This window comes from Salmo trutta, chromosome 30, assembly GCF_901001165.1.
Source record: "Salmo trutta chromosome 30, fSalTru1.1, whole genome shotgun sequence".
NCBI classification, from domain to species: Eukaryota; Metazoa; Chordata; class Actinopteri; order Salmoniformes; family Salmonidae; genus Salmo; species Salmo trutta.
Genome location: NC_042986.1, coordinates 12,963,740 through 13,107,918, shown reverse-complemented (window position 1 = coordinate 13,107,918; position 144,179 = coordinate 12,963,740). Strand labels below are relative to the sequence as shown.

At 44.7% G+C, this 144,179-nt stretch overlaps 1 protein-coding gene across 1 annotated transcript; it reads left to right on the top strand.

The window, feature by feature from the left end:
- The first annotated feature begins 39,058 nt into the window (after positions 1-39,058).
- On the top strand, positions 39,059-106,806 carry LOC115167986 (plexin-A2-like). The gene is made up of 4 exons (XM_029722801.1): positions 39,059-39,759; positions 79,895-81,259; positions 104,059-104,241; positions 106,396-106,806. Exons 2-4 carry the CDS (start codon positions 80,036-80,038, stop codon positions 106,396-106,398), a joined length of 1,410 nt encoding a protein of 469 aa, XP_029578661.1. The 5' UTR covers positions 39,059-39,759; positions 79,895-80,035; the 3' UTR covers positions 106,399-106,806.
- Positions 106,807-144,179: the final 37,373 nt, after the last annotated feature.

Sequence of the window (144,179 nt, the reverse complement as noted above, 5' to 3'; positions counted from 1 at the left end):
CTAGCAAACATAGCATCCCTGTGTTTGAGCTGGGTGTTTGAGTATGCTAAACTAGCAAGCTGCATTTGCTCCCTCCCCCCCACCCCTCTCTCTCTCTCTTGCTCCTCCTTCATTTTTTAAGAAATTAATTTGTTCAAATCTGTTTAACTGTTGTCTTTCTCTATCTTTGAGTCAACTACTCACCACATTTTTTGCACTGCAGTGCTAGCTAGCTTTCAGTACAATATTCATTCTCTGATTCTTTGATTGGGTGGACAACATGTTAGTTCATGCTGCAAGAGCTCTGATAGGTTGGAGGATGTCCTCCAGAAGTTGTCATAATTACTGTGTAAGTCTATGGAAGGGGGGAGAACCATGAACCTCTTAGGTTTTGCATTGAAGCCAATGTACCCAGAGAGGACGGAAGCTATCTGTCCTCCGGCTACACCATGGTACTATCCTACAGAGTGCTGTTGAGGCTACTGTATATCTCCATTGCAAAACAGTGTGTTATAAACAATTATTTGTTGACATGTGAATATATTTTGTAAAGTTTTATCTAAAAAGGATAACATTTTAAATGCTTCAATATTGAACATTTTATGAAATTCAATGATGAGGATGGTCCTCCCCTTTCTCCTCTTAGGAGCCTCCACTGCTTACAAGGTAAGCATCTTATTCTTCGCCACACTATGATCACAGATGAAAGGGGAATAGTGTTAGTTTAGTTTTAAGTATCTTTGGTATGATTTGTTAATCAGGGGGAAAAGACCACCATGCCGGCCCCAGTGAACCCCAACTGTGAACGTATCTGTATGGACCAGCAAGATATCAGGGCAATCGTGGACCACAGTTGCTTGGCAACCCTAAAACCCTGCTGCTTGGAGGTATGTGAGGTAAGGTTAGGGTTAAATGAGGGAGGTGGTGAGTTGGCAGGGAATGATCTGAAGTCATGGCCTACTAAGATTCCCCTCTCATTCACTTTACCTCGGCAGGTACAGCAGCCTTTCGTATGAATAGGATCAGTCTCTTTCCTCCATGGGTCATCTCTATTGTCAGTTCTTTCTACTCCTGCTACGTTGAGTTGTGAGTTTAGGCCTACATATTCAGGAAGGATTCTTATTTTGCTATTTTAGGTATAAAGTTCCATTGTCAATGTTAATCTGGGCTAAGAGAAGCTATCTATCATTAATGCATGTCACTGCCTGCATCCCGCTTCTTTAAAGGTTAGACTAGGAAATTAACCCTGCAGACGGTTGTGTGTGTGGACCTGAGGGAGACCAGTGTGTGATACTACAGCCAAGGGCATGTCATCATCATTCCTCTGAGTGATCCAATTATGATCCAATTCTATCTGCTCCACAGACGGCGGATGGGGGAAAAGGAGGGACACTGAGGGTACCGGAGGAAGGATAATTGACTCCACTGTCAGGAGCAGAGCGGTTTGCACTAGCTGCTCTTTCTTTTACCTCAGCCACAGGGACAGGACACAACTGGCACAAAATGGAAACTGTGGAACACTTAGGTAATTGGCTTGGCTTTCTTAGTGTTGTCCCGCAGAAAGATGTCGGTGCAGTATTACCTTTTTGAACAACGTAATTTTTCATCACACTTAGTGACTACTGACACCAGCCTGAACTTGTTCGTTTCAGAAGAACAGCAAGAGTTCTTGGCCAGTCTTGCCTAAAGTAACGCCTACTCACTGCTCCAAATCTCCATAGCAAACATCCCACATAATGATACATAGTATGTAGCTATTCTTGCAGTTCACTGCAGTCTTTTCTCATTGAAAAGGGGAAAGTGTGTTTCTCCATTTTCATTTGTGGTGGCTCATTGGGTCATGGATCCATTAGCTACAGTGTCTCTCTCAGTCTCAGAGGGAGGGAGTCAGTCTTTCTTTCTGCTACATTAGGAACATGGCCCTATGGATTCTCCATTAACATTGGGTTTTAGGGTGTGTGCTATTGTCAATTTTGCAGTTCCACTACATTCTGAACATATATAGGCCTACACACTTGAAGTGTACATATATAGGCCTACACACTTATATACAATAGTGGAAAAAGAACCCAATTGTCATACTTGAGTAAAAGTAAAGATAACTTAATAGAAAATTACTCAAGTAAAAGTGAAAGTCACCCAGTAAAATACTACTTGAGTAAAAGTCTAAAAGTATTTGGTTTTAAATATACTTAAGTATCAAAAGTAAACGTAATTTGCTGAAATATACTTAACTATCAAAAGTGAAAAAATATGAATAATTTCAAATTCTTTATATTAAGCAAACCAAACGGCACAATGTTCTTGTTCTATTTATTTATGGATAGCCAGGGGCACATTCCAACATTCAGACATAACTGACAAACAAAGCATTTGTATTTAGTGAGACCACCAGATCAAAGTCAGTAGGGATCAAAATCAAATCAAATCAAGTCACATTTTATTTGTCATATGCACCGAATACAACAGGTGTAGACCTTACAGTGAAATGCTTACTTACAAGCCCTTATCCAACAATGCTTTAAGAAGTTAAGAAGATAAACATGTTAAGTAAAAAATAAATAAGTAAAACATTATTTTTTTATATGAAAATAAGAGTAACAAATAATTCAACAGCAGCAGTAAAATAACAATAGCAAGGCTATATACAGGGGGTATTGGTACAGAGTCAATGTGTGGGGGCACCGGTTAGCTGAGGTAATTGAGGTAATATGTACATGTAGGTAGAGTTAAAGTGACCATGCATAGATAATAGACAGAGAGTATCAGCAGCGTAAAAGAGGGGTCTGGGTAGCCCTTTGATTAGCTGTTCAGGAGTCTTATGGTTTGGGGGTAGAGGGCCTTAGGGCCTTCCTCTGACACCGCCTGGTATAGAGGTCCTGGATGGTGGGAAGCTTGGCCCCAGTGATGTACTGGGCCGTACGCACCACCCTCTGTAGTGCCTTGCGGACGGAGGCCGAGCAGTTGCCATACCAGGCAGTGATGCAACCAGTCAGGATCCTCTCGATGGTGCAGCTGTAGAACCTTTTGAGGATCTGAGGACCCATGACAAATCTTTTCAGTCTCCTGTCCTGCTAAGCATTCAAAATGTGACGAGTACTTTTATAATGACACAGGGCGAAACCCAGATGCAGACACAGGAGGCAGATGGTTCATGTCTCTGATATTTATTAAAACACAAGGGGCAGGCAATAGGCCTGTCGAGGACAGGCATCAGTTCATTAACCAGGTCAGAGTCCGAAAGGGACAGGGCGGCAGGCAGGCTCGAGGTCAGGGCAGGCTGAATGGTCAGGCAAGTGGGCTCAGTGTCAGGGCAGGCAGAAAAGGTTGGAACCGGGAGGGCTAGAAAACAAAGACTAGGAAAACCAGGAGCACGGAAAAAACACGCTGGTAGGCTTGACGAGACAAGACGAACTGGCAACAGACAAACAGAGAACACAGGTATAAATGCATAGGGGATAATGGGGAAGACGGGCGACACAGGTAGCCTGGTGGTTAGAGCATTGGGCCAATAACCAAAAGGTTGCTGGATTGAATCCCAGAGCTGACAAGGTAAAAATCTGTTGTTCTGCCCCTGAGCATGGCCGTGTGGATGTTAATTAAGGCAGCCCCCTGCACCTCTCTGATTCAGAGGGGTTAGGTTAAATGCGGAAGACACATTTCAGTTGAAGGCATTCAGTTGTACAACTGACTAGATATCCCCCTTTACCTGGAGGGGGGTGGAGACAAGCACAAGCACAAAGACAGGTGAAACAGGGTGTGACACTTTTGGGTGTCAGGGAAAATGCATGGAGTAAAAAGTATATTATGTCCTTTAGGAATGTAGTGAAGTAAACAAATATAATAGTCAAGTTCAGATACCCCAGAAAACTACTTAAGTAGTACTTTTTACTTAAGTACTTTACACCACCGCCTACATACTGTTTCTGCTTTCATAATCATGACTTGTCTTGTTAATAATGATCTTATACAGGTGTGTTTGCATTCCGCTACACCCGCAATAACATCTGCTAAACACGTGTATGTGACCAATAACATTTGATTTGATTTCAGTTTGGGGATGATCCACACAACATACTATCCAACAAAACTGCATCCGTCTGCTGGCTTCTGAAGATCATTGTCCTGTAAGAATGTGTTCTCAATGCAACTGGCTGGTAGAATACAAGGTACGAAATGAAACATTCAATGCATCCAAACTGTTAACCAACTGTTTATCATAATGGGTAAATAATCAATTTAAGCGGTCTATCAGTGAATACAGACAGACAGCCCATCCCTGACTGTTAGTGTAGTCACTTGATGATGGACCGTGGAGAGTTCGTCTGTCAGCACGAGGCAGTCATGTGTGAACAATAAACATGTGGTATCAATCATATGCTTAAGTCTTCAGCCGAGAATCAATCAGCATTCGGAAGCTTACAGACAAATCAGCACAACTGCAGGTGCACTGTTTGACTGGCAGATTATTCTGTCAATGATGAGCAGGAGGAATCTGTGTCCATCCCAAGTGGCAGACTATTTCCTTTATAGTGCACTACTTTTGACCAGGACCCATAGGGGGAATAGGGTGCAATTTGGGACACAGTCTATGTACCTTCTGGAGCAATAGATTCTTCAGTGCCACTGGATTGTCAGGCTACTGAGATGTTTTTCATACTAGAGCTGTCTCTCAGGACACTGGGTTAGTGAAATGTATTTCAACGTGAAGAGGGAATGTGATCATCAGTTCTGCATCATTGATTCATTGAGTTCAGATTAAGTGCCTGGTTAGAAGACAGTGGACATAGTGGTGATCAGTGATTACTCTTAGATGTTGCCTCAGTTGGCACAGAAACACCTATAGGCTAGTTGTTAGTCTAGTAACTACACCTGATGGCTCTATTTTGACTCTTTGTCTTTAAGAATGATATCAACAGCTACAATGAGTCACTTCCTATTGGTAATATTGGGTTTGTATTTTTGGGAAGGAGGTGTTTGTGTTTTCGGATGTATTCCAGAATTCAGGGTGCATGTCCATCTGTTTCAATTGAAGCTAGCTGTACCTCCAACATTCTGAGCCAGTGTCCCAGACAGATTGGCCGCATTTCATGGTGAAATTATGCTTTGATTGTGGGCTCTGCAATGGCCTGGATTTACACAGCAATTAAAGGGGCAATTAGAGCCCATTTTGCCTGTTTCCTGGTAATGACCGCAAAATAATAGCTGGCGTAGACTAGAGGAGGAGGAGGAGGAGGTGGGACTAGAGTAGGAGGAGGTGATGGAGGAGAAGGAGGGGGTAGTGGAGGAGGAGGTAGAAGAGGAGCGTGATCACTGCCATCCAGCTGAGCTTGGCCATTGTCTGGTCTGCTCCTCCCATGGAGCTGGCCTCCTTATTGTTCCACTTCATAATGGTTTAAGTGCCATTTTACGGGGCTGTAACAAGTCAAGCATAGACACACCGGGTGTCCCCTAGCTTAGCCAGACCCCTTTTTACAAATCATTGTTATTTACTGTGGAGCTTTACTGCACTCTCTAATTAGGCTTAAACAACAACACAGTCTACAGTGTAAAATAACTATAGAAAAATATATTATGCTGTGTGATACATACTATTCTTGTCTATGGTTGTTAAAGTACCTACTTTGTAAGGCACAGTTAGACTATCTCACTGAAAACAGCAGGGCCTCTGTATAGAGAGGCAAAAAAGCATGATATTTGCTATTTCATACATTACCTCTTAAAGCTGTGAGCTCTGTAATGGTGGTGATCTGATGAAGTCTGTGTCCAAAATGGCACCTTATTCCCTATAGAGTGCTTTACTTTTGACCAGAGACCTTTGGACCCTGATCAAAAGTAGTGCACTAAATCAGGGAACGGGGTGCCATTTGAGATGCAAACCAACTGTGATTAAGCACGGCTTGGTCGGGCCATCGGTCACATGGGCACCCCATTCCCATGGGGACTGCGGTCAGAGACTGATGGTGCTCCCACCCTGCTCCCACATAGCACAGAGGATTCATCACTACTAGGCTACAGAAAGACCTTTAAATACATCAGGCCAGAGTTGCGTCTGAAATGGCATTACTTTTCCCTATATAGTGCATTACTTTTGACTAGGGCCTTCACAGGGCCTTCACAGGTGCCATTTCAGATGAAAACCAGAACGCAGACCTGTTCTCAGTGTTCAGTCACTGTTTCACAGAGGGATAAATAGCAAGCAAATGGACTTACAGTGTTTCCTGGTGTATGATGTGTGAGAGAGAGAGCACCTGCCTGCCAAACTGACTCACTATTCATTGGGATTATGTGTTGGTTGAACTTCAGCGAATAGAAATATAAATGTCAGTTCACAGTATTTTATCTACTGTCAAGGATTTGCATTGATTCTGTCACAAAAAGAAGTAAGCTAATAGACGTGTTATGTAGCCAATGTGTAATGTAGAAAGACGAAACAGGTGAACAGATGAACTCTGCATGTTTGAAGTCTTTATTGTTTTTCCTCTGTAATTATAATGTATTATATATATATATATATATATATATAATTATAAGGCTATCACAAAGAAAACAGAAAACGTAGGTTTCTACAACAGAAATTAAATCTGTGGTTAGGCTGCTGTACGTCAATGTGCTGTATATCTGGGATTTAACCTCTATTGGATCAGTGTCCTGAAATCGGCACAGTTGCTGCTCAGAATGTGATATTTGACTAGAATGGCATTGTAAACAAAAGCCAACTTTACAGGACATAGACATGTTATCAAGGCACAAGGCGAGACCCAGATGCAGACACAGGAGGCAGATGGTTGGAATCTTACAATGTTTATTAATCCAAAGGAGTAGGCAAGAGAATGGTTGTGGACAGGCAAAAAGATCAAAACCAAAACCGAGTCCAGGAGGTACAGAGTGGCAGACAGGCTCATGGTCAAGGCAGGCAGAATGGTCAGGCAGGCGGGTACAAAGTCCAGAAACAGGCAAGGGTCAAAACCGGGAGCACTAGAAAAAGGAGAATGCAAAAAGCAGGAGAACGGGAAAAATGCAGTTTGACTTGGAAACAAGACAAACTGGCACAGAGAGACAGGAAACACAGGGATAAATACAATGGGGGAAACAAGCGACACCTGGAGGGGGTGGAGACAATAACAAGGACAGGTGAAACAGATCAGGGTGTGCATTGTCTTATGGTCAGAAAGCTTAAATGATTGTTAATATAACCGGAACATTTCAAAAACTTCAAACGTTTCTTCAAGTGCTATCGCAAAAACCATCAAGCGCTATGATGAAACTGGCTCTTATAAGGACCGCTACAGGAATGAAAGACCCCAAGTTACCTCTGCTGCAGAGGTTAAGTTCATTAGAGTTACCAGCCTCAGAAATTGCAGCCCAAATAAATGCTTCACAGAGTTCAAGTAACAGACACATCTCAAATTCAACTGTTCAGAGGAGACTGTGTGAATCAGGCCTACATGGTCGAATAGCTGCAAAGAAACCAATACTAAAGGACACCAATAAAAATAAGAGACTTGCTTGGGACAAGAAACACAAGCAATGGACGTTAGACCAGTGGAAATTTGCCCTTTGGTCTGGAGTCCAAATTGGAGATGTTAAGTTCCAAACGCTATGTCTTTGTGAGATGCGGTGTGGGTGAACAGATTATCTCCGCATGTGCATTTCCCACCGTGAAGCACGGAGGAGAAGGAGTTATGGTGACACTGTCTGTGATTTATTTAGAATTCAAGGCACACTTAACCAGCATGGCTACCACAGCATTCTGCAGCGATATGCCATCCCATCTAGTTTGGGATTCGTTGGACTATCATTTGTTTTTCAACAGGACAATGACCCAACACACCTCCAGGCTGTGTAAGGGCTATTTTACCAAGAAGGAGAGTGATGGAGTGCTGTATCAGATGACCTGGCCTCAACAATCCCCTGACCTCAACCAAATTGAGATGGTCTTAGATGAGTCGGACTGCAGAGAGAAGGAGAAGCAGCCAATAAGTGCTCAGCATATGTGGGAACTCCTTCAAGACTGTTGGAAAATCATTCCAGGTGAAGCTGGTTGAGAGAATGCCAAGAGGGTGCAAAGCTGTCATCAAGGCAAAAGGTGGCTATTTGAAGAATCTCAAATATAAAATATATTTTGATTTGTTTAACACTTTTTTGGTTACTACAATTTCGGTCAATTTCTGCAATAATCTCATCCAAATGTGTATACTTGAAGTTCGATTTAGCGTTTGTACTCTGATTAGCGATGTTGTACTTTTTCAGTTTTGAGAAAACTGTGTAGAAGAAAGCGAGTGCTGTGTCCTGTAATTTTCCATTGAGAATGAATTGTGTTGCGCACAGCCATAGGACAATGGCCATTACTACTACAAAGGGCCATCACATACTCATGTAAAGCCCAGCTCATTGGCTATCTAGCTAGCTATGTTTCAAAACGATAGGACAGTCTCTTGGACCAAGAGACTGTCAATCAAGTGAACCCGTCTCATTGGTGGGTAATGATGGCTATCCTTTGTGGGCTAATGGACGTGTTGTGTAGCCAATAAGTAATGTAGAATGATGAAACTACATTTGGTTGCCTTCTGGAGTGTCTGACGATTACACAGAAACTGAACTTGACCGGTTGAAACAAAGTTAAGCCATTTAGATTTCATAGATCGTTTTGTTGCAAGTTGAAAGAGTTGGAATTCCCCTGTATAAAACATGGATCGTGTTTCGGATATAAAATTTGATTTTATCAAACAAAACTATGCTACATGTAATCTCTGGGACCCTCAGGATGACAAACCAGAGCAAAATTACTGAATGTAAGTACATTATATACCGTCAGAGGTGAATGCATCAAACCAGTTGCCTTGATAAAAGTGATTTGTTGCTGTGCACTATCCTCAAACAATAGCATGGTATTTTTTTTCCGCTGTAATAGCTACACTGACCTGCATGTCTTAAAGTAATGATGGACTATCATTTCTCTTTGCTTATTTGAGCTGTTCTTTTACCAAATTGAGCTATCTTCTGTATACCCCCCTACCTTGTCACTACACAACTGATTGGCTCAAATGTATTATGAAGGAATGAAACTCCACAAATGAACTTTTAAGAAGGAACACCTGTTAATTGAAATGCATTCCAGGTGACTACCTCATGAAGCTGGTTGAGAGAATGCCAAGAGTGTGCAAAGCTGTCATCAAGGCAAAAGGTGGCTATTTGAAGAATCTCAAATATAAAATATACTTTGATTTGTTTAACACTTTTTTGGTTACTACATGATCCCATATGTGTTATTTAATAGTTTTGATGTCTTCACTATTATTCTACAATGTAGAAAATAGAAAAAATAAAGAAAAACCCTTGAATGAGTAGGTGTTTCCAAACTTTTGACCGGTAGTGTATAGAAAACGCATGTTTTTTTGTTTTATCTTTACCAGATCTAATGTGTTATATTCTCCTACATTCATTTCACATTTCCACAAACTTGAAAGTGTTTCCTTTCAAATAGTATCAAGAATAATAATATCCTTGCTTCAGGTCCTGAGCTACAAGTAGTTGTCACGACTCCTACCATAGGTTGCTCCCCCTCCTGTTCGGGTGGCGCTCGGCAGTCGTCGTCGCCGGCCTACTAGCTGCCACTGATTCCCTTTTCCCCCTTTTCGTTTATTGTGTGCACCTGTTTTTGGTTTGGGCTGATTAGCCGGGCTATTTTAGCCAGGAGGCCCGCCTGCTCTGTGTGCGGGATTATTTGTTTGTTGTATAGCTTGTGAATGCACGCTCATTGTATTTTGAGGTGCAAGTGTGAGTATTTTGCGCCGACCTGTTCTGTCCCATGTGTTTGGGCACTTTGGTTTTTGTGTGCACTCTAGTTCGCTGTTGGGGCGGCTTGTGTTTTGCCGTTGTGTGTTTAATAAATGACACTACCCTGCATTCTCTGCTTCCTGCTCCTGACTCTGCACCCACTACGCCCAAGCGTTACAGTAGTTAGATTTGGGTATGTCATTTTAGGCAGAAATTGAGATGAAGGGTCCGAACCTCTGAAATTAGAAATTAAGAATGAAAGGAAAATATCAACTTCAAAAGCAGAACAATAATATTCCCTAAAAATACATCTGAATTCAAAGTCATATGGCCCAGACGTTTTTATATTATGCAACATTTAGAAGCAATTTCAGCAGAACCCACTTAAAAGACTGAATGTGTTCCGTGGTTAACAAAAACAAAGCTTAGACAGCAAAAAAATATTTGTTTTACCTGACAGTTGTCATGACCCCAATATCCTGTGACAAGATGTTTACTATACACAGACAGAAGGAGTGCTGACACACTAAGAACACATAACAGTAAGAAATAAAAAGCCATACTGGGCAACTAGCTCTCACAGTCTCATGTCAAAATTAGACGTTCATGCATGTTTCTCAATGTAACATTTCGAAGTTATTGCAAATGTCAAATTTAAAAGTGTTTAAGGTTAATTTTAGGCATTAATTCAGAATTTTTAAGGTTAGGGTTAAGTTTAGGCATTAACCCCGAAATCTTAAGGTTAGTCATTAACTCCGATCGCTTAAGGTAAGGGTTAAGTTTTGGGATAGGCTTAAAACAACAACAACAAAAAACGACTTTCTATCGCTGGGATTCGAACTTGCAAACTTTGGAATTTCAAAAACAACCTTCTATCGCTGGATTTGAACTTGCAACCTTTTGGAATCAGAGGCAGATGCTTGCGCCCATCCGCCATCTCTATGCACAATGCCCTAGCGTAACCTATTGTTGACCCTAGTGACCGGTTTCCATGTCATCTCCCGACGTCCTCAGACATGGACGGATGTCAAATACTGACTTGTATCATGCGTGACCTGGCTGAACTGGGAGCTATGGTCTCTAGGTTGTCTTTCGACATCATGTCGGAGTCTTTCTCACATGACCACATCAGCAGGTGTGTGTGTGTGTGTGTTTGTGTGTGCATGCGTGTGTGTGCTTTTGTACTTGGTGGTGCGCAGGGCTGAGGGCTGAGGGCTAGGACTGAGGGCTAGAGCTGGGGCGGGAGGGAAGGAGGGAGGGAAAAATTGCTGGGTTATTACGGGTCTCGGGGATTCAGCTGGTTGGAATGCTGCTCCCTGAGAGATGGCTCTGATACACGCACGCACGCACACCCAACACACATCAGATCAGACCTGGAGAGAGAGCTGAATGGTAGCTTTCGAAGTGTGTGGTGTAAAGGAGGTTGTTTTCTTGTGCAATGAAGAGACAAAGGTCTCGGAGATGCCGGCACAGGACATGAGCTGTCCATGCAGAGAGATGGAACATACACAGCAGTCTACAGGCTGGGTCATGGTTGTTGTTAGGCAGACTGCAGGCTTGTCTTTGTGATTTCTCAGGTGCTGAGGAATCTGCGGGCACATTCTGTATGGCTGAAAGGCTGATGGAAGATGTGTTAATGGTCATTATTATGGATGATGGTACATTTGTATGATTGGTAAATTATCTTATGCTTTACGTAATACAGTAGTAGTATCACATTCCTCTGTTCATGAGCAAGTGTCAAAGTGTACTTTTTGAATTACTTGGAAAAGCCAGTGAAAAAAAGGGCAATTTACTAGTTATTTGTAGTCGTTTCCATGCATTGTTTATTACGTCATCCATATTTAACAACAACTTTGGTTCTTGTCGAACTATACCACTGGGTGATGATCGTCAGTCCAATTCATACATGAGTAATCAGTGTATATACTGAGTGTATAAAACATTAGGAACACCTTGCTAATATTGAGTTGCACCCCTTTTGCCCTCAGAACAGCCTCAATTCATCAGGGCATGGACTCTACAAGGTGTGCTTGCCTATTTTGACTCCAATGCTTCCCACAGTTGTCTCAATTTGGCTGGATGTCCTTTGGGTGTTGGATCTTGGAAAACCCAGCAGCGTTGCAGTTCTTGAAACACACAAACCAGTGCGCCTGGCACCCAGTACCATCCTTTGTTAAAAGGCATTTAAATATGTTGTCTTGCCCGTTCACCCTCTGAACGGAATACATACACAATCCATGTCTCAGTTGTCTCAAGGCTTAAAAATCCTTCTTTAACCTGTCTCCTCTCCTTCATCCTGAAGAACACACTGAAGAACAAAGGAGAGGGATTGAAGTGGATTTCACAGGTGAAATCAATAAGGGATCATAACTTTCACCTGGTCAGTCTATGTCATGGGAAGAGCAGGTGTTTTCAAAATTCATAGTTAATAGATGAATAATATAATAATATTTTTATCAAAATGTTTATCTTTCATTGACAATCTGTAGACATTATGAGAATAGAAAGTTTCAGAACTTCTGTAAAACATCACAGCACAGTTGAAAAATATATGGCAAATAGAAATCAAAAGAGCAGGTGTTCTTAAAGTTTTGTATACTCAGTTTGTAGTTGATGCATCTCCAAGATGTGCACACATTTCATTACATGCATATACAATGCTACCTCTGTTTTTCATGCATCTAATAGAAGTTATTGCACGTCCGATATCTAGAGAAATGTCTTTGGGAAAATGTATTTTTGTAGGCAATCCTAAGGCTAGTCGTACATTTTTTATATTATTTTCGTAGATAATGATGGCAGTCCTACATGATACATTTGGTGGTGCTTCAGAGCGATTTCATTTTAAATAATACATGATGAAAAAATGAAACTTTGAATTAAGCTAATTTACATTTTTATCAGTAGCAGAGAGCGAGAGAGAGAGAGAGAGAGAGCTGTGAGCAGACAGCTGCTGGGCTGTGGAGCCAGGGGCCCTACTTCTCTCCTGTGGAGACTAGCAATCACTCTTAACCTCCACTAAACTAGCTAGCCTTGTTTACATGACTCGCAAAGAAGTACAGTATGACTATTGGCTAATTTACAGTCCATTTAGAGACATGAAACACAGTATTGTAGCCTATGGTTATCATGAAGAATGCCATCAATGTGTATATGTGCGTGTGTGTAGCATATGTGCGTTTGAGTATGTGATTCAATTACTACTGACTTGGTAAGGTCCTCCTGAAGGTCTCTGTGGATTTCCTTTGGTCTCATATCCCCTGCCCCATCTTCCTAGTCCCCCGTTCTCTGACACACTGAAGAACAAAGGAGAGTTAATGACCATGTCAAATTCTGATCCTGGCATTTCCCCATTGACACCCTCAATTCCCCATCTACATTTCATATCTGCATGGGCCGACTGGGCCACGCGGTAAAGGCCAGCCTGGATTAAGGTATCAGGGTATTACCATGAATGTGATGCGAGCCGAGCAGAGCTTCCTCCTTGACGGACATGCAGGGAGGCCAGGCAGAAAGAAGAGAGACCCTAAATCCCTGTCTGGATCAAACCATGACACACATGGCCGCTAAGCTCTCATCAGGCTTACCCTCTGTCTTGCTCACCTCTCATACCCAGGAGATCAGACAGACATGTTGGCATGTAATGTAATGTCGGATGTGCAGTAATTGTTTTGTCCTTTAGTTGTTCCCTCTCTTCTTAGTCAGAGTGATATTAGTAACCGTAGTGATATTCGTAACCCCCTATGTCCAGGAGCATAGGGGGTAAATAAAGTTCTTAAAAATCAATGTTTGATCATAGAGACACCAATCTCAACAACAGAATGCCAACATTCTGCGTTTACAATAAAGGAGAATGAATTACATTGTCAATTCATTTGTTTGTGTTTATTGTTCAATGATGGAGAAATATGAATAACATGAATGCTGCTGTTGGTGGGCTTTATCTGCTAACAATATAAAAACAACAACATACAGTTGAAGTCGGAAGTTTACATACACTTATGTTGGAGTCCTTAAAACCCGTTTTTCAACCACTCCACAAATGTATTGTTAACAAACTATGGTATTGGCAAGTCGGTTAGGACATCTACTTTGTGCATGACGCAAGTAATTTTTCCAACAATTGTTTACAGACAGATTATTTCACTTATAATTCACTGTATCACAATCCCAGTGGGTCAGAAGTTTACATACACTAAGTTGACTGTGCCTTTAAACAGCTTGGAAAATTCCAGAAAATGATGTCATAGCTTTAGAAGCTTCTGATAGGCTAATTGACATCATTTGAGTCATTTGGAGGTGTACCTGTGGATGTATTTCAAGGCCTACCTTCAAACTCAATGCCTCTTTGCTTGAAATCATGGCAAAATCAAAAGAAATCAGCCAAGACCTCAGAATTTTTTTTTTGACCTCCACAAGTCTGGTTCATCCTTGGGAGCAATTTCCAAATGCCTGAAGGTACCACGTTCATCTGTACAAACAATAGTACACAAGTATAAACACCATGGGACCACGCAGCCGTCATACCGCTCAGGAAGGAGACGCGTTCTGTCTCCTAGAGATGAACGTACTTTGGTGTGAAAAGTGCAAATCAATCCCAGAACAACAGCAAAGGACCTTGTGAAGATGCCGGAAGAAACAGGTACAAAAGTATCTATATCCACAGTAAAACAAGTCCTATATTGACATAACCTGAAAGGCCGCTCAGCAAGGAAGAAGCCACTGCTCCAAAACCGCTATAAAAAAGCCAGACTACGGTTTGCAAAGGCACATGGGGTCAAAGATCATACTTTGTGGAGAAATGTCCTCTGGTCTGATGAAACAAAAATAGAACCGTTTGGCCATAATGACCATCGTTATGTTTGGAAGAAAAAGGGGGAAACTTGGAAGCCGAAGAACAGCATCCCAACCGGGAAGCACGGGGGTGGCAGCATCATGTTGTGGGGGTGCTTTGCTGCAGGAGGGACTGGTGCACTTCACAAAGTAGATGGCATCATGAGGATGGAAAATTATGTGGATATATTGAAGCAACATCTCAAGACATCAGTCAAGAAGTTAAAGCTTGGTCGCAAATGGGTCTTCCAAATGGACAATGATCACAAGCATACTTCCAAAGTTGTGTCAAAATGGCTTGAGGACAACAAAGTCAAGGTATTGGAGTGGTCATCACAGAGGCCTGACCTCAATTCTATCGAAAATGTATGGCCAGAACTGAAAGAGCGTGTTCGAGTAAGGAGGCCTACAAACCTGATTCAGTTACACCAGCTCTGTCAGGAGGAATGGGCCAAAATTCACCCAACTTATTGTGGGAAGCTTGTGGAAGACTACCCAAAGCGTTTGGCCTAAGTTAAACAATTTAAAGGCAATGCTACCAAATACTAATTGAGTGTATGTAAACTTCTGACCCACTGGGAATGTGATGAAAGAAATAAAAGCTGAAATAAATCATTCTCTCTACTATTATTCTGACATTTCACAATCTTAAAATAAAGAGGTGATCCTACCTGACCTAAGACAGGGAATTTTTACTAGGATTAAATGGCAGGAATTGTGAAAAACTGAGTTTAAATGTATTTGGCTAAGTGTATGTAAACTTCAGTCTTCAACTGTATATGCATACACCCACACTCTTAGAACACTACTGCTGTCTGTTTGATACCGATAACACACAGGGAAAAGCAAATAACCTACTGTATAATGACTATTTTGGGTAGCCTATACTGACTATTTTGATCCCATTGTGTTTAATGGTGCCTCTAAGCTTTTATAGTGCATCGAAGTTTCCAATTCAGATTGCAAACCGTTACTGTGCACTGGGGCTTATCAGACAGAGCTGAAATCGACAGTGTTAGCCAGAGTAAAACAAGCAATCCAACTGAGTGTTGTCAGTTGCTCTGTTATCTTTCACAGATGCCTTTAGACACATTAATTGGCTTGCTTTCACAGAAGTCTGATGAACTTGTAAGGAAATGTGTTTCTTCAACATTGTGGAGTGGAAAGTATCCTCTTGTAGTTGGAAAGGATAAGGATATCCAATGTTTCCTTGTTAGTATGCAAAACAATGCATTCTACTTCTCACCACACCTCATTTCCGATGGCGAAGGAGGAGGAGATTACTCCATTAAGCAATTTGGTTTTGCTTAATAGTGGCTCATTTGAGCGAGGAGCGTGTGAAATGATTGGGATGCGTTGTCGTGTCTTGTTCCTGCTTGCTTGCCATTTGTGTGTGTTTGTGTGTGTGTGTGTGTGTGTGTGTGTGTGTGTGTGTGTGTGTGTGTGTGTGTGTGTGTGTGTGTGTGTGTGCGTGCGTGCGTGTGGAGCCTCACAAGAACAGTACCAACAAGGGACATTTAATTTGTCTCACAAGGTCAAATGCTATTTCTAAGGGGTTTACGGTTAATGTTTTTGTTGTGGTGCAGTGGTCTAAGGTACTGCATCTCAGTGCTTGATGTGTCACTACAGACACCCTGGTTCAAATCCAGGCAGTATCACAACTGGCTATGATTGGGAGTCCCATAGGTTGGCGCACAATTGGCCCAGTGTCGTCTGGGTTTGGCCGGTGTAGGCCGTCGTAGTAAATAAACATTTGTTCTTAACTGACTTGCCTAGTTAAATTAAGGTTAAATTAAGAATGTAGGGTTAGGGAAAATATTAGCTGTACAAGACTGTGTGTGTGTGTGTCACCTGCTCCATGTGCCGAGCAGGTATACTCAACTGTAATAAAAGGTCATCCCTGGTGGAGTGTGGAAATGTGTGGGGGGATACAGTGTGTGTGAATGAGTAATATGAAACCTTTCCAAGGTTGGGCCTATTTTGGATTTTTGCTCTCCTCGCAGTTAAGTGGGAGTGTAAATTACTTACTGCTGTGGGTGCAAAGTACTTAATTGGTTTTTTTCTCGTTGTTATTCATCCGCCCCTGACAGCTTGATTGTGTCACTGAAGTGTTGAATGCTGGGCCATCTGCACATCTGTCTGTTCCTCGTTCTCTCTCTCTCTCTCTCTCTCTCTCTCTCTCTCTCTCTCTCTCAATTCAAGGGCTTTATTGGCATGGGAAACATATGTTAACCTTGCCAAAGCAAGTGAAGTAGATAATAAACAAAAGTGAATTAAACAATAAAAATGTACAGTAAACACTACACTCACAGAAGTTCCAAAATAATAAATAGATTTCAAATGTCATTATGTATATATACAGTGTTGTAATAATGTGTAAATAGTTGAAGTACAAAATGGAAAATAAATAAGCATAAATATAGGTTGTATTTACAATGGTTTGTTCTTCACTGGTTGCCCTTTTCTTGTGGCAACAGATCACAAATCTTGCTGCTGTGATGGCACACTGTGGTATTTCACCCAGTAGATATGGGAGTTAATCAAAATTGGATTTGTTTTCATATTCTTTGTGGGTCTGTGTAATCTGAGGGAAATATGTGTCTCTAATATGGTCATACATTTGGCAGGAGGTTAGGAAGTGCAGCTCAGTTTCCACCTAATTTTGTGGGCAGTGTGTACATAGCCTGTCTTCTCTTGAGAGCCAGGTCTGCCTTCGGCGGCCTTTCTCAATAGCAAGGCTATACTCACTGAGTCTGTACATACAGTAATCAAAGATTTCCTTAATTGTGGGTCAGTCACAGTGGTCAGGTATTCTGCAGCTCTGTGTATTCTCTGTTAAAGGCCAAATAGCACTCTAGTTTGCTACGTTTTTTGGTAAATTCTTTCCAATGTGTCAAGTAATTATCTTTTTATTTTATCATGATTTGGTTGGGTCTAATTGTGTTGCTGTCCTGTGGCTCTGTGGGCTCTGTTTATGTTTGTGAACAGAGCCCCAGGACCAGCTTGGTTAGGGGGCTCTTTTCATGGTTTATTTCTCTATAGGTGATTTCTTTGTTATGGAAGGTTTGGGAATTCCTTCCTTTTACGGGGTTGTAGAATTTAAAGGCTCTTTTATGGATTTTGATAATTAGCAGGTATTGGCCTAATTCTGCTCTGCATTATCATTTGGGGTTTTACGTTGTACACAGAGGATTTATTTGCAGAATTCTGCATGCAGAGTCTCAATTTAGTGTTTGTTCCATTTTGTGAATTCTTGGTTGGTGAGCGAACCCCAGACCTCACAACCATAAAGGGAAATGGGTTCTAAAACTGATTCAAGTATTTTTGCCAGATCCTAATTGGTGTGTTGAATTTTATGTTCCTTTTGATGGCATAGAAGGCCCTTCTTGCCTTGTCTGTCAGATCGTTTACAGCTTTGTGGAAGTTACCTGTGGCACTGATGTTTAGGCCGAGGTATGTATCGTTTTTTGTGTCTAGATGGAATGTGTATTTGTGGTCCTGGGAACTGTACCTTTTTTCGAACACCATTATTTTGTCTTACTGTGATTTACTGTCAGGGCCCAGGTCTGTCAGGGCCCAGATCTGTCAGGGCCCAGGTCTGACAGAATCTGTGCATAAGATCTAGGTGCTGCTGTAGGCCCTCCTTGGTTGGTGACAGACGCACCAAATTATCAGCAAACAGTAGACATTTGACTTCCGATTCTAGTAGGTTGAGGCCGGGTGCTGCAGACTACTCTAGTGCCCTTGCCAATTTGTTTATATATATATATATGTTGAAGAGGGAGGGGCTTAAGCTGCATCCCTATCTCCCTCCCCGGCCCTGTGGAAAGAAATGTGTGTGTTTTTTGCCAATTTTAACCCAACCCTTGTTGTTTGTGTACATGGATTTTCTAATGTTGTACGTTTTTCCCCCAACACCACTTTCCATCAATTTGAATAGCAGGCCCTCGTGCCAATTTGAGTCGAAAGCTTTTTTAAATCAACAAAGCATGAGAAGACTTTGCATTTGTTTTGGTTTGTTTGTTTGTCAATTAAGATGTGCAGGGTGAATACATGGTCTGTTGTACGATAATTTGGTAAAAAGCCAATTTGATATTTGCTCAGTACATTGTTTTCGCTGAGGAAAACAACGAGTCTGCTGTTGTTGACGTGCTGTTCCTTCTTTCTCCGTAATGTATTTCTGTATTATTTTAGTGATTCACCATAGTGAAGCCGTAGGCTCAGGTTTTCTGGGTCTCTATGTTTTTGGTTGGATAGGTTTCTCAATTTCTTTGTTAGGTTTTTGCATTCTTCATCAAACCGTTTGTCATTGTGGTTTTCTTAGGTTGTCTGCTTGAAATGTTTAGATTTTTTAGGGAAGCTGAGAGGTCAAATGTACTGTTTAGGTTTTCTACTGCCAGGTTTACACCTTCACTATTACAGAGAAACGTTTTGTCCAGGAAATTGTCTAGAAGGGATTCAATTTGTTGTTGCCTAACTGTTTTTTAGTAGATTTCCACACTACTCTCCTTCCATCTATAGCGTTTCTTAATATTATTCAGCTCCTTTGGATTTGATTCCTCATGATTTAGCAAAGCTCTGTTTAAGTAGAGTGTGATTTTGCTGTGATCTGATAAGGGTGTCAGTGGACTGACTGTGAACGCTCTAAGAGACTCTGGGTTGAGGTCAGTGATAAAGTAGTCTACAGTACTACTGCCAAGAGATGAACTATATGTGTACCTACCATAGGAGTCCCCTAGAAGCCTACCACTGACTATGTACATACCCAGCGTCCGACAGAGCTGCAGGAGTTATGATCCGTTTTTGTTGGTTATGTTGTCGTAGTTGTGTCTAGGGGGGAATATGGGGGAGGGAATGCTGTCACCTCCAGGTAGGTGTTTGAATGGGGATTCTATTGGCGGGATATTGGTAGCACACATGAGGAGATTTTTTTCTGTTGATATAATCTCCTTATTTATTTCTAGCCAGTTGAAAATTTTTCCTGTTTTCACTAATTTAATAGAGTGGGTTAGGTCTGTTCTATACCAAATTAGCCTAGCGCCTGAGTACTGTATCTTCCCTGTTTCACACCTGTTAGTTTGGTGGATGGGTCTGCCAGCTCTCTGTAACCTAGAGTGCAACCATGTTTTCCACCATGTTTCTTGTAGGATGACAATGGCTGTATTTCCAATTTATTTGATGAAGTCTGGGTTCCTGCTCTTTAGACCAAAGGCAGACCTCAGACCTTGTATATTCCAGGATGAGAAAGTAAAAGCTTTGTGTTCTATGGAACAGTGTCTAGTGTTGTTTTTGTGTGGTTTGGCCTGGACCATCACAGTAGGTGTGAGCAGAGCATGTTGAGCGTCTGATACATACCTCTTAGGTCGCAGGATGGGGCTTGGGCAGGTGTAATAGTTGGGGTTGGGCCTGTTGCTCTGATCATGGCCTGGACATATGTCCTGCTGTCATGTTGAGGTCCTTGCCGCAGGGGTGGGGGGCATGGGGTGGGCAGAAAGGTCGTAGGTCTGAATTGGGGGGGTCTATATAGGGTGTGACTAGGGTTTGCTTGGTTTCTCTCATCTCTCTCTCTTTCTCTTGCTTTCTCTCTCTCTCTCTTTCTCACTCTCTCTCTCTTGTCTCTTTCATCTCTCTCCCCTCTCTGGCTATCCCTCTCTTTCTCCCTCATTTTTTTATCTTTCTCTCTCACTATCTCTCTATCTCTCTCCGTTTCTCTCTCTCTCTCTACTCCCTCTCTCTCACTTCTATTTCTGATCCTCTACTGCCGCATTTCCCCGCGATGACAGCGTGGTCCAGCTGTCTCCAACGTCTTGTTATGGCGTTATTCTGATGTGTGAGAACGTGGCACGAACACACGCATTCTGTTCCCTCTTCCTTGTGCCCTGCCTGTGAAATGCCTTGGAGCAAGGACAAAATAATAATAAACACTTCAACACAATGGCTCACTCAGCAGACACATCACATCAGAGGGAGCAGCTCAGACGCAATTACCCTGTCCTCTAATTGGCTCTCAGAGGAAATTAATGGGCTTTTTCTATTTTAGTTGTTGAACCCTCACATTTACACAGATCCCTCCATCAAAATCTCTCCATCAATATGTGTGTTTTTGCCCTCAGATCAGACATACAGATTATATTCAACCCAATGCAGGGGGTGGTTTGTTCATCCTGAAGAGAGGAATAGGGTAGTCAACTGGAGGTATGGAGCACAGCTGTGAAATAAGAGTACACTACTGCACATAACCCTGTAAAATTGAGGTTGACCGTTATTTCTTGAAACACTTGTTACAGGCTAGGTTCCCATCATGGGTGTTTTAACTAAGTGTCTTGTCGTTTCTGTGAACAACCGGTGAAACCTTCCAACTCACTCTTTCTTTCTCTCACTTTCTCACTCTTTTTCTCCCTCACTTCCTCCTCCGTCTTGCCAGTGTTGAGTGAGTGGTAGGGTTGGCCATGACTGTCCTGGTGTGAGTGTTTTGGCGTGCTGCTGGGTCTCTCTGTGGGTGGGCCATTAGTGATGATGGGCCACCTGTATGACTGCACTGCGGCACGTTTGTGTGTGTGCTTGTGAGTGACTGCAGCGTGGGTGGGTGGTCGCGGAGAGCAAGCCTGGCAGTCGTCCCCTGTGCCTCTTGAGTCTCTCTGTGTGTGTCTGTCCGGTAGGTACCCACTCGGATCTGACAGGTGTGTGTGTGTGTGCGTGCGTGTGCGTGCGTGCGTGTGTTTGTGTGTGGGATGACAGATGCTGGAACACGGCTGTCACTTAGTAATGAGCGCGCATTACCCTGCCACTTGCACACCATGACTCATAGGACACACAACGTGCTCGATCGCCATATTGTACTGTCTGTGATCTCATCCTATGTTCCTGTCACTGTTGTCTATGTATCATTGTGGAAAATGTAAATGTTGGTAACAGGGAAACGTTGAAGCAATAAGTCATGAAAACCCAGGAATTATCTTGTGAATAACATGCGAAGCCAAGTGCCAGGGAAACAACCCATAGGAGGGTACTATTTTTGATAATTCCCGGGTTCGAGGGCGTTATGGCTTTTAAAAATGGTTGCCAACATATTTAAAAAATGACATGTTTTCATAAGAAATATTATTTTGAGGACAGTACATTTGTTTTGTCTAATCCTTCCACCATACAAAATAGTCCAGGCAAAACCCAGTCGTTAGTTCTGAGATTCTGATGTTACTAGCCAAATGGGCTTGTCGTTCATTCTGTCCATTCTGTTTGCAGTGGTTGCTACTGTATGCTAAACAAAACATTGGCATATAGCTATGCAGGCTAGCTACTTCTCCTTTGCTAGCTTGCCAACTAAAGCTAACACACAATACATCAAGCAGCTCAAATGACAGCAAAGTACGTGCATTTTCATTTGTTTTACCTTTATTTCTATTGCCATTTCATTCAATATATCCATTATAATGATGCTGATAAATGAATTCACTTGGCTCAGGGAAACTGTCAGTCTCATCACATATGTATGTCACGGTGGAGATTGCAAAACAGAACTGCAACAGTAGCTATGTTTCCATTAACTTGTCCAGTGATTTTTTTGTCGACATTTAGAATATTTGCATAGAACAGGGGTTCCCAAACTTTTTCACTCAAGCCTTACCTCCAGGATTGCGTGCCCGCACGCCACGTCTATTTCTATGGGCACAAGCACTGTTAGGGCCTACATAAAGCTGTCCCAACAGCAGATTCCCAACAGCAGTCCCAACACCTTACCACTGCTACAGCTGGCTATCAGCGGAGCCTTGTCTGGCAGCAAAACAATATATTCAGCCTCATTTACTGGCTTTTAAACAAGTGTGGTTTCTACTGACGATTGAGATGTACAAACTGTGGCATGACGGGACAACGAGCGCATGAGAGGCCATCCATAATTCAAGTAATGATTAAGACATTAATTAGGGAGCTAGGACGGACGTAGTCAATATAACTATTTCTTCAGCACTTTTGAAATGTACAGCGACAGAATTCAGAACATGGCCCGTTCTTACAGTATTCTCCCTGTACACCAAGTCAGAACCGTAGGATAAATAAAGGTGGCATATAAGCAGACAATAAAAGCTCTTACAACATTCAATGATTACATTTCTCTAAAACAGGCTACAGGCTACATGTGGACCACCAAGTCAGAACAGTAGGCTAAATTATGAGGGAAAAATTGACCAAATTATTAGGGTGAGGCACATGGGCTACTAACAGCTTACTACACAACATACACTTAGTATTACTTTCTTAGCTACAGTATACATATCTCCCTGTCATATTACAAAATTTATGCAGAGGCATACAAGACATTTTTGGACTCACCTTGTTGTGCTCACTTGAACAGGAAGGTGGCACGGCGGTCCTTCTTGTGGACACATTTTGTCATCAAACTTTGTAATCAAAGTCTGGCATTCTCTGGATTTATGGTGCTTGCAACACAACTGGGAACTCAGGAAAAAAAAAAAAGTAGAATCATGATGACGTCAGTGATCTTCAGGTCAGAGCTCGAGCTTCCGACTTGCAATTCCGAGTTGGATGACTGTTCAAAATGTATTTTCCCAGTCGGAGCAAGTTTTTTTCAGAGTTCCCAGTTGTCTTGAACTTACTGAAGTCTGAGATTTCCCAGATCCGAGGTTCCAGTTGTTTTGAGTGCAACAGAAGTCATGCACGGTCCAGTGTGGCTCAGTTGGTAGAGCACGGTGTTTGCAACGCCAGGGTTGTGGGTTCGATTCCCACAGGGGACCAGTACGGAGAAAAATGTATGATTTGTATGAAATGTATGCATTCACTACTGTAAGTCGCTCTGGATAAGAGCGTCTGCAAAATGTAAATGTAATGTTTGATTGATAGCATGTTGAATGTTTATCCTGTTCAGCTTGGAAAAGAGACCCTTAAACCCAGAATTGGACCACACACCAACTCCACTGAATATCAGACTAGTGATTGCTTTGCAATGCTTGCAGTTAGCCACTGATTCCTTCCAAACCACTCATTGTTGAATTTGCGATTTCCAACTTGTTGTGTAATGTTTATGGCTGATGAGCACCGATACGTCTATAATTTCTCTTAATTATTTCTCCAAATAAGGATTGAAAAGGATTTGCCAGTAGATTGTCAACTTGATTCATGATGATGACTGCTAGCTAATATTTTGAAAGTATGATGTTGACATGATCAGTCCAATCAAAGCTACTGTAGATATAACGTGATATGACGTCATGTTATATGTGGCCAATGACCTTGAGGCTTCTTGGATGGGCACTTCTAATGTAACTCTATTGCAGCACCCAAGGGGCTTGAAAGAATGAGCCAATCACTAAGCCAATCCCTATGCTCCATATTTTTCGCTGGCTCCCCCACTACCATAGAAAGCACAAAGCTAGGCTATCTGTTTCATGTACTGTATCAGGTAGCCCGCGAAAGCCAGCATGGATGGAATGCAAGAATGTAATAATATTTGCCATATTCTAATATTTCTCATATGCCAACGTTTCACCACGGTCCGTGCCTTGGTGAGACTTACACTCCTGAGTCCCCCCCCTCTCTATCTAGGCTTGTTTATGAATGTTGACATGGGTCAGAGGAGAGAGGGAATGGGATTCTGGGATTCCAACAGAGTCGACAGACAGACAGGCTGCCACGATCCCTCGTGATACCTTCAAGGAAAAATCAATTAAGCACCGCTTTGAAACCTTTTCAAGTTAGTATGAAATCGCAGCGTGTGGCACTTTGATCAGCAAACGGTGGAGTGGCAGCCTTCCAGCCAGCCATCTCTCCACGTTACTGTTTGTGAGCCTTAATCTCCACCCATGTTTGATTTGTTCAATGAACTGATCACCCTAATCAGCTCCCTCCGTGCTCCGCCAAGAATTCGCTCTCTATTTCTCTTCACAGTTACACTCCCCTTTCAGGCACCAAACCTTATCGCTCCACCAGGCCCCATGCTTCACATATTTATAATCCTCACATTATAAACTATGTTTCTTTGATTATGTGAACCCTCTCTCCTCACTTCAAAACACATTGGAGGGGGAGTTCCAAGGGGTCAAAACTTTTCACCTCTAATACATTTTGAGAAGGAGGTGAGGAAAGACAATGCAAGGAATCAAGGAAATGCTGTCTTCAGTCTTCTCACCATAAACCTTCTCACCATAAGGTCCTAGATGAGGTCAAACACAAACAGCTGAGTGGCTGAATATCACAGTCTACAAGGGTCTGTCTGTAAGCGTCCTCCTGACTGATGACTTGCCCTGCTTTGTTTTCCAATCCCTTGTGGATTGTGTCATGGAGGCAGAGCAGGCATCTTGGCTGAGTTGATGACAGCATGAACTTGGCCTGTCTTTACACAGCCTCTCCCTCTGGTGGCAGCAGCGAGGCAGGCACCCAGAGGTTTAATGGTACCTGTGACAGGGTGTGTAGCGTCCAGTTATGGGGCCCATCGATTAGCATTCACTGCATCTTTGCATAGTGTGTATGTGTGACACCATGTGTTTGTGACCGTGTGTGTGTCCGTGACAGTGTGTTTGTGTCTGTGTATGTGTGTGCTTGTAACTTTGCATAGCATCAAAGAGTGTGAGCGAGGGGAGGGGAGGGACGGTGAGGTGGACACAGTAGTGGCTGAGGATGTCTAACAGACACCAAGGGCAGAGAAGCCATCCATCAATCCCTGGCATCTTTAACAACAGTGAGGGCATTTGTCTGTACAGAGAGGGCATTGTGATAATCAACTGCCATCCTTCTCACTCTGTCAAATCACACATTATCATAGAGAGTTAATGCGGACAATTAATGCTACCAGACCAGCTATGAATAAGTTAAAGAATGACTTATTTTTTCATGTGATTCGTCAAAACCTCCTTTCTATCAATAATTGTAGCATTTGAATGGTGTGTGTAGCTTGGGGTGATGTGCATCAATAACATTTGTGTACAATCAAGGTTTAAAAGTTTACAATCATTGTTCAATTTCCGTTACAGTACATATCCTTTAAATGCCCTGACAAGACTGACTTCTAGACATCGTGATCTTGACTCCAGGCCTTTACAACTTTCCAATTAGCTGAATGGTTGTCAGTGATTACGTTACTATGTACGTATCTGTCCAAGGTCAACCCCAGACACTTCCTCATATTGCACCAATTACTGCTTTAGTTCCAGTAAAGTCCACCTTGGGGAGAGGAAAGCTTCAATTCTGTAAACTCAAGCACATGTTCAACACATCTCCTCTGCACAGCAAAGGTCCTTACTTTACAATTCTCATTTGTCCATCTAAAATCCTCTACTAAGAGAAACTGAGTAGTGATGCATTTCCTAGTTGTAGATTTCTCTCTCCATTGTTACCAATAGAACATAGAACCAGGCGTTAGACACATAGCTGCAGCAAGATGTTTGGCGGTGGGGGTTCTGCCATTTTTTAAACAAATATTCTCCCCTTGTTGGAGTGTGGCTGTATCGGTCCGCTAATACAGTATATGCATATGCTAATACAGTATGTACATACATATGAGATGAGTAAAGCAGTATGTAAACATTATTAAAGTGACTAGTGTTCCATTATTAAAGCGGTCAGTGATTCCATGTCTATGTATATAGGGCAGTAGCCGGCTAGTGATGGATATTTAACAGTCAGATGGCCTTGAGATAGAAGCTGTTTTTCAGTCTCTCGGCCCGAGCTGTGATGCACCTGTACTGACCTCGCCTTCTGGATGATAGTGAACAGGCCGTGGCTCGAGTGGTTGATGTCCTTGATGATCTTTTTGGCCTCCCAGTGACATTGGGTGCTGTAGGTGTCCTGGAGGGCAGGCAGTGTGCCCCTGGTGATGCATTGGGCAGACTACACCACCCTCTGGAGAGCCTTGCGGTTGCGGGTGGTGCAGTTGTCGTACCAGGCGGTGATACAGCCCGACAGGATGCTCTCAATTGTGCATCTGTAAAAGTTTGTGAGGGTCCTATGGGCCAAGCCGGATTTCTTCAGTTTCCTGAGGTTGCACTGTCTGTGTGGGTGGACCATTTCAAATTGTCAGTGATGTGTACGCTGAGGAACTTGAAGCTTTCCACCTTCTCCTCAGTAAGAACATTGAAGTGGGTTGAGGGTGTCAGGTAAGGGAGAGGTGATATGATCCTTAACTAGTCTCTCAAAGCACTTCATGATGACAGAAGTCAGTGCTATGGGGCAATAGTCATTAGGTTAACCTCCTTGGGCCAGGTGTGCCGTTAGCGTCCCACCACGACAACATCCGGTGAAATTATGAGCGTGAAATTCAAAATACAAAAATTGTAATATTAAACATTCATGAAAATACAAGTGTCTTACATCGTTTAAAAGCTTAACTTCTTATTAATCCAACCGCGTTGTCAAATTTCAAAAAGGCTTTACGGTGAAAGCATACCATGCGATTATCTGAGGACAGCGCCCCACACCAAAATACTTTTCCAAACCAGCTATTTGTGATATTTCTATCCAATGCTACCAATTATATGCATATCCTAGCTTCTGGGCCTGAGTAACAAGCAGTTTCAGTTTCAGTTTTCAGTCTATCCATAGACTTTCAGTCTATCCACAGTTTCTGGTTTGGGTAGGTTTTAATATTCACCTTGGGTTATTCATCCCCTATATAGTTCCTCTTGAACTCAGTCACCGTGTCTGTGTATACGTCAATGTTATTCTCAGAGGCTACCCGGAACCTATCCCAGTTCGCATTATCAAAATAATCTTGAAACATGGACTCCGATTGGTAAGACCAGCGTTGAATAGACCTTAGCACGGACACTTCCTGAAGGGAGGAGCAAAATGGAGTCAAAGGGAGGGTGGGGGAGGGCCTTGTTGGCATCTCAAAAGGGGGAGTAGCAGTGGTCTAGTGTTTTTCCAGAGCGAGTACTACAGCCAATGTGTTGATAGAACTTCGGTAGTGTTTTCCTCAAATTTGCTTTGTTAAAATCCCTAACTACAATATATGCGGCCTCAGGATATGTGGCTTCCAGTTTGCATGAAGTCCAGTGTAGTTCCTTGAGAGCCATCCTGGTATCAGCTTGAGGGAGAATATACATGGCTGTGACTATAACCGAAGAGAATTCTCTTGGGAAGAATTCCATGTCGGGTGAGGACTTGTACGTTATCACAATTACACCATGAGTAGCTAATCATGAAACATACACCACCGCCTTTCTGCTTCCCAAGAGTTCTTTATTCCTGTCTGTATGATGATCTGAGAACCCAGCTGGCTGTATGGACAGGGAAGTCCACTCAGAATACCTCTTCTCCGCCAGCGGCATCTTGGAGCAGCCTCTGGGATAAGTTCAATTGCCCTGGGGGGTACAAACAAAGGATCCAATTCGGGAAAGTCGTATTCCTGGTTGTAATGCTGGTGAGTTACCGCCGCTCTAATATCCAAAAGTTATTTCCCTGTTGTATGTAATAACACATAAAACGTTCTGGGCTAATAATGTAAGAAATAACACACAAAAATAACACACAAAAATACTACTGTCCAGGAGTTTTACCCCATGGGCTAAATTGTCATGATCAGTGTTTTCAAATTTGTAGCTGATCATAGCAAAACATTTCATTTGTATGTATTTTCCGCTGTGTGAACACATGATAAAGTTGGGTAGCTGATATTCAGAGCTTAATAAATAGCCAAATTAGTCACAGGAATCGGGTCTAATAAAGCCAGTGCAACAGCCTGTTTTACAAACAGTGGGCCTAAGACATGGATGGGCATTCATAAAATGACATTTACATTTACATTTACGTCATTTAGCAGACGCTCTTATCCAGAGCGACTTACAAATTGGTGCATTCACCTTATGATATCCAGTGGAACAACCACTTTACAATAGTACATCTATATATTTTGGGGGGGGAGGGTGGGGGGGTGGGGGGTTAGAAGGATTACTTAATCCTATCCCAGGTATTCCTTAAAGAGGTGGGGTTTCAGGTGTCTCCGGAAGGGGGTGATTGACTCCGCTGTCCTGGCGCCGTGAGGGAGCTTGTTCCACCATTGGGGTGCCAGAGCAGCGAACAGTTTTGACTGGGCTGAGCGGGAACTGTGCTTCCGCAGAGGTAGGGAGGCGAGCAGGCCAGAGGTGGATGAGCGCAGTGCCCTTCTTTGGGTGTAGGGACTGATCAGAGCCTGAAGGTACGGAGGTGCCGTTCCCCTCACAGCTCCGTAGGCAAGCACCATGGTCTTGTAGCAGATGCGAGCTTCAACTGGAAGCCAGTGGAGAGAGCGGAGGAGTGGGGAGACGTGAGAGAACTTGGGAAGGTTGAACACCAGACGGGCTGCGGCGTTGTAGGGGTTTGATGGCACAGGCAGGGAGCCCCGCCAACAGCGAGTTGCCGTAATCCAGACGGGAGATGACAAGTGCCTGGATTAGGACCTGCGCCGCTTCCTGTGTGAGGCAGGGTCGTACTCTGCGAATCTTGTAGAGCATGAACCTACAGGATCGGGTCACCGCCTTGATGTTAGCGGAGAACGACAGGGTGTTGTCCAGGGTCACGCCAAGGCTCTTAGCACTCTGGGAGGAGGACACAATGGAGTTGTCAACCGTGATGGCGAGATCATGGAACAGGCAGTCCTTCCCTGGGAGGAAGAGCAGCTCCGTCTTGCCGAGGTTCAGCTTGAGGTGGTGATCTGTCATCCACACTGATATGTCTGCCAGACATGCAGAGATGCGATTCGCCACCTGGTTATCAGAAGGGGGAAAGGAGAAGATTAATTGTGTGTCGTCTGCGTAGCAATGATAGGAGAGACCATGTGAGGATATGACAGAGCCAAGTGACTTGGTGTATAGCGAGAATAGGAGAGGGCCTAGAACTGAGCCCTGGGGGACACCAGTGGTGAGAGCACGTGGTGCGGAGACGGATTCTCGCCATGCCACCTGGTAGGAGCGACCTGTCAGGTAGGACGCAATCCAAGAGTGAGCCGCGCCGGAGATGCCCAACTCGGAGAGGGTGGAGAGGAGGATCTGATGGTTCACAGTATCAAAGGCAGCAGATAGGTCTAGAAGGATGAGAGCAGAGGAGAGAGAGTTAGCTTTAGCAGTGCGGAGAGCCTCCGTGACACAGAGAAGATTACATTGCAGGCTGACACCAGTAAGCTTCACCCCAGTAAACACGGACCGACTTTAACGTCTTTTGGAAGTCTTTTTTTGGTCCTGTCTTTTTGGAGCAGTCCAGACCGGCCTTGATTTCTACATCCACGGATGTTGGTTTTTGGTCCGGTCTGGACGTCTATGTTTGATTCAGATTTGGTGCGTTCTGGATCAGCCTTGATTTGGTCCAAACATAGACATTTATAAATTACGTTTCAACTTTTTTTCAGAACCCAAAATGAACCTGATTTCAACGTCTGGAAAATACATATTTTCACCTTTCAATCAGAACCTGAGCTGACAAGGTAAAATTCTGTCGTTCTGCCCCTGAACAGTGCAGTTAACCCACTGTTCCTAGGCCGTCATTGACAATAAAAATTTGTTCTTGACTGAATTGCCAGGTTAAATAAAGGTAAAATTAAAAAAATATATAATAATAAATTGAACCTAACTTCAACGTCTGTGAATTTCAAAAGTATTTTCAACATAATTTTTCTTACTGGGACTATTCTAGTTTTGCAGGGGTGCCAATTGTTTTGTCTTGCCTAGGGTGGCAGAATGGCCAGGACCAGCTCAGAATACAGGCCCAATACACCACGTTTTTGAGAGAAAAAAAATCCCCCACTACAGACTGCTATATTGGTCCGCTAATACAGGAGTTGTAAAGGCTCAGTGCACTACTTTTGTGAAGAAAAATATACAGTACCAGTCAAAAGTTTGGACACACCTACTCATTCAAGGGTTTTTCTTTATTTGTACTATTTTCTACATTGTAGAATAATAGTGAAGACATCAAAACTATGAAATAACATATTTGGAATCATGTAGTAGCCAAAAAAGTGTTAAACAAAGTAGCCACCCTTTGCCTTTGTCACGGATTCCCTCGGTACTGCTGCTCATTCCGTGCACCAGTTTCGGAGGTCTACGTCACCGGCCTCTAGGTGTCACTGAACTGTTTCATTACGCACACCTGGTTCCCATTCCCCCTGATTAGCAATTGTATATATGTGCCCTCTGTTCACCGTTATGATGTCGGTTATTGTCTGTGTGTCTGTGAGTACTTGTGCTTTCAGCTTTCGTGCTGCATGTATTGCGCACTTGTTATTATGGGTCTCATCCAGTGTATTGTTGTGCATTTGTTATTACGGGTCTCGTCCTGTGTATTGTTGTGCATTTGTTATTATGGGTCTCATCCAGTGCATTGTTGTGCATTTGTTATTATGGGTCTCGTCCTGTGTATTGTTGTGCATTTGTTATTACGGGTCTCATCCAGTGTATTGTTGTGCATTTGTTATTACGGGTCTCGTCCTGTGTATTGTTGTGCATTTGTTATTACGGGTCTCGTCCAGTGTATTGTTGTGCATTTGTTATTACGGGTCTCGTCCAGTGTATTGTTGTGCATTTGTTATTACGGATCTCGTCCAGTGTATTGTTGTGCATTTGTTATTACGGGTCTCGTCCTGTGTATTGTTGTGCATTTGTTATTACGGGTCTCGTCCAGTGTATTGTTGTGCATTTGTTATTACGGGTCTCGTCCAGTGTATTGTTGTGCATTTGTTATTACGGGTCTCGTCCAGTGTATTGTTGTGCATTTGTTATTACGGGTCTCGTCCTGTGTATTGTTGTGCATTTGTTATTACGGGTCTCGTCCTGTGTATTGTTGTGCATTTGTTATTACGGGTCTCGTCCAGTGTATTGTTGTGCATTTGTTATTACGGGTCTCGTCCAGTGTATTGTTGTGCATTTGTTATTACGGGTCTCGTCCTGTGTATTGTTGTGCATTTGTTATTACGGGTCTCGTCCTGTGTATTGTTGTGCATTTGTTATTACGGGTCTCGTCCAGTGTATTGTTGTGCATTTGTTATTACGGGTCTCGTCCAGTGTATTGTTGTGCATTTGTTATTACGGGTCTCGTCCTGTGTATTGTTGTGCATTTGTTATTACGGATCTTGCCCCATGTAGTGTTTTGTGGGTCTCGCCTCATGTATTTATTAGAGGTTTAACCTTGCTCTTTTCTTGGGATTACGTCCCTGTGTTTTTGTATACGTGTTGTTTTGGGCTTCATCTCCGTGCCTTTTCATGGCATGTTGTATATTTTGGGTGGAGTATTAAACCCCCCTATTACGTATTCCTGCGCTTGTCTCCCATCCTTATGCAACGTGACAGAATAACCAACCTCACATGGAGACTGGCCAGTCCGACACCACCGCAACTTCGGCAGCTGCAACTGGCCCGACCGACGCCGCCGCAACTTCGGCAGCTGAAACGGGCCCGTCCGACACCACCACACTTAGGGAGCTGCAACTGGCCCATCTGAATACGCTACCTCATCAACTGGGAGTGGTACGGCCCAGAGGAGTGGTGCTGGGTTCCTGGGATGGACATCCTGGACGCTTCGTTGACCAGGGATTGTCAGCGTCGGCGCCCTGACTGACCCGCACTGCGTCCCTGTGGTCGTCCCTGTGGTCGTCCCTGTGGTCGTCCCTTTGGTCGTCCCTGTGCCTTTTCATGGCATGTTGTATATTTTGGGTGGAGTATTAAACCCCCTATTACGAATTCCTGCGCCTGTCTCCAATCATTTATACAATGTGACAGCCTTGATGACAGCTTTGCACACTCTTGGCATTCTCTCAACCAGCTTCATGAGGAATGCTTTTCCAACAGTCATGAAAGAGTTCCCAGATATGCTGAGCACTTGTTGGCTGCTTTTCCTTCACTCTGTGGTCCAACTCATCCCAAACCATCTCATTTGGGTTGAGGTTGAGTGATTGTGGAGGCCAGGTCATCTGAGGCAGCACTCCATCACTCTCTTCTCCTTGGTCAAATAGCCCTTACACAGCCTAGAGGTGTGTTGGGTCATTGTCCTGTTGAAAAACAAATAGTCCCACTAAGCGCAAACCAGATGGGATGGCGTATCGCTGCAGAATGCAGTGTCACCAGCAAAGCACCATCCCACCTCCTCCTCCATACTTCAAGGTGGGAATCACACATGCAGAGATCATCTGTTCACCTGCTCTGCGTCTCACAAAGACACGGCGGTTGGAACCAAAAATCTAAATTTTGGACTCATCATTTCCACCTGTCCGTGGCTCGTGTTTCTTGGCCCGAACAAGTCTCTTCTTATTATTGGTGTCCTTTGGTAGTAGTTTCCTTGCAGCAATTCACACGGTCTCCTCTGAACAATTGATGTTGAGATGTGTCTGTTACTTGAACTCTGTAAAGCATTTATTTGGGCTGCAATCTGAGGTGCAGTTAACTCTAATGAACTTATACTCTGCAGCAAAGGTAACTCTGGGTCTTCCTTTCCTTAGGCGGTCCTCATGAGAGCCATTTTCATCATAGCTCTTGATGGTTTTTGTGACTGTACTTGAAGAAACTTTCAAAAATGTTGACATTATCCAGATTGACTGACCTTCATGTCTTAAAGTGATGATGGACTGTCGTTTCACTTTGCTTATTTTAGCTGTTCTTAGCATAATATGGACTTTACCAAATAGGGCTTTCTTCTGTAAACCACCCCTACCTTGCCACAACACAACTGATTGGCTCAAATGCCCTAAGAAGGAATGAAATTTCACAAATTAACTTTTAACAAGGCACACCTGTTAATTGAAATGCATTCCAGGTGACTAGCTCATGAAGCTAGTTGAGAGAATGCCAAGAGTGTGCAAAGCTGTCATCAAGGCAAATGTATTCATAATTTTTTATTTAACTCGGCAAGTCAGTGAAAAGCAAATTCTTATTTACAATGACGGCCTTGCCCGGCCAAAACCTGATCCAGATGATGCTGGGCCAATAGTGCGTCGCCCTATGGGACTCCCAATCATGGCTGATTGTGATACAGACTGTAATCGAACCAGGGTCTGTAGTGACACCTCTAGCACTGAGATGCAGTGCCTTAGACCGCTGTGCCACTCAGGAGCCCAAAAAGGTGGCTACTTTGAAGAATCTCAAATATAAAATATATTTTGATTTGCTTAAGAAAAGTTATGGTTACTACATGATTCCATATGTGTTATTTCATAGTTTTGATGTCTTCACTATTATTCTACAATGTAGAAAATATAAAAAATTAAGAAAAACCCTTGAATGAGTAGGTGTGTCCAAACTTTTGACTGGTACTATATTATTATTTTATTATTTATATATATATATATGTGTGTGTATATATATATATATATATATATATATATATATATATATATATATATATATATATATATATATATATATATATATATATATAATTTTCAGGGGGTGCTGCGACTATGATGGCGTATACACTTCAAGTTTGTCTTGATTTTAAGGAAGATTGATACAGTTGTGAATGAAAACCAACCCTCTGATTAATACAACATTTATATGTAATTTTATTACACTGACGTCTAGCAAAACCACACTACTGTAGACACACTACACAAACAGACAGTGTACTCAGCACCCTCTCTCTCAGATCCAATATGAATTGAGTTATGTTCCAATCAAACAAATCCATGCTTGTTCCAAACAGGCCTGTGAGTAATGGATTCAAGAGTGGTTCTGTATTTGATTACCCCTCGCTCTGCTCTGTGGTGGCTTGACTAAGATCCATTTAAGTCTGAGAGGTAGGCTAGCTAGGTAGTGCTGCTGTGGAACTTCAATATGGACACCCTCCATTTATTGGCCCAGGTCGTCTGTAAGTGGGCTGTGCTGTGCTTTTTGTGTACTTACACACTGGTTGGGTCTGCATCCTCTACCTCCTGGCAGTTACAGATACTTTTGATGGCAGACAGAAACCGGTCCTCCTTTTCCCCCACTATGAATTATTGATGCTTCAGAGAATGGGGCTAGCCTACTTTTCAAGTATTAAAATGGAGGGCATGAACCATTTTTCCATCATGGCTATGGCAATAATGGAATGGCCATTTAAAGTGCTTGATCATCACAAGTATTTAGACACATTTCCAATTATGTAGCCTTATAATTTATTAACAAACACTAAGTTATTCAGTGAAGGTATTTTTCCTTTGGCAACCTAGATCAGAGATGGATGGATCTAGACATCCATATTTGCTGAATATGAGAGACAAATGGGAAAAGCATTAGTGAAGTACCAGTATTGTAAATGAATGGAGAGGTAGTTGGAACAGTCCTTGGGTAGCTTTTCATGGAAAACTAAATGCGTAGAAACTGCAATGACTAGGTAATAGGATAGAAATGTTTTCCATTACAGAATTAAAAAGCAATTTTGGACTGACCAATTTAACTTCAAAATTGCATATCATGAAATGTCGATTTGTAATATTTTGGACATCAGAGCAATCTTGATGGAATCCGATTTGAGACAGAAAAGGATATTCTTATAAATGGTAAGCTATACAAAACCTTGCAAAGAGCCTATCTACCTGACAATCTCTTAGAAAAAAATCTAAACTACTCTAACCAAGATTTAAAAATAACTGATAGAGAGAATGTTGAAACATAAACACAATTACAGTTAACAAAAATTTAGCTTAATCCAGTATAAACTAATGTATAGAATGTATTATATAAGAGAAAAAAATCACAAATTCTACAGCACAAAGGCGGAGTCATGTCTTACGTGTAAAACTAACAATGAATCAATAATCCATGTCTTCTGGGAATTCTATAATGTCCAAATGTTATGGGCGGGGTTAGAAAGTTGTCTGTCAGAAGTATTACAATGTCAATTTACTTTTAATTCATATGTCTGAATATTTCAAGCAACCTGGTATTATTTTGTATGTCAATCTGGAACACTCCATTTAGTATATGCTACATTTCTTATGGTATGTATTCATTTGTTGATATCCATTTCATATGATATGTTATGAATTACAATTTGTATTATATGTTACTAATTTGCAAAGAGTGCAATATGTTATGAATTTTCAAAATGTATGATATGTCACAAATTCTAGCTAGATGGCTAAGTGGCTAACATTAGCTAGGCTAGTGGTTTAGTGTTAGGTGTTAATGTTAGGGTTAAGTTTAAGTTTAGGAGTTAGGTTAAAGGATTAAGGTTAGGGTTAGGGTTAAGGGAAGGGTTACGTTTAGGGTTAGGGGAAAGGTTAGCTAAAAGGGTTAAGGTTAGGGTTAGGGGAAGGATTTGCTAACATGCAGTAGTTGCGAAATAGTTAAAAAGTAGTAAGTAGTTGTAAAGCCTCTAAAATGCTTAAGTTGTCCATGATGAGATTCAATCTCACAACCTCTGGGTTGCTAGACGTTTGCATTATATGCCTATCCATCCACCCCGACCAACCACCCTACTTTCGTTTTCCTTAAGTAATCATCTGTCTTATGCAGGGGCACAACTTTGGTTTTAGAAGTGGGGGGGACATAATATATAAATATTATTTTTCATCCTGTCGGATAAACACTCCAAACAGTCTACCTGACCGCTCGGAGGTCAGTGTCATAAAACACTTTGTTGCCTCATTTTGTATCACATCCCAATGATAAAACTGGGGGGAGACAAAAATAAAATGTCATAATTTGGGGGGGGGGGGGCACATGTCCCCCCATCCTCAGTGGAAGTTGCGCCCCTGGTCTTATGTAACCATACCAAATGTAACATATCATATTAATTTGAGTGTCCCGTATTTCTCTTTACTATTTTACATCGAGTCTATGAGACCAGGCTGATTTAAAGACATGGGGGTGCAGTGAGGGTGCAGTGAGATATCCAATGGGTTGAACAATACTTTTCTCGTCAATCTTGAAAAAACGTATACTTTAAATTAAGGTAATCGACCAATCCTCCATCCATTGTTAACACAATGGAAAGGTCAAGTGCTTTATTATCTGAATGTTGAAAGTGTGTGGGCAACTGAGAGAAACAAAATGGTACAGTTTGATGTGGCAGAGAGTTATGCAGGTGCTGGAGGGGTGTGAGCAGGTGGGTCTGGGCGGTCTGGGCGGTGTGACGTGGTTGATGTTTGTGTGCATGTGTATGCTGTCGTTTGTATATGTGTTAAGTATTGTTTGAAAAACAAATGTACGAAAAATGGTAACATTTGATCTGATTATACGTAATGTAATCAGATCAAATTATTACATGAATAATGAATAATGTAAATGTGAACGACAAGGATGTGTTGGACCTTCCTGGTCGCTAAAACGACAGAGGGATTGAGAGAGTGGGAATTCATTGGCATTAATGCAGCGCAACAAAATGGCTGCTTAATAATGGGGTCTGGATTCCTGAACACTTTCAGTTCCAGGGAAAAAACTGGAATGGGATTTGTAAGAAAATGGAGAGAAAGAGCACCATACAATTTCTTGCAGAGGCAGGTTCTAAGCGTACTTCTCATTACTTAAACAACATTGTTCTGTCGCCTCCTGGGAGCATGGGGAATAGGAGGGATGTGAAAATTATACCGGATCATTATCTCAGACGCAGAGAGAGCATGCATCTCAGAGCCAATCAATGGCACTGTTGAGTGCTCTAATGGCTGGCACTCAAAGGAGGGTTACTCGGCCTTGTCTCAGGATAGTAAGTTGGTGGTTGAAGATATCCCTCTAGTGGTGTGGGGGCTGTGTTTGGGCAAAGTGGGTGGGGTTATGTCCTGCCTGTTTGGCCCTGTCCGGGGGTATTGCCGGATGGGGCCACAGTGTCTCCCGACCCCTCCTGTCTCAGCCTCCAGTATTTATGCTGCAATAGTTTATGTGTCGGGGAGGCTAGGGTCAGTCTGTTATATCTGGAGTATTTCTCCTGTCTTATCCTGTGTCCTGTGTGAATTTAAGTATACTGGCTCTAATTCTCTCTCTCTCTCTCTCTCTCTCTAATTCTCTCTTTTTTTCTTTATCTTGGAGGACCTGAGCCCTAGGACCATGCCTCAGGACTACCTGGCCTGATGACTACTTGCTATCCCCAGTCCACCTGGTCATGCTGCTGCTACAGTTTCAACTGTTCTGCCTGCGGCTATGGGACCCTGACCTGTTCACCGGATGTGCTACCTTGTCCCAGACCTGCTGTTTTCAACTCTCTAGAGACAGCAGCAGCGGTAGAGATACTCTGAATGACCAGCTATGAAAAGCCAACTGACATTTACTCCTGAGGTGCTGACCTGTTGCACCCTCTACAACCACTGTGATTATTATTATTTGACCCTGCTGGTCATCTATGAACATCTGTACATCTTGGCCATGTTCTGTTATAATCTCCACCCTGCACAGCCAGAAGAGGGCTGGCCACCCCTCATAGCCTGGTTCCTCTCTAGGTTTCTTCCTAGGTTCCAGCCTTTCTAGGGAGTTATTCCTAGCCACCGTGCTTCTACACCTGCATTGGTTGTTGTTTGGGGTTTTAGGCTGGGTTTCTGTACAGCACTTTGTGACATCAGCTGATGTAAGAAGGGCTTTATAAGTAAATCTGATTGATTGGTTACTGTGAATATAATTTGACTGCACACAGTTGTGTCTACCCACCTGGAAATAACATTACAAGGACCAATAGTGGTCTAAAGAGTGCTTGTCTCGTCTGTCTGTCTGTCTGTCTGTCTGTCTGTCTGTCTGTCTGTCTGTCTGTCTGTCTGTCTGTCTGTCTGTCTGTCTGTCTGTCTGTCTGAGATACTTTACAAGAATGAAGAAAAATAATTGTGTAAAATGATAGGTAGCCAATTCATAATTGGGCCTACAATCACACCATTTCAAAATAGGCCTATTCTCTTTCATAAAACGGTTGATTCATTCTCCAAACTGCGTAGCTTATATCTGAGACAATAATGTTTTTCTGCTTTTGAAGATCTGTAAGAATGTAGTAAAAATACAGTATTGTAGAAAGTCGTTTATTACTAGGTAGTAGCCCCGTAGTTATGCCCATAGGTGGCAGTACTCTAACAGAATTGGCACCAGCATCTCCCCTGAAAGTAGCCTTCATTGATGACACTTCTCAGGTCACAATGCGCACTAGAACTGGCCAGATGTATTATGTGTTTGGATTATTTTCGTTGATATTAATAATATATATATATTTTTAGATTATATTAATAATATAAATTCTGTTTTATACAACTCACTATGTTTCAATACATCAAATGTAGCTTCAAAACGTGTTCAATGAAGGTAGGCTAGACCAATGTAACTGAAAAATCTGAAATAAATTATTATAAAATAGTTCTGAAGATTAAAAACATTTTATTGTGCATTCTTATTACTTGGCAATCAATCCAATTTTCCATAGCCTATACAGGAGATCAAATCAGAGGAAAGGGAAATAATTTATCCTAAAAGATAATGGCGTTATTGTGTTATCTATCTTATCTTTTTACATTCACTGGAGGCTGATTTGATTGTCGCACATTACACTGAGCAGAACATATGGCCAAGCCATTCGGAGGCACCACGCTGAAACAGTTAACACATGCAACATGCAAATGAGCCCGTGTTGCCGAAGTGTACAGGGGGGGCTGGGTTTAAACGCTGTGGTGTGCATATGGGACTGTACTGTATGCTTCCCGGGTTCGGTAAGCGCCACAGTTTTTCATGCCAGTCTAGCACAGCCCTATGAGAAAGCGAGAGTGCCTGTGTAAATTTGTGCGGCAAGGTTGCTACCCACACCGAAGAAAGCCTACCGGACGATGACAAGCCAGGCTACAGCGGCTGTCATAGTAGAGGACATTATCCTGTGAACTAAAGGAATTCGCCGTATCATATAGGCATTCTGTTGTAATCGACCATTTGGAGAGAAGAAAAAAAAACAGACGGTCAAACGAAGTTGCGCGCACTGAATGTTCATCATAAATTAATTATTGTGTTCGTAGCTAATATCAGCCCGGTGAAACCTTGCATCGGCTTTTGGGGATCTTTAGGCTATGAATGAGGCGACATTGGCAATCCGAAATTTTCAAGGGATTGGGAGTGAATGGAACTAGGCTAAAATCTCTAAATTGATTGAGCATCATTGAGGAACGCCGTTGTAGACTTTATCGTAGTAGCCTACTCGGAGCATTTCCCGTGGATGTAAGTAGCGACAATACTCCATCACCTAAAGGAAGAGAAGACCATTCATTACTGGTTGTGTGATCAGAATGAAAACAGCACCAGGAGCTTCCATTGAAACCGAAAGGTGAGTGAAAACGATTAGCCTATGTTTATCATTTAAAAAATGTGTCGGTTTGGTTTGAAATGTCTATGTGTTAGCTGGTGATGGCTACACCACAATTTTGTGCATTTGCCATAATTAACACTGTTCTGCCTAATAACTAACAGTAGCTACTCTAGTCCGCCACAAGAATATCTGAGAATTCTCAGCTCAATTCTCAGCTACCACAAAAAGGGGGTTGGGGCTGCTTATTAGGGTACTTGTGGGATATTAAGCTATATACAAGTAGCCTAATAACCAGCCTTATATCCCTTCTTGTGGTAGTTGAGAATTTAGTTGAACATTAGGTTAATAAGGCTATTTACATTTTATGGCTATAGGTAAGGTAACATTTGGTGTGAGAAAAAATGCCTACCCCAAACATACAAGGAATTTCAGTGTAGTTATTATTCCAATGGTAGCCTACCAGTGACTTTTCAATGAATTTTTAGACAAATTTACGCATAGGCTATAGACTCATTGCCTCGTGCGTAAACCCGTAATTACGCAGCACCATTCAGTCAGGTGTTGAGTTTTAATTACCACCTATTCTATGACCTCACGATCAACTTTTAATCAGAATGCAGCTGTCATCAGCTCATAAAACTAATTTGATTGAGTTTGATATATCGATATTATCATCGGCTATTCCTATTGCATTGTTCTGGTTGGATATTATAAGACCTTTATTTAAACTGCGGTATTTAATCATTTAGTCATCGGGATGAGTTATTTTTATCGGCCTATCATCCCGAAGTAGTTTTCAATTACTTCCAATATTTGTAATCAACAGACAGATAGGCTAGCATCAGCTCTCCATGCTGACCTTGACTGTGAACCCGATATTAGGGGTAAGAGTAGGGCGAAGAGAACCATTCCCATTACAGTGGATTTAGATTAGGCGTGATGTAGTGCGCGCTTGAAGTCTTCTACCTCGTAATAATCTACAATCCAACATGTGAGAACAAATGTGATTATTTTGCAGCATGTAACTCATTTCTGTTTTTCACTGCGTTACCCAGGTCTTACCCAGGTGAGGGGATTGAAATAACAGTTAAATGTACTCTCCAACAGTGATTACTCTCTCATCCATCCCTCATACTTCTTCTAATTTTATATAACGCTTTTGATTTACGCTAGGTTCCTATTCCTATTATCGTTCCTATTACAATGTGGTATATGCCGCAAGACAGAATAACAGCCGCCGTTAACCCCCAAGCTTTGAAAGCAGCTAAATTCAGATGCATTGTTGCCAACTGGCTATAATTTAGAATTCCTGCTCAACTCTAGACTTTTCATCTGTCGAAGCTCTGGAACAGCAGATGCACTCACAAATCTTACATTTCCATCACACACACACACACACACACACACACACACACACACACACACACACACACACACACACACACACACACACACACACACACACACACACACACACAGCATCCAGGAAGCGCTCCTAAGGGTGACTCTAAAGGAAAATAAATGTTGTCTTAAGTAGAAAATGGCCTTACATTTGCATGAGAATAACTTGCATCTGCCCATAATTGACGGAGAGCATATTAATTGTTGTGACCATGCAATCAAACCTAGTTTCTTCTTGGTAAAATCAGGTTTTGTATATCTAAAGCGTGACATTATTGTAATATTCTTCTCAAAGTATAACATCCGTTTGACCCCAGAGACGGCGACCAGGATGGAAATTGCAGCCTTGGACAAACAAACCACTACACACAGCCTTGCTCTGATTATCACACACTGATTATACTCACCTAATTAACTCCAATCTGAAGAGAAAACACAGGCACTGATAGTTTGGAGTGGTTATAACATTACCGGTATGTTTGGGCAGTTGGACACTCACCGTATAACTAGATTATTTTCTCAAGACACACGTTTAGTCAGACTTGATCCCCTTTTCGCTACACAACTGTACACGAACTCTAAAAATCCACCTACACAAGAAGCACAGTAAATTACATTTCCATTCTGCTCAATGTAGCACTTTCAAGCAATCTCTTTGAAGAGAGGAAGGAGTGGACAAGCAGAGCTGTTGAGAACCTCAACATCACACACTTTAATCAATAAGGTTAACTACACAAAGAAAGGTCAGAGAATATGCCTTCACATCAAACTGGCTGGATCCGAAATGAGCACTCTCCATCGCCCCGTTCCCCTTTCTCCTTTCTCTCAGCGTGTGTTCCAGCATTTTGATTGGATTGTATTAAGCTGGTCAGAACAGGAAGGATTTATGTGACAGTGCTGATCTCAGTCCTATTGATTTGCTTATGCCAGTCAGTTTAGTACATGACCGTTTCCTGCGGGGTAATCGGGAGGTCTGATGTGCTTCAGGATGAGTTGTTCGCCTCTTTCAACTCTCAACAGCTTTATTTTAGGAAGGGTAAATGATGCATCTCATTAGACCCCCTGAAAGCATTCTGCGGCTGCTGGGTATTTTAGCGAATGGACGGACTGATTTGGTATTATGTTGGGCTGGCTGGTGTACTAGTACAGACATTGAGTGCGAACGCTGTGTTGATTAAGTACAGTGCTCCGTTTACATGACTGGTAGTCATTTTCTTCTTTCTATTCAAAAGCTCCCGACCACTGAGGCAGCGTCCCGTACTGTATGAAGGGTAGGGCTGGATGATAATGTAAACCCTGGACCCCCTTCCACAAGTCTCCTTCCTCGTGATGATGGGACTCTTCGTCAGGATGACACTACGGCTCAAGAGCGTCCCCTGTCGACCCCGACGATGACGCTTTAGTAGAGCTGGGCGAAATTGATAAAAATACATATTGCGTTAAATTGACTGAATTAACACGATAACGATAAATTGAATGATAAATGTACAACATTCATCTGAACTACAGTTTTATTTATTACCCTTTAAACTACTTCTACTAGATAGAATGCTAAAATTGTCCCATTAACAATCACCCATATTAGCCAATTTATTTTATTTCAAACTTTAAATTTCTCTAGTATAGGCTACCTATCGTAATGAACCATGTCAACGAAATTCCCATGATAAGTGGTCGGTATAGTCGGCGGCGGTAATTTTCGGTTTATTGTCCCAGCTCTGCTCTTTAGACGTCTGCGCCCATCAAGCAGACAGGTTTCTTTCCAGGGCAAGATCTGGTCAAAGCCTTTCCCCGATGCCATCAGCAGTCAGGACTTCATAACCTAATACACATTCTAGTGCGTTGTACTTTATTATTAAATGAGTATGATAGGGGTGGTGACCGAGATACAAAGACAGTCTTCTCCGTGTTTTGTGTACGTGCTGTGTCACCAGCAACCAGCGTGCAGCGCACATCGCCCCCAGGCAGCCAGACTCGCCCTCCCCTGTTTAGCTTGAGAGTTTTTGACAAGTTGCTAGGCATGCAGGCGGAATCCTTGACCTATTTCTTAATGAGTGAACAGTGCAAACGCGTTCAGCGGCTGGGTATTCTAGAGCAGGCTTCCCCCCCCCGCCCCCACACACACACACAAACACATACACACACTTGCCTACACACACATCTCAATGCCTTGCGGGCTGGCTGCTGAGTGTTCACTGACTCGTTCCTTGCAGATATAGGTCTCCACATCGTCTCTGCTGGAGTGTAGGCTACTCACCCTGTTTGTTTGTTTTAAAGCAATTGGTCTCCCCCTCACCGGGATATTTATCTGAACCTCTCAACTGTCCAGCTGTCACAACAGAGATCTCTATCTCTCTGACCCACACACACTCCACTCAGTCGGCCATGTTATGTGCCTGTGTGTACGTGGGTGTGTGTGTGCGTGGGTGTGAGAGAGAGAGAAAGTGAGAGTGTATCCATGTGAAGATTGACATAAGAGAGATTTGAATCGTCCGTGACATTGATCAAGTGGGGTGTAGCCAGGGAGAACGTTTAGTTGGAAAGTGGTTGCGGTATGGTGGTAAGCAGAAGTACCTCTCTCCTCATGCTGTTCCAAGACTGGCTCCTCAGCCATAGCACTCAGCTCCCTGAGCTTTCAGACCTGCAGTTCCTCCCAACCCTAACTCTAACTCTGCTTGGAAACAACAGGGTTTTATTATCTGCCAGCTATGCACTTCCTTCAAGCATTACCTTCAGCAACAGCTTATTTAGAGGTACATTATTTCAGCCTCACCCGTTGCTGACAGGTGTATAAAATCGAGCACACCGCCATGCAATCTCCATAGACAAACATTGTCAGTAGACTGGCCTTACTGAAGAACTCAGTGACTTTCAACGTGGCACCGACATAGGATGCCACCTTTCCAACAAGTCAGTTCGTCAAATGTATGCCTTGCTAGAGCTGCCCCATTCAACTGTAAGTGCTGTTATTGTGAAGTGGAAACGTCTTGGAGAAACAATGGCTCAGCCGAGAAGTGGTAGGCCACACAAGTTCACAGAATGGGACCGCCAAGTGCTAAAGCGCAGTGGGTAAAAATCGTCTGTCCTCGGTTGCAACATTTACCAACTAGTTCCAAGCTGCCTCAGGAAGCAACGTCAGCACAATAAAAATTTGTCGGGAGATTCATTAAATGGGTTTCCATGGCAAAGCAGCCGCACACAAGCCTAAGCTCACCATGCGCAATGCCAAGCGTCAGATGGAGTGGAGTAAAGCTCACAGGCATTGGAATCTGGAGCAGTGGAAACTCATTTTCTGGAGTGATGAATCACGTGTCACCATCTGGCAGTCCGACAGACAAATCTGGGTTTGGCGGATGCCAGGTGAACGCTACCTGCCCCAATGCATAGTGCCAACTGTCAAGTTTGGTGGAGGAGGAATAATGGTCTGGGGCCTCCTTTTCATGATTTGGGCAAGGCCCCTTAGTTCCATTGAAGGGAAATCTTAACACTACAACATACAATGACTTTCTAGACGATTCTGTGCTTCCAACTCTGTGGCAATAGTTTGGGGAAGGCACTTTCCTGTTTCCGCATGACAATGCCCCCGTGCGCAAAGCGAGTTCCGTACAGAAATGGTTTGTCGAGATCTGTGTGGAAGAACTTGACTGGCCTGCACAGAGCCCCGACCTCAACCAATCAAACACCTTTGGGATGAGTTGGAACGCCAACTGCGAGCCAGTTCTAATCGCCCATCATCAGTGCCCGACGTCACTTATGCTCTTGTGGCTGAATGGAAGCAAATCCCCGCGACAGTGTTCCAACGTCTAGTGGAAAGCCTTCCCAGAGGAGTGGAGGCTGTTATAGCTGCAAAGCAACTCCATATTAATGCCCATGATTTTAGAATGAGATGTTCGACGAGTGGTTGTCCACATACTTTTGGTCATGTAGTGTAGCTAAGCTTCTGCTGGCCATCTTGATCCCAGAGGACTTAGGAGTGGAGGGTAGACAGCAGTCAGCTCCAGATGGGTTGAGTCAACGTGGGGGAGTTCAGATGCTTTTCACGGCCTTGCTTTGGGACAGGAGGTTTCCACTGTTTCTTCTCATCCATCAGCCTAGTCACAGATATGAACAGAATGAACTAAGCTATTATACACAACTCAGTATGAAGATCATTTTTGCTATTCTTTTGTCGGTGTATGTACTGAAAGCATACAACCCAAGTTACAGCTTAATGTAAGGTAGAGCGCAACATTTGTAATGCGCACTGGTGGTTTGAATGTTTGATCAAGGAAGGCCATTTACTGTGCAATCTCAACAAATGTAACTTTACCTTGTAAGACCTTACCTTGTAATGCATTTGAAAAGTGCCTTTTTATGTCGCTATAGCCTGGGCTACCCTGAAAGTCATGCTGTGGTCGTTTCCATCATGTTAAGTGGTTGTGTCCGCGTAGCCTTGTAGTGACTTACTGAAGCGTTGGACGGACGCCCTAGCCTGTCCCTGCCACCGCCTCTACATTGGTAAATAGCATCTGGATCTGGTATGATCAGCACATAGCACAGGAGGTGAAAATCAATACTCCGGATCTGCGTTACTTTTTTCCAATAGATTCACAGAACCTCAAATGCATCATAAGAATGCAGAAGTGCCGCTGCCAGTGCACTCCAAAGACTGAAAGTGCTGCTTCAGTCCGTGAGTCCGAGGTGGGTGGTTTTGCTTCTTAGCTGCTGTGTGTGTGATATTGCGTTGAGAGAGATTGTTTCCCCATGTCTGTCAGAATGCTGCTGGCAGTGGCACTGCAGTGGGAGTTGTAGGGCCTTATAATATCTGCAAAACGAGAATGCGGAAGGAATCTCGGGAATTCAGACAATAAAACAGAATTCAACAAAATAATTGTTTTTATTGAACTTAGTATGGAATCAACTAAATCTATTGAAAATGAATTAATTTGCCCAAGTTTATCATAAGACATGAACAGAATGCATCAGTGATTCGTATTTTGAGAGAGAAAACCTGAAAAAATGGGAAAACGGAAACCTGGAAAAACTGAACGGAGAAAAGAGCCCTAGAGGTTGATGTGTTGGAGGGTAGGAGGGTTGGACTCAGATAGATAGAGCCCTAGAGGTTGATGTGTTGGAGGGTAGGAGGGTTGGACTCAGATAGATAGAGCCCTAGAGGTTGATGTGTTGGAGGGTAGGAGGGTTGGACTCAGATAGATAGAGCCCTAGAGGTTGATGTGTTGGAGGGTAGGAGGGTTGGACTCAGATAGATAGAGCCCTAGAGGTTGATGTGTTGGAGGGTAGGAGGGTTGGACTCAGACAGAGCAGTTGAGAAGAAGGCTCCAGCCAGTCTCTGTCTCTGCAGAGGCCCAAATAAGGAACAACCATTAATGTTCTCCCTTTTTCTGCCAGGAGAATGTGTCCACAAATAGTCTTCAAATAGGAGTACTGATTTAGGATCAGTTTAGCCAATTCGATCATAATGAATGGTGAGGTCTGGGCCCAGACCTCACCATGCATCCCCTGCCTATTGACGGCATTGAGGCTAATCCTGAACCCCACTATGCCCTCACCTCTCCTCTCCCAGTCCCAAAGGCCTGCCAGCTTGCTGAAACAAAGCCTTTTGTCCAACTACTGAATCCAACAGATGGAGAAATGGACAGTAAATGAAAGTAGGGGAGAAAAGAAAAAAAGGTAATTTAGTGGAGCATGTTAGAGTAGAGCGTTTGCATTTAAGTCAGTCCTTTGGGAAGCGTAACGCCCTCACAAAGCGACATTGGCGTAACATTGGAGAAATGTTCCCTTGTTGCTGCAGTGGCCACAGCGACTTAGAGCCTCCAATGTGTGAGGTGCTGCTGGGCCTATGGCAGTCAATCCAGACCCAGGAGCCCAGCTCTCTCTCCAGGGCCCGGGCAGCCTTTATTAAGATGTTAATGGAATTGCCTTCATGATACATTTGCATGGGACAGGATCTCTCTCCCCTGCCATTCTTTAGTGCCTCAATCTGTCCGCCACACTCAATACATCAGTCCCCCTCTCTCTCTATCCCTCAGTCACAGACCAGGCTCTTTAGGCATTCCCCACCATCTCCACATGTCTCTGCCCAGACCCAATCTCAATGTTTATCTGATCCCTCCTGTCACAAGCCATGCTATATTTTACCTGCTGTAACAAAGTTACCCCAATGCCGGAGATAAGAACAGCAATCATGGAACCAGGACCTCCAGAATAACGTCTGCCTGTTTGTTTGGTGGTTAACTTCACAGTGGCTGTAAGTCACAGGCAGTCTGTCAGTCTGTCAGATCCAGTAGCAAGCCAAACACTACCTCATTTGCTATGAGGGTTGCTTTGATTATTCAAGAAGGGGCTGAAATTGACATTTGGGTTGTTTGTGTTTCTTGAACAAAAAGCTCAGGCTGTTCCTCCACCTCATGCCACCGCTATTTGTTGTGCCGAGAGACTGTTCCCAAGGCGGCACAACAGCCCAATCAAAGGGAGAAAAAGGGGGAAAAAGACCTTGAGCTTTACATTCAAATGCTTTTGACTTTTTCAGTTTCATGAAAGCACTGAATGCATTGTCTCTGTCTCTGCGTTTTCCCTTTCAGTCCGGGTTGAATGTAAGTCAGTTTCGGCCTGGAAGCATCAATAATCAATTAGCTCGTGTCATGGGAGGATGTGCTTTTTTGTTTAGTTTGGAAGTTGACAATAAGTGAGCAACAAAAGGGAGAGAGTGGGTGAGAGGCAGTCAGGGAGGGAGGGGGCACAGTACATATGCCAATGGGCAGCTGTCAGTAGCACACAGACGACAGTGGTTGCATCCCAAGTGGCACCCTATTCCCTATGTAGTGCATTACTTTTGACCAGGCTCTATAGGTTCTGGACAAAAGCAGTGCACTATATAGGGAATAAGGTGCCATTTGGGACACAACCAGTACGTGCCCGTGTGGTGTGGGGCGGGCTCCGGAGTGGGCACTGGGCACAGTGGGCAAATAGGGTAAACAACGCCCCCTGGTGATGTGGACGGACGCCCTAGCCTGTCCCTGCCACTGTCGCCATGGTTACCACACACAGTGGCGGCAACGAGCGGCATTGCTTTGGCTTGTCTAGTCTGCTCATGTGCTGTGAGAAAGGAGTTCTAAGCCAACGGCAGCTTTGTCTCTACTCTTCACTGTTCTGACGGCTGTCCAATTACAAGCAGACCAATTACAACCTGAAGCAGCAGTGTATTACTGCTCTCCATTAGCTCTTTTTCATTCAGTTCAAAAAGCCATGTGTAATTTGCTGCTGCACACTACATTGACTTAAGCTTTATTCTTCCTCTCTTGGAAATGTAGCTTACAATTCATACAGTTTATGCATTTGCATCAGTGCCATATCAGCTGTTCTCCCTTCACCAGCCTCCACTGATTTGCATTATTTTATTATTTTGCACAATTCTTAATCAGAATAGCAAGGGAGGAGGAGTGTTATGGGGATGAGTATTCTGTAGTGTGTTACCCTGGCATGGTCCTGTTGTGCTGGAAGGCTGGATCTCTGGAGCCCCGTGACATGTAGCCACCTGCATCCAAGCTGTCTGTCAGCTTTGTTACAATTTTCAAGTCAGCCCTGGCCTTATCTGTGTGGATAGCTCCTCTTCCCCGCCGGAGACGCCTTAACACATCCTCTGCCTTCAGCTCAGAAAACCAGAGGAGATAAGGCTCCAAAATGAATTCCGGGGAAGAGATAGCGAACAGAATACCTCAAGCCAGAAACCTCCCTTTCCAAAAAAACTTCCCTCTTTTCTCTCTCACTTCCAAATAAACACTTTCTTTCCACTATGCTGACCATAACAAATCCAACCAAAGCAGTGATGAAAGACCTCGAAACTTCAAACTGAAAACCCTGAAACCCATCCTATCTGGGCTACCCTTCTCCCTGGGATGTCGGGTTTCTGTGAAAGTCTGCTTTGGACAGACAATCACATAAGGGCAGGCAAGTCACTGACAATTGCACACCCTCCTTTAAAAATATGGAGGGTCCATTCTTAAGCCTTAAACACTGGGTCATTTTTTTATTTAACCTTTATTTAACTAGGCAAGTCAGTTAAGAACAAATTCTTATTTACAATGACGGCCTACCCCGGCTAAACCCGGACGACGCTGGGCCAATTGTGCGCCGCCAATGGGACTCCCAATCACAGCCAGATGTGATAAGGCCTGGATTCGAAGCAGGGACTGTGGTGATGCCTGTTGCACTGAGATGCAGTGCCATGGACTGCTGTGCCACTAGGGAACCCGAGTGATGCCACAACAGTCTGAAGGATGTGTTGTTAAGAACTTGGCTAAGACCTGTTCCCTCATATTTCTGTACCTCTGTCTGCCTCCAGACTCTTTATTTTGGCCTAGGAGGCCTCAGAGTGCTCAGGCCAAGGGAAATGAATTCAGTCTTCCTCGGGGCGGCCAGCTACAGAATGTTGATGCATAAATACACGACTGACCCACATGTGACCTGTATATGTGCAGGGCAGTGGGAGCCAGAGACTGGATGAAAAGGGCTTTTTTAAGAAGGCATCTTCCCACTGGGCACACACTGGTTGAATCAACGTTGTTCACACGCCATTTCAATGAAACTACGTTGAACCAATGTGGAATAGACGTTGAATTGACGTCTGTGCCCAGTGGGTTGTTACATTATATTATGAGTAGGTTGAGGCGTGTGGGAATATGGTAGACTTGACTTATAGCCGAATGTATAGCGGAAAGTTTGATTTTATGTTGTTCTAGCAGCTGTTGTTATTGATTTTAATCTGCCTCTGACCTTTCAGGACAAGGCTTTGGAATTCACCCCCAGCTGTGTGGAAATGTGTTAGGCATTGAAGGGTGAACAATCGACAATGAATGTTGTTTTCTCCTCCGTTCTTGTCAGCCAACGCATCAAATGATATCAAGCAAATGGCCATTGTGATTTGGGTTGTAAAGTAAACAAACACTATCGTTTTTAAAATGCAGCAATTTGTTCCCGTTTTTCCAAGCGTGATCGTTTATCAAGATGAATCCATCAGCTGGAAGTTGAGTTTGGTTTTTCCACTCCCCCTTTTACCTCCCTCACTCGTTCCCTCCTCTCTGGGAAACTGTCTGTATGAGCTCTATGAAGCAGCATCTGCACTGCCACAAAAGCGCCACAACCAGTGAAACGGGAGACATGACAGACGCATCACCGTGCAGACAGCCTTGCATGTTCGAGGCGCGAAAAGAGACACAGTTATTACCAACATAAGCGCCTCCTAGGTCTTAAATTACAACCGGCGCGCAAAATAAATAATCAAATGGTGACATCATGGGTAATTCACTGATCAACAGCAATGTGGTTCAAGCAACAGTGTTTCTTTTCTGTAGCATTTAAGGTGAATGACGGGTAGAATTAGGGGATCTAAGACAATTATCCTGCGTGGTGCGTGGAGCGTAGTGTGACAGCGCCGAGACTGGCGGCTGAGGAGAGGAGATCCTCTGTGTTGTCCATGAAGATGTTGATTAAATATGACTGCTCTGAAGCGCAGAGCTGCCTGCCTGGAGAAAAAGAAGGCGGGAGGGAGGGAGGGAGAGGAGAAGGAGCGGGGACGGGCAGGTTTGTACTTGAAAGCCGTGAATGAATATCTATCTGCTCATGTTTCATGTCTTAATCTGCAACAGTTTGGGATTTGTGACCTGATGCCATTTAAAGCCTGACACCCAGAAGTAGGGCTGCACTATATGGGCAAATAATCAAATATTGCGACTGCGATTTTACACTTGGGTGAACTGTTGGAATCATAGACATGACATTCAAATTCCGATTCTATGGTTGAGATCGTTTGGCATGATAACTAGTGAAAAAGACAGGTATAGTAAAAGTTGTTGTGACAGGTTAAGAACCAAAGTGTTGGTCAGAGTTTCCCAGGGGACCCTTATTAGACTTGAATTGTAGCCTCTTGCGATATGGATATTGCCCATGTCAATATTGTAATTTAGATTAAAAAAGCCCTACACAGAAGGTGAGGGGATGGGATCTTTGACGGGTTCTTAAAGCATCTCGGAGTAGGAGTGCTGGTCTAGGATCAGTTTTGCCTTTTAGATTCAAATGAAAAGAACAGGGCGGACCTGATCCTGAATCAGCTCTCCTACTCTGAGACGCTTTATGAATACGGGCCCTAGTATTGCAGAGGACGGGGTGTGTGCCAGGTCGTTCTTGTTCTCTATCTGGTTTAATACACCAGAAGAGAGAGACCAAGTACTGCTGCTGTTTTGACAGAAGAAAAAAATCTCATTACTGAAACCTTTGGGAAGCTTGTAAGAACTGTATTTTTAATGCTTTTTTGGCCGCTGCCTCTACAGGCAGACAAACTTCCACCTCTGATCATTTATGAGAGTGCTTTATATTTATCCATTTGTTTAACATTAAAACATTGTGTTGACAGAGGGGAATAGGTGAGATTAATTTGCATCCAATTACGTTAGAGATATTATCATAATTCAAATTTACATGAACACAACATTGAACGTAAATGTTTGCTATCTTCTGTTTTTCAAGTCCTAAGATTCATGTTTTATTTTCATTAATCATGTGTTGCTATTGTTCCATGTATCATTGATGAGGGTTTGTTCTATTAAGCAAAATGCAGTATGCTTGACAGTGTCATTGCTGATCAAGAGAATTAAGCATTCATTCTCTGTGTTCTTTTGCGCAGACAATTATGCTCCGTCTTCTCAAAGCTGACAATTAACAGCTTACAGCTTCAGCCCCCCTCTACTTTCTCCTCCTCCGCCTCCTCTTTCTCCTCCTCGTCCTCCTCCACCTCTTTCTCCTCCTCTTTCTCCTCTTCCTCCTCCCTCTCTTCTCCCTCCTTCTGCTGCCTCCCTCTGATCTCTGTTGTCTGTTTGCGTGGGTACAGGAGTGAGAACAAGTGAGTAAGAGCGGGTTAGGTCGAGGGATGCCAGTCGAAGCAGACGTGTCTGTGTAGCTGTAAGATGCTGTCAGATGACAGCATTCGTTCTTCTGTTGGCTGTCATTTGGCAACCAAACCGCTGTGTTGGTTCTCCTCTGTTAAATACACTGAGTATACAAAACATTAAGGAACATCTTCCTAATGTTGAGTTGCACCCCCCTGGTTTTGCCTTTAGAACAGGCTCAATTCGTCAGGGCATGGACTCTACAAGGAGCCGAAAGCGTTCCACAGGGATGCTGGCCCACGTTGAGTCAAATTCTTCCCACAGTTGTGTCAAGTTGGCTTGATGTCCTTTGGTTGCTGGACCTTTCTTGATACACACGGGAAACTGTTGAGCGTGAAAAACCCAGCAGCGTTGCAGTTCTTGACACAAAACAGTGCACCTGGTACCTACTACCATACCCCTTTCAAAGGCACTTAAATATTTTGTCTTGCCCATTCACCATTTGAATGGCGCAGATATACAATCCATGTCTTAATTGTCTCAAGGCTTAAAAATCCTTCTTTAACCTGTCTCCTCTCCTTCATCTACTCTGATCGAATTGACATCAATAAGGGATCAGAGCTTCCACCTGGATTCACCTGGTCAGTCTATGTCATAGAAAGAGCAGGTGTTCATAATGTTTTGTACACTCAGTGTAGAGACTTTGTACTGCACAAGTTAAAGGGGAGAGGCTGTCGGTTGGCCAGTGTGTAAATCACTGTGTGAATAGGTTTAAAGCACACACACACACGCACTCACTCACACACCACACAGACACAGGCATGCCTCTTCACCACACAGCAAACCCCACGCCTTTCAATCCTGTGGCAGCCCGGCAGCCCGGCAGCCCGTCTCCACAACCGTTGAAGGGACTGATAAAGGATACAGTTTCTTTGTTTGCTCTTCCACCACGGTATGCGACTGTGTCTGCTAATCTGTTCTATCTGCACAAAGGACTAGCAGCTTGAATGGCTCCAGTTGTGAAATACTCTAAATGCAGTCTGGCTTCAACGCCTGAGGCAGGTTTTACATGTAACACTGCGTCAAGGTAAATAGACCACTTTCTCTTTACACAACCCTGACGCTGCCAGCCATAGGTTGCTCTGAACCCAGGGACAGGAAGGAGGGACAGGGTTGGCTTATTAGCGTAAAGTTTGCAATCATGTGCTCCGTTCTTCAATATAATGTCCCCTTCTGTATTGCAACCGACTGAATAGAGGTATTTAGTGATGTTTGTGAGGGTGTTAGCAAGCTGGTGTGATTGACAAACCAATCCCCATTAACCTTCAACAGCTTCCAGATGGGATGTAACAGACTGGCATCAGGCAGCTGTGTTAGAACAAGAGGAAGTTAGATTACCCAGGGATGGGTGGTAAACCGTAAAAAACTATACCGGTATTCATTCACGGACCGGTTTGGATTTTTACTTGACTTTCTATAACTATCAGTTCGGACCCCAGTCCTAATGATGAAAGTAGTACAGGAAATGAAGAAATTGGAGTGAATGCTGGAATTGAACAAATAACTATGCAAATGCCCACATAAAAAAATACTACATTTTATTATAGAATACTACAGTACTTACTATAGAACTCTATAGTAAACTGTAGTATACTGTCGAATGCTATACTACTCACTGTAGTATCCCTCAATCATATGTAGTACTTACTATAGAACGTTATACTATAGTATACTACTAATATAATAATAATAATAGCATACTACTGTATTATCCGCCAAATAAACACTGTAGTAAATGACTAGAGTAATGTCCGCAAACACACTACAGTCAGCAAAAATACTACTAAAACCTTCAGCACATTTTACAGTATTCAATTTGCATATACCCCACCCATTCCCCTCCCCGTATCACAATTTGTGCCACCCATAAGTGAGAAACCTACATGCAAGTATAAACCATATATTATGGTCCCTACAGGTTATACAAAGGAGACAATGCTCTGCACTATCAGTTTAAACTCCAGTCCTACCTATCTACAGGTTATGGAAATGTGCTCTTTTAGTATGTTTGCAGTAGATTTCCTATGTCCGCAAAAACACTACAGTAAATACTACAGTGTAGTACAGTCCGCAAAAACACTACAATAAATACTAAAGTCTGTAAAAACACTCCATTAAATACTACAGAATACATCAATCTGCCAAAAACACAACATGATTTACTATACTTTTATTTTACTACAGTATTTATACTTTAGTTAACTGTAAAAACGACAGTATTCTCAAGTGAAAACTACAGTGAATACTACAGTAAAGTCTCCAAAAACACTACAGTTGTCACGGTTGTCGTCGGTTAAGGAGGACCAAAACGCAGCAGGTATGTGTATGCTCATCTTGATGATTATTTATTTTCAAAATGAATACAAAAATAACAAAACACGAGAACTAACGAACGAACAACAACAACAACAACAACAACAACAACAACAACAACAACAACAAACAGTCTGGCAAAGCCTAAGGCTCAACACAGAACAATCACCCACAAATACCAAACACAAACACACCCTACTATATGGGACTCTCAATCAAAGGCAGATAGACAACACCTGCCTTCAACTGAGAGTCCCAACCCCAATTAACCAAACATAGACATACACTCACTAGACTCCACATAGAAATACCTAAACATAAACCAAAACCCGGAATTACTAAATCAAACACCCTTTTAACAAAACACACCACCCTGAACCACATAAAACAAATACCCTCTGCCACGTCCTGACCAAACTACAAAACAATTAACCTTATACTGGCCAGGACGTGACAACAGTGAATAATATAGTATTTATACCATGGTATACTATAGTATTTTGTTATTTAGGGTGGCAACCATTGGTCAAGTACCAGTCGTATTCAGTGTTCTACAAATAGGACTACTGTCAAATACCGTCATACTGTCAAAAATGAGAAAAATATCTTGCCATGATATTTTGGCCATATTGCACAGCCCACTTGCATGTGTAATGTATGAGTGACAATGAAAATGGCTTGCCATTGAAGTACTTGGGAGTTCTGTGTGCATTTGTCTATTCACCCATTTTGACTTTGAGAGGGGAGTCAAATCAAATCAAATCAAAGTTAATTTGTCACGTGCGCCGAATACAACAGGTATACAAGCTTACAACCTTACAGTGAAGTGCTTACTTACTAACCAATAGTGCAAAAAAAGTCAGTGGCCAGCCCTACTTCCAAAGGGCTTTCAACCGGGCCTTTAGAGTCAGTAGTCTGTTTATCCTACAGGACCTGACTAGCTGTAGCACCAGGACAGGCTAAGTTGGGCTCAGAGAAGTTCTGTGTGAGTTAATTCAACCTCTCGATGACAGACAGCATCCGCAGCCTGTGGAAAAACACGGCTGGTAGGAAACAGAGAGGGGGGGACCGGAGCGGAGCAGGGCCGAGAGAGGTCTGGGATCTGGGATTGTTAGGTCTGAATCTGGGATTGTTCCTCGTGACATTGAGTCAGACAGGAAGAGGAAGGAAGCTGTACGGGGTGGAGGGAGGGAGAGGAGGTAGGGAGGGAAGGTGTATTATGTGTTGTATTAGAAGTATACTGGGATGTCTTGACTTACAAGGGCATGATAGATCTTGTACCATGCTCACGGCACATTGGGCCACACTTTGGCACAACAGTGCAGCCATTATAGGGGTGGCAGTAGGCTACTGGACAGAGACAGACACGGACCCTACTCAGTCCAGACCCTCTCCGTTCACTAGACTAGTAGTCAGACTGAAGCACCCTACTACTAATTAGAGTTGTGCTGAATGTTAGTCTGGCTCTGCTGGCTGCTCAACTAGGCTGGCTGGCTGCTCAACTAGGCTGGCTGGCTGCTCATATTTGTGTTACTGATTAAATGCTGAATGGGAGGTTTTCTCTTCGTTCCTTGCCATTTCTCCAGGGTAAGAAACAAATTGATTTTTATCGCCGTCTTCTCTTTCCTTTTATTGCAGTATTCTGCTGTGGTTGTATGATTGTATGTTGTGCTTAACTGCTGGATATTCTGTGTAGGGTAGCAGCGCAGCAGGGTAGCAGGGCAAGCAGCATGGTTTTGTTTGGCCCAGACTCTACTGTAATGGCCAATACCAGCCGCAAGTCCCTCCCCCTCCCTCTCTCCTTCTGCTGGCGCTAACAAAAGATTAGATGTGGGGACTGGAGGAAGTACTGCAGCTTGTTCTCTAGCTACTAGCTACTATGGTGGTTGTGCTGCCAGCAACCAAAGGGTTGCCAGTTCGAATCCCGGGTCCAACGGGTAAAATCAGGCGGGTAGTGAGCTGGCAACCGGAGGGTTGCTGGTATCAAATCCTAAATGCTGTTGCCTGCCGTTGTGCCCTTGAGCAAGGAACTTCACCCCCCCCCCCCCCCACAACAACAGTGGCCAGTGTGGCAGCCCCCCGCATCTCTTCCAAACCTAGGTGTGTCTCTTTCGGAGGGGTTGGGTTAAAAGCGGAAGTCAAATTTAGGTTGGACCTTGTGTGGAATTGACCAATAAAGTGATGTTAATTATATCCCCCGTCTACCACAGCGTCTTAGGCTAGTGTCTGAGGTTGAAGCTACTAGAACTCTCAGTTGGATGAGGAGGGGATGGTTTGCCTTTGCGAGAAGGCTTCATTTCACTGCTTCAGTATGCCCTTCAGAGAGGAAGACGTGATCGACCCACCAGTCACTCCGCTGTACCACCATCTCTACAGTATGTGTGGTCAGAGCCAGCAGAGAGAGTTGACATGAGGTAAAGCAGCAGTGGATTGTATTGCGTGCTGCTCGGTCTCTTCAGCCTACCAGGAATTACTATGCCATTCACATGTTGCGCTGGATTTAACACGACTCTGCTCGGAATTTCAATGCCTCTCTTCTCCCTGAAGACTCGATTACAACGATGACATCATTTAATTATATAACGTTTCTGCACTAGGTGACCATAGCCAGAAATATAGCTCCCCAGAAAGAAAATGATTCGCCTTTTAGGAGGGGCTCCTCAATTGCCCAAGGTTTACACACTGAGCCTTCAGTATTTCTGGGGAGGATTCAAGGACCTATAGTGTGGCCCCTCTCGACTAGCCTCTGAGACAGACCCAGGGAAACCCTGTCATGTAGGGTCCTTCTAGATGCCCCTGTCCTCCTCCACCACCCTCTAACTAGCTTAGGGAGGTTTGACTGGCTCGACCTCAGCAAAGGGAGAGAGCCCTGGCCCTGGCAGAAAGTTCCAGCAGGTGTAATGACTAAAGGAAAGGAGACAGAGGAGGAGGAGTGGAGGGGGAACACAACATGGTCTTGCAATAGTCTGCAGGTCTGCAGTCTGGACTGCAGTGTTCAAGGCCCCTCAAAAATGTCTGAAATGGGAGATTTACACACTGGTCTAATTCTCTCCCTGTGTCCATGTGTCTCTGACTCGCTGCAGGACCAGAGAATCACCCCATCAGGGTCCTGTTCCATTTCCCAGTGTTCATGTTTCATCTCAAGGGGGTGTAATATTGCTCAGACCCCTTCTCTCCTGCTCCCGAGCCTCAGTATTACACTCAACCTTCAGAGCAAAATGAGTAACGCAGCCAGGTCTTTGCTACTGTTCAGGCGACATGCTATTTTTCATCACTGGGCTTTTGTAGGTCACACTGTCATTCCCCCACTGTTTTCCTCACCACTACCTACCTACCCCCCCCCCCCCCCCCCCCCCCCCCCCACTCTGCAGGTGGGACTGTAATATCCACCACCTTATCCAAGCCCCATCCGACTCAGGTGCAGGTGGGAACTGTAATATCACATGTGTAAAGAATGTGTTCAGAGATATGCTGTGCATGTGGGAATTTCATGGCCCCATGATTGGGGTCACCATGTTGCTCCATTTGCAGACTAGTCATATGTTATGAAGATTTTACTGAGGTTTTCCTCTACACGGTAAGACTGTAATAAAATAAAAAAAATAGAATAACTGATCTGATTATTGTTATGATAAGCATATGGAAGTAGCAGAGTGACAGAGCAAGAGAGCTACATCCTGTCCCTGCCAGCCATTCAGCCAGCCAGCCATTCAACCAACCAGCCAGCCATCCATCCTGTGTGGTGTTCACACGGAACAGGCCGGAACAGGAAGGCATGAATGTGCACTTCAGCACTCAGCCCAGCCCTGACCAGTCCAGTCCAGTCCTGCCCCAGCAGCAGCACAGAAGCATGGACCTCTGTCCTGAGGTCATTCATCCAGGTGAAGCTCCACTGACCGCCACAAGCTGGCTAGTTACTACTGCTAGGCTAAGTCCAGTCACTGTTCTTTTCTATTATTTATGGTCAAACCAAGTGGCACTTCTGTTCAAATGCCGATTGAATTCTCTCCAAGAGCTTTTTTTATTGTAGCAAATGCATTTTTTGGAGTTGTATGTAGCGTTCCAGTGTGCCTGAAATACCAGTGTTTTTTATAGGAATTCCTGTCATGGATAGATAACCACAATTACAGATAGTCCACGCTCCACATCATGTCGATTTGGACTTGGCAGTTTGATGAGATTATGTGCTAAGCTACGCTAGTTAACCCACTGCCTCCGTTTGTTTTTTGCCCTGTGCGTTTGACCTACTTCTGTCTTAAGTCCCACATTAAACGAACCCACTAATTTCCTTCATTTATTTATTTCCCAGTCAAGTTCCTTCTGGCTGCTCCCCTCTCCCTCCCCCTCCCCTCCCCTGACTCGTTCCTGTGTGATATGAATAAGTGAATTCCCTGTGATAATGTGTCCGCCTCCAGTCTGAAGCAGCAGACCTAAACATGGCTGGTCTGGGCTACCCTCTTAAGCGAATGAAGACACGGCCGTGTCCAGTGCTGTCCAGTACAGAGGAGAAGAGACAAGCCCGCTAGCTGCCCTGCACTGTGGTTTATAAACTAAAGGGCTTCAGCTGAAGGAGGATATTCTGTGTTTGTGTGTGTGTGTTTTCCACTGCTCTGTCTCTATGTCCTATGTGACTGATGCAGACTCTTCCCTCGCCCCATGCGCCGTTATTACCTCTAAGTAACCAGCCACACACTAGATTCTGTGGTGCTTTATCACCTCTGATCAAATTACGAAGCTTTATTGTGCGTGTACGGTCTCTCGCTGTGTGTGTGTGTGTGTGTGTGTGCGCGTCCGTCCTTGTGTGAGTGTTTCTCTGTCTGTGTGCATGTGCGTGTGACAGTGTGACAGAGAGGGTCAGTGCTTTCAGAGCCAGGCAGGTTGTTTCAGGTGCTTTGCCCTGGGTCTCAGACAGGCAGGCAGTGGTAATGTAATGTAATGGCTCTGGCTGTGTCTCTGTAATAGGTCTGTAGATAGGCCGTAATGTGGCATCACAGTGGTCCAGCAGGAGAGAGTAGTGCACTAAACAGAGAGGAACTGTGTAGGAAGGCGAGAGGGACAGACAGAGAGCATTTTCCCCATCAGACCCATAATACCCTGCAACTTACGTAACATAATAAGAAACTATTTAATCACTATTCACTATATTAGCTAACACAAACACTGTTTTTTAAATGTATCTTTAGAAAGTACACTATGTTCCATTGATGTGTTTCTACAGTTCTCCTTACTTTGATAAGACATCATGATGACCCATATTGTATAGCCTAATAGTTAAGGTCCTATTTTCCACCATGCAGTGCACTTCAAGGAGAGGAAAACTAGTGCATCCACTGGAAGAAGAGGATTGGGAAGAAAACCTTGACACACTGGTCTTTGATAGATTACCAAAGCTGCACTGTCATGTTCATTGTTTGTCTTTGTGAAATACCATTATGTTCTATATTGAATATGTTGAACATACTGTGTGTGTGTGTGTGTGTGTGTGTGTGTGTGTGTGTGTGTGTGTGTGTGTGTGTGTGTGTGTGTGTGTGTGTGTGTGTGTGTGTGTGTGTGTGTGTGTGTGTGTGTGTGTGCGTGTTGACCTGTGGAGTATTGTAGTAACCAGAGACAGTGAGGATAGGATGTGTCGTTAACAGACTAGTCATAACACACAGCAGGGTGAGGAGGAGGGGAGAAAGGAGAAGGTCACTGGGGTTAGTTGGCATAATGCCATGCATGGGCTTCCTCCTCTATAAATCATGTTCATATGATATAGAAGTCTGGGGATAGGTGACTAGTCTGGTCTGGGGATAGGTGACTAGTCTGGTCTGGGGCTAGGTGACTAGTCTGGTCTGGGGCTAGGTGACTAGTCTGGTCTGGGGCTAGATGACTAGTCTGGTCTGGGGCTAGATGACTAGTCTGGTCTGGGGCTAGGTGACTAGTCTGGTCTGGGGCTAGATGACTAGTCTGGTCTGGGGCTGGGTGACTAGTCTGGTCTGGGGCTAGGTGACTAGTCTGGTCTGGGGCTGGGTGACTAGTCTGGTCTGGGGCTAGATGACTAGTCTGGTCTGGGGCTGGGTGACTAGTCTGGTCTGGGGCTGGGTGACTAGTCTGGTCTGGGGCTAGGTGACTAGTCTGGTCTGGGGCTAGGTGACTAGTCTGGTCTGGGGATAGGTGACTAGTCTGGTCTGGGGATAGGTGACTAGTCTGGGTCTGGGTGACTAGTCTGGTCTGGGGCTAGGCGACTAGTTTGGTCTGGGGATAGGTGACTAGTCTGGTCTGGGGCTAGGCGACTAGTCTGGTCTGGGTCTGGGTGACTAGTCTGTTCTGGGGCTAGGTGACTAGTCTGGTCTGGGGCTGGGTGACTAGTCTGTTCTGGGGCTAGGTGACTAGTCTGGTCTGGGGATAGGTGATTAGTCTGGTCTGGGGCTAGGTGATTAGTCTGGTCTGGGGCTAGATGACTAGTCTGGTCTGGGGCTAGGTGACTAGTCTGGTCTGGGGCTAGGTGACTAGTCTGGTCTGGGGCTGGGTGACTAGTCTGGTCTGGGGATAGGTGACTAGTCTGGTCTGGGGCTAGGTGACTAGTCTGGTCTGGGGATAGGTGACTAGTGTGGTCTGGGGCTAGATGACTAGTCTGGTCTGGGGCGAGGTGACTAGTCTGGTCTGGGGCTGGGTGACTAGTCTGGTCTGGGGCTAGGTGACTAGTCTGGTCTGGGGCTAGGTGACTAGTCTGGTCTGGGGCTGGGTGACTAGTCTGGGTCTGGGTGACTAGTCTGGTCTGGGACTAGGTGACTAGTTTGGTCTGGGGATAGGTGACTAGTCTGGTCTGGGGCTAGATGACTAGTCTGGTCTGGGGATAGGTGACTAGTCTGGTCTGGGGCTAGGTGACTAGTCTGGTCTGGGGCTGGGTGACTAGTCTGTTCTGGGGCTAGGTGACTAGTCTGGTCTGGGGCTAGGTGAATAGTCTGGTCTGGGGATAGGTGACTAGTCTGGTCTGGGGCTAGGTGACTAGTCTGGGTCTGGGTGACTAGTCTGGTCTGGGACTAGGTGACTAGTTTGGTCTGGGGATAGGTGACTAGTCTGGTCTGGGGATAGGTGACTAGTCTGGTCTGGGGCTAGGTGACTAGTCTGTTCGGGGGCTGGGTGACTAGTCTGTTCTGGGGCTAGGTGACTAGTCTGGTCTGGGGATAGGTGATTAGTCTGGTCTGGGGCTAGGTGATTAGTCTGGTCTGGGGCTAGGTGACTAGTCTGTTCTGGGGCTAGGTGACTAGTCTGGTCTGGGGCTAGGTGATTAGTCTGGTCTGGGGCTGGGTGATTAGTCTGGTCTGGGTCTGGGTGACTAGTCTGGTCTGGGGCTGGGTGACTAGTCTGGTCTGTTCTGGGGATAGGTGATTAGTCTGGTCTGGGTCTGAGGAAGCAGAAAGTGGTGCTACTGAGGGTCCTGGTCCCAGGCTTGCAGTTAGACCATCCCAGTGTCAGTGCAGTGGACTGGCCTCCGGTCTACAGCCCCAGTCCTAGTCTCAGTGGCCTTGCGTCACATCCAGAGCCCCATTCCCCTGCGAAGCAGTGGCCTTCTATAGTGTCTACTCTGCAGCCCCAGTCCCAATCTCAGTGCAGTCCTGTCTGCAGCCCAAGGCCCCAGGCCTCTGTGAAGCCCCTCTGTTTGTTGCTGAAGGCCTCTCCCAGACAGGCCAGGACAGGGGAGAGATGGATCAGCATGTTATAGGGCTGTAGGATATCCTGTATGTTTCTAGAGGAACTTTGAGGAGCGTGGCTCACTGTAAACACAGCATTAACCCTGCTGGGAGGGAGGCTGGGAGGGAGTCTCCCACAGAGAACACAGGCTATTGTACTGCTTCTATACAGGCCATGACTGGGTGAATGTGTCTGACACTCAGAAGAAATACGGCAAAGGAAAACAACGGTCGTTGACTTGCTAAAGGGCATATAGTCAGACATGACAGCTGTAATAAACACCGAATCCGGTGTATTTGTCCTGCAAAACAATCATCCTCTATAATAGAATTCACAGTAAATGAATGAACCTGTTTGACACTGGCAGAACGTTGTTGTCTTTTAGCCTACCACAGTGTACAGCTTTGCTACGATGGCGATAGCCAGGCTGATGTGACGACAGTCCTGTCTGCTGTGTGTACCAGGCCAGCATTTCAGCCCAGGCAGGCAGCAATGATCGCTATCAGCCAGTCTCACTCCAATGTTAATTGGATTGGCAGTTAATTGATTAGTAGCATGGGGATAGATAGAGACAGGGAGATAGAGGGGGAGAGCTGTGGCTGGCCTAGCAGGCATGGTTGTCTGGGTAGAGGTGGGAGAGTGGACCATGCTGCCTATGACTGCTGCAGAGGAGAGAGAAAATGCCCCCGGCCACTGCTCCAAACAGGGGAAGGAGAGAGCTCAGCTTGTGTGTTGGGGTACAACAGGAAACAATGGACTCCCAGGTTGTTTCCTTTAGGAGGACAGACAGAGCATGGTGCAGAATTGCATGTGCTGTCTCTCTGTACTGCAAGGATGAGGAGGAGTGTGTTTACTAGGGAATCTGGGCAGAGGACCGGCGTCCTGCTGTGGTTCCAGTGGCTGGGTCTTAGTGTGGAGTATATCCCTATACTCAGAGCCAGTGTGATTACAGAGCAAGGCCCTACTATCACACACAGACACATATTTGAAACAGCAGCACTAAGAATGGAAGGGATTATTTGGACTGGCGCTCTCTGTCGTTTTCCCTCACAGTTGCAGTCTTATGTAAGCGCAATGGATTTTTGTGTTACTGTTTGGCGCCAGCCGACTGACTGAAATAGGCCTCCCATTCAGTGCTGACTGTTGGCTTCATTATGTAAGGCTTGAAATGAGTCTATGCATTTAGACCAAAATGGTAGGTGTACCAGCAACCAACCAACTCTCTTGTTTTTCTCGCTTTACCTCTTCCGTTTTCTCTCCCACTCAACCCACACACAGCTCCCATGTAGTGGCTCTTAACAGGGATTTGGATGTGATTATTTGACAGAAGGTTGGGTGGAGCGTGCTGTCGTGTGATTGGCCAGCTGCAGAGCAGAGTAGAGCGGAACGGGGTCAGAGAGGTGTTCTCCAGAGCAGGGCTGCACTCAGACCACCCCGGCCCAACGGCCTGCTGGGAGAGTTTGTTGAGAGAGCAAGAGAGAGAGGGAGCGAGAGAGAGAGAAAGAGAGAGAGAGAGCAGCATACACACCTACACAGGTACGCCGGTACGCACACACACACACACGCGCACACGCACGCGCATGCGCACGCGCACACGCACGCGCACACGCACGCACGCACGCACACACACACACACACACACACAAACTCACCAGGTAACCCCTGACTCTCTGACTCTGGCCATGTGCTGTCTCCCTCACCTCACTACAGCTGATTCCCTCTGGTATTACTCAGCACTGAGTTAGTATTTATGTAATCTGATGTTAGCTAGACCCAACCCGCTGAGACATTATTTCATGTCTGGTCCACACAGGACCGGCAGGACACACAAGGCCTTGCTAAGCCAAGTCAAGCCAATTCCCCTTGCACTGCCCCTATCACCTGCTGCTTAATGCTACACACCAAGTTACTTTACTCTCTCCTTATAAGGATGGTTTTTAGCACATCTCACACAGACCATATTATTTAGTAGAAAACCCATGCTTTAGCTCCTCGATGTACAGTTTTTTACAATCGCTAGGACTCAGTTCTCAATACGTAGGTCATTTTTTCAGAACTCTTCACACAGTTTTCCTTACCAACTTTCAGCTTGGCACAGCAGTTCATTTCACATCCAAAATGCACTACAACTACCAAAACACTTCATACATGTCTCAAATCAACTCATTCTTCCATAACACTAGCAAAGGTTGTCACCCAACAAGCACACGTTGTCACTCATAAAACAATGACCCAAAAAACACTAACAACAGGTAGCATTACACAATGTTTTCTTTACATAACAAGAATGACACCTCTCTACTGTTTAGAATTCACTGCAGTATATGTTACAGGAATGAATCAGACATGATGTAATATGCTTCAATATGTTTTATGTCATTCTTTGGCATTGAGTGATTCCAAAATACAAGAATTTGTATATACACCATCTACCGATACAGATACAGTAGCAAGGCTAGTCAACCCTGTCTTCTGCGTTTAACCACAGGTTCTCATCCACGTCACATCTTATGTCATCTTGGGCAATACACATAGGAAAGAATATTTTGGTATGCTTGGTCCATCCCTGGCAATCTTCTGCAGATATGTCCAGGCATCCAGCATTCATTGTGTCCAGGAGGAACATTTGATCATGTGGATGGTGGTCGTAAGCCTTCCACCTCCATGAGGAAAATAATTCCTCTATGGGGTTGAGGAATGGAGAGTAAGGTGGGAGGAAAAGTGACACCATCCTGGGATGGGCTGAAAACCACTCTGTGAACTTAAGTTGAACAGTTTTGAAAATAGTATGTAAACATGTGCAAATTGGCCTGTAGGTACATAGAGTTTTGGTGATGGTTGTGTCTGAATGAGAAAAGAATTCATGAAATTTGAAAGATGTAGTCATTGAATGCATTTTGTGTCAAAGCAATGAAAAATGTTCCACAGATTAGCCCACATAGACTGCTGTTGTGTTCGCCGTGTGAAGAGTTTTGAAAAAGTGACCTAAGTATTGAGAAATGGGTCCTAGCGATTGTATAAAACTGTAAATGCTTTTCCTCCAGAAATGTGAAGGTAACTGGGATTTGATGACAGTAATTTCTTACAAACAACTACAAATGTGTCATCTTTAAATTATAACGCCGTTGCTCAGAGGCTGTTCCTATTAAAAATCTATATTCAAGTTAACGCTTTAAACAGTGCATTCATGCTTGTTAGACTTTTATTCACATTACTTTCTAAACTGCTAAATAAGAGACATTGGATGATATCGGTCTACGGAGGATATACAGTATATTCCATCAAATATGTATAGTATGTAATCATGCCTAGTTTGAAATTCATACCCCTGCATCTTTCAACCGCTGCTTTCATCAGGCCCCACAACATTGACTTTCAAAGCACAGGGATTATGCATCATAGGAGACATGGTGCAGGAATGGTTAAGAGTTGTCCCGATGATAAAACGTGTATGCTGTCAATCAAGCAGCCTAATGTAATTCCTACCTCCTCCTCCTTTACTCTCCTCTTTCTACATCTTCTCGTTACAATTCAGATGTATGGAAATCAGCCTAGCTAATAGAAACCTGAAGCACACAGGCTGCCATACAGCTCTGATGACAAGACACCAGTGGTCTGTCTGTCCCATCTCGCTATGGATGCTTCAAACTTAATATGACTGGAACAGGTGGGTTGTTGGTTTGTTTAATTGGGGGGGATGGTGTGTCTGTATTGTGTGTGTACGTGTAAACGTGTGTATATATGTGTGTGAGTGTGAGTGTGTGTGTGTGTGTGTGTGTGTGCGTGTGCGTGCGCGTGCGTGTGCGTGTGCGTGTGTGTGTGTGTGTGTGTGTGTGTGCCTGTGAGTGAGTGTGTGTGTGCATGTGTGTGTGTTTTGAGGAGGAGGTGCAGTGGGCGGGGGAACACGAGACATTAGAATAACAATGATATTGTAATCTCTCTCTGAGGATATCGTAGTAGTTTTGAGTCGTAATGCCATTGAGCACTTATTCAAACAAAGCTTAAGTTGAGAGTGAAGCAGCCAGGGTGGTGGGGTGCCTCGCTGAGTCTCGTCAGGACGTGGGTTAAAGGGTGCCTCGCTGAGTCTCGTCAGGACGTGGGTTAAAGGGTGCCTCGCTGAGTCTCGTCAGGACGTGGGTTAAAGGGTGCCTTGCTGAGTCTCGTCAGGACGTGGGTTAAAGGGTGCCTCGCTGAGTCTCGGCAGGACGTGGGTTAAAGGGTGCCTCACTGAGTCTCGGCAGGGCGTGGGTTAAAGGCTGCCTCGCTGAGTCTCGGCAGGGCGTGGGTTAAAGGGGAAGATTAGATGCACACGCCCTTGTTTGCATTCAAGGATAAAGCTTGACTGAATGCTGACGCTCGCTAATTCTTCTGTTGCGTTGACAAGGACATGGCTTGTTCTGTGGAAGAGATCAAAGTGTGAGGGCTTTAGTAGACTTGATATGATTCAGAGTAAAATCTATGTAATAACATCGCATAGGCTGCTGTGGTTGGTTAGCACTGTGACTGGCTTCAGTAGATCCAGACAGTGACCTCAGCCTTAACACTAGAACCTCCTGGCCTCTCAGCCTATCAGTACCCACTAGAGAATGTTGCTAGGCGTCCCCTTTAGCATATGCATCAGATGCATATCAAACTGCAAACATGCTTGATTTGTTGACTGTTCCGAGCAGGCTAGTCTTTGTAATCAACTTGTCTGCCAGGGAAATTGATGTGGAGAAGTTGTCCATGGTCACATTTCTGCCTTTGCCCATGTAAGGCTCCGTGAGTCTCAAAACTAGGGTTGCAAAGGGTCGGAAACTTTACGGTAAATTTCCAAAATGTTTCTGTTCATTTTTTCAGCACTCACAACAAGCAACCTCTGACAAAAGTGGATGCAGAGTTCAACAGAGTTCAAGGGAAGGTCAAGCAAATCATAGAGAAAGAAGACTGTATTGCAATCATCTCTGATGGGTGGTCAAATGTTCGTGGGCTAGGAATAACTAACTACATCATCTCCACCCCTCAACCAGTATTCTACAAGAGCACAGACACAAGGGACAACAGACACACCGGTCTCTACATTGCAGATGAGCTGAAGGCAGTCATCAATGACCTTGGACCACAGAAGGTATTTGCACTGGTGACAGACAATGCTGCGAACATAAAAGCTGCTTGGTCTAAAGTGGAGAAGTCCTACCCTCACATCACACCCATTGGCTGTGCTGCTCTTGCATTGAATCTGCTCCTCAAGGAGATCATGGCACTGAAAACAATGGATACACTACAAGGGAGCCAAGGAAATGGTTAGGTATGGGGTCATAAAGTTATAGCAGCAATCAACCTCACCAAGCAAAGTGAGAAGAATAAGAGCACCACATTGAAGCTGCCCAGCAACACCCATTGGGGTGGTGTTGTCATCATGTTTAACAGTCTCCTGAAGCGGAAGGAGTCTCTCCAAGAAATGGCCATATCACAGTCTGCCGATATGGACAGCCCCATCAAGAGGATCCTCCTGGATGATGTATTTTGGGAGAGAAAGGTAAGCAGCCTGATACTCCTGAAACCTATAGCAGTAGGCATTGCATGGATTGAGGGAGACAATGCCATCCTGTCTGAAGAAATCTGTACTGCCATGCCCACTTCACTGTTGCTCCAAGCAGAGGAAACTGCAGTTCTGAAATACATCAAAAAGAATGAAGACTTCTGCCTGAAGCCCATACACACCGCAGCGTACATGTTGGACCTCAAGCATGCTGGCTAGAGCATCCTGTCTGGTGCAGAGATCAACCAGGTCTATGGTGTCATCACTACAGTGTCTCACCACCTTGACCTGGATGAGGGCAAGGGTCTTGGCAGTCTGGCGAAGTACACTTCCAAGCAAGGGCTTTGGGCTGGAGATGCAATATGGCAGTCGTGCCAACATATCTCATCAGCCACCTGGTGGAAGGGACTTTGTGGATCTGAGGCTCTTTCCCCTGTTGCCTCCATCATCCTCCAAATCCCACCAACATTAGCCGCCTCAGAGCGCAACTGGTGCTTGTTTGGGAACACACACACCAAAGAACGCAACAGGCTGACCAATACAAGGGTTTAAAAATGTGTGTCCATCCGGACAAATTTGAGGCTTTTTGAGTGTGACAACGAGCCATCCTCAACAAGGTTGGAAAGTGACAGTGAAGACTGGAAGGATTTAGTCATTTGCAATTATGTCTACTTGTGATAAGGTAAAAGGTTTATGTTTCTGTCTCCATATGATATGGTAAATATATCCAATGCAAAAAAACATCTATATTTAAATGGTATTAATATTAATTTGCATATATTTCCCTTAATTCCCATATATTCCCGTTAATTCTGAAGGAAAGTTTCCACCTCTGAATATTCCCCAAAATGTGCATCCCTACTCAAAACCACAGTCTCAGACAGTCTCTCACCCGCTGGCCTGGTTTCATCTTTCCCCAGATATGGAAAGCAACTGAGCAAGTACAAAACATGCACCATTATCAGTTTCTATCTGGTTTCTATCGCCCATTCATCCATTGACGACAGAATAGCATATTGTAATTTTACGTTTATTATGTTACTAGTTTTTGCTTAGTAGCCAGAGCCAAACTGCAGAATATGCTCTTTCAGATACTATATAGAAATCACAATGTTTTACCTGCATGTGACTCTGAAGGCGGATTTGATAAAGCAAAGCTCATTTCCCTGCATCTGTCAATTACAAGATGCGCCCATCTCTTCATGTCCAATTTGACAACTGATTGGCCTAATATTGTCACTCATCAGATTATTGTCAATGTAATCTTGTCTATAGGTTAACTCTTATTATGTGTGAAATTATTTTCGGTGTAGTGTAGATGTAGTGTCAATGGGCCGGCTATGCAGCTGACTGGCATCGTTTGTTTCCTGCTCATCAACTTGGATAGAGTCAAGGATATATTTTGCATTATTCTAAAGGCCCACTGCAACACACAGCATGTTTTCGTTTCCCTGACAATAAATTTGATTAGTAATAGAGTTGTAGTAAATAAAACAGTCCCATAACAGGTTATTTTTGACAAAGTAAAGCGTAAAAGAGAAGGGTATCAGCCTGCAAGCCATGCAGTCAAATGATTAACTTGAGCGCCAACACTGATAAATAGGCATAACACAAACTCATCATTACACTATTGTCTTTCTAAATGAAATCAGCCTCTTCACCCTGATCGTTCAGTTAGGCCTCATTTAAATTACATTATTAAGTAGGGTGCACAATTATCGCCCATTCATCCATTGTCATTCATTCAGTGAGGAGAGAGAGATGCATTAGGGCCTGGCTGGGTACCAACGTCCTACAGCACATTGTCTTGGAGCCTGGCTGGGTACCAACGTCCTACAGCACATTGTCTTGGAGCCTGGCTGGGTACCACCGTCCAACAGTACATTGTCTTGGAGCCTGGCTGGGTACCAACGTCCTACAGCACATTGTCTTGGAGCCTGGCTGGGTACCACCGTCCTACAGCACATTGTCTTGGAGCCTGGCTGGGTACCACCGTCCAACAGTACATTGTCTTGGAGCCTGGCTGGGTACCAACGTCCTACAGCACATTGTCTTTGAGCCTGGCTGGGTACCAACGTCCAACAGCACATTGTCTTGGAGCCTGGCTGGGTACCAACGTCCTACAGCACATTGTCTTGGAGCCTGGCTGGGTACCAACGTCCTACAGCACATTGTCTTGGAGCCTGGCTGGGTACCATCGTCCTACAGCACATTGTCTTGGAGCCTGGCTGGGTACCAACGTCCTACAGCACATTGTCTTGGAGCCTGGCTGGGTACCAACGTCCTACAGCACATTGTCTTGGAGCCTGGCTGGGTACCAACGTCCAACAGCACATTGTCTTGGAGCCTGGCTGGGTACCATCGTCCTACAGCACATTGTCTTGGAGCCTGGCTGGGTACCAACGTCCTACAGCACATTGTCTTGGAGCCTGGCTGGGTACCAACGTTCTACAGCACATTGTCTTGGAGCCTGGCTGGGTACCAACGTCCTACAGCACATTGTCTTGGAGCCTAGCTGGGTACCAACGTCCTACAGCACATTGTCTTGGAGCCTGGCTGGGTACCAACGTCCTACAGCACATTGTCTTGGAGTCTGGCTGGGTACCAACGTCCAACGGCACATTGTCTTGGAGCCTGGCTGGGTACCAACGTCCTACAGCACATTGTCTTGGAGCCTGGCTGGGTACCAACGTCCTACGGCACATTGTCTTGGAGTCTGGCTGGGTACCAACGTCCTACAGCACATTGTCTTGGAGCCTGGCTGGGTACCATCGTCCTACAGCACATTGTCTTGGAGCCTGGCTGGGTACCAACGTCCTACAGCACATTGTCTTGGAGCCTGGCTGGGTACCAACGTCCTACAGCACATTGTCTTGGAGCCTGGCTGGGTACCAACGTCCTACAGCACATTGTCTTGGAGCCTGGCCGGGTACCAACGTCCTACAGCACATTGTCTTGGAGTCTGGCTGGGTACCAACGTCCTACAGCACATTGTCTTGGAGCCTGGCTGGGTACCAACGTCCTACAGCACATTGTCTTGGAGCCTGGCTGGGTACCAACGTCCTACAGCACATTGTCTTGGAGTCTGGCTGGGTACCAACGTCCTACAGCACATTGTCTTGGAGTCTGGCTGGGTACCAACGTCCTACAGCACATTGTCTTGGAGCCTGGCTGGGTACCAACGTCCTACAGCACATTGTCTTGGAGCCTGGCTGGGTACCAACGTCCTACAGCACATTGTCTTGGAGTCTGGCTGGGTACCAAAGTCCTACAGCACATTGTCTTGGAGCCTGGCTGGGTACCAACGTCCTACAGCACATTGTCTTGGAGCCTGGCTGGGTACCAACGTCCAACAGCACATTGTCTTGGAGCCTGGCTGGGTACCAACGTCCAACAGCACATTGTCTTGGAGCCTGGCTGGGTACCAACGTCCTACAGCACATTGTCTTGGAGCCTGGCTGGGTACCAACGTCCAACAGCACATTGTCTTGCAGGGTTAAGTTAGGAATAAGTGTGAAAAAAAACTGGTAAAAAGGCTCTAAACACTTTTCTGGTTGTGATAAATAAAATCTGACAAATGAGCAGTGTAAAATACAAACATTTAGGAAACGTCAGGGAGGAGCAGGACATCACTTTTTTAGGTGGCACATTTTTTGTATTTACAAAAATGAAACATCAGTGGCCATTGACAGTTTGGAAGAGTTTGTGCAAATATTATTGTGACCTTTTGTTCGTTTTGGACTTGGGTAACGGCTATTCGGGCACACAGTGTTTGTGATTGGTCAACAGTAGGGATTCTTCAATAAAGTCTTTGTTGCCATACAAGTAGAGACAACTCGTTTTCATGGACATTTAATTGAGAAATACTACACCAAACATCTTAGTTAGATGTACAATTGCGCGACTAAGATCTCCTCGGCAAAAACATCAAAAGTAATGACATATTCCGTGAGTTATCTTAGATTAAATCTGACTATTTTGAGGAAGTGTATACTGGTTACGGCGTCTCAAAATGGACAAACAGTACTTTTAAGGTCTTTTAAGGGAGTATGCTCTCTTCGGTTCACCTAGCCGACTTTGGCTAGCCACCAGCCAAACTGAAGCATGCTGACGCCTTTAAGGCTCTACAGGAGGCCACTAGGCCATGGGCTTGTCACCAGAGCAGTGATATGGGTCACTAATAAAGATATTACCATGTCGAAACACTGGATGCAGAGTGCTGTGACTGAGAGCCCTTAGAGTGGACCAGAGTGGATGTGTAATCATGGACAAGTGTAGAGTCATTTACTATGCTAAACTCCTAGTCCTTTTTCATTGGTAGCTCAGAGCATGTCAAATGATACATAACAACAACAGCACTGGAAATGGGGAATTATAGTAGCCTGGTCTATGTTGTGCTTGTTGTAACAGCTTAGGAGCAGTGTGTTTACTTTCTTATTTCCTGCATGACCCAACATAGTTTTTTGGCATAAAAAAACATTTATTTCACTTTTTCAACATTCTATCATCAAGAGCACAGCTTCAAAATTAATTTAAAAAAAACGTTTTCCATCTAAAAAAAATCACTATAGTAAGTGCCTATTAAGTGTCAAATAAATGAACAGGGTTGACTGTAACAGGGTTGACCGTAACAGGGTTGACCGTAACAGGGTTGGCCGTAACAGGGTTGGCCGTAACAGGGTTGGCCGTAACAGGGTTGGCCGTAACAGGGTTGGCCGTAACAGGGTTGGCCGTAACAGGGTTGGCCGTAACAGGGTTGACCGTAACAGGGTTGGCCGTAACAGGGTTGGCCGTAACAGGGTTGGCCGTAACAGGGTTGACCGTAACAGGGTTGGCCGTAACAGGGTTGGCCGTAACAGGGTTGGCCGTAACAGGGTTGGCCGTAACAGGGTTGACGACTTCATCTTAAATCAGCCATAAATTGTGACAGGAAGCTTGTTGTGTGCAACAGGGAGGGGCAATTGAACGCAAGCTTCACTAAAACATTTCAATTGTTAAAAAGATTCTAGCCTGTCTATCTATGGTAACAGGGTTGATGCGTTGTGCTCAACCCACTCAGTTTTCCACCACAAAACACCAGGAAATGGCCATAAAGAGCAGAACCAGCTCACCTGCTTTTACATTATGATTTGACTATTAAATGTTCAATGTCTCTTGAAATATTTTTTTATTATTTTTTTATTCAGTTCATGTAACAGGGTTGACATTAAAATGAGGGACAGACTTAAAGGAACCTCTAATCACATGAAATAAATAATAATAGTCAGAAATGACTTTGTCAAAGCAACAAAATAACAAGGGCTTTACAATGATGGTGAAAACTTGGAGAAAGTTTGGGGTTAAGTGTGTTAAAATCTTCCTAGAAGCCACATAGGTGCACGGAGGGACATGTCAAAATGCTGCATTTTGGCACATCAGCACGTCTTTGTTCATATTAAAAATGAGATTTATTCAATTGTCCATGTGGTCTATATTAAACGGCACTTCATTTAATATAACAGGCTTTTAAAATGCTATATTTGTGCTCAATTTCTACTTTAAATATCAAATGGACGAAAAAGGCATTCATTTCATGGAACGACCCAGCTACAGCCGTTAAGGAATAGGCCTAGCTGTTAGTTGAAGGATATATCCAACCTAATCTCTCCATAACACCAGTAGCACAGGCAGGAAAACAGTTCTTGTGGTTAGTGAGGGTGTTATCCCTCGCCGCCTCCTTTCTTAATTTCCTATTTTCCTCTCCTCTACAGTGCTATTCCCCTGTGGTGGGCTGGATGGCTGGATATGATAGGTTTAGTGTTATTGGAAACAGACAGGGGTTGGCACAGAGACAGTTACTACCGCTGCAGTCGCATTCAGCTCCTGTAGCTATGAGAAAGAGGAACTTATACATTTAAGTACTGCCCTCAACTCCTCGCTTTGTCTCTATATTGGCACCTTATTCCCTATGCAGTGCACTATATAGGGAATAGGGTAGCATTTCAGACGTAACCAGTCAATTCTCCTACAAGGAGACAAAGGAACGTAGATTTGTAACTGTTCTAACTCCTGGACAAGAGACGAGACATAACAGCAGAAACCCTCTCATTCTCTCCTGCAGCATGTCAGTGGAGAAATAAAGACTAATGGACTAACCTCTCCCGCTAATCACTTTTTACAGTCTCCTCCTATAGAGAAGACCTTCCTTCAGGGGAGATTAAACGTTCTATTTTTAATACCAACATGCAAATGGCTGCTATCTCTGCTGCTGACGGTTCACTTTCTTTAACCCAATCACAAAAGTTTTGTTCCAGGCACTTTATAAACCTCGTAATTATTCTTAATTATGTCTTGAAGTTATTTGTTTGTTGTTTTTTTAAACCAAATTGGGCTCCTGTAGATTGTATCGTCTTACTTTTATTTAACCATTTCAATTTCATGCTTTATTTTAATCATTCAGGGAATAACGGAATTAATCAGAGCCATGAAATTCTGATATGTCATTTTTTTTCCCCTATCCCACAACAATTAATTGGATTTAATCCGTAACTGGATTTTGGTTTATGTTCTTTATCTCCTGGAATACAATGTCTGTAAATATGAATTTAGGAGATCAAACAATTTTGACTGCATTGTTAAGGAGCTTAGTGTGGGGGAAGTCAAGAGGCACAAAGCAGAGGGAGGGAGGGAGGGAGGGAGTGAGGGAGGGAGGAACGGCTGCTCTCTTCCAGCAGGTTGACTGGGGTTCAGAGCTATCGGCCTGCTCGACTCACTGAAAGCATTCCACTAATGCTCCATCTCTACAGCGTGTGCCCAGGCCACAGCACTGACCAGAGCAGTCAGGTACTGTTTTGTTGGTCTGTTTTGTCATTGTCCTAGCTTCTCCTCTCCTCCCCTCATCCTCCAGTGTAGCAAGCCCTTCACTTCTACAGATTAGCCTAGCTGCTACCATGTAGCTCCCTGTGCCCGCTGCTGGCCTGGCACTGCCCCCAAAGTTCGCCCAGGGGCCTCCAACTGAGGGCACCAACAGCGTTTGGGTACAGGGAACAGGCAGGACACAGGCAGACGAGCTAACAGAGGCTTTGTCCAAAAGGGCTCCCTATTCCCTATATAGTGCACAAGCAACTCACTATAGTGAACTATTGTGCGCTAGCAGCTCTGGCCAAAAGTAGAGAGTTGACAGAAAGAGCTGACAGAGTGCAGCGGCCTTTTGGGTTAGCAAGGCACTCAGAGGCAGCAGCATGGGTGAGCTGTGCATGCCAACATGCCAACTGTTTCATTATGAATGGGAAGCTTAAGAAAAACACATTGTTCATTTCGAAACCATGATCACAGTTTCCAGTTCACAATGGTATGTTGTTGTTGTCTTAGGTTCACATCACGTGGCTGGCCAATACTTTCTCTGCCTGGAGACTAGTTGACTGGATGTCTTCTGGTGTCTGTTTTTCATGATCCGTTTGTTATTTTCCGTTTGACACTAGTCAGAACATGCAGAGCAGGGTTCCCCAACTGGTGGTCCGCCTGTGATTTTATTTGGCCACCCAAGCTTTCTCAGCAAAACATTGTAAAAAACGTTTACATTTTTTTTATTGTAGGACATAAAAGACTGTAAAAACACCAGCAAATCAGCTCCAGTTGATTTTTATTTTGGAAATCTGTTCCAAGGTATTCCCACGCATAATAGAGATATACAGTATGTGATCGTATATAAATGTAAGCAAGGTTTGAAATCATTCTGGTTTAGTTTGGGCCTCTTGCGGGCAATTTTCAGTTGAAAAATGATTTGTAATTATCTTCCAGCCTGCGGTTGACTAGCTGATGAGCCCTGATGTAGAGTAACAGTAGGCCTATACAGTAGCCGTTTTACAACACACATCCAGCAGTGGTGGTCAGTCGTAAGACCTGTGCCTACATACTGACTAACGATGATGAGCTGGTAGATGAAATGACATGGTTGATAAACACAGGACAAATTGATTCATCCAGGAAGCAGTTAATGCATTTAGTGAGCTGAGCAATCAGAGATTTTTTTAAGCTTGTCTGGGGGATGATGTAATTCCCACGGTAGTTGACGTTTGTCTTTCACTCCAATACATCTTTGTGCGTCGCTACAATTTACACAGTTGTAATGTGTCAACAAATCAAAGCTGACCCACAAACAAGGTGTGTTTAGAAAACAGAGGGCTCAATGTGTCAGTGAGCAAGACAAAGATAGCTCTGCATCGGGTGGAGTTGTTGTTTAACTGGTAGTCTCTCGTGACAGACAAATCGAGTAGCTGGCCAGCTGCACGCCGCCCGCACACAAGAGTTAGGTCTGGGTTCAGAGATGAGGCCTGTGTGACACACTAGGTAGCGTTGGAGGTAAATTGAAAGAGGTGTTTGTACTATACAATGCTATTCCTACCGTTCATTACAGCTCAGAAGCAAATCAAGCCTGGACAAGAATGTCTCCATTGTAGCCTACAAATGCTACCACAGACTCAGCCAGGCGTATCACCCATGATGCCCCAGCTCCTCTCTAGGTCTAGGCTATTAGGTGACTGGCTCGTGATTCACCACCACTAGCTCTTGCATGTTAATTGCTTCACGAGTTTCCGCTGTATATGTCTGCTAGCGAGGAGGAGAGAAAAGACGACGTGGCTACTAACAAGCGAAGTCAATCGTGCTATTCAAATCCCTTGCTTGGCAGCATAATGAGTCCCTACCCGTCAAGAGCAGCCAAAAGGAGGGGAAAACAGCATAAACACAGCTCCATTGCTTGGTACAGCTTCTCTTCCTGGTAGCTACATTAGCGGTTGACCTTTGAGAAGTCATTTATGGACACCGTTCATTCATTCAGTCTCTTCTTCTGCTTCTGCTTTTTCTGCTTCTGCTTCTGCTTCTGCTTCAGTGCAGCTGCCGCCAGCTCACCCACCAGAACATGAACAGGGAAAAATGAGACACATATTCTTCCCAAGCCTTAGGGAAGGAGGAAATAGAGGGAAAGGAGGAAGGAAGGGAGAGATGGATGGGTAGTAATATTTCCTTGCCTTCGGAAAGTATTCAGACCTCTTGACTTTTTCCACACTTTGTTACGTTACAGCCATATTCTAAAATGGATTAAATAAATAAAAATCCTCAGCAATCTACACAATACCCCACAATGACGAAGCAAAAACAGGTTTTTAGTGTGGGGTTAGGGAGGTGTAGGGAGTTAGGATGGTGGAGGGGGGTTAGAGAGGTGGAGGGGGTAAGGGAAGTGTGGGGGTTAGGGAGGTGGAAGGTGGTTAGGGAGGTGGAGGGGGGTTAGGGAGGTGGAAGGGGGTTAGGGAGGTGTAGGGAGTTAGGGAGGTGGAGGGAGTTAGGGAGGTGGATGGAGTTAGGGAGGTGGAAGGGGGTTAGGGAGGTGTAGGGAGTTAGGGAGGTGGAGGGGTGTAATGGAAGTGTGGGGGTTAGGGAGGTGGAAGGTGGTTAGGGAGGGGGAGGGGGGTTAGGGAGGTGGATGGAGTTAGGGAGGTGGAGGGGGTTAGGGAGGTGTGGGAGTTAGGGAGGTAGAGGGGATTAGGGAGGTGGAGGGGGTTAGGGAGGTGTGGGAGTTAGGGAGGTGGAGGGGGTTAGGGAGGTGGAGGGGGTTGGGGAGGTGTGGGAGTTAGGGAGGTGGAGGGGGTTAGGGAGGTGGAGGGGGTTGGGGAGGTGTGGGAGTTGGGGAGGTGGAGGGGGTTGGGGAGGTGTGGGAGTTAGGGAGGTGGAGGAGGTGGAGGGGGTTGGGAGGTGTGGGAGTTAGGGAGGTGGAGGGAGTGCTGCCTGCCTGCATTCTAAAGCCCTAAAGGGCAAAAGGCTGAGGGGTTTGAGGTGGAAAGAACTGCTGCCTCAGCAGGAGCCTGATTACAACTCCAGAGTGATATGCTCTGTTTTGCGTCCCAAATGGCACCCTAATCCCATTTGGCTCTTGTTCAAAAGTAGTGCACTATATAAGGAACACTTTTCCATTTGGGATGCACCCCTCCTCTGTTCTACTGTGCTCTGCTCTCTGCTCTGCTCTCTGCTCTGCACCTCCATAGCACTATGCACACACTCAAACAAAGGAAGCAGCATGGCGGCTGCAGCCGTGGTTCAGTCAGGGTGGGTGGGTAGGGCAGGAAGGGGGCATGACCCTGGTTTATAGCCTAGCCCAGCTCTTTTATGGGACACCTAAGAGCAGCCCACCCACCTCCCACACCTCAGCCCACCCCAGCACACGCAAGGCTAGGCCAGGCCCCGGTGGCCCCTAGGAACTCACTGTTTATGGGCTGAGGGATCAATACACTCCTCAGGAGTGTATATTAAAGTCTGGACTGGCTGAGTAGCCTATCGGTTGATCACCGATGGAGGTTCGAGGGAGGGACCCAGGATGACAGTTACCAGGTTTTGACAGCAGAGGGCTGGGGGGAGGGAGGAGTGTGTGTAAGTGGAGAGGGACTGTAAATATATATGCTGTATACCATCAGACCCACCTGGAGCACTGTAGATAGCCTCTATATCCCGCCCCATCCAGACATATGCAAATGAATAAATCAAAGAACAAGCTGATTAGTCCAGCCACATCTCTCTATTCTCGTCCTTAGCTTGATTCTCTCTGCTGCCCTCCCCTCTCTCCCGCTCTCCCTCACTGGCTGCTGTGAAATGCAAATGTGGAGTGTAACGAACGATGTAGGCTTGTGTCCGACACGTTTCACCCCCTGGCGTCCCCACCGACACACACACAGTCCCCAGCTACCTCGTCCAGCACGCCACTAATTACCCTTGTTGTAGCGCTACGCCTGATCATCCTTGATGTCACAATACGCTGCTTCCCTCGCTGCCATTGTCTCCACTTGTTAGCCCCTCACTGCCTGGCGTTGCTTGGTCCTGATGGAATAATACTGATCAAGGGAGAGAAAACACAGCATGGTATTGGATGCACTATTAAAACGAGGGAGAGAGGGAGAGGAGGGTGAGATGTGCATGTCGAACGGGGTCCTGATTCATTTAGGAAGGATTCTTCCGGAGCCAATGATTAATCCCTGCAGGATGTGATGGTGTCAGCGGTGGACAAAAAAACAGAGTAACGTTGAATAATAATAATTAATAGATTCATATCCTGGTTGAACAGACAGAGACCTTAAAGAGCAGAGAGGGAGGGATGGAGAGAGAGGGGGGTGAGGGAGATAAGAAGGGTGGGGGTGGAGAAAAGCAGAGAGGGGCAGAGAGAGAGGAGGGAGGGAGGGGTGTGAGAGAGGGAGGGAGAGAAGAAGGGATGGAAGGAGGGAAAAAGTGAGAAGATAAAACAGACAGAGGAGGGTTGCAAGCAGAGGATCTGTCTCCCAATTTGTTCTCACTTTGTTCCAGTAATAAGATCCAGACCTCCCCTCTACCGTGGACCAGATAATTAACTCCTGGGGATAAACTGTGAAGAGGGGCTCTTTCTATCTCTCTTTCTATCTCTCTCTCTCTCTCTCTCTCTCTCTCTCTCTCTCTCTCTAACATTGTGGTGGGGATGAAATCTCTGCAGCCAGTCTGCAAAGCATTGTTACATAAATTGCAAACTTTCCTTGATATATATGTTTTCACAGTTAGATTGGAAATGAGTAGCATGGATAGAGGAGGGTGTACAACCAAAATGAGATGGCAATGCTTCCTTCCCAGAAATAAATGTAGGGTAATATGAGCCCAATACATGTATTTATCATTCCTTTGGTTTTTAGCTGTGCTGTACCCTCAAAAGTCTTTCTCTAGCTGGAGTACTTAAAACCTTGGTTTAAATGTCAAGGCATTTTTAGCCTCTTCCTTGTATTATTTGACCCATGGCATCTGTTCATTATAGCATTAAATAAGTGGCTCCGTGGAACACTAGCCTGAAGTGTGCTTCTCTGATGTGTGGAAGACACTAAGTAATATGACTTATTTCAGTGCATGGTGAGGCTTGATCTGTGAAATGTGGCGCCCTGGGCAGTCCATTGGTTTGTGGTGTTCTTAGAAACCCACTGTCTCAGTGTCTGAGGCCTGATGAAGCAGCTAGGCAGCAGGACTCAGGTCATGCTAATTTCCGTTAGCCATAACCTGCTCACTTTCCTTCATTGTCTTATCAGACCTCTCCTGTCCAGCAACTCCTCTGGAATGTGGTGATAAAGGTTTTCTGCCAACGTCTTCTGTCAGCATTCATTCTACTGTTCCCTAACTCATCGCCTTGGCCAGGGTGAACTTTCCAAAGCAGCAGGAGGGACCAAAAGAAAGGCCTTTTCCGTTATCTGCTTCCCCTTTGACTGTGAGTGTGAGTCACAATGTGCTAACTTTCATTTATTCACCCACCTCTCTTTCTCTCTTTCAGAAACATGTGAAGACCCTGGTGAAGATAAAAGCGTGAACCTAGCCTTTGAGAACACAAAGAGGAAGGTAGCCTCCCTCCCACTCCTCCTCCATCCTCCCCCTGTTCAGTCTGCTGTTGCCTTGTTGCAGAGCCCCTAGTGGTATGGAGGGCCGACGGTCGCGGCGAGTTACACAATACAGAGCCAGGACTTTCCCAGCGGGTCCTACAGGGGGCGCTGTGCTGACCATGCTGGGCTGCTGGGTGTTAGCTGTCGCTGCCACCGTGTGCCAGGGCCAGACCACCTTCACCAGCTTCCACCCAGAGCGCCGGGAGTGGGCCTTCAACCATCTGACGGTCCACCAGACAACGGGGGCGCTCTACATCGGAGCAGTCAACCGTGTCTACAAGCTATCAGGCAACCTGACCCTGATGGTGTCCCACGACACAGGCCCTGAGGACGATAACAAGGCATGCTACCCGCCCCTCATCGTCCAGCCCTGCTCTGAACCCCTGACCTCCACTAACAACGTCAACAAGCTGCTCCTAATAGACTACAGCCAGAATCGCCTTCTGGCCTGCGGTAGCCTCTACCAGGGAGTCTGTAAACTCCTTCGTCTGGACGACCTGTTTATCCTAGTGGAGCCGTCCCATAAGAAAGAGCACTACCTCTCCAGCGTCAACCAGACAGGCACCATGTATGGGGTAATCGTGCCCTCCCATGGCCAGGACGGGACTCTCTTCATTGGGACGGCAGTAGATGGCAAGCAGGACTACTTCCCTACCATCTCTAGCCGTAAGCTGCCCCGCGACCCAGAGTCCTCAGCCATGCTTGACTACGAGCTCCACACGGACTTTGTCTCGTCTCTGATAAAGATCCCGTCAGACACGCTGGCACTGGTGTCCCACTTCGACATCTACTACGTGTACGGCTTCGCCAGTGGTTCCTTCGTCTACTTCCTGACCGTCCAGCCTGAGACGCCGGAGAACAGCATGTCATCAGGGGGATCCTCCAGCGACCTCTTCTACACCTCGCGCATCGTCCGCCTCTGCAAGGATGACCACAAGTTCCACTCGTACGTCTCCTTACCCGTGGGCTGCGTGAGGAATGGCGTGGAGTACCGTCTCCTGCAGGCTGCCTACCTAGCCAAGCCGGGCCGCGTGCTGGCCGCCTCGCTGAACATCAGTGCCACGGACGACGTGCTCTTCACCGTGTTCTCCAAGGGCCAGAAGCAGTACCACCAGCCACCAGATGACTCTGCGCTCTGCGTGTTCACCATCAAGGACATCAACGCCCGCATCAAGGAGCGCCTGCAGTCCTGCTACCAGGGAGAGGGCAACCTGGAGCTCAACTGGCTGCTGGGGAAAGACGTGCAGTGCACTAAAGCGGTGAGTTACAGAGGAGACACACGGACGCACGCACACACACACACACACACACACACACGCACACGCACACGCACGCACACACACACACTGCTGGGGAAGCACATGCAATGCACCAAGACAAAGAGTTGAATAAGGCCCATTCACAGGTTAAGGAAGACAGAGAAACGCATACTGTAAATAGTGCATAGTTCAAACACATACTGTAAATAGTGCATAGTTAAAACACATACTGTAAATTGTGCATAGTTCAAACACATACTGTAAATTGTGCATAGTTCAAACACATACTGTAAATAGTGCATAGTTAAAACACATACTGTAAATTGTGCATAGTTCAAACACATACTGTAAATTGTGCATAGTTCAAACACATACTGTAAATAGTGCATACTTCAAACACATACTGTAAATTGTGCATAGTTCAAACACATACTGTAAATAGTGCATAGTTCAAACACACATACTGTAGATAGTGCATAGTTCAAACACATACTGTAAATAGTGCATAGTTCAAACACATACTGTAAATAGTGCATAGTTCAAACACACTCTAAATAGTGCATAGTTCAAACACATACTGTAAATAGTGAATAGTTCAAATACATACTGTAAATAGTGATTAGTTCAAACACATACTGTAAATAGTGAATAGTTCAAACACATACTGTAAATAGTGCAAAGTTCAAACGCACATATTGTAAATAGTGCAAAGTTCAAAAACGCATACTGTAAATAGTGCGTAGTTCAAACAAACATACTGTAAATAGTGCATAGTTCAAACACACATACTGTAAATAGTGCAAAGTTCAAAAACACATACTGTAAATAGTTCAAATACATACAGTAAATAGTGCAAAGTTCAAACACATACTGTAAATAGTTTAAAGTTCAACTACACATACTGTAAATAGTGAATAGTTCAAATACATACTGTAAATAGTGATTAGTTCAAACACATACTGTAAATAGTGAATAGTTCAAACACATACTGTAAATAGTGCAAAGTTCAAACACACATATTGTAAATAGTGCATAGTTCAAACACATACTCTAAATAGTGCAAAGTTCAAAAACGCATACTGTAAATAGTGCGTAGTTCAAACACATAATGTAAATAGTGCATAGTTCAAACACATACTGTAAATAGTGCATAGTTCAAATACATACTGTAAATAGTGCATAGTTCAAACACATACTGTAAATAGTGAATAGTTCAAACATATACTGTAAGTAGTGCATAGTTCAAACACACATACTGTAAATAGTGCATATTTCAAACATACACACTGTAAATAGTGCATAGTTCAATCACACAGTTACTGTGAATAGTGCATATTTCAAATACATACTGTAAGTAGTGCATAGTTCACAAACATGCTGTAAATAGTTTAAAGTTCAAATACACATACAGTAAATAATTCAAAGTTCAAACACATACTGTAAATAATTCAAAGTTCAAACACATACTGTAAATAGTGCAAAGTTCAAGCACACATACTGTAAGTAGTGCAAAGTTCAAACAAACATACTGTAAATAATGCATAGTTCAAACACACATACTGTAAATAGTGCAAAGTTCAAACACACATACTGTAAATAGTGCATAGTTCAAACACATACTCTAAATAGTGCAAAGTTCAAAAACACATACTGTAAATAGTTCAAATACATACAGTAAATAGTGCAAAGTTCAAACACACATACTGTAAATAGTGCAAAGTTTAAACACACATACTGTAAATAGTGCAAAGTTCAAACACACATACTGTAAATAGTGCAAAGTTCAAAAACACATACTGTAAATAGTTCAAATACATACAGTAAATAGTGCAAAGTTCAAACACACATACTGTAAATAGTGCGTAGTTCAAACACATACTCTAAATAGTGCATAGTTCAAACACACATACTGTGAATAGTGCATATTTCAAAAACATACTGTAAATAGTTTAAAGTTCAACTACACATACTGTAAATAGTGCAAAGTTCAAAAACATACTGTAAATAGTGCATAGTTCAAACGCACATACTGTAAGTAGTGCAAAGTTCACAAACATGCTGTAAATAGTTTAAAGTTCAAATCCACATACTGTAAATAGTTCAAAGTTCAAACACATACTGTAAATAGTGCAAAGTTCAAACACACATACTGCCAATAGTGCAAAGTTCAAACACATACAGTAAATGGTGAATAGTTCAAACACACATACTGTGAATAGTGCATATTTCAAACACATACTGTAAATAGTTTAAAGTTCAACCACACATACTGTAAATAGTGCAAAGTTCAAAAACATACTGTAAATAGTGCAAAGTTCAAACACTCATACTGTAAGTAGTGCAAAGTTCAAATACATACTGTAAATATTTTAAAGTTCAAACACACATGCTGTAAATAGTGCGTAGTTCAAACACATACTGTAAATAGTGCAAAGTTCAAACACACATACTGTAAATAGTGCATATTTCAAACATACACACTGTAAATAGTGCATAGTTCAAACACACTTACTGTAAATAGTGCAAAGTTCAAAAACACATAGTAAATAGTGCAAAGTTCAAACACTCATACTGTAAGTAGTGCAAAGTTCAAATACATACAGTAAATAGTGCATAGTTCAAACACACATACTGTAAATAGTTTATAGTTCAAACACACATGCTGTAAGTAGTGAACAGTTCAAATACATACAGTAAATAGTGCATAGTTCTAACACACATACTGTAAATAGTTTATAGTTCAAACACACATGCTGTAAATAGTGCAAAGTTCAAACACACATACTGTAAATAGTGCATATTTCAAACATACACACTGTAAATAGTGCATAGTTCAAACACACTTACTGTAAATAGTGCAAAGTTCAAAAACACATACTGTAAATAGTGCAAAGTTCAAAAACACATACTGTAAATAGTGCAAATACATACAATACATATTTTAAAGTTCAAACACACATACTGTAAATAGTGCATAGTTCAAAAACACATACTGTAAATAGTGCATATTTCAAACACATACTGTAAATAGTGCATGTTCAAACACACATACTGTAAATAGTTCAAATACATACTGTAAATAGTGCATAGTTCAAACACACATACTGTAAGTAGTGCATAGTTCAAACACATACTGTAAATAGTTTAAAGTTCAAACACACATACTGTAAATAGTTCAAAGTTCAAACGCATTCTGTAAATAGTGCAAAGTTCAAACACGCATACTGTAAATAGTGCATAGTTCAAACTCATACTGTAAAAAATGAATAGTTCAAATACATACTGTAAATAGTGCAAAGTTCAAACATACTGTAAATAGTGCATAGTTCAATCACATACTCTAAATAGTGCATAGTTCAAACACACATACTGTAAAAAGTGCAAAGTTGAAGCTCATACTGTAAATAGTTCTCTCTCTGTAATCACACCCAATGACCATTTTGTCGCAGTAGAGTCACATGGTCTGTTATCATTTCTACAGAGAACAATGTACAATAGTGCTAGACTCATCTTACACAGTGCAAGTCCAAGGTTATTGTAGGCATTGATACAGTGAAACCAAACCAGACATCATTATTCAGCCTCTGTTTCCATTCACACCTCAAAGTTCACTTACCAAGAAGCAGACAGCTCCCTTCCACTGGGAGTTCTCATCAGCCTCAGTTCAATGTAGAAAGCCAGCAGAATAATTCATTTACATTTTACACTGACTGTAGTCTACTGAGGTTACCGCTGGTAATAGCTTACAGAGCCATTCCTCAGCTCAACTCAGCTCTAATATCATGTGTACCAGTCTGTTTGTGCTAACATTCCACTCCTTGCCACTCCATTACTGGCATATTACACAGAGTACACAGGAGTGGAATACTAGCACAAAACAAATCTGGATTTTAGCCTACCGCTCTAATGTTTCCTCTAGACATTAAACAACAAGGCAGCAACCCCAACTCACCAACGACCCTGGAAACGACAAGGTTGAGTCCGAGTCTGGGAGGAACTACGGTGGATGCACACACTCATAATAATAACAAACACAGCAATCAAGATAACTGCCTTTGACTGCTCTTCTTTGCAGGGATACAACATTTCTCTTTATCAGATCATTCTCACACTACATGTAATTAGGCCTAATTGTTTTGCAGCTTCGGGGAGCAGAACAGGCACATTAAGGTCTATCTGAATGACTGAGAAATATTCACAAATTAAGGAGGGGATTTATTTTCCTTGGCAAACACCAAAGTGATTATATTCTACTCCAATGCAATCCAAAGAAACACTCTTTGCCCTCGAAGATGGGGAGGGAGAAAGGGGAGGAGATGGGGAGAAAGAGAGCAGACGAGAGAGAGAGAGAGAGAGAAAGAAAGAGAGAAGGCGAGCTCATGTAGTGTACCAGCAGCCAGACCACATGCCATCCCCTCCTCTCTGAAATCCCTGTTCTCTAATACCAGGCCACATATCAGCCACATCTTGTCAGCCACAGTTTGGTTTCTTTGTTTTAATTCAGTCCCACAAGGCGTCTGTCCTGCCTGCTCCTCCGTGTCTTTGGTCTTTAATTGCTAATATGAATTAAAAGGGGAATTATGAACACTAATGACTATAGGCCTAAGTGTTTAGTCTCTACAACATGTAGGATGTGCATGTATGTGTGTGAAGTCTATAGGCTAGGCATGCTTGTTAGTGATTGCCTTCAAGTGCAAGTGTCTCATCTTGAAAGTGTGTGTGTGTGTCTTTTGTGTGTCTTCTGTGTGTCTGTGTGCATGTTAATGCCTGTATGGAGCGTATGTGTGGGCCGGGAGATGGGTTTGGGGTGTACAGAGGATTATATATTTTGGGCCATATTAATGATATCCCCGGCGAGATCAGAAGTGTGTGGTTGGCTTTGTGCTGGTCCCCCTGGGCACTCTATTGACCGCTTTTATTAACATCACTAAATTCCCCATTAGTGCAATGTCAGAGGTGATTGTCAAGCGGAGGGAGACGTTATCTGGGGCCTGCACTGTTTGGTTTCATTAGCACCACAAAGAGGGAGGGAGGGAGACGGAGAGAGAGGGAAAGAGAGAGAGAGGGAGGGAGGGAGGGAGAGAGAGAGAGAGAGGAGGCAGAGAGAGAGGGAGGGAGGGAGGGAGGGAGGGAGGGAGGGAGGGAGGGAGGGAGGGAGGGAGGGAGAAAGAGGAGGCGGAGAGAGAGAGAGGCGGGTGTAAAGGCTTTCACTCTCTCACAGTGGGAGTCAGATAAGATCTACTATAGCCTCTCTAGTCCCCAGGGCCCAGTTTTTCAAAAGTTATCTATCTGGATTTCACTTACCGAGTAGGATTACATGTATAGAAATAGAATGAATAGAACAGTCCCCATTCAAGTCAATGGTTTGTCCATTTTATTTATTCTATTTCGATGCATTTAATCCTATCTGGTGGGTGTGACGACCCTCCCACTCTGTCTGCTGTATTTTCGCTCTTTGCTCTTGTTCCTTATTAGGATGACCAGTGGGCGGAGTTGGAAGGGTCGTCAGCTTGATGGGAAACACCTGGGCTCGGGTGTGTCCCAGGATAAAGGCACCTCTTCCACAGTCATAGGGGAGACTCTCTCCAGGCAGACACCTTGTTTTTGGTTGTGATAGTGATGGTATTGAATAAATATATATTTTGATACACCTTGTCTCCACGTTGTCTCCCTTTTGTTGCGAACCCTGAGCCGGTTCGTAACAAGTGGGAGCTCATCCGGGATCTTGAACTTGTGTTTGGGAGAAAACGTGGAGGTATGTTAAATTGAGGTGCTTTGTTTGTTAGTTTGAGTTTGGTGCTCAGTACTGGTTGCCTTTGGTTGTTTTGTTTGTGTGCTGTGTTGGAGAGAGTACTTTGGTTAGTTTCCAGGTCCTGCCTAGCCTGAAAATGCTTGTTCTACTCGCTGTTGGAACATTGGTCTGAGGTGAGTAGAATCAGCTGTGTACCTCGGTGGGAGATTTGGTTAGGGTAGTGAAACTTACTACCTGGAGCTATAGTCTTTTTCCCCTGATAGGCTTAGCGACGTGTTTCATTTTGGAATATGTTGGGCATTCTTAATGTTTGTTATTTTTGTGTGGTGTCTGTGGACTGAGCAGTTGTCTCGGGAGCACATCCGTGGCTTGGTGGAATCTACCAGCGTGCTGGGGGGTTACTTCCTCGCCAGCGGGCTACAGTGCATAATTACCCACCGCAAATCTGCATGAAGACTAGGGTTGAGTTAATGTAGGGTTTGGGGAAGCTCCATATCTCATCTCTTTTCTGTGGTGCCAGTGTGATTGTTATTTCTCTTGTTGTGGTCTGGTGTGCTCAGCAGAATTGTTGGAGTGACTATGAACCGTTGGAGTGACTATGAACCGTTGGAGTGACTATGAACCGTTGGAGTGACTATGAACCGTTGGAGTGACTATGAACCGTTGGGAGATGCGGTCTCTTGTGTGCCCTGTTCCTGAGTGTTATGTGACTGACCATTGTTTGGTTTTGTCATGTTCTAACTTTCCTGTCTGTTCCCTCCTGGTCTTGTGTTCTCCTTTCCTCTTAAATGTTGCTTCCTGTGCGCAAAGGTTGCTGAGGTCTGGGGAGAAGGAGGTTGGCTGGGGCAAGTGGAAGGTGAACATGTAACCTCTCGTAAATTTGGGACGCAGGGGCTTGTGTCAATTTGGGACGCAGGGGCTTGTGTCAATTTGGGACGCAGAGGCCTGTGTCAATTTGGGACGCAGAGGCCTGTGTCAATTTGGGACGCAGAGGCCTGTGTCAATTTGGGACGCAGAGGCCTGTGTCAATTTGGGACGCAGAGGCCTGGTGTCAATTTGGGACGCAGAGGCCTGTGTCAATTTGGGACGCAGAGGCCTGTGTCAATTTGGGACGCAGAGGCCTGTGTCAATTTGGGACGCAGAGGCCTGTGTCAATTTGGGACGCAGAGGCCTGTGTCAATTTGGGACGCAGAGGCCTGTGTCAATTTGGGACGCAGAGGCCTGTGTCAATTTGGGACGCAGAGGCCTGTGTCAATTTGGGACGCAGAGGCCTGTGTCAATTTGGGACGCAGAGGCCTGTGTCAATTTGGGACGCAGAGGCCTGTGTCAATTTGGGACGCAGAGGCCTGTGTCAATTTGGGACGCAGAGGCCTGTGTCAATTTGGGACGCAGAGGCCTGTGTCAATTTGGGACGCAGAGGCCTGTGTCAATTTGGGACGCAGAGGCCTGTGTCAATTTGGGACGCAGAGGCCTGTGTCAATTTGGGACGCAGAGGCCTGTGTCAATTTGGGACGCAGAGGCCTGTGTCAATTTGGGACGCAGAGGCCTGTGTCAATTTGGGACGCAGAGGCCTGTGTCAATTTGGGACGCAGAGGCCTGTGTCAATTTGGGACGCAGAGGCCTGTGTCAATTTGGGACGCAGAGGCCTGTGTCAATTGGGACGCAGAGGCCTGTGTCAATTTGGGACGCAGAGGCCTGTGTCAATTTGGGACGCAGAGGCCTGTGTCAATTTGGGACGCAGAGGCCTGTGTCAATTTGGGACGCAGAGGCCTGTGTCAATTTGGGACGCAGAGGCCTGTGTCAATTTGGGACGCAGAGGCCTGTGTCAATTTGGGACGCAGAGGCCTGTGTCAATTTGGGACGCAGAGGCCTGTGTCAATTTGGGACGCAGAGGCCTGTGTCAATTTGGGACGCAGAGGCCTGTGTCAATTTGGGACGCAGAGGCCTGTGTCAATTTGGGACGCAGAGGCCTGTGTCAATTTGGGACGCAGAGGCCTGTGTCAATTTGGGACGCAGAGGCCTGTGTCAATTTGGGACGCAGAGGCTTGTGTCAATTTGGGACGCAGAGGCTTGTGTCAATTTGGGACGCAGAGGCTTGTGTCAATTTGGGACGCAGAGGCCTGTGTCAATTTGGGGTTGAGAGCCCTGGTAGTTTCTTTTCCAAAAAAGTTTAACCGTTATCAGTTGAACTACTCGGTCATGGAAAAAGAAGCGCTAGCACTCATTTGGGCGCTACAACACTTTGAAGGGTCCATGATGTGTCCTAATCAGAGGATAATGAGATGGTGTTTATTTTTACAATCCTTCCATCTCGATGTGAGGCATATCCGGTGAACTGGTAACGTGATTGCTGATGCGCTCTCTCGTGCGCCCTGTTCCTGAATATTTACGTGACTGACCGTTGTTTGGGGTTGTCATGTTCTGTCGTTCCTGTCTGTTCCCTCCTGGTCTCGTTTTCTTTCCTCTTAAAAGTTGCTTCCTGTGTAAAGGTTGCTGAGGTCTGGGGAGGAGGTTGGTTGGGGCAGGTGGAACTGTGAACATTTAACCCCTTGTCAATTTGGGACGCAGAGACTGGTACGTTGTTCCGGGGCCCTTGTTGGTCCCCGGTTTTATGGGGGGGGGTGTGACGACCCTCCCACTCTGTCTGCTGTATTTTCGCTCTTTGCTCTTGTTCCTTATTAGGATGACCAGTGGGCGGAGTTGGAAGGGTCGTCAGCTTGATGGGAAACACCTGGGCTCGGGTGTGTCCCAGGATAAAGGCACCTCTTCCACAGTCATAGGGGAGACTCTCTCCAGGCAGACACCTTGTTTTTGGTTGTGATAGTGATGGTATTGAATAAATATATATTTTGATACACCTTGTCTCCACGTTGTCTCCCTTTTGTTGCGAACCCTGAGCCGGTTCGTAACATGGGTGAAATCCAGATAGATAACTTTTGAAAAACTGGGCCCAGGAGAATCCTCTTGCAGCCCTCAGTGAGACCATCGTCACTGCCCAGACCTCCTACAACATTCTCTCCTATCTCCTTCAGTTCAGCAGCCCTCATTAGAATGTTCCTTAAACTCCGAGTCGCATTCCATAGTATCAACCCTCCTCTCCTCTGTTCTCTGCTAGCCAAGGAAATGTGTCTAGCGGCTAGCCCAGCAGATAAAGAGATGTAGCATGTAATGATGTTTAATGGATTATGCAGATAGACGTCAACAGATGAAGAGCTCTGAAAGCAAGTTCACACTACACCCCAACAGCTGGATATGTCCTCTGGTATGCTAACCTTGACTATGTTTTCGTTCAATCTCCCTCAAGCAGCATGGTTGTTTTTTCTAAATGGGGCTGAGGTTCTGTGCACAGCTGCTTTCCTAAAGGGAAAAAAAATCAAATTTCCCCAATACACTAGTCCTGAATGTTAAAATAAACTCATATAGATCAAATGTATTGAAAAAAAAAACTTTACGTGAGGGTCAGACTTGGTCTATACTGTCTGGAAGCTCACAGTCAAGCCTTCTGGTGTATGTGGAGTAACACTGATGGGGCTCAGATATTCAGCTGGTGTCACTCTCTCTTCCTCTCTATCCATGGTCATTGGCTACTCAACCATACTCACGACTATGCGTGTCTAAATAGGAGGATCCACTATTGATCCTGACTGTCTCCTGAGACGGAGCGGAACCTGTGTCCACATCCCTGTCACCTAGCTATAGCTTCCCATAGTGTAGTAATGGGGATTAGAGGTCAGGAGGTTGAGGGGGACCGTGTGAAATGCTAATCAGACACTTATTGTTCACATCAGTGTCCAGACATCTGATTCTGCTTCAGGAAGTTTAACTGTGTCAATTATAGGGAGTGAATGTAACCTTCACTTTACTATCAACATTGTTTGCATTTGAGACATACTCTTGTGTTAAAAATATCACCATAATAGACAAGCCTTGTCCATTTCATCTGCTATGTGATTGTTAAATATCGATTAATTCCACCAGTCAATGGGGGTATTCTATTTCTAGAGCACAACTCTGGCAATGGTAATCAATGTTGTTAGCACCAGATTAATCCAAGAGTGAAATCTAGCTAGTGACTCCAGATCGCCAATATTTATTGGTATAAATGGGGGATGGGCAACTGGCGGCCTGGTCCACGGACCAATTTCCCCAAAATAAAATACAAATGGTAATAATAATAATAATATATACTGTATATATGCAGTGCCGTGAAAAAGTATCAGTCTTCTTTCTAATTGTCTCTACTTTTGCACATTTTTAATACTGAATGTTATCAGATCTTCAACCTAAACCTAATATTAGATAAAGATAAACTGAGTTAACAAATAACACAACAATGACATACTTATTTCATAACATCTCAATTGGGATTAGGTCAAGACTTAAACTAGGCCATTCTCAAATGTGTTGCTTTTTAGCCAGTTTCATGTAGACTTGTTTGTGTGTTTTGGATCATTGTCTTGCTGCATGACCCAGCTGCAATTCAGCTTCAGCTCACAGATGGATGGCCTGACATTCTCCTGTAGAATTCTCTGATACAGAGCAGAATTCATGGTTTCTTCTATTAAGGCAAGTCGTAAAGGTCCCGAGGCAGTAAAGCATCCCCAAACCATCACACTACCACCACAATGCTTGACCATTGGTATGAGGTTTTTACTGTGGAATGCAGTGCTTGGTTTCCTCCAGGCATAATAGGATCCATTTGTAAATGTATTAAAAATAAAACCAGAAATACCTGATTTAGTGTATATAAGTATTCAGACTCTTTGCTATGAGACTTGAAATTGAGCTCAAGTGCATCCTGTTTCCATTGATCATCCTTGTGATGTTTCTACAACTTGATTGGAGTCCACCTGTGGTAAATTCAATTGACTGGACATGATTTTGAAAGGAACACACCTGTCTGTATAAGGTCCCACCGTTGACAGGGCATGTCAGAGCAAAAACAAAGCCATGAGGTCAAAGGAATTGTCCGTAGAGCTCCGAGACAGGATTGTGTCGAGGCACAGATCTGGGGAAGGGTTCCAAAAAATGTCTGCAGCATTGAAGGTCCCCAAGAACACAGTGGCCTCCATCATTCTTAAATGGAGGAACCACCAAGAATCTTCTTAGAGCTGGCCGCCTGGCCAAACTGAGCAATCGGGGGAGAAGGGCCTTGGTCAGGAAGGTGACCAAGAAACCGATGGTCACTCTTACAGAGCTCCAGAGTTCCTCTGTGGAGATGGGAGAACCTTCCAGAAGGACAACCATCTCTGCAGCACTCCACCAATCAGGCCTTTATGGTAGACACTCCTCAGTAAAAGGCACATGACAGCCCGATTGGAGTTTGCCAAAAGACACCTAAAGGACCATAAAAAACAAGATTGAACTCTGATAAAACCAAGATGGAATTCTTTGTCCTGAATGCCAAGCGTCACATCTGGAGGAAACCTAGCATCATCTCTATGGTGTGGCAGCATCATGTTGTGTGGATGTTTTTCAGTGGCAGGGACTGGGAAACTTGTCAGGATCAAGATAAAGATGAACGGAGCAAAGTACAGAGAGATCCTTGATGAAAACCTGCTCCAGAGCACTCTGGACCTCACACTGGGGCGAAGGTTCACCTACCAACAGGACAACAACCCCAATGCAGGAGTGGTTTTGGGGCATGGATTCTACAAAATGTCGAAAGCATTCTACAAGGATGCTGGCCCATGTTGAATCCAATGCTTCCCACAGTTGTGTCAAGTTGACTGGTTGTCATATGTGTGGTGGAACATTTTGGATTTACACAGGAAACGGTTGAGGGTGAAAAACCCAGCAGCTTTACAGTTCTTGACACAAATCGGTGCACCTGGCACCTACAGTACTACTGTCATGACGTTGCCACGTTGGGTGAGGTTTATGACCCCCCCCATAAATACCTTTCCCCCTTTTCTTTCCACTCTACAGAATGGACTCTTGGAAAGCCCTTTGTTAACATAGAGAGAGTATGGTAACATCAAAAGGTTGGGGAATGGAACAATATTTCCCTTTCTCAACCAGTTGAAAGTGTCCATTGGTACTTAAAGAATATGATGTCAGATCAGTTGTTGTCTGGGACATTATATCTGATGACAGGACGACATAAATTGTATCTTGGAAATTCTACACATTCTAGTTATCAGATTCACATGGAATTGTTGTGCAATTGAAATGTTTAAATATGAAACTATTTGTGAAAAAATTAAATGTAATTTTAGCTTCTAAATGAGAGAATTGTTTTCATAAGTAAACTATGCTCACTCAGTGGCCACGCCCAGGTGAACAGACATTGGTTGAGAACTATGAAACACGCCCTTCTCTCCCCCAGTACATAAGCCAGTTGACAGAAGTCAACCTCAGTTCCTGATGATGTGAGGACTGGTGTCCATACGTTTAAAAGGGCTAATTTCAACTACAACCTAACAAAATTAACATTTAGTTCCAGAAATGTTAGGACTGCTGTCCTAACGTTTAAAAGGGCGAATTTCAACGTGGAGGTGACGATCACCACGCTGGAATGTGAATTTCGACTAGACCAGCCAGAATACAGCACGAGCTGATTATGGCAACTTGGTTTGAACTTTAAACGATTATTCACTAAAGAAGTGATACATCCTAGACACCGAGTTATCAGCTGCAGCTGTAAACATACGTGGCCTAGGAAAGGACATACAATCTCCTAAGAACGACAGGGTATTTTAACATATCCGCTCTACAACACTACGACCAGAAAGATCTGATGGGTAAATCAGTCTTCCATCTTTGACCCATCTATCGAAGCGCAGCTCAGAGTAAATATATATATCTTTCATTTTCCTTTTCCGAATGGGCGGTTATTAGAATGCATAAGATTCTGCATATACGGTAGTATAGCATAGCGACCCAATCTCTTTGTCCCTCAGTCTTCCCGGTCTTTCATTCAAACCCAACCCCCTTCCTTTGTGTTACCAGCCGTCATATCGGGTTAGCCCACTAGGGGATTTTCATGACATGATATTAGTCAATGTGGGATCTAACCTGTGTGTGTGTGTGTATATATATATATATATATATATATATATATATATATATATATATATATATATATATAAACAAACTCGGCAAAAAAAGAAACATTCCTTTTTCAGGACCCTGTCTTTCAAAGATAATTCGTAAAAATCCAAATAACTTCACAGATCTTCATTGTAAAGGGTTTAAACACTGTTTCCCATGCTTGTTCAATGAACCATAAACAATTAATGAACATGCACCTGTGGAACGGTCATTAAGACACTAACAGCTTACAGATGGTAGGCAATTAAGGTTACACTTAGAACACTAAAGAGGCCTTTCTACTGACTGAAAAACAGCAAAAGAAAGATGCCCAGGGTCCCTGCTCATCTGCGTGAACGTGCCTTAGGCATGCTGCAAGGAGGCATGAGGACTGCAGATGTGGCCAGGGCAATAAATTGCAATGTCCGTACTGTGAGACGCCTAAGACAGCGCTACAGGGAGACAGGATGGACAGCTGTTCGTCCTCGCAGTGGCAGACCACATGTAACAACAGCTGCACATGATTGGTACATCCAAACATCACACCTGCGGGACAGGTACAGGATGGCAACAACAACTGCCTGACTTACACCAGGAACGCACAATCCCTCCATCAGTGCTCAGACTGTCCGCAATAGGCTGAGAGAGGCTGGACTGAGGGCTTGTAGGCCTGTTGTAAGGCAGGTCCTCACCAGACATCACCGGCAACAACGTCGCCTATGGGCACAAACCCACCGTCGCTGGATCAGACAGGACTGGCAAAAAGTGCTCTTCACTGACGAGTCGCTGTTCGCATTTATCGTCGAAGGAATGAGCGTTACACCGAGGCCTGTACTCTGGAGCGGGATCGATTTGGAGGTGGAGGGTCCGTCATGGTCTGGGGCGGTGTGTCACAGCATCATCAGACTGAGCTTGTTGGCATTGCAGGCAATCTTAACGCTGTGCGTTACAGGGAAGACATCCTCCTCCCTCATGTGGTACCCTTCCTGCAGGCTCATCCTGACATGACCCTCCAGCATGACAATGCCACCAGCCATACTGCTCGTTCTGTGTGTGATTTCCTGCAAGACAGGAATGTCAGTGTTCTGCCATGACCAGCGAAGAGCCCGGATCTCAATCCCATTAAGCACGTCTGGGACCTGTTGGATCGGAGGGTGAGGGCTAGGGCCATTCCCCTCAGAAATGTCCGGGAACTTGCAGGTGCCTTGGTGGAAGAGTGGGGTAACATCTCACAGCAAGAACTGCCAAATCTGGTGCAGTCCATGAGGAAGAGATGCACTGCAGTACTTAAAGCAGCTGGTGGCCACACCAGATACTGACTGTTACTTTTGATTTTAAACCCCCCTTTGTTCAGGGACACATTATTCCATTTCCGTTAGTCACATGTCTGTGGAACTTGTTCAGTTTATGTCTCAGATGTTGAATCTTGTTGTGTTCATACAAATATTTACACATGTTAAGTTTGCTGAAAATAAACGCAGTTGACATTGAAAGGACGTTTCTTTTTTTGCTGAGTTTATGTAATTCTGTGTGATTATTTAGGTATTTAGTAAATACATAATTAAGTCAATTTGTGTATTGCTGATTCAACTTATTAGCTAGGGTACGTGCAGATAACTAAGTACTTACGACAATAAGAATTAGACCAATCTAGGTGAATATTAATAATTGACTGCTATTGATATTAAAGATCTTCAGATCTTTTAGAGAGTGAATTCGGGAGATAACCGCTCTATATAAATGAATGCTTCCCTGGTGCCCCAGGTTATTAATGGTTTAATTGTTGCATGGTTTAATTCAATCACGTAATCAATTAAACGGCAGGTAATCGATTTGATAAAATGGCATGTCATATAATTGAATCATAGTCAGACACGACACTTAACTCTTTTGTCTTGCCCATTAACCCTCTGAATGCCACATATACACAATCCATGTCTCAATTGTCTCAAGGCTTAAACATCCTTCTTTAACCTGTCTGCTCCCCTTCATCTACACTGATTGAAGTGGATTTAACAAGTGCCATCAATAAGGGATCATATCTTTCATCTGGATTCACCTGGTCAGTCTATGTCATGGAAAGAGCAGGTGTTCTTAATCAATCAATCAATCAAATTTATTTATAAAGCCCTTTTTACATCAGCTGATGTCACAAAGTGCTATACAGAAATCCAGCCTAAAACCTCAAACAGCAAGCAATGCAGATGTAGAAGCACGGTGGCTAGGAAATACTCCCTAGAAAGGCAGGAACCTAGGAAGAAACCTGTGACCAGGCTCTGAGGGGTGGCCAGTCCTCTTCTGTCTGTGCCGGGTTGAGATTATAACAGTACATGGCCAAGATGTTCAAACGTTCATAGATGACCAGCAGGGTCAATAATAATAATAATCACAGAGGGGGCAACAGGTCAGCACCTCAGGAGTAAATGTCAGTTAGCTTTTCATAGCCGAGCATTCAGAGTCAGAGATAGCAGGTGCAGTAGAGAGAGAGTCGAAAACAGCAGGTCCGGGACAAGGTAGCACATCCGGTGAACAGGTCAGGGTTCCATAGCCTCAGGCAGAACAGTCGAAACTGGACCAGCAGCATGACCAGGTGGACTAGGGCATGGTCCCAGGGCTTAGGTCCTCCGGGAGGGGAGGGAGAGGAAGGAGAGGGAATTAGAGAATACTTAAATTCACACAGGACACCGGATAAGACAGGAAAAATACTCCAGATGTAACAGACTGACCCTAGCCCCCCGACACATAAACTATTGCAGCATAAATACTGGAGGCTGAGACAGGAGGGGTCAGGAGACACTGTGGACCCGTCCGGCGATACCCCTGGACAGGGCCAACCAGGCAGGATATAACCCCACCCACTTTGCCAAAGCACAGCCCCCACACCACTTGAGGGATATCTTCAAACCACCAACTTACTACCCTGAGACAAGGCTGAGTATAGCCCACAAAGATCTCCCCCACGGCACGAACCTGGGAGGCGTGCCAAACCCGGACAGGAAGATCACGTCAGTGACTCAACCCACTCAAGTCACGCACCCCTCCTAGGGACGGAATGGAAGAGCACCAGTAAGCCAGTGACTCAGCCCCCGTAATAGGGTTAGAGGCAGAGAATCCCAGAGGAGAGAGGGGAACCGGCCAGGCAGAGACTGCAAGGGCAGTTTGTTGCTCCAGTGCCTTTCCGTTCACCTTCACACCCCTGGGCCAGACTACTCTCAATCATAGGACCTACTGAAGAGATGAGTCTTAAATAAAGACTTAAAGGTTGAGACCGAGTCTGCGTCTCACATGGGTAGGCAGACCATTCCATAAAAATGGAGCTCTATAGGAGAAAGCCCTGCCTCCAGCTGTTTGCTTAGAAATTCTAGGAACAGTGAGGAGGCCTGCGTCTTGTGACCGTAGCGTATGTGTAGGTATGTACGGCAGGACCAAATCGGAGAGATAGGTAGGAGCAAGCCCATGTAATGCTTTGTTTTCTATGATGATGAGTTCCGATTTTTTTGTGGCCCCATCCCTATTAAAGTTGCCCATCCCTGATATATAGACCATAACAATAAACCCCCAATATCCATAGTAAGGTGCTTTTGGAAAACACGACTACATGAGATCCAAAAGGGATTTAGGTTTCCAGCCAAGCCTACTAAGCTTACATCATCCAAACCATTTAGATATAATCAGAACCAAATGCTCTGAATCCCATTCTCAGACTGAGACTCCTTGGAACAGATTTAAAGTGTGTGTCTGTCTGTACATGACGTTGGTGTCTGCGGGAGTAGTTATTGATAAGTTAGTGTCAGACACAGTCACACACAAGCAAGCTTCTTTTTATAGCTCTCACTGTAGATCGCTCATCTGATTCAGACTGTTTCTCTCTGACTGTGACAGACACAGATCCCCAGATAAGGCCACTACACAGCACGCAGAAACAGAATCCAGCTCAAATCATTTTAGACATGTTCTACGTTCCCCGATTAAGAGACATAAGCACAGCTAATCGCAGTCATTTAGCTGCCTTTTTCCTGCTTAGCTCCTGTATCACAGTGGAGTGGGCCTACTATATCTTTCTCTATCCCTTCCATCCATGCTATTTTGGGAGCTGCAAATAAAAGGAAATGGTGTTGGTTCTGCGGGGGCTGAGGGGGCGCGCCTACGAGGCTGAGGCGTTTATACCCATCAGCGGTATTGCTTTTCGCTCTGCTCATGAAAAGCAGAGCTGGTTGTAAAGGCTTTACGAGTGTGGTGTGGTGTAGCGTGGTGTAGTGTAGTGGGGTGTAGCGTGGTGTAGTGTAGTGTGGTGTGGTGTAGTGTGGTGTGGTGTAGCGTGGTGTAGTGTGGTGTGGTGTAGCGTGGTGTAGTGTGGTGTTGTGTAGTATAGTGTAGTGTAGTGTAGTGTAGTGTAGTGTAGTGTGGTGTAGTGTAGCGTGGTGTGGTGTAGTGTAGTGTAGCGTGGTGTAGTATTGTGTAGCATGGTGTAGTGTAGTGTAGTGTAGTGTAGCATAGTGTAGTGTAGCGTGGTGTGGTGTAGTGTAGTGGGGTGTAGTGTAGTGGGGTGTAGTGTGGTGTGGTGTGGTTTAGTGTGGTGTGATGTAGTGTGGTGTGGTGTAGCGGGGTATAGTGTAGTGTGGTGTGGTGTAGCGTGGTGTGATGTAGTGTGGTGTGGTGTAGCGGGGTATAGTGTAGTGTGGTGTGGTGTAGCGTAGTGTGGTGTGGTGTGGTGTTGTGTAGCGTGGTGTAATGTGGTGTAGTGTGGTGTAGTGTGGTGTGGTGTAGTGTGGTGTAGTGTGGTGTGATGTAGCGTGGTGTAGTGTAGTGTGGGGTAGTGTGGTGTGGTGTAGCGGGGTGTAGTGTGGTGTGGTGTAGTGTGGTGTAGTGTGGTGTAGTGTGGTGTGATGTAGTGTAGTGTAGTGTGGTGTAGTGTGGTGTGGTGTAGCGGGGTGTAGTGTGGTGTGGTGTAGCGTGGTGTAGTGTGGTGTGGTGTAGTGTGGTCTGGTGTAGCGTGGTGTAGTGTAGTGTGGTGTAGTGTGGTGTGGTGTAGCATGGTGTAGTGTGGTGTGGTGTAGCGTAGTGTGGTGTGGTGTGGTGTAGTGTAGTGTGGTGTAGTGTGGTGTAGCGTGGTGTAGTGTAGTGTGGTGTGGTGTAGCGTAGTGTGGTGTGGTGTAGTGTAGTGTGGTGTGGTGTGGTGTAGCGTGGTGTAGTGTAGCTTGGTGTAGTGTAGTGAGGGAGGACGGGTTGACGACCATGGGTCCTGGGGCTGTAGGGGCTGTGTGTCAGGGATCAGTGTAGCTGTCCCCGGCCCTGATCTGTAATAACACACACACTGTGGCTGTGTGTCAGTGATCAATGCGCCCTGCCTGTCTGTTTGTCTGCCCTGATACCTCTGAATGATGCTCCTCTCAGCCCCAGCCCTCTCCTGGACATCTCCTTTACTCTATATGGCACTTTGAGGCCACTGTCCCTCCTCCACTGTCACCGCCACTCACACTCTGACCTAACCTGGATCACCACCACAGCCTAGCCCCTCCCTCCTGTGATGTGATGTGGAATTCAATTCCTAACTAAGGACAGTTGGAAATATTTTGACTGCACCGTCGTGATTCTGCATAGTTTCTTATACAGTACCAGTCAAAAGTTTGGACACACCTACTCATTCCAGGGTTTTTCTTTAAATTTGACTATTTTCTACATCGTAGAATAATAGTGAAGACATCAAACTATGAAACATTACATATGAAATAATTTAGTAACCAAAAATCTAAATATATTTTATATTTGAGATTCTTCAAAATAGCCACCCTTTGCCTTGATGACAGCTTTGCACACTCTTGGCATTCTCAACCAGCTTCATGAGGCAGTCACCTGGAATGCATTTCAGTTAACAGGTGTGCCTTGTTAAAAGTTAATTTGTGGAATTTATTTCCTTTGTAATGCATTTGAGCCAATCAGTTGTGTTGTGACAAGGTAGGGGTGGTATACAGAAGATAGCTCTATTTGGTAAAAGACCAAGTCCATATTATATCAAGAACAGCTCAAATAAACAAAGAGAAACAACAGTCCATCATTACTTTAAGACATGAAGGTCAGTCAATCCGGAAAATGTCAACAACTTTGAAAGTTTCTTCAAGTGCAGTTGCAAAAACCATCAAGCACTATGATGAAACTGGCTCTCATGAGGACCACCACAGGAAAGGAAGACCCAGAGTTCCCTCTTCTGCAGAGGATCATTTCATTAGATTTACCAGCCTCAGAAATCGGCAATTAACTGCAGCCCAAATAAATGCTTCACAGAGTTCAAGTAACAGACACATCTCAACATCAACTGTTCAGAGGAGACTGCGTGAATCAGGCCTTCATGGTTGAATTGCTGCAAAGAAACCACTATTAAAGGACACCAATAAGAAGAAGAAACTTGCTTGGGCCAAGAAATACGAGCAATGGACATTAGACCAGTAGAAATCTGCCCTTTTGAGATTTTTGTGAGACACAGAGTAGGTGAACGGATGATCTCCGCATGTGTGGTTCCCACCGTGAAGCATGGAGGAGGAGGCGTGATGGTGAAGGGGTGCTTTGCTAGTGACACTGTGATTTGTTTAGAATTCAAGGCATTCTACGCCATCCCATCTGGTTTGCGCTTAGTGGGACTGTCATTTGTTTTTCAACAGGATAATGACCCAAAACACACCTCTAGGCTATGTAAGATCTATTTGACCGAGAAGGAGAGTGATGGAGTGCTGCATCAGATGACCTGGCCCCAACAATCACCCGACCTCAACCCAATTGAGATGGTTTTGAGATGAATTGTACCACAGAGTTAAGGAAAAGCAGCCAACAAATGCTCAGCATATGTGGGCACACCTTCATGACTGTTGGAAAAGCATTCCAAGTGACTACCTCATTTACATTTAAGTCATTTAGCAGACGCTCTTATCCAGAGCGACTTACAAATTGGTGCATTCACCTTATGATATCCAGTGGAACAACCACTTTACAATAGTGCACCTAAATCTTTTGGGGGGGGGGGGTTAGAAGGATTACTTCATCCTATCCTAGGTATTCCTTAAAGAGGTGGGGTTTCAGGTGTCTCCGGAAGGTGGTGATTGACTCCGCTGTCCTGGCGTCGTGAGGGAGCTTGTTCCACCATAGGGGTGCCAGAGCAGCGAACAGTTTTGACTGGGCTGAGCGGGAACTGTGCTTCCTCAGAGGTAGGGGGGCCAGCAGGCCAGAGGTGGATGAGCGCAGTGCCCTCGTTTGGGTGTAGGGACTGATCAGAGCCTGAAGGTACGGAGGTGCCGTTCCCCTCACGGCTCCGTAGGCAAGCACCATGGTCTTGTAGCGGATGCGAGCTTCAACTGGAAGCCAGTGGAGAGAGCGGAGGAGCGGGGTGACGTGAGAGAACTTGGGAAGGTTGAACACCAGATGGGCTGCGGCATTCTGGATGAGTTGTAGGGGTTTAATGGCACAGGCAAGGAGCCCAGCCAACAGCGAGTTGCAGTAATCCAGACAGGAGATGACAAGTGCCTGGATTAGGACCTGTGCTGCTTCCTGTGTGAGGCAGGGTCGTACTCTGCGAATGTTGTAGAGCATGAACCTACAGGATCGGGTCACCGCCTTGATGTTAGTGGAGAACGACAGGGTGTTGTCCAGGGTCACGCCAAGGTTCTTAGCACTCTGGGAGGAGGACACAATGAAGTTGTCAACCGTGATGGCGAGATCATGGAACGGGCAGTCCTTCCCCGGGAGGAAAAGGAGCTCCGTCTTGCCGAGGTTCAGCTTGAGGTGGTGATCCGTCATCCACACTGATATCCACACTGATTCGCCACCTGGTTATAAGATGGGGGAAAGGAGAAGATTAATTGTGTGTCGTCTGCATAGCAATGATAGGAGAGACCATGTGAGGATATGACAGAGCCAAGTGACTTGGTGTATAGCGAGAATAGGAGAGGGCCTAGAACAGAGCCCTGGGGGACACCAGTGGTGAGAGCACGTGGTGCGGAGACAGATTCTCGCCACGCCACCTGGTAGGAGCGACCTGTCAGGTAGGACGCAATCCAAGCGTGGGCCGCGCCGGAGATGCCCAACTCGGAGAGGGTGGAGAGGAGGATCTGGTGGTTCACAGTATCAAAGGCAGCAGATGGGTCTAAAAGGATGAGAGCAGAGGAGAGAGAGTTAGCTTTAGCAGTGCGGAGAAGGGCAGTCTCAGTTGAATGACCAGTCTTGAAACCTGACTAATTTGGATCAAGAAGGTCAAGGACGGCACGCTCAAGAGTTTTGGAGAGATAGAAGGGAAACTGGTCTGTAGTTGTTGACATCGGAGGGATCGAGTGTAGGTTTTTTGTGAAGGGGTGCAACTCTCGCTCTCTTGAAGACAGAAGGGACGTATCCGGTGGTCAAGGATGAGTTGATGAACGAGGTGAGATAAGGGAGAAGGTCTCCGGAAATGGTCTGGAGGAGAGAGGAGGGGATAGGGTCAAGCGGGCAGGTTGTTGGGCGGCCGGCCGTCACAAGTCGCAAGATTTCATCTGGAGAGAGAGGGGAGAAAGAGGTCAAAGCATAGGGTAGGGCAATGTGAGCATGACCAGTGGTAGAAAGTGGACCAGCGGTGTCGTTTGACATTTTCAAAATGGTTGACGAAGTCATCCGCAGAGAGGGAGGAGGGGGGGGGGGATTCAGGAGGGAGGAGAAGGTGGAAAAGAGCTTCCTAGGGTTAGAGGCAGATGCTTGGAATTTAGAGTGGTAGAAAGTGGCTTTAGCAGCAGAAACAGAAGAGAAAAATGTAGAGAGGAGGGAGTGAAAGGATGCCAGGTCCGCAGGGAGGCGAGTTTTCCTCCATTTCCGCTCGGCTGCCCGGAGCCCTGTTCTGTGAGCTCGCAATGAGTCGTCGAGCCACGGAGCAGGAGGGGAGGACCGAGCCCGTCGGGAGGATAGGGGACATAGAGAGTCAAAGGATGCAGAAAGGGAGGAGAGGAGGGTTGAGGAGGCAGAATCAGGAGATAGGTTGGAGAAGGTTTGAGCAGAGGGAAGAGATGATAGGATGGAAGAGGAGAGAGTAGCGGGAGAGAGAGAGCGAAGGTTGCGACGGCGCAATACCATCCGAGTAGGGGCAGAGTGAGAAGTGTTGGAGGAGAGCGAGAGGGAAAGGATACAAGGTAGTGGTCAGAGACTTGGAGGGGAGTTGCAATGAGATTAGTGGAAGAACAGCATCTAGTAAAGATGAGGTCAAGCGTATTGCCTGCCTTGTGAGTAGGGGGGGAAGCTGAGAGGGTGAGGTCAAAAGAGGAGAGGAGTGAAGCTAGTTGAGAGAATGCCAAGAGTGTGCAAAGCTGTCAAGGCAAAGGGTGGCTACTTTGAAGAATGTAAAATATTTTGGGATTTGTTTAATACTTTTTTGGTTACTACATGATTCCATACGTGTTATTTCATAGTTTTGATGTCTTCACTATTATTCTACAATATAGAAAATATCAAAAATAAAGAAAACCCCTTGAATGAGTATGTGTGGCTAAACTTTTGGCTGGTACTGTATTTCTGTTGAGAATGAGATTTTATCAGGCGTTTTGACAGGTAATTTTTCTCTTGGATGGACCAAAGTCAGGTCACAAGTACTCCAGTCAGATTCTCTTGTTATTGTTTACCTGTCCATTCCATTCCATCACTGTAACATGTTAACCTGCAGAGTAGAGAAGCTCTGCATGGTAAAAGTTAGCATGCTCTCCTCCTCTTGCCCTGAAGTTATCATGTACCTGTGTGAGGAGGCAAGGTGGGGCTCAGTCAAGCACAGCAGAGACAGGTCTACCAAGTGGAACAGAAAGGCAGAAGAACGTCTGTCTGGTAGGCTACAGCAGGATTCACTAGATATAAAACCACCTCTCTCTGATCCTACTCTGTCTCTCTTCATAGAACCCTCACCCTTTGACCCTGCCTCTCTCTATAGTATCTCTGACCTCCCTCTCTCTCTCTCCCTCCGTCCCTCCCTCCCTCCCTGTATCTAACCCCTTCTCTCTCTCTCTTCTCTCTCCTCCAGCCGGTGCCCATCGATGACTCGTTCTGTGGTCTGGACATCAACCAGCCCCTAGGCGGCTCTCAGCTGGTGACGGGACACACCCTCTACACAGAGACACGGGACCGCATGACCTCCGTCACCTCCTACGTCTACAACGGATACTGCGTGGCCTTCGTCGGCACCAAGAGCGGACGCCTCAAAAAGGTTAGTTACTCTTACTGTCAGTTCCCGGCAGTTATGGTCAATTACCGGCTGTTATCGCCAGTCACAGCCTGGACTTCAAAAATACTGACTTACCTAGGGCCATTGCTCTTTAGGGAGCATAGGCCATCAATGACGCCTCTCGATTACACTCTGTTTTGGGCGGTCTTTTCTAGCTCGTTCAGCTATTGAAAAAGTCCTCTAGCTATTCTGGTCTCCCAGTTCAAGGTCCATTTAAAGTGATTGTGAAGCACTTCATCACTGTTGAAGCCCTGGCCTCAGGAGACTGAGGAGGCTGTCTGTCCACTGACTGGTCCTCGGAACCTCAGACACTGAAGTGGTAGTATTCTATTCAAGGGACTGAATGGACGGAGCACGGTGTGGTGGTAAGGAGAAGATAAACCTTTCTCCTCCATATTTAATGCTTCTGGTCCTGTGACAGTTGGGCAGGTGGGCAGGGGTGTAGGGTGGCAGGGCGTGGGGGAGGAGGTGTCATTCCTCTGTAGTGGTCATTATGTTCCCCTTGTGGAATGAGCTCTGTCTATGGTGGCCGTGCTGAATAACCTCTGCCAGCCCATTAATTTTAATAGGCACCTTTCTCCCTGAGACACAGAGAGAGGGGAGGCTAGAGAGAGCTGGCCCACGCAAAATCCGGCCTGCAGTCTCTGCTGGAGCAGACAGACAATGCTGTTGGTTAAAGCTACAGTCTGCGATTTGAGAAACAGCCATAAAAATGAATTGAAATGACAATTGAATAGATTCCCAGATCCCAGACTGTCGCTTTAAGGGCTAGACAGTCCTCAAATGTCACATTTCACCTCACCACCACCAAAGCAAGGCAGCATAAAGAGCATCTACTCTAGTGGCTCAGGTGGCTATTATGCATGGAGAGATTTGAGTGATGATGGAGAAAGTGGAGCATGTTGTGTGGTGGGAGAAGTTGGCAACTTCATCATAATAGAATTGTTAACCTGGTATTACACAGTCAGGGCTTTTTGGGTATTGAAGTACAGTGACAGCCAAGTGATGTATGTGTAATCTACAAGAGCTCCCTGTGTTTACAGCTGTTGAGGCCGCCTTGCTGACAGGGTCGTAATTTCAGCAAAACCTAGGGTATGGCAATGTGACAGGTCCCCCCCCCAAGGATTTTTTTGAAAATGTAAGCTAATTTACTGAATTTCTACACAATTTAAAAACTCTAAAATGCAATTTGGAGAACAGAAAAAAAACAAGCAAAATGGACTCCAGCCATGATCTGCTTGTTGCTGTAGCTTCATTCCCCTCAGTCAATAGGGGACTGAACATTCTACAAACAGCTGCCTGCTATGCACTAGCTCCGCACTGGGATTACACCTCTAGTTTAGTTTCATGTCAAGTCAAACAGCAGTTACCTAGCCAAAGCCATCTACTACAGCCATCTTTACCTCTGCACTGTTTTCCATAAAGCCAGCCAGCCATACAAACAGCCTTCCCTCCTGCTCCCAGGCGTCATTATGGTCCTAATGGTCCTAAAGTCATCTTGCTAATACCGTTAAACTGCATTTGTCTTTTAATTGGGGATGGAATGATTTTAGTAACCTATTTTAAATTGCCATACCCAATTGACGCCCCTGCTTGCTGAATGTAGATGATGTTGATGGTGATTGGTGAGGTGAGTTTTCCTCCTTTGTAAAGCTCTTTGAGCATCTGGAAAAGCGCTATGCTGTATAGGTTGGGCTCCCGGGTGGAGCAGCGTTCTAAGGCACTGCATCTCAGTGCAAGAGGCGTCACTACAGTCCCTGGTTCAAATCCAGGCTGTATCACATCCGGCCAGTATGGCGTGCTCTCTGTTTCCCTTGCCCCTGGGACACAACACAAATGGACCTGCTCAGTTGTTGGTTGCTTCATCTATTTATTCATAATTGAATCTGTGCCCCAATCAGGATGTGGAATTGAAAGAGACTCATTCGGTGTAATCCCCCTTGTTTGAGGTACTTAATCATTTATAGCATTTTTTCTACATGATTAAATTGAACTAGACAGTAGAACACAATTCTCTACTCTCTGGTGCATTCAGTACTGTGGATTGTTTCCTTTTTATCTCCCTCCTGCGTTCCTCACATACCTTCTCTTTTCACATCCTCTCCCTGTCTCCATGTATGACAATGCCATGCAAAGTGAACCATCATGGCTGCCTGGCTGTCTGGTGCTGGTACCGTCATTTCCTCTCTCACATCTGCAGCATCATGGCTGTTACCACAGTAACCGTTGCATGGAGGAGGATTTATCCAGGATATCAGAAGGCACAGCGAGAGACAGAGCTCCACGGTCCACCGGCTTACTGGCTGGCTGGCTGGCTGGTTCACTGGCTGCCTGGCTGGGAGAGAAAATCCCGAAAGCCTGTATGTTCAGCCTGTTCAAGCATGGAACCTGATCCATTCATGACAAAGAGAGAGGGGACAGGATGAGGCAGCTTGGTAGAGTGTGGTTGCTGTGTGTTTAGGGGGTTACTTCCACCCTAGTGCTAAGCGATCAGTGCTGTTTGAGGTCGGTTCAGATTCAGTTTGATTATTAAAAAAATTATCACGGTTTTCGTTTTCGATCATTTTTTTATACAGTAAGTGCATTATGCATGATGTGGGTTGAATGCTGTAACAACGCAGAACAAAACAATGAATAAAAGCCCCATGATGGTAGTGACTGCCCATTACTGCTCATCACTTATTAACCATCATTTATTCACATTACTTTACTTTAATAAAATATTTCAGTTGTTGTCTATATTACATTTGTTTTATTTGACGTCTTTATTTCATTCCTAGTCATCATCTCATGTCTATTGAGCTGCTGCCTATGCTGTCTGACAAAATTACTATTTTGTAGTTCTTCAAAGTAAATAAGGCATACTTTTATGACTGCTAAATACCAACTGTCAATCACTTAGATAATGTATTTTCAGGTAGTAACTAGTGATGCACTGATATTACATTTTTGGCCGATACCAATATCCGATATTTTCCTTGCCAAAAAAAAACGATACCGATGCCAATAACCAGAGGTGGGACCAAGTCATTGTTTTACAAGTCACAAGTAAGTCTCAAGTCTTAGTGCTCAAGTCCCAAGTCAAGACAGGCAAGTCCGAGTCAAGTCTCAAGTCAAGACCGACAAGTATCAAGTCAAGTCTCAAGTCCTAAACTTTGAGTTTCGAGTCCTAAACAAGTCATAATGTGCTCTTCACCAAATGTAATACCATTTCATATTTTTAGCAAGAGTAATAGTTACAGTGAGGGAAAAAAGTATTTGATCCCCTGCTGATTTTGTACGTTTGCCCACTGACAAATAAATGATCAGACTATAATTTTAATGGTAGGTTTATTTGAACAGTGAGATACAGAATAACAACAAAAAAATCCAGAACAACGCATGACAAAAATGTTATAAATTGATTTGCATTTTAATGAGGGAAATATATAACTATATAGCTAGGTGTCATCTAAAATAACCCTAATTTATAAGACAGTTCTTATTTGATGAATGGTGGCCGGACCCATCTATGTGAAGCTAGCCACAATAAGGGTTAGCCACAATAGCCTTACAAATAAAAGTATTGCATAATTCTACTATTTGTATTAATTTGCATTACTGTCAATGACATACTTTTAGTTTGAAGGCAAACCGCAAATTCCACTATTGTGCATAATCCTTATTTTGACTAGCTTCACAACACATAAACTGGTGCGGTCGAGCCTCACTAGCCAGATGAAGCTAGCTGGCTGCTTATAACGTTAGCTTTGGGTAACAGGGTTAAGTTGCTGACTAGCTATTTATTTTCATGAACTGAAGTTCAATTTCAATAGGCGAACAACAAATGGCAACCTAGCTAATACTTACTCACAAGGATTCCTAAATCATTGCTAAGAATAATGAAAATGACTGCAGGTTCTACTGGTCATTGTTTTCAGGCTGGTTGTATTGGTGCTAGCTAGGTACCAAGCTAAAGCTAGCTACCCCAGAAGTTGCGGTTGAACAAATTATGCTTTATTACCAACGCGGTATTGTAAACACATGGTTCGTGGCCGGTGTTTGCTTGTTTGCAGACTTTTTTGTCCAGCTTTGATACGCAAAGACCCAAACGGCGTTCCATATTATGTATGTCGTGAAGCTATTACCAGTGATGCAATTTCTGTGTAACTCCGGTAGGGCAACATCTGAAAATAGCGTACTTGGTAGTGTGTACCTGTGCTCGACCAGTCGACGAAAGCCAACATCACCCACGACAGAGAACGGTTAATTGTCAAGGGCAATGAATTCCATTATCTTGGCTTTAATGGATTTCTCATTTGAGTTGTCTCGCTGAAATTTTGTTACACTTTCAAATGACTGCTCGACTTGATGACTGCTCGATCCACACAGCAGACATTGTGGGCTAGTTTAGGAATGCTGTGTTGCATGTATACGTCATGTACCTACGTTATATAGGTATGCACGTCAGCTTTGACATCGGTTTTGCACATCGGGGCGTTAAATTAGACATCGGCCGATACCGATGTTGGCATTTTTAGCTAATATCGTCCGATTCCGATATGTTTACCGATATATCGTGCATCCATAGTAGTAATACCTTGCGAAGCAACACGTGCTCTCTATATCCCCTCCCAATCGCACACTCTTCTCACTTCCGTAGTAGCAAGTCGTAATAGAAACACAGACCGGACAAGTAGATGCGCAATGGATTATGGACATTGAAGTTAATTACCACGTTTTATGTGCTAAACTATGTCAAATATTGGCTTGTAGGAAACTACAACTCCCTACTACATCGCACAGTTCAGGCTGGATATGATTTATCTCTAGAGAAATTGTGCAATGTGCGCATTGAGCTCACAGAAAGAAAACAGAACGAAATGGAATTATTTAACCGACATCGTTCAATTTGTTGTTTAAAAAACGAAAAATAACCTACATTTCGGTTAATCGCTCAGCACTACTCCATCCTTGTGTGTCGCCCAGGCGGGAGGCCCGGAGGACCTGAGGGGAGGACCCCTAGTCCCTGCTCCAGCCTCAGAATCCCAGCCCCAGCCCCTGCTCTCTCCCACTGAAGCCACAGCCCCTGCTCCAGCCTCAGACTCCCAGCCCCAGCCCCTGCTCTCTCCCACCGCAGCAGGCTGATAAGCTGTTGCCAGGCAGGCCATGGGGACCAGTGCACATCACTACATAGCAGGACAGGGCTATAGGTTTACAGGATGTTACGCTTGGTAGGTAAGGTGACACGGCATAGCAGTGCTGGAGCCTCATCCTTGCATAAGGAAGCTGGCATTCCACTGCATTCTCCTCCCCCAGAGCAGAGAGAGAGAGCAGAGAGAGGGCGGTGGAGGGAGAGCGAGGGAGAGAGAGAGAGAAGAGAGAGAGAGAAGAGGAAGGGGAGAGGAGGAGAAAGATACTTTAGTGCATCTGAACTAGGAACCAGGGCTCATCTGCACCGCTGCCTGTAATTGGATTGGCTTCCTTCCCAAAGAACCCCCCCCCCGACACACAGACACGCACGCACGCACGCACGCACGCACACACACACACACACACACACACACACACACACACACACACACACACACACACACACACACACACACACACACACACCTCCCTTCCACACTCCCCAAGCCCCCCACCCTCTCTCTCTTTCTCTCTGTCTCTTTCTCTCTCTCACTCTCCATCCCTCTCTCCCTATAGAATAGCTCCTGCTGTTTATGTAGCTATTTCCTGGGCTGTGGTGGAGCATGGCGAAGGGAAGCCTGCTAGGGTAGTGATGGTGGATTGTGCTACTGGTCAAATCAAATCAAATGTATTTATTTAGCCATTCTTACATCAGCTGATATCTCAAAGTGCTGTTCAGAAACCCAGGCTAAAACCCCAAACAGCAAGCAATGCAGGTGTAGAAGCACGGTGGCTAGGAAAAACTCCATAGAAAGGCCAAAACCTAGGAAGAAACCTAGAGAGGAACCAGGCTATGAGGGGTGGCCAGCCCTCTTCTGGCTGTGCAGGGTGGAGATTATAACAGAACATGGCCAAGATGTTCAAATGTTCATAAATGACCAGCATGGTCAAATAATAATAATCACAGTGGTTGTCGAGGGTGCAACAAGTCAGCACCTCAAGAGTAAATGTCAGTTGGCTTTTCATAGCCGATCATTGAGAGTATCTCTACCGCTCCTGCTGTCTCTAGAGAGTTGAAAACAGCAGGTCTGGGATAGGTAGCACATCCAGTGAACAGGTCAGGGTTCCATAGCCGCAGGCAGAACAGTTGAAACTGGAGCAGCAGCACAGTCAGGTGGACTGGGGACGGCAAGGAGTCATCATTCCAGGTAGTCCTGAGGCATGGTCCTATGGCTCAGGTCCTCCGAGAGAGAGAAAGAAAGAAAGAGAGAATTAGAGAGAGCATACTTAAATTCACACAGGACACCGGATAAGACAGGAGAAATACTCCACATATAACAGATATACTGGTGTGGTGACAAGCAGGTGTTAGTAGGGGGGACAGGGGTTAAAAGGTGGTGGTAAGTCATTAACATGTGGTATGTGTGTGTGCAGCTATCAGTTACACATACATGTCAGTACATACACACAACAAGTGGATCACATGTCAGTACATACACACAACAAGTAGGTCACGTGTCAGTACATACACACAGCAAGTAAGTCACATGTCAGTACATACACACAACAAGTAGGTCAGATGGGGAGAGGCGTTATGCCGTGAGGTGTTGCTTTATGTGTTGTTTAAAACCAGGTTTGCTGTTTACTTGCGCTATATAAGATGGGAGTTCCATGCACTCATGGCTCTGTATAATACTGTACGTTTCCTTGAATTTGTTCTGGACCTGGTGACTGTGAAAAGACCCCTGGTGGGATGTCTGGTGGGGTAAGTGTGTGTGTCAGTGCTGTGTGTAAGTTGACTATGCAAACAATTTGGAATTTCCGACATATTAATGTTTCTTATAAAAACAAGAAGGTACACAGTCAGTCTTTCCTCAACTCTTAGAGAGACTGGCATGCATTGTATTAATATTAGCCCCCTGATTACAACAAAGAGCCGCTACGTTCTGGGCCAGCTTCAGCTTAACTAGGTCTTCCTTTGCAGCGCTTGACTGTATGACTGAACAATAATTAAAATAAGATTAAACTAGAGCCTGCAAGACTTGCTTTGTGTGGGGTCAAAAAAGCAGCGCATCTCTTTATTATGGACAGACCGCTCCCTATCTTTACAACCATTGAATCTATATGTTTTGACCATGACAATTTACAATCTAAGGTAACGCAAAGTAATTTAGTCTCCTTAACTTATTCAACAGCCACACCATTCATTAGCAGATTCAGCTACAATGCTCTTAGTTTTATAGATGTTCAGGACCAGTTTATTACTGGACACCCATACCAAAACTGATTTCAACTCTGTTGAGGGTTTCAGTGACTTATTAGCTGTGGTTGCTGATGCGTATATGGTTGAATCATCAGCATACATGGACACACATGCTTTGTTTAATGCCAGTGGCAGGTAATTGGTAAAAACAGAAAAGAGTAGAGGGCCTAGAGAGCTGCCCTGCGGTACATGTTTGACAGTATAGAAGCTTCCTTTAAAGAAACCCCTCTGAGTTATATTAGATATCTCTGAATCCACAATATAGCAGAGGTTGAAAAGCCATAACACGTACGTTTTCTCAAACACAGGTTATGGTCAATAATATCAAAGGCTGCACTTAAATCTAACAGTACATCTCCCACAATGTTCTTATTATCAAGTTCTTTCAACCAATTGGTAATTTGTGTCAGTGCAGTACATGTTGAGTGCCCTTCCCTATAAGCATGCTGAAAGTCTGTTGTTCATTTGTTTACAGAGAAATAGCATTGTATTTGGTCAAACACAATTTTTTCCCAGCAGTTTGCTAAGAGCTGGCAGCAAGCTGATAGGTTTGCTGTTATAACCAGCAAAGGCCGATTTACCACTCTTGTGTATCAATGACTTTGGCTTCTCTCCAGGCCTGAGGACAAAGACTTTCCTCCTAGGCTCAGATTGAAGATATGACAGATAGGAGAGGCTATTGAGTCAGCTACCATCCTCAGTAGCTTTCCATCTAAGTTGTCAATGCCAGGAGATTTGTCATTATTGATCAATAACAATCATTTTTCCACCTCTCCCACACTAACTTTACAAAATTCAAACTTGCAATACTTTTCTTTCATTATTTGTTTTTATATGCATGTGTACAATGGTTCACTATCCGTTGTTGGCATTTCTACCTAAGTTTGCCCACTTTGCCAATGAAGTAATCATTAAAAATTGGCAACATCAAATGGTTTTGTGATGAATAAGCCATCTGATTCGATGAAAGACGGAGTTGAATTTGTGTTTCTGCCCATAATTTCATTTAAAGTTCTCCAAAGTTTTTATTCTTCCATCATTCTTTATATCATTGATCTTGGCTTCATAATGGAGTTTCTTCTTCTTTTTGTTGACTTTAGTCACATAATTTCTCAGTTTGTAGTAAGTCAACCAGTCAGATGTGCAGCCAACACCTATTAGCTGCTCTCTTTCAACAATACAGTTTTTTAATTCCTCATCAATCCATGGAGCCTCAACAGTTCTAACAATCACTTTCTTAACAGGTGCATGCTTATCAGTAATTGGAAGAAGCAATTTCATAAATTCATCAAGTGCATGTGAGCATCTGGATGCTCCTTATAAATCACATCAGACCAACAAATATTTTTAACATCATACAGTGCATTCGGAAAGTATTCAGACACCTTGCCTTTTTCCACAGCCATCTTCTAAAATTGATTCAATCGTTTTTTCTTCTCATGAATCTACACACAATACCTCATAAAAAAAACAGTTTTTTAGAATTTTTTGCCATTTTCTTTTTATAAATACATATTATTATCACATTTACATAAGTATTCAGTCCCTTTACTCAGTACTTTGTTGAAGCACCTTTGGCAGCGATTACAGCCTTTAGTATTCTTGGGTGTGACACTGCAAGCTTGGCACACCTGTATTTGAGGAGTTTCTCCCATTCTTCTCTGCAGATCCTCTCAAGCTCTGTCAGATTGGATGGGGAGCGTCGCTACACAGCAATTTTCACGTCTCTCCAGAGATGTTTGATTGAGTTCAAGTCCAGGCTCTGGCTGGGCCACTAAAGAACATTCAAAGACTTGTCCCGAAGCCACTTCTGCATTGTCTTGGCTGTGTGCTTAGGGTTGTTTTCCTGTTAGAAGCTGAACCTTCACCCCACTCTGAGGTCCTGAGCGCTCTGGAGCAGGTTTCCATAAAGGGTCTCTTTTTACTTTGCTCCGTTCATCTTTCCCTCGATCCTTACTAGTCTCCCAGTCCCTGCTGTTGAAAAACATCCCCACAACATGATCTTGCCATCACCATGATGGTGCCAGGTTTCCTCCAGATGAGACGCTTGGCATTCAGGCCAAAGAGTACAATCTTGGTTTCATCAGACCAGAGAATCTTGTTTCTCATGGTATGAGAGTCATTTGATGCCTTTTGCCTTTTGGCAAACTCCAAAATTAAATAAATAAATAAAATAAAAATTGGGCCGTCATGTGCCTTTTACTGAGGAGTGGCTTCCATCTGGCCACTCTACCATTAAGGCCTGATTGGTGGAGTGCTGCACAGATTGTTGTCCTTCGGGAAGGTTCTCCCTTCTCCACAGAGGAACTGTGGAGCTCTGTCAGAGTGACCATTGGGTACTTGGTCACCTCCCTGTCCAAGGCCCTTCTCCCCCAATTGCTCAGTTTGGCCGGGCAGCCCAGCTCTAGGAAGAGTCTTGGTGGTTACACACTTTAAGAATGATGGAGGCCACTGTGTTCTTGGGGACCTTCAATGCTGCAGAATTTTTTTTGTACCCTTCCCCAGATCTGTGCCTTGACACAATCCTGTCTCAGAGCTCTACGGAGACTTCTTTCGATCTCATGGCTTGGCTTTTCCTCTGACATGCACTGTCAACTGTGGGACCATATAAAGACAGGTGTGTGCCTTTCCGAATCATGTCTAATCAATTGAATTTACCACAGGTGGACTCCAATCGAGTTGTAGAAACATTTCAAGGATGATCAATGGAAACAAGATGAACCTGAGCTCAATTTCAAGTTTCATAGCAAAGGGTCTGAATACTTATGTAAATAAGTTACTTATTTTTTTCATACATTTGCAAAAATGTCTAAAAACCTGTTTTCGCTTTGTCATTATGGGGTATTGTGTGTATAGTGATGAGGAAAAAATGACTTTAATCCATTTTACAATAAGGCTGTGACGTAATAAAAAGTTGAACAATTTTAGTAAAACATTTAGTTAAAATGTAATCAATACATGTGGATGATCAAATCAAACTTTAGTTGTCACATGCGCCGAATACAAAGTGTAGACCTTACTGTGAAATGCTTACTTACAAGCCCTCAACAGTGCAGCTCAAAAAGAGCAAAAAAAATATTTACCAAATAAACGAAAGTAAAAAAAAATAAAAAGAACACAATAACATAACAATAACGAGGCTATATACAGGGCGTACCAGTACCGAGTCAGTGTGCGGGGGTACAGGTTAGTTGAGGTAATTTGTACATGTAGGTAGGGGTGAAGTGACTATGCATAGATAATAAACAGCGAGTAGCAGCAGTGTACAAAACAAATGGGGGGGGGGTCAATGTAAATAGTCCGGTGGCCATTTTATTCATTGTTCAGCAGTCTTATGGCTATTAAGGAGCCTTTTGGTCCTATACTTGGCAATCCAGTACCGCTTGCCGTGCGGTTGCAGAGAAAACAGTCAATTCTGTTCCTGTGGTGTTTGTAAACACCCTGATAGGTTGATTAATAACCTGAACCAGATTACAGACACTAGTTACAGTGAGAAGCTTCCTCTTGAGCAGACAGCTTAATGAAAACCAGTCAATATTCAGTTCCCAAAGAAAGTATACCTCTCTATGTACATCACATTCTGTCACAGTTGTTGTAAGAAATGGACCAAGGCGCAGCGTGTGTTGAGTTCCACATATTTAATTACAGTGAAACTTCATCAACAAAACAATAACAAGCAACAAAACGTGACTACGTGGTGCAACAAGCACAAAACCAAACAATATCCCACAAACACAAGTCGGAGAAATGGCTACCTAAATATGATCCCCAATTAGAGGCAACGATTACCAGCTGCCTCTAAATGGGAACCATACAAAACACCAACATAGAAATATTGAACTAGAACACCCCCTAGTCACGAACTGACCTACTACACCATAGAGAACCAAGGGCTTTCTATGGTCAGGGCGTGACACATACACTATCAAGCATTTCACACATATTATTTAGATACTGACGGTTAGCACTCAAAACACCTCAGAGTTACAAGGACCAAGGCTTTAAAAATCCCCCCTGAATTAACTACTATGGGCGTCCTGTTAAAATGTTAAAAGATTATCCAATGGTTTGTTAGAATTTCCCAAACACATTTGATTTAGTGATAGCAGCCCAATTCAGCTATCATTACATTATCTAGTGATTGACCCAGAGACCTACATCAAGGTTCGGGGCGCTCTGGGTCAGAATCTGAGAAAGATTGTCATTTTTCGAATACAGATGATTCTGGGTTTATATTACCTAAGGATTGTATCATCTAAATGTGATTTGCTATGTGAGTGAGGAAGTAAATGGTCTGCTTTAGAGCACATATTCCCCACATGGGGAATGGTCTTGGTGGGAAAAGAGAGGGAAGAGAGAATGGATTAGGGGGAGGGGGGCTCCCTTTGATATAGCCAGGCAGGGATGGAAGCAGAGGAACATGTAGAAGGGATGTTGAAAGAGATAACTAAGATAACCCTGTTGAATGGAGAGGTTAAAGAGCCCCCAGCAGAACACTCTCTCTCTCTGTGGGTCAATCCCAGAACAGAGGAGAGAGGGATGGAGGGGGGAACTGGGAATACTGGCAATGAAGGTTGGTTCCACATCCCTGCTCCTTAGTACTGAGTCAGGGGTTAAGGAGTATTGAGCCTGAGACCAAAAGGATGCATTCCCAGGTGGAATATCATCGGCCTAGTACTGCTTGTCACATTACAGAGGTCTTCGGTTGGATTCTTCTGGGTACAAAAATGAACCAGTTGCGTTGGGAAATAGCATCAAGATGTGCAGCTGAGCCATAATGGTTGCCCTTGAAGGCCCATGCCAATGAACTCCGTAATGGTAGCTCCTACAGTTCTTCACCATGTTGTAGCTGGCAGGACACACAGCATGGTCGTTGTGTAGTAATTCCTCTTACAAAGCATCTCAACTACAGCAGTATGTGAGGGATGGAGGGTCCAGAACAGCATGGGCACTAGGCCGCTAGAGATGGAGAACAGAGCAGTCCAACCACTCCAACTACGTGTAGAGTGCTACATGTGTGTAATGCCTGCGTTTGGCCCAATTGATTCTTTTCATCACGCGCTGCTCTGTTGGATAATCAACATTTGGTTCGGATGGGTTCCTGGCACTAAATGAGAACAGGGACATTGTCCCAGCATGAAAGGCTGGTTCAGGTGCGCCCCCCCCCCCCCCCCCTTATGGGTAGTGAGTGTGGCACGGGCATTAATTGGACAAATTGAGCCATTGTCCCATTGAACTGGTTAACTGACACAGTATGCCCAGCCCACTCACCTGGTCACTGCCACATCATCTCTGTGACATGGGGGATGGGAGGTGAGGGGATGGGGGGGCTACAGTGGCGGGGCGCAGCTGACGTGGCACATAAAAGGCCGGAGAGTTGAAAGGGATGCGGAGGACGACACACAGAGGCAGCTGCTCTCCAGTGCTATCGGACAGGCCTCCCTCACTTCTCCCCAGAACAACTTGCAGGCAATGCCTGTATTGTCAAGCTGAACCGTCCCAGATGTGAACTGTGTGTGTGTGCGTGTGTGTGTGCTTGCGTGTGCTTAGATTTCCTAACAGGGAGCAACAGGGAGCGGGATCTTCGTGGTCCTGGGTCTGGTCTGTCAGTTTCATATCAGTCTCAGCCCAGGGTGTCAGCCAGCCAGCCCACTGAGCCCAGGACCTGGTGGTTAGAGGTGAGGTGACCTGCTGGCCTGCTGTTTGTCCACCATCAGCTGGACAGATCTGATGTTTCCCTCCTCCTCTCTCCTCTCTGACCTCACCCTCTGTTCCCTCTGTTTGCTGTGACTCCCCTCTACTGTCACCTTAATGAGGTATACACCGAGGTAGACAGATCTCATGTGAGGTAGGAAGGGATGGCGGGAGGGAATGGGGAAGGGAGTGAGAGGGGGGGAGCAAAAGAGAGAGACAGATAGAGAGGGAGAGAGAGTGGATAAGAGAGAGGATGAAAGAGAGAGTGAGAGAGCAGATAAGAAATTATGACCGTGAGAGAGAAAGAGAAAGAGAGAGAGAGAGAGTGCCAGGAGCTGCTGCAGTCAAACTATGGTACATGGTGTCCCTAGCAACAGCTGATGCCCATGGCAACGGACTGAATAGAGCCATCCTTTCCCCTCAGGGGAACCATGCCTAGCTCTTAGCCCAGCAGGAGAGGTCCTACTACAACCTGTTCACACATACACACACACACACACACACTGTGCACTTAGGCACACATACTGCACATTTTACAAATACGTTCTACATTTTACTGACTTGAAATAGACAATTTTAGGTGAAAACGCTGGTATTCCCATCATTTCAAATAAGTATATTCCCAGTCATCATAATAATTTGTCTCTTCCTTCTGAATGTCTTTTATAATGACAGTTGCAGCACTCTGTTTTCATATTTAATGGTGGGGTTCAATTAATGAATGAATGAATTAATCCCTATCGAACAAATAATTGCCTCCTTTTGTGAAATCGTTGGCTTTGTTTGGTTTGTGTGTTTTTTTATGAAAGAGTGTGACTGTCAAACTAGAAATGTAATCGTCTGTCTGGGTGAAATGACAGCGAACAGAAGCAGGGTGAGCAGTTCTACTGTAAATGACAGCTGTCAATATCCCCCCCCCCCCCAAAAAAAAACCACCATGTTTACTGGCTGGGTAAGATTGCAGGCATTCCTAATCACGTTACACTTAGCAATCCAGCCACAATTCCCCCACTGGCAATAACAGAGAGAATTTCCTGTAGAAATTGGCAGTTGCAAGGAAAGAAAGTGCACCTTCCTCCCTTGCCTGGGCAAGTGAATCATTTTGGCACAATTTCTCTTGGAAAGAAGGTCTTTAAATGACCACATTTCAGAAGGGTTAGCGTAGCTTCCCAAAAACTGAAGAATGACTGTAGAACCCAGAGATGACTACAACATCCTAAATGGATAGCAGACGAATATCACTGTCATTACCTGATACTTCTCAGTCTCTCGTTGTCTGTTTGCCTCAACTCTCACAAATACCAGCAAACCGTTTTCCAGTTCTTTCAAGTGGTGGGGGAGATGAGCTCAGCGGGCAGCTTTCTAGAGGAGTGTTGTTCAGACAGCTCGGACGCTGTGGCTCAATGCCCATATGAAAACAACTATTTCATTACTCACATCCAAATCGCTCTCTTTCTCTTTCCCTCGTTCCCTCAATCTGTTTCTCTCTCTCCCTCTCTCTGTTTATTCTAATTCTCTTTTCTCCGCAAATGACTTGAAGGAAAAATGTAAAGCTATGATCATCTTTTGCCTTTACCTCCCTTATCTCACCTCATTCGCTCACATTGTATATAGACTTATTTTTCTACTGTACTATTGACTGTATGTTTGTTTTACTCCATGTGTTGTGTTGTTATATGTTGTCGAACTGCTTTGCTTTATCTTGGCCAGGTCGCAATTGTAAATGAGAACTTGTTCTCAACTTGCCTACCTGGTTAAATAAAGGTGAAATAAAATGTAAAAAAAATTAAATCGAACGAACCAAGAGAAATATACTCCTCCACAGATTACTATTATTATGATTACAGATGAATTGTGCTCAGTCCTTAAGACTGTAGAGATATAGTCTAGTTCTGTTATCAGGCATCTGTGCCAGTATAGTAAACTAAACCCCTAAAGACTTAATCACATATGTCGTAAACATGTTGTGCTTCACTGTTATATACTTATATATAAACCCAACTACATTTCTACATCTCTCAGAATAGAAGCGCTTATTTTCATATTCATTATTGGCAGGGTTGTATTTTGTGTGTTTTGAAACAAATGACCCCGTTGACTGCGTACTGTAATTGGACGTAATTTCTGAAGGTAAATTAATTAAGCCTTACTCAGGGAAAAGAACATAACGTACCAATTCTTCAGCATATTTTCCTGTTGACTGAGACAGAAATTCAGTTGATGCCAGCATTATTTACCTTGCCTACAGAAAATATAAAATACTGAGAAAATAAATCAAGGTAGAGGAAGCAAAGAGGGAGAGAGAGAAGGAGAAAATTCTGAATTTTAAAACAACTTTTATGGGCACAATTCACATAGTGAGCGAGAGAGAGGGGGGAGAGCTGACAGAGCCTTGAGGTTTTAATACTGGTCATGACTCTCACTAAGCTCCCACAGTACTGGTCTTGTGGAGGTCTGGGAGTAATTGTGCCTTGAAGGGGAACAACGGCAAATTTCCGAAATTTGTCTAAGTGCCTAAACCTCTCTGACTTAGTGTTGAACTGTCTGTCAAAGTGTGTGTCTCTCTCACTCAGAGAGGCAGAGCGAGGTAGAGCTAGAGTGAGAGCTATGCCACAAGGTTATGCACCCCTCCCCCTCTCTGCAGCGGAACACAGCAAACCTACGATGTGGAACACAGCAAACCTACGAAAATAAATAAACGTTCTGTCACAGGGAACGTACTAAATTTGGGAAACACAATTCGTTGTGAGATAAGACATTTACATTTTATGTGATGAATTCGGGTCACGGGTTCACAATTTGACCTGAGATCTGCAGGAAACAGCTTACTGCATGTGCAACAACACACGCGCGAGGGAACTCCTCCTAAACATCACACTTTCACCGGAAGTTTTCAAAATACACCAGACTTTACCACATCACCCAACACAACACACCTTTTACTATAGGCCTATTGTCACAAGGCATTTCTTTCTTTGAATGCCTTTCTCTGTAGCCTAAACCATGCAGAAAATGCCAGAGTCCCGTCTACGACACAACTCACATAACTTTAGCGTTTGAGAAATGTATCACTGAGGCAAACATTTCACCCGCCTTTTAGATCAGAAAATATCTGCATACCTTTCTGTCATGTCAACCATCCATCCAAATCAAACAATTCCATATGTCCGATGGAGAAACCACATCGAACACAAACACTGGCTACACAGATCCATGTCTTCCTGTTTTAAAGCTTAACAAAGATGAAGCATGCTCAAATCTCTTACTACATTTCCCCGTTTCCTTACATTTTTCAGTGTAAGCAGTTCAGTTTGCCCTTTTTCTGACTTGATTATCAATAGAAAAGAAAGGAAAAAAACATTGATTTGATGTTTAATTAAAAACGACGGAAATTATGCGGGAAACGTTATGCAACCCAGCAGCAGCAGTAGTGTTGGGAGGCTGGCCCTCCCCTGCCGTCAGCTTATCAATATTCCTGTTTAGTCCGCAGCCAATGGAGCCACCGCAGGGAGAACATTTCAAAATTCATAGAAATTCTTATCAGTTTGTTGTATTGATCGGTTTCTGCAGCAGCACGGGCGTCGTGACTTAGCCTGTTCTCTCTAGCCTCTGGCGTTAGCTAGGTAGGTACAGAGGATTCCAATGGCTTCCTCTAGCTGCCCAATCCTAGTATGTCAAGGCATGTAGTACCACATCTTTCTTGACCCTAAGAGTCACTAAGGCGTCAGCTAATGGGGATCCAAATAAAGAACAAAAAAGAATTGTCCTACTCTATACTCTAAGTTTGACCTCGGATAGAGAGGAAGGGACAGAAAGAGAGGAGAGAGAAAGTATCTTTAGGACACAGAAACTCGACAAATAGATTAGTGGTCGTCAGTCAAAGTGGACGGCTGGCCCCGTGACAGTTCTATATTGATTTACTGCACAGAGTACTTGAATTGGACAGATAACTGTGATTACCCACTTCATTACCGTGGGCTTGGAGAGTGAACCAAAATGACATAAAAGGATAGGAAGAGGAGACTGGGAAACCTAGAACTACATGTTACAGGTCAGTGGCTCTGTTCTGCTCTGAGCAGCCTACCATGGATATTATGGCTGTCCCAGATGGCACTGTCTTCCCTTTATAGTGCACTACTTTTGACCTGGACCCTGGGAATAAAGGGAATATGGTGCCATTTGGGACATATTCGTCAGATGTGGCAGGGCTTGAATACTATTACGGACTACGAAGGGAAACCCAGACGCGAGCTGCCCAGTGACGCAATCCTACCAGACGAGCTATGTGAGAATGCTGTTCATTGAATACAGCTCAGTGTTCAACACCATAGTGCCCACGAAGCTCATCACAAAGCTAAGGACACTGGGACTAAACACCTCCTTCAGCAACTGGATCCTGGACCTCCTGACGGGCCGCCCCAAGGTGGTAAGGGTAGGCAACAACACATCTGCCACGCTGATCCTCAACACTGGGGCCGCTCAGGGGTGTGTAGTTAGTCTCCTCCTGTACTCCCTGTTCACCCACGACTGTGTGGCCAAACACGACTCCAACACCATCATTAAGTTTACAGACGACACAACAGTGGTAGGCCTGATCACAGACAACGATGAGACACCCTATAGGGAGGAGGTCAGAGAACTGGCAGTGTGGCGCCAGGACAACAACCTCTCCCTCAATGTGAGCAAGACAAAGGAGCTGATCTTGGACTACAGGAAAAGGCGAGCCGAACAGGCCCCAATTAACATCAACGGGGCTGTAGTGGAGCGGGTCGAGAGTTTCAAGTTCCTTGATGTCCACATCACCACCGATATGCAGTTGAAGTCGGAAGTTTACATAGACCTTAGCCAAATACATTTAAACCCAGTGTTTCACAATTCCTGCCGTTTAATCAGAGTCAAAATTCCCTGTCTTAGGTCAGTTAGGATCACCACTTTATTTTAAGAATGTGAAATGTCAGAATAATAGTAGAGAATTATTTATTTCAGCTTCTATTTCTTTCATCCCAGTGGGTCAGAAGTTTAAATACACTCAATTAGTATTTGGTAGCATTGCCTTTAAATTGTTTAACTTGGGTCAAACATTTCTGGTAGCCTTCCACAAGCTTCCCACCATAAGTTGGGTGAATTTTGGCCCATTCCTCCTGACAGAGCTGGTGTAACTGTGTCAGGTTTGTAGGCCTCCTTGCTCACACACGCTTTTTCAGTTCTGCCCTCAGATTTTCTATGGGATTGAGGTCAGGGCTTTGTCATGGCCACTCCAATACCTTGACTTTGTTGCCCTTAAGCCATTTTGCCACAACTTTGGAAGTATGCTAGGGGTCATTGTCCATTTGGAAGACCCATTTGCGACCAAGCTTTAACTTGCTGACTGATGTCTTGAGATGTTGCTTCAATATATCCACATACTTTTCCATCCTAATGATGCCATCTGTTTTGTGAAGTGCACCAGTCCCTCCTTCAGAAAAGCACCCCCACAACATGATGCTGCCACCCCCGTGCTTCACAGTTGGGATGGTGTTCTTCGGCTTGCAAGCCTCCCCCTTTTTCCTCCAAACATAACGATGGTCATTATGGCCAAACAGTTCTAATTTTGTTTCATCAGACCAGAGGACATTTCTCCAAAAAGTATGATCTTTGTCCCCATGTGCAGTTGCAAACCATAGTCTGGCTTTTTTATGGCGGGTTTGGAGCAGTGGCTTCTTCCTTGCTGAGCGGCCTTTCAGGTTATGTTGATATAGGACTTGTTTTACTGTGGATATAGATACTTTTGTACCTGTTTCCTCCAGCATCTTCACAAGGTCCTTTGCTGTTGTTCTGGGATTGATTTGCACTTTTCGCACCAAAGTACTTTCATCTCTAGGAGACAGAACGCGTCTCCTTCCTGAGCGGTATGACAGCTGCGTTGTCCCATGGTGTTTATACTTGCGCACTATTGTTTGTCCAGATGAACGTGGTACCTTCAAGTGTTTGGAAATTGCTTCCAAGAATGAACCAGACTTGTGGAGATCTACAATTTTTTTCTGAGGTCTTGGCTGATTTCTTTTGATTTTCCCATGATGTCAAGCAAAGAGGCACTGAGTTTGAAGGTAGGCCTTGAAATACATCCACAGGTACACCTCCAATTGACTAAAATGATGTCAATTAGCCTATCAGAAGCTTCTAAAGCCATTACATCATTTTCTGGAATTTTCCAAGCTGTTTAAAGGCACAGTCAACTTAGTGTATGTAAACTTCTGACCCACTGGAATTGTGATACAGTGAATTATAAGTGAAATAATCTGTCTGTAAACAATTGTTGGAAAAATTACTTGTGTCATGCACAAAGTAGATGTCCTAACCGACTTGCCAGAACTATAGTTTGTTAACAATACATTTGTGGAGTGGTTGAAAAACTAGTTTTAATGACTCCAACCTAAGTGTATGTAACATTCCCGACTTCAACTGTATCATCGTCTAAACACACCAAGACAATCATAAAGAAGGCACGACAAAATCTTTTCTTGGCATGGGTCCACAGATCCTCAAAAAATTATACAGCTGCACCATCGAGAGCATCCTGACCGTTTGCATCACCGCCTGATATGGCAACTGCTCGGCATCTGACCGTAAGGCACTACATAGCGTAGTGCGTATGGCCCAGTACATCACTGGGGCCAAGCTTCCTGCAATCCAGGACCTATATAGTAGGCGCTGTCAGAGGAAAGCCCATAAAATTGTCAGAGACTCCAGTCACCCACTGTTTTCTCTGCTACGGCACGGCAAGTGGTACCGGAGCGCAGTCAGTATCTAAATAATATGTGTGAAATGCTTGATAGTGTATGTGATGTACATAGTGAGGTCTACTTTCTTGGGGAACTGAATATTGACTAGTTTTCATCAAGCTGTCCACTCAGGAGGAAGCTTCTCACTGTAACCAGGGCCTGTAATCTGGTTCAGTTTATTATTTAACCTACCAGGGTGTTTACAAAAAACACAGGAACATAATTGTCAGAGACTCTAGTCACCCAAGTCATAGACTGTTTTCTCTGCTACCGCACGGCAAGTAGTACCGGAGCGCCAGGTCTAGGACCAAAATACTCCTTAACAGCTTCTACCCCCAAGCCATAAGACTGCTGAACGATTAATTAAATGACCACCAGACTATTTACATTGACCCCCCCCCATTTGTTTTGTACACTGCTGCTACTCGCTGTTTATTATCTATGCATAGTCACTTCACCCCTACCTACATGTACAAATTACCTCAACTAACCTGTACCCCCGCAAAATGACTCGTACCGGTACCCCCTGTATATAGCCTCGTTATTGTTATTTTATCGTGTTACTTTTTATAATTTTTTACTTTATTTTATTTGGTAAATATTTTCTTAACTCTTCTGTGTTGGTTAAGGGCTTGTAAGTAAGCATTTCACGGTAAGGTCTACACTTGTATTCGGCGCATGATATTTCATATTCTCTATTTATTTAAAGTTTCAATGCTGTTTTCAGATGCATATACAGCAATAGATCACTTCATTTTCTTAGTTTACAATCATACATGTGAGCTTCGACGACATTAGTTTGTCATGTATTTGATTTCTTGTAAACTTCATGCCTGGAGACAGCTGGAGAAAGGCAGAGCATAGAAGCCTGTTTCTCATTTTAAGTAGAAAATGTTATTTCTCAAGCGTTGCCTTTTCAGTTTTTCTTCAAGCGACGCGGCATCCACTGGATCTTCAGGAAACTTCCGTTTCAGTTTGATGAAAAGCAAAACTGTCATCTCTCTGAAGGAAGGCAAACACTCAGACAGAACAGAGAGAGGGACTGATGTTTCAGTAAAGGACAGCCTTTTAGCTCCCCCCCCTCCCTCTCATCTGACAAACAACTGTAGTTATCAGGCCTCTGAGAATACAGCTTGCCTCTGACACGATTCTGTTAATAGCCTTTTTTATGAGATCAATAAATGTTTACGGCTACCTTTTATATGTATTATAAAAACATTTGTTCAATGTAGTTTGTGGCAAAATGTATTAATATTCAACCCCAGTATATCCATGACATAGAAATGTGTCTATGATTATTTGGAGGAAGTGTAGTCCTTTGTAGCAAACACATTTGTTACACTACGCTGTTGTGGGTCATTCTGATAGTAGGAGTCATGTATAGGTTTATAATGAGTTTCTGACCCTGGAATAGAGCCACTCCCCACCATCTCGTCTTCCATTTCCTCCTCCTCATCTCTCTCTCTCTCGAAACCGTACCCACCACCACCCATCACTCTAATGAATAGTGATGCCGTGTTAATAGTGTGGGATTATATTTCACACCTCTGCTAATAACACTCCCCTTTAAAGTCATTACTAGCTCATCAGCAACTCTGGTCCCAGCCGTCCTACCCCAGCCTCAGCATCTCTCTGGTGGGTGGATCTCAGGGTTTTACCTGAGCTACCGGCCTATCAGCCTCCGCCTCCCCTGCCCTACTGTCCAATGGCTGAGTAGAGACAGAGGGAGAGGGTGTGATAATGGGATGAGACAGGTTCCTATCATGCCTGAACCACACAGTATAACATGTCCTCTTGCTTTCTACTGCCTTTACTCAGACCACACTGCAGTAGGCCCTATACTACTTCTCTACAAGCCCCATAACTCTCCTTTACCCGGGTTCATAATGTCTAACTCCTATTGACTCCTGGGGAAAATAGAGCCTTGCTCCACCTCTGAACCCTGGACCACATACTGTAGAGACACAGCAGAGGCAACAGTCTCCACTTCAAACCCTGCAGGTGTGCCTGTGTCCATTTAAAACCCTGCTTGGCTGCCTTTCTGCAATGTGACTGTCTCGAGGCTCCAGGCTCTTTCATTATGGGCCGTCAGAGAGCCAGTGAGTAGGGCTGCGGAGGCCAGGGTAGCAGCTAACACGGAGCACAAGGTCAGCGCCATGTCATACCATTACACAATCACACTGGCCCAGGGAGAGAGAGACAGGGAGAGGGCGGAGGGAGAGGGGGGGAGGGAGTGAGAGAGAGAGAAATGGAGAGAGAAGGAGCAGCACTAGGGCTGTGAAAGACACTGCAGCACGTGTCAGACTCATTCCACGGAGGGCCAAGTGTCTGTGGGTTTTCGCTCCTCCCTTGTACTTGATTGATGATTTAAGGTCACTGATTATTTAGGACCTCCCCTGGTTGTTTAGGTATTAATTGGACACATTTAAATAAGAAACCAAAAGCCAGCAGACACTCGGCCCTCCATGGAATGAGTTTGACACCCCTGCACTACAGCATCAGAGAGTCAATGCTAAGGCAGTTAGGGGCCAGATGAAAGGGGATACCTAGTCAGTTGCACAGCTGAATGCATTCAACCCAACCCCTCTGAATCAGAGAGGTGCGTGGGGCTGCCATAATTGACGTGATCAGCACCCAGGAAGCAGTTGTTGTTGGGGGTTAACTTCCTTGCCGAAGGGCAGAACAGTAGAGTTTTTCACCTTGCCGGCTCTGGGATTTGAACCAGCGACTTTTTCGGTTACTGGCCCAACGCTCTTAACCGCTAGGATAGGTCAGCGTATCGAAGAATGTAGCCAGACCTCAGTCCTCCAGACCCCAGTGTAGCTGCCTCCAGGTCAGACTGAGCACCGGTGTTATTCATTAAAGGATAATGGTTACCGGTTGGGAAAACATGACACAAGCCTCCCTCCACTTCAGATGTTAGGGTCAGGCTGAGGGGCGAAGGTCAGGGACCTGCAGTTTGTTGGCATGCGGTTGTGCCACGTCCAAATAGCGTCTCTTGTTGTGTTGAATAACATTGAATTACAGCGCAGTGGAATGCAATGTCATGTGTGCTTCATGTCCTTTTACCCATTCACTGAGCTTCAGTGTGTGTTTTAGTCAGTCATGGCAGTGTTCTGGTGCATATGGTACAGTTTGGTGCTGCTGGAAACAGCTGCTGGCTCAGTGGGGGTTAAGGCCCACTGGGTGTGTCGGCATGTGTGTTTTAGGGGTTTAGATAAGCAGGGCCACCTGAGGCAGGGGGTAGCAGGTAGACAGGGCTTAGCTGCTAGCTGAGCTGCCGAGCGTCTTCCCTTTCCCCTCGCCGGGGCTGTGTGGGTTTTAGCTGACTGACTGGGAGGTTACCTGGTGATCGGTGTCAACGTCCTCCCCTGCTGGCCAAGGTCCCGGCTCTTATTAACACCAGCAGCATGGACAGTTCCCTCAGGAGGAAAACACTATGGCTGCACTGCTGTTAGCTATGGCTGAGCACAGTCTGTTTGGGTTTCACTAACCTCCATTTCCAGGCTTCCTCGTGATTAGGTTACCATGACTTGGGATTATGGTAACCTAGACTAGGGTTTCACTGTCTCAGGGTGTGTTCTGGTTCTTGGATACCCCTTTGAATTTATTGTGGGTTTCTCATGATCTGCCTGTCTGTTACTGATATCATGTAGGAAATAGGATAGGACAAGTAGAAGGTACTTGATCATGTCTTCTAAAATGATTTATATCACCTATTCTATTTCATATGATAACAGCACCGCTGGGAGAGAGTTGACATACAGTTGAAGTCAGAAGTTTACATACACTTAGGTTGGAGTCATTCAAACTCGTTTTTCAACCACTCCACACATTTCTTGTTAACAAACTATAGTTTTGGCAAGTCGGTTAGGACATCTACTGTGTGCATTAACACAAGTAATTTTTCCAACAATTATTTACAGACAGATTATTTCACTTATAATTCACTGTATCACAATTCCAGCGGGTCAGAAGTTTAAATACACTAAGTTGACTGTGCCTTTAAACAGCTTGGAAAATTCCAGAAAATGATGTCATGGCTTTAGAAGCTTGTGATAGGCTAATTGACATCATTTGAGTCATTTGGAGGTGTACCTGTGGATGTATTTCAAGGCCTACCTTCAAACTCAGTGACTCTTTGCTTGACATCATGGGAAAATCAAAAGAAATCAGCCAAGACCTCAGAAAAAAATTGTAGACCTCCACAAGTCTGGTTCGTCCTTGGGAGCAATTTCCAAACGCCTGAAGGTACCACGTTCATCTGGACAAACAATAGTACGCAAGTATAAACACCATGGGACCACGCAGCCGTCATACCGCTCAAGAAGGAGACGCGTTCTGTCTCCTGGAGATGAACGTACTTTGGTGTGAAAGTGCAAATTAATCCCAGAACAACAGCAAAGGACCTTGTGAAGATACTGGAGGAAACAGGTACAAAAGTATCTATACCCACAGTAAAATGAGTCCTATATCGACATAACCTGAAAGGCCGCTCAGCAAGGAAGAAGCCACTGCTCCAAACCCGCCATAAAAAAGCCAGACTATGGTTTGCAACTGCTCATGGGGACAAAGATTGTACTTTTTGGAGAAATATCCTCTGGTCTGATGAAACAAAATTAGAACTGTTTGGCTATAATTGCCATCATTTTGTTTGGAGGAAAAAGGGGGACGCTTGCAAGCCGAAGAACACCATCCCAACCGTGATGCACGGGGGTGGCAGCATCATGTTGTGGGGGTGGTTTGCTGCAAGAGGGACTGGTGCACTTCACAAAATAGATGGCATCATGAAGGAGGAAAATTATGTGGATATATTGAAGCAACATCTCAAGACATCAGTCAGCAAGTTAAAGCTTGGTCGCAAATGGGTCTTCCAAATGGACAATGACCCCAAGCATACTTCCAAAGTTGTGGCAAAATGGCTTAAGGACAACAAAGTCAAGGTATTGGAGTGGCCATCACAAAGCCTTGACCTCAATTCTATAGAAAATTTGTGGGCAGAACTGAAAAAGCGTGTGTGAGCAAGGAGGCCTACAAACCTGACTCAGTTACACCAGCTCTGTCAGGAGGAATGAGCCAAAATTCACCCAACTTATTGTGGGAAGCTTGTGGAAGGTTACCCGAAACGTTTGACCCAAGTTAAACCATTTAAAGGCAAAGAAATAAAATCTGAAATAAATCATTCTCTCTACTATTATTCTGCCATTTCCCATTCTTAAAATAAAGTGGTGATCCTAACTGACCTAAGACAGGGGATTTTTCCTAGGATTAAATGGCAGGAATTATGATAAACTGAGTTTAAATGTATTTGGCTAAGGTGTATGTAAACTTCCGACTTAACCTGTACGGCTGTTATACTCAAAGACATGTCTCTTACATTTTAGTAATTTAGCAGACGTTCTTATCCACAGCGAAACATTTTGCTATGGTGGCGCTAATGAATATGAGCCAGGTATGCATTGTTGTGCCTGTGGGGTGAGGGGTCGGAATGGTTTGGTGTGGATCAGATAACAGGCCTGGCTCCCTGGTTGGGTCTCTGCATGGTGAAAGTGGATAGGGCTGATGTTTGGGCTAGCTAGGCAGGAGTGCTGTCCTCTTTAAATAAGACACGCTTGAACAAAGTGTTGCTGATCAGATTAACTGGGCTGCTGAGGATCGGGTATCTCAGGTTTCCCGGCTGCTGCCTGCGTTGTCTGAGTTTAGCATCTAGCATGTTAGCCCTCATGTCATCATCACCGTCTGAGGCTAGCATCCTTGCAGCCTTATCATTGATTTAAGAATCTAGCATGCTAGCTAGATTAATAATACCACATAGTTTAAAAGTAACAACACTTAGAGCGTTGAGTTTTTCATTGGTACGTAGCCTTAAACGGAATAACATGCCATAGATTTAGTACGTTGTATCTGCTTTTAAATGTGACTATTTCACCTTGATATAGTAACAATTCTTCTGTGACTCTTGTCCTCAGTCAGAGCAAGTTAGCAGTGCACTAGAAGTAGCAGCTCACTGCAAGGTCGTAACAAAAGTATAGTCAAGGGCGACATTATTTTACCAAGCATAGAGAGGAAAGAGATTCTAAAATAATATAGACCTTGGGGATTGAATGTGGAACAATGGCAGTAGCAGAATGACTCAGCTCCAGCTGTAGCATTGAGTAGTTGTGGGTTGTGGTGTATGTGGATGCTATTGTTGTGTTTCACATTGTGTGACGGAGAGGAAATTGTTTCTGTTCTCTGGACCTGATGACTTCCTCTTTCAAAGAACACAGATCATTGACAAAACGTCAGAGGAAAAAACAATGCATTCCCAGCAAAGCAGCCTGTTTCTCTCAGTCTGGATCACTCTGTTTCTCTCACTCTTGCCCTCTCTCATTCTCACTTTTTTTGTTTCTCTCTCTCTACTCCTTTGGTTTCTTACCTTTTGTGCTGTCTGTACCTATCTGTCTGTCTCTGGTCGCTCCCCCCCCCTTCTCTCTCTCTGTAGCTCAGTTTGTGATCCTGCCAGGCCAAGCCACAATCCCATATAAGGCGGGTGGAAGCCTCCATCTGCACTTCCATTTCCATATCAGATCAGCAGTAAGAGACAGGGTTTACACAGGATCAACAGAGGAATGTTACTCTAAACCCTCTCCTCTGCTCCAATATGGTTCACTGCTCCTGCCTTCCCCAAGTCACCAGGTTAGCCCTCACTCCTCCTTTCTCCCTCCTCTCTCCCCCTTTCCGCCTTCCTCCTACCACCTACCTCCCTCTTCCTTTCTTCCTCTTACCAGGGCACATCCATAATGCCCACCACGTCTAATCCAGAGAACCAGTATTCAGGCGGTAGTGAACTTTAATGTAACATCCTATCTGAAGACCTGGTAGCATATAGCCAGACATCCCAACGAAGCCCCGCTATGCCACATCTGAAGGGATGGGAAAACAAAGCACAGTAAAGCCATCCAGTACAGATCTGGAACAAAACAATGTAATGTGGACAAAAAAAGATCGCTGCGGTTTGGCGAACAGGTCCATTAACTTTTGAAAGCGTTCCCTCGCTCTCTTGCTCTCGTGTGCTCATTGGGCCTGTTCTTCATTATAGTTTGATGTTTCTATAGGCTTTTTCCCCCCGCCGAGTTTTAATATGCAAAGTGTCGATTTTCCTGTGTGTGTGGTTTGGTTTGTTGTCGTTTTGAGTCTGGTTCTGATTAGCCTCGCTCTCCCCAAAGCTTTCCCTTATTGCCACATTTGGGGCCGAGCTGGCACTGGAACCCCCTAATGCCTCTCATCCCAGGCAATAATTGTTTCAAGAGGCTGGCAGACTTGGTCCTCTCTCTCGCTCGCTCTCTCTCTCTCTCTCTCTCTCTCCCGATCCCCCTCTCTCTCTGTCTCTCCTGATCCCTCTCTTTCTCTCTCTTTTTCCTCTTCCTCTCGCTTCCTCTGTCTCTCTCCCTTGGCTGAAGAGAGAGAGAAGAGGAGAAGAGAACAGAGCAGGTATAAAGGGGCCCATGTCCTGTGGGACCTATAGAGCTCATTAATCTGCACGTATCTACATCCCTCCACCAGAGACTCCAGGCCCCACAGGGAAGCACAACCTCTCCTCTCCTCTCTCTTCATCTGACTATAACACACAGGTCATTACACAGAGCCTTACCTGCTTGTACAGGCCTTGGTTGGAGTTCAGAGTGCAGACGCCATTGTTCTAGTCCCTGCCATGTTCACTAGACTCTCTGTTATCCATGTAGATGTGTTGATCTCTCTGTTCCCAACGTAACATGAACACTGCACAGTGGAATAATGACACCCATGCTCTGTCTGCACGTGTGGCAGGCAGTCTAGTTTATCAATAACATCTAGTCAAACATAACAGTAACTCTAATGCATTTTAAGCCTAGGTGCAGTATCATATAGGCCCAGTTTCCAAACCTTCCAATTTGGAAGAGCATCTTTCATAGTTTAATCATTTAGCAGACACTCTTATCCAGAGCACATACATTTTCATTTCGTACTGGTCCCCCGGGGGAATCAAACCCACGACCCTGACATTGCAAGTCCAAAGCTCTACCAACTGAGCCACACGGCTCAGTATGTATCGCAATGTACATTGAGAGTAATTGCCAGTGAAAAGCCTAAATCTTGTTTGGGTAAGCGTGGTATCCTTAATCCCTGTAGAGTGCTCTACTCTGGGCTGGGCTGGGTTGGGCCAGCTGGCTGTGTTTGGCTAATCTTCTTGCGGGGGCTTAGCCCCTCTGAAGTCTCCTGAGCCCATCTGAATCGGAGAGAACTGCCGATAAGCACCAACTGAATGGCCCGAACACAGAACAAATAAAACGCTTTACATTGGGAGAATGAAAGAGTGTGAGAGCTTGCACTGCTCTCTCTCGCTCTATCACCCTGTGTTTGTTTGCGCATGTGTGTGTGTGTGTGTGTGTGTGTGCGTGCGTGCGTGCGTGTGTGAGTACAATGATGTGTGAGCGGGAAGCAGACAAACAAGAGCCGAAGAGTCACGGCGACCTGGGACGTTCTGTACACTCTCTTTACTCTCTTCAAATATCTTCAACACTTTCTCTCCCTCCATCTCTCACTCTCCGTCTTCTCCTCTTTTGTTCCTTTTCTCTCTCCCTCACATTCTCTACCCTGTCTGTAATGCTACAAAATATTAGCATATCTTTGCCGTAAAGAGACTTCAACTTCACAATGACTGGGTTGTTAATGGTCCTCCTGGCCTCTCCATTAAGTGCCTGAGCTTCTTAGCTTCATCCAGGAGGGACCATCTGGGCAGTAAGCATGTCCCATAAGACACTCTGCCCCCTGGCCCCAGCCTCAGAGGTGTGTGGGGCTTTATGGACGCAAAGGGAAAGCAGAAGGGTATATGAAAGCATGGGAGGAGAACGACAGGGCTTTATTTGAAGCAAGAGAACGTTTATTTGTTTGAGGATCTGGGAGGCTGGAGTGAGAGGGGAGAGGGATCTGGTTCTTTAGGAGACTGGTATTAAGTGTCAGCTGGGGTTTTCATGTGAAGGTGTGTGTGTTTGGGGGTGGGGGGGTTAAGTGCGTGCGTGTGTGTGTGTGTGTGTGTGTGTGTGTGTGTGTGTGTGTGTGTGTGTGTGTGTGTGTGTGTGTGTGTGTGTGTGTGTTTGTGTCCGCTAGTGTGTGTGCCTGTGTGCATGGACAGTATGTGTGTGTCTGTGTGTGTGTTCCTCTCTCGGTGTGTGTCAGGTGTCTAGAGTTACAATAGAGGTGAGGAGGAAACAGGGGAACAGGCTCTCTGAGCAGGCAGCTGCAGAGTGAGATCAGACAGACCCCTTCTGACTAAACACCCCGAACAGCTGAGTGGGCTCTGGTTGCACCTCAACTGTCTGGCTAGAGGGGGGAAGTCCTCTCCAAGTGTTGACAATGTTACAACGTGTGAATGAAGCTGAAGTCTTAATGTTTCAATCTGTGTTTACCTTTTCTCCACTCAACTGCTCTGTTCAGGAAGTGAGCTGTGCATTAGATTAATGGTGTGGCCTAGTGTGTTTAGACATCACTATACCCAGTTCATTTAACACCAGGACAGATTCTACATAACATTTCCTTCCTTGTTCTGTTCAAGTAGCCATAATTCAGATTACATTTAGTATTTTAGTCATTTAGCAGATGCTCTTATCTAGGACGATTTACATTAGTGCATTCCTGTCTGCCTGCCTGCTCGTCCTCCCTTGCTTTAACTTAAACCCATTTGGTTGGATTGAATTTTCATTTAGGTCACGATGGTCATTTACCTAAAGGGTGAGCTGCAAGGATAGTTAGATGTTAGTCAGAGGATGTTCAATGTTGTCTGATGGTCAGACTGGTCACTGCCAGCAGATACTAGGAGTTAACAGAACAGGACACTATTTTAATCGACTATTCATTGTTTACACTACAAACATCAGTACTGTTCTGTAACGTGGGTCGTCTCAAGGAGACCAAGGTGCGACATGTGAAGTGCTCATATTTACTTTTAATGAATATACTTTAACAAAACAACAAAACGACCGAAAACAGTTCCGTCAGGTGACTTACACTAAACAGAAATCAACTAACCACAAAACCCAGGAAGAAAAACCCCTACTTAAATATGATCTCCAATCAGAGGCAACGAGAATCAGCTGCCTCCAATTAGAGATCAATCCAAACAATCCCAAACATAGAAATAGAAAACATAGAACAACCCAAAACACCCCCTGTCACGCCCCTGACCTACTCTACTATAGAAAATGACATCTTATTAGGGTCAGGACGTGACACTGTTGCATGACTGTTATATAAAAATCTTAAAGACCGGATCCGCAGTTGCTTTTCACAACAGAAGCCGCCCCACTGCTTGTGTTGTGAGAGAAAAAATTGAGTTTGAACGAAAACACGGGGGTTTGGTCCAGCCACAGCTGCTGGCCTTGGGGAAAGGTGTGTCTTTGCACTAAATCCCACCTACTCGACAACTTTCATTGTGCCTCGCTCAAGGAGCCAATGGAGCTCTAGCTGCTACTACCTTCTCCAGACTCAAACACTGCAGACACAGCCAACACTCACTGACAAGAGACAAATTCACAAATAAATGACCAACATTCTCCTGTTCAGGTCAGTGTTGATATTGTTGCCTTTATAATCAAGTTAGCCTGCTAGCTACGTGTTCATCAATGTAGCTATAAGCAAACGTTAGCTAGTTTGCATCTTATATTCTGATTGTTTTGTACTTACTAATAAGGAGTCTACTCTAGCTAGCTAGCTACATCGTCTAAAATACATGAACCTCATGCTTTGTTTCAACTAATGTTAGCTAGCTAGCTAAAGCTAGATGTGCAGATTGTTGACATGACAGTATGTATGGTTTGTTGATGATAATTCTAGCTAGCTAAGTGTTTGGCAGCTTTTTCGCTATACAATTTGGTACAGTAACATCACACAAGCTTGTATTTCTTAGGGATCTGGTTGAGTCTGATTTCGAAGGGAACCTGAGGCTGTTGTGGTTGTGGTTGTGTTAAATTCAACATTGAAAGAGAGGTAAGAAATGCTATTTGATTTTTTTTACTCATGTTCTCCTACAAGGACAAACATAGCAAACTATTTTGGTCAATTACCAACCATATAATTATTGAATCACAGAGCATAACAAAAACAGTCATATACAGTTGAAGTCGGAAGTTTACATACACTTAGGTTGGAGTCATTAAAACTTGTTTTTCAACCACTCCACAAATTTCTTGTTAACAAACTATAGTTTTGGCAAGTCGGTTAGAACATCTACTTTGTGCATGACACAAGTAACTTTTTCCAACAATTGTTTACAGATTATTTCACTTATAATTCACTGTATCACAATTCCAGTTGGTCAGAAGTTTACATACACTAAGTTGACTGTGCCTTTAAATAGCTTGGAAAATTCCAGAAAATTATGTCATGGCTTTAGAAGCTTGTGATAGGCTAATTGACATAATTTGAGTCAATTGGAAGTATTCCTGTGGATGTATTTCAAGGCCTACCTTCAAACGCAGTGCCTCTGCTTGACATCATGGCAAAATCAAAAGAAATCAGCCAAGACCTCAGAAAAAAGTTGTAGACCTCCACAAGTCTGGTTCATCCTTGGGAGCAATTTCCAAACGCCTGAAGGTACCACGTTCATCTGTACAAACAATAGTATGCAAGTATAAACACCATGGGATCACGTAGCCATCATACCGCTCAGGAAGGAGACGCGTTCTGTCTCCTGGAGATGAACGTACTTTGGTGCGAAAAGTGCAAATCAATCCCAGAACAACAGCAAAGGACCTTGTGAAGATGCTGGAGGAAACGGGTACAATAGTATCTATATCCACAGTAAAACAAGTCCTATATCGACATAACCTGAAAGGCCACTCAGCAAGGAAGAAGCCACTGCTCCAAAACCCGCCATAAAAAAGCCAGACTACGGTTTGCAACTGCACATGGGGACAAAGATCATACTTTTTGGAGAAATGTCCTCTGGTCTGATGAAACAAAATTAGAACTGTTTAGCCATAATGACCATGGTTATGTTGGAGGAAAAAGGGGGAGGCTTTCATGTCGAAGAACACCATCCCAACCGTGATGCACGGGGGTGGCAGCATCATGTTATGAAGGTGCTTTGCTGCAGGAGGGCCTGGTGCACTTCACAAAATAGATGGCATCATGAGCAGCAAACTTATATGGATATATTGAAGCAACATCTCAAGACATCAGTCAGGAAGTTAAAGCTTGGTCACAAATGGGTCTTCCAAATGGAAGGTTGATCGAAACGTTTGACCCAAGTTAAACCATTTAAAGGCAATGCTACCAAATTCTAATTGTGTGTATGTAAACTTCTGACTCACTGAGAATGTGACGAAATAAATAAAAGCTGAAATAAATCATTCTCTCTACTATTATTCTGACATTTCACATTCTTAAAATAAAGTGGTGATCCTAACTGACCTAAGACAGGGAATTTTTACTGGAATTAAATGTCAGGAATTGTGAAAACTGAGTTTAAATGTATTTGGCTAAGGTGTATGTAAACTTTCAACTTTACTGTATCATTTCTTACCTCTTTTTCAGTGTTGAGTTTTACACAACCACAACAGCCTCGAAATCAGACTCAACCAGATCCCTGAGAAATACCTGTTTATATGATGTTAGTGAATTTTATAGCTGGATGCATCATCTAAAGGGGTCATGAGTTGAAAATGCTGCCAACCTCCTAGCTAGCTAGCATTATTATCAACAAACCATACATACTGTCCATTAACCATCTGCACATCTAGCTTTAGCTAGCTAACATTAGTTGAAACAAAGCATGAGGTTCATGCATTTTAGACGATGCAGCTAGCTTGCTAGAGTAGACTCCGTATTAACAAGTACAAAACAATCCGAATGCAAGACGCAAGCTAGCTAGATAACGTTTGCTTATAGCTACATTGTCGAACACACAAAGGTTAGGAGCTAACGATAGATAGCAAGTAGCTAGCAGGCTAACTTGATTATAAAGGCATCAATGTCAACACTGACCTGAACAGGAGAATGTTGGCCATTTATTTGTGACTTTGTCTCTTTTCAGTGAGTGTTGGCTGTGTCTGCAGTGTTTGAGTCTGGAGAAGGTAGTAGCAGCTAGAGCTCCATTGGCTCCTTGAGCAAGGCACAATGAAAGTTGTCGAGTAGGTGGGATTTAGTGCAAAGACACACCTTTCCCCAAGGCCAGCAGCTGTGGCTGGACCAAACCCCCGTGTTTTCGTTCAAACTCAATTTTTTCTCTCACAACACAAGCAGTGGGGCGGCTTCTGTTGTGAAAAGCAACTGCAGATCCGGGCTTTAAGATTTTTATATAACAGTCATGCAACAGTACTGATGTTTGTAAACAATGAATATGACTGTGTCCTGTTCCGTTAACTCCTAGTGTCTGCTGACAGTGACCAGTCTGACCATCAGACAACATTGAACATCCTCTGACTAACATCTAACTATCCTTGCAGCTCACCCTTTAAGTAAATGACCATCATGACCAAAATGAAAATTCAATCCAACCAAATGGGCTTAAGTTAAAACAAGGGAGGACGAGCAGGCAGGCAGGCAGCTAATGAACCAATCCTCAACGTTCAGCACCTACTACTGTGGAGAAGAGCCAAAAAACCTCTTTACTCATTATTGTGATTGTCGATGTTAAAGCGCTGCTGAAGAGTGTCTCTCTTCAGCTGCCACGCTGTTTTCTACGTGTGATCCAGTTAAAGCCTGGCTAAAGTGCTGAACGCTGTTGAGGAGTGTGTGTGTGTGTGTTCGTGCCAGCCTGCCTTCCTGCTTGTGTGAGTGCGTGTGTTGTTGCGTGCGCGTGCGTGCATCTCAGAGTGACATTCCTTATTGCTGATCCAGCCCATCTCTCTACCTCCTCAGGTGCAGCAAAGGCCTCTAGCTCTGTCTCACTCTGTCCTCCAGCCCCTGGCTATCTAGGGGAGGAGTGACATTTACTGCCACACTAACTGGCTCATTAGCCTGATTCAGACACAAAGACCACTGAGTCCATCTCTGCTGGGACTACTCGTCTGAGAATCATGGAGTTTTATATTACCTGCTCTTATTCTGCTCATATTGTTCCAACTCCCAAGCTATCCAAACTGAGCAACTCTGTTGTTTTGGGAATATATATAAGTGGTTCTCCAAATCTGCATCTCATTTTAAAGGGACAATTGGAGTGCTTCTGTCGTGTCTATTTTGGACGGGGATTCATTCCCCTCCCGATGGGATATCGTATCATATCAATGATGCCTGAACACGTTCTATCTTTTCGTCTCATCTTCAGCTTCTCAATCAGCACCGATCCTCACACTGATTGGGCCATATTGTTCAGAGACGCAGCGAGAGATCTGCAATTGAAATCTACTTTCATTCACTCCAGGTAATGCTGTGTTGTTTTCCTCAGTACGGAACGCTAGTTGACGTCCTAATTATGCTCTTCTTGGATTAATTAGCCTACAGTGTTGTCTGATGGGCCTTTCTCTAATCCTTCAGAGAGGATGTTGATGCGGGGTAGACTAAACACACTGAGAGACGCTCTTTTTCCCATTCCGTTCTTCTCTTCTCCAGGCACCTGACATTTCTCTGTTCTTCATTAAAAAGAGAGGGGGGAGAGAGAGAGAGAAATGGGGCGAGAGAGAGAGAGAGAGGCGCCATGTAAACAGAGGAGGCATAATTATGACATCAACATAGGGGCTCTCTGTTTCCAGTAACAGTATTCAGTGCTACACTGCTGTTGATTGACATGTATGCTGTGCGTGAAGAGGCATATTTGTTTAGAAGGCGGGTAAGCACACACACACACACTTTAGTCCAATCAGGCCTGTGAAATTCTCCAGGGCTAGACAAATCCCGAGTCTTTTGTTCTGGCCGTGTTTTCTTATTGATAAGACCACGGCTGGGACCGATGGTATTGCGTCTCCGATGTTGATTCAGTTCTATAGGGTACAGTAGTAGAGTCATTACGGAGCTCAGACGTTTAAGCTCATTCTCCCCTTTAGTTTCTAGTTCGTGCTAGCCACTATAGTCTATGGGTAGTGTTTATATTCCTGCCTCTGTTTCATTAGATAGTGCTTACCGGTTTTCTTTCCTGCAGTACACAGAGTGTTGTGGTGACTGCTCTGCTGGGGCCAGGGCTCTGTCTGTCTGACTAAGAAGCCCAAGGCCTGTCTTTAACTTGATCCCTCTTTGTCTCTCTCTCCACACTCATTAAGTCTGCCTGTGGTAGTGTGTGTCTTTTTCTTTCTGTACAGTGTGTGTGTGTGTGGGGGTGTGGGTGTATATGCTCTACCAACCATGCAACCAGCACATCCTGTGTTTACAATGTTAATATGTGGCCGGGCGGTGAAGACTGTTGGTGAGTCATGAATTAATGTAATGACTTTCCGAGCCATGACTGGGGGCTAGCCTGGCCATGAGTGTACACACACACACACACACACACACACACACACACACACACACACACACACACACACACACACACACACACACACACACAAACTGTGCGTGTCTGCTCTCTACACAGGTATCAGACAGCATTACAGGATCCTACCAAAACAGGATCAGACAGCACTATCCCTGGCCTCAGAGTAAACACGGCTTTAAACATGGCTTCTACTAGTGTTTGAAGTCAGTGTCAGAATAACAGCCTCTCTGGGGTTAGCCACTTCATGGAGCCTCACTGGAATTCTCTGGGAATTTCTTTCTACATGTGAGTGATTCCATAAAGTAGAGTTGATTTAGTCTCTTTAGTCCTGGCCACTATAGTCTGTTATGAGGATATGTTTATAGTATGGTGGACTGTCTCACCTTGGCATTGGACTAGCTATGGCTAGGTTCAGGTTGACATGATGTGCCAGCTGAGGTGCCCACTCGACCACGATATCATTCAGGCTTTGTGCTGCCTGCCAGGTCCCCAGCAAACTACAGACTTGCGCTTCCCATGAGAGCCCTCAAACCCTCATTCACCATGAACGGCAGGCAGGACGGCAGGCAGGCAGGCAGGACGGCAGGCAGGCAGGCAGGCAGGACGGCAGGCAGGCAGGACGGCAGGCAGGCAGGACGGCAGGCAGGCAGGCAGGACGGCAGGCAGGCAGGACGGCAGGCAGGCAGGACGGCAGGCAGGCAGGACGGCAGGCAGGCAGGACGGCAGGCAGGACGGCAGGCAGGACGGTAGGCATGCAGGACGGCAGGCAGGACGACAGGCAGGACGGCAGGCAGGACGGCAGGCAGGACGGCAGGCAGGCAGGACGGCAGGCAGGCAGGACAGCAGGCAGACAGGCAGGCAGGACGGCAGGCAGGCAGGACGGCAGGCAGGCAGGCAGGACGGCAGGCAGGACGGCAGGCAGGACGGCAGGCAGGACGGCAGGCAGGCAGGACGGCAGGCAGGCAGACAGGCAGGACGGCAGGCAGGACGGCAGGACGGCAGGCAGGACGGCAGGCAGGACGGCAGGCAGGACGGCAGGCAGGCAGGACGGCAGGCAGGCAGGACAGCAGGCAGGCAGGACGGCAGGCAGGCAGGCAGGACGGCAGGCAGGCAGGACGGCAGACAGGATCTGCTGCTGCTTTCACTGTTATTCAGTCTGGCCTGGAAAGAAGGAACAGAAAGAACAGCCCTGGACATTCCTCAGTATATGAGCTCAGATGTAGAAGCAAATACAGTGTAATTGCACTCTGTGTTTTTAAACAGTCTCCTGTCATTGTATCCCTTTCTATTAAAATAACTGCTGTAGGCAGTGATAGTCTACGCTCCTTTTTTAGACAGCTTTGTTAGCCGTCTCCACTGCTTCACTTTTTATATTCAGCCTCGCCGTCGCCTCGCCGTCGCCTCGCCATCGCCTCGCCGTCGCCTCGCAGTCGCCTAGTGTAATGACAGCCTTGCACTTTCACATCCACTCTCTGTGTGTGTGTTTGCGCGTAACACAATATTTGTGTCATTCTAGACTGTGTGACTAATGGGTCTGCTGTGGCTATGCTAGACTTGTTTTGGGGCTCTCTCTGGGTTCGGGAGGGGTGTGCATCAGACAGACAGTCAGAAGCAGGACATGTCTGTCTCTCAGTGTGGTAGCAAAGAAGTGTACAGTAGTTAACATGCATGAGAGTGGATTAAAATGGAACCCCGCTCCTCAGGCATACTCTGTTACAGATCTGTCAGGCCTCTCTGTCTGTCTAGCCCCCCCCCCCTCACCACTCAGAGCACAGCACTCATCTGTCAGCAGAGACACAGGGAGCTCTGCCCCACTGACACAAACACGCATGCGCTCGCACACACACACACTCATGTGCTCGCACACGCACGCACACACACACACACACACACACACATACACGCACCCACACACACACGCACCCACACCCAACACCAGAGATGCTTCTCCCCATCTCTTAACATTCCCTCTCTCGACATCATTATATACTGCCCCAGGGAGGGACTAACTGTGTCTGTTTTACTGGCATGACATCTGGGAAATATAGAATCTATTGAATGGAATCATACATTCATTGTCCATTTCCTCAAAAGAAAAGTATTGTGGACATCAAAGTCAAAGAGAGTCTTGTTGTGTTGTGAGAAAGGACAGCTGTCTGTTTTCCCCCCTCACGAGGGACTCTTTGACTCTATCCCAAATAGCACCATATACCCTATAATAGTGCACTACTGATGAACAGGGCTTATAGGGTTCTGGTCAAAAGTAGTTCCCTATAAAGGGAATATGGTTTCATTTGGGGCGCATACGTTGTCAAAGCAACCATCACTCCAGATGCTTGTCCAACCCCAGTCTCTCTGCCGTGCAGTGACATTGCGTTGTTTAATTGTGTTTTTTCCTCTGAAAGAATGTGTCATGATGGAATGTCTTTCACCACTTAAGACAGTTTACCTTGTATAGAGCCTAGAAAAGCGAATAGACAGGCTAGCTGGCTAGCCCAGGCCTCTTCTAATTAGCTATAATTAACACATTCTTCCTGCCTTAGTTACTGTCGCTACTGTTTGTTTGTTATGGTTGTCACATCTCTCAGACCTTACAGAGGCATCTGAAGAGATGTGGCCTCAACTGCTCTCGTTACTTCTGTTTGGCTGAATAACTCGGAGGTGTAGCCCAGACGCTGGTTGGTCGACCGAGCAACGGAACGGAGCGCCAAACAATACAGGGTTGAAGGAGCATGGCGTTGTGTCGTTGTCCTAATGAGAGTGTTCCTTATGAAGATTACACAGAGCTAGCTGACCACCACCACTGACTGACCAGTCCTAACGACCTCTGCAGTGCCTGTGACCGAGGTAACAAACTCTGTGACCTTAGTCTGGCCTACACCCTCCTCTCCCATAGCCTGGTGCCAGATCAGTTTGTGCTGTCTTGACAATCCAACGGTCATTTGACCAGGAGATGATCAATAGCTGACCCATCCATCCATCCGTCCATCCATCCAGCCCACATGGAGGGTGTATGACTGTCCATCCACCCATCCATCCATCCCACATGGAGGGTGTATGACTGTCCATCCATCCATCCATCCGTCCATACATCCAGCCCACATGGAGGGTGTATGACTGTCCATCCATCCATCCATCCCACTTGGAGGGTGTATGACTATCCATCCATCCATCCATCCATCCATCCATCCATCCCACATGGAGGGTGTATGACTGTGAGTGTGGGAGATGTGATGATAATATAACAGAACAGGTGAACAGGAATGACGTTTACTCCAACGGGTGGCCCCAGAAATATATATCGTAAAGCCACGCCCCTACTAAGCCACGCCTCCACTCCAGGATTCCTCCAGGACCCATTGCTACGTTGAACCATTAAAAGGTTCCTCCCACAAAGAACCCCTCAACTAACCGAAGGTGCGGATATATGAACCAATGTTTCCTTGAGAATCTCCAGGGTTCCTCGAGTCACTACTAATTCTAAGAGGGTAGCGGTTATGGCCCCTCCGCTCAGTCATCCAGGGAACTAGTGCACTAGACTAGGGCAGCCTCTCCCGCTCTGCCCTGCTCGGTGGGGGGAGGAGAGAATGGAAGAGAGCGGTGAGGGAGGCTCCCACATCTGACTCCCTGTCTCCCTTGCTGCAGGCAGCATGTCAGCTGGGCCTGTTCCTCAGCCCCCCTTCTACCCCTTATCCCTCCTCCGCCCAGCCCCTATCCTCCAGCCTGGGAGGGAGGAGGAGGCCAGGCCACAGCCGGTTAGTTCCGCCCCGACGCGGCCTGCCTGCTTTATTGTCCTTTCATTGGGGATTATTGTTATGGAATTATGGAGGAGTCCCGTCACTCTGCTCTGGAAGGAAGTCTCAGAGCCCAGCAGAGCAGACCAGGGCTACTGAAGCATGGCTGCATGGCCCCAGCTCAGTTCTATCCCCAGTCTGAGCATCAGCCTCAGCAGCTCCAGCTAACAGTGAAAACTGGGTTGTGTGTGATGGCGCTATGATATACTGTCTTCTGCCTCATGACTCTCAGACACAGCTCAGATGTTTCAGTGAGAGAAAGATGGGGGAGAAGGAGGGAGTATATAGAGAGAGAGAGATACAGATGAGGGGAATATAGAGAGACAGGAGAGACGTCTGTCTGCCTTTCCACTCCACTGCCTGTCTGCCCTCCCCAGCCTCCCTACCCAGCCTGTCTGTCTATGTATGTATGCCCCCTGCCCTGAGGACACCCCCCCCCCCCCACTCCCAGACACGTGTTCAGTGGAGGGGCACGGACCATGGAGGCAAACACAGACCAGCCATGCTCACTGAGTCTCCTCATTGGTGCTCAGTGTGTGCCGTTGCCCTACCTCAAAAAGAGGTAAGACACAGTCACTTACCCCTGTCTTTTACTCCTCAGACATCCCTTCTCATCTCTCTCTCATCCTCTCCAGGTCTTCCCGGTCTCCTGGGCTCTTTGTAAGGAAATTAGAAGACTTTTCCTAGCTGTAATTCAGAGCGGGATTAGGAGGGTGATCCTGGTTTTGCTGATGTCTGTACAGATAGCTGGTCCTGTACACTGTTTCTGGGATTAAGGTTTTTATTAGGGTTTTTATGGTGAAAGACTGACAGTTGTTTTTCATTTGCTGACGTTGTACTTAATAGACGATTCTAAGATGAAATTTTTA

Bases quoted from the DNA above. Each gene is read 5' to 3' on its own strand.
- LOC115167986 (XM_029722801.1), top strand. From the start codon at position 80,036: ATGGAGGGCCGACGGTCGCGGCGAGTTACACAATACAGAGCCAGGACT. The intron at 81,260-104,058 runs GTGAGTTACAGA...TCTCTCCTCCAG, and splicing joins ACGTGCAGTGCACTAAAGCG to CCGGTGCCCATCGATGACTC.